The sequence below is a fragment of the Henckelia pumila genome, chromosome 3 (assembly GCF_033568475.1).
Source record: "Henckelia pumila isolate YLH828 chromosome 3, ASM3356847v2, whole genome shotgun sequence".
In the NCBI taxonomy this organism is placed as follows: Eukaryota; Viridiplantae; Streptophyta; class Magnoliopsida; order Lamiales; family Gesneriaceae; genus Henckelia; species Henckelia pumila.
The window spans coordinates 51,616,979-51,761,157 of NC_133122.1; the positions used below are offsets into that span (position 1 = coordinate 51,616,979).

A 144,179-nucleotide genomic window follows, 5' to 3' on the forward strand; every position below is an offset into this window, starting at 1 on the left:
CTTGATAACTGATCGGCAACTACATTATCTTCTTCAAGTTGATTGTCTTTTTCAAATAATTTTGATTCAAAAATATTTTCCGAATCAAAATTTTCCACTAAACAAACATCAGATTGTTGATTTAAGTTATCTTGTTGACATTCTTCCACGATAGTTTCTATTGTATTATCATCTTCATCTTCATTAATACTTGGTTGTTTACTCAAATTGAACACATTAAGTTCCAAAGTCATGTTTCCAAAAGATAATTTCATTATTCCATTTCGACAATTTATTAAAGCATTTGAAGTTGCGAGAAATGGACGTCCCAATATTATTGGAATTTCATTATGCACTTCTATTGGTTGTGTATCCAAAACAATAAAATCCACATGATATATGAATTTATCGACTTGAACTAACACATCTTCTACGATACCTCTAGGTATTTTGATTGACCTATCGGCTTGTAAAAGAGTGACAGATGTAGGCTTTAAATCTCCCAACTTAAGTTTTTCATAAATTGAATAAGGAAGTAAATTCACACTTGCTCCCAAATCTAACAAAGCTTTTTTAATTTTATTTTTTCCAATAATACATGAAATTGTTGGACAACCAGGATCTTTATATTTCAAGGTAGAATTATTTTGAATAATAGAACTTACTTGCTCCGTTAAGAATGTTTTCTTCTTTACATGCAATTGTCTTTTCACAGTACATAAATCTTTTAAAAACTTTGCATAAGAAGGCACTTGTTTAATAGCATCTAATAATGAAATATTTATTTTTACTTGTTTAAAAACTTCATAAATATCAGAATCATTTTTTTTTTTATTTACTAATGCATGAGGAAAAGGAACATTTTTTTTTATTTTATCATCAATTTTTTTATTTTTAGGACTCAAAGCATCATCTTTCTCAAAAGTATCAGGATTTGAATCCTTACTCTTTGAGTTTAATTGATCTTTGTTTTCATCACTATATGGATCATTAACTATTTTACCACTTCTAAGAGTAATAACAGATTTTACTTGATCAAATTTATCTTGATTATTAGGATTAGGTTGTGGTTGGGATGGAAATTTTTCTTTTTCATGAATATTAAGTGCAGATGCAAATTTTGCAAGAGTTTCTTTCAAATCATTCATAGATTGAATGTTTTGAATATTGATAGACTCTTACTTTTGAATGTATGCATGAATTTCATCTTAAAAATGTTTTCTTGGAGGTGGGATATAATGAGCATAACCTTGATGATTTTGGTTATTTTGAAAAGGTTGTTGTGAAGGTTGTGCATTATTATCGTTCCTCCAACTAAAATTGGGATGATTTCTCCAACCAGGATTATATGTTTGTGAAAAAGGATCTAATGTTGGTTTTTTAAAATTGTTAACATAATTGGCTTGTTCATGGAGACATTCTTTAAATGAAGGCAAAGTAGGACAATTTTTTGTAAGATGATCATGTGTGTCACATATATGACAAACAATTTCTTGAACACTTTTTAATTGATCACTCTTTTTCATTTCTAATGACTCGATTTTTCTTGCTAAAGATGCAAGTTTAGCTTGAACATCTACATCATCTTTAAGATGATAAATACCACCCCCATTTTTTGAATTATTGGTTTTACTTGGTGGTTCAATTGAGCCTATATTATCCCAATTTTGAGCATTTTCTGCTAATGACTCCAAATATTCCATAGCTTCATTTGGGTTTTTATCTTCAAAAGTTCCATTACACATGAATTCTATCATTTGCCTATCTTTAGGTATTAAACCTTCATAAAAGTGAGAAACTATTCTCCATATTTCAAAACCATGATGTGGGCATGTATTAAGTAACTCTTTATATCTATCCCAACATTGATAAAATGTTTCCCCTTGTTTTTGAGAAAAAGTTGCAATTTGTCTTTTAAAAGAGTTTGTTCTATGGGAAAGAAAAATTTTTTTTAGAAATTGTTGTTGCATTTCTTCCCATGATCTTATTGAACTTGATCTCAAATTTTGCAACCATGTTTTAGCTTTATCTTTTAAGGAAAAAGAGAAAAGCTTTAATCGAACAGTATCCATGCTACAATTTTGATCATTATAAGTGTTGCAAACCTCCTCAAATTCTCTTAAATGCAAATATGGATTTTCAGAATCTAAGCCATGAAAATTTGGTAAAAGTTGAATGACTTGTGGCTTAAAATTGAAATTAGATGCATCAGGAGGAAAAACTAAACAAGATGGTATACTAGTTCTTATTGGATTCATATGGTGCCTAAGTGTTCTTGGTTGTTCATGTTCTTGATTATTATTATTATTATTATTATTATTATTATTATTATTATTATTATTATTATTATTATTATTATTATTATTATTATCATCTTGATTATTAGAATTATCCTCCATGTTTAAAATATTTTCAGTTACTCGAACAAGTCTACCACTTTGTTTACGACTCCAAACAATCATACAATTAAAAACAACATACTATTTACATAATAACATAAATAACAAAATTAAACTTAATTTATACCTCCCCGGAAACGGCGCCAAAAACTTGCTACAACTTAAATTGTAATTCACCCAAGTGTAGGTTGTCTGCAAGTAATATACTCGTGAGTACGAGATCGATCCACGGAAAGGATGCTGTAAGTTTAATTTTAGCATGATATATTATAGATGGAAATATTATTATGAAACTTCAAATACACAAATTATAAAATTGTCAAGGTTTCAAAGGTTCATTGTTGGTTTATTTAAGATTGCTTAATAAAAATAAATAAATAAAAACTAAAATAAGAATAAACATAAAAGAACAATGAAATATTTAAACAAGTATATCATATAATATAGTTCCCACTATATTAATATCAGATTAATCGATATTTAATACATGGTACCCATAATATATATATAGATGAATAAATATAAACATAAAAAGAATAATTAAATATTTAAACAAGTATATCATATAATATAGTTCCCACTATATTAATATCAGCCGATATTTAATACATGGTACCCATAATATATATATAAATGCATAAATATAAATTGACATAAAAGTAAATGTTAGATCAAATCACAATATTTTATTTAGAACAACCGGCAGAGCCACGCTATCGTCTAAATAAAATATATGACTTTATGTTAGATGCGATAAAGTAAATGTTAGTTGTGGAAAAATAAATGTTATATGCGAGAAAGTAAATGTTAGTTGCGGAAAAGTAAATGTTAGTTGCGATAAAGTAAAAGTTAGATGCGAGAAAGTAAATGTTAGTTCAAATCACAATATATTATTTAGAACAACCGACAGTGTCACGCTATCATCTAAATAATATATATGACTTTATTATAAATAGATACTTATATTTATAGTATATAATTATTGTAGTATTTATTGTATCATATTTGACAACAAATCAAGGTAACCACATTCAAGGTACCAAGCATTTGATGTAAATAGATAACAACAAATCTTCCAAAATTATACCAAAAATAAGGATCAATTAGAAAAACAAAATAGAAAAAGAAAAAGAGAAGAATATACAAAATATAAACAATCTTACTTGAACAACAATGAAACCTTTTCACCTTGACATAAAAAGATTTAGCTTGTCATGAACATGAAACTCAAGAGTAAGGATAAAATAAATTTCATACTTGAACTTGAGAAATATGCACACTCAAACTTTTATTCTCACACACACAATATTTATTTTTCAAATGAGGACTTCTCTACACTCTTGCACACTACAAATCTTATACAACACATCTATTTATAGGCTAAATGAGAGAAAGAGTCCAAGACTCATTAAATGTTGAATAGTAAAGTTGGTGGGTGGTTGTCTCCTTAAATGTCAATACCTTGACCCAATGTTAATTGGCATTTTTGATGCCATAGACCACCGATTCAGCCTCTCCATTCAACATAGAACACGTAGAATATTTTGTGTAGATGTGTTTGGACATATAATTCACCTCTTTTGGGTAAAAAGTGAAATAGTTATGATATTTTTACTACAAGCTGGTCATAGTAAAAGTAAATCTGTCTCCTTTTTGATGTTTGATTATTTTGATCATCTTAATGAGGTTTTTGGAATTTCTTGTCTTCTACAAAATTGAAGATGCCTCTTTTTTGATTCTACAGGATTTGAGATTACTCCAATATGACCTTTGTAGCTTGAGTAATTTTATTTTTACGAAACCTGCGCAAAACGTAAAATACAACATTTTTAGTAAAACAAGTAAATATAAACACACAACACTAAAATAATACAACTTCATAATTTTAATGAAACTTTAATTTTAAAACACAACTTTTAACATATAAATAATTACAAATTTTAAGTTTCATCAGCTTTTCTTTTATCTTCAGAAGTCCATTCAGATCGAGGCTTTTCTATCATCTGAGGAGCACCTTCAATAATAGCAACAGCAGTGTTGACTTTCATAATCTTCATTGGTCCATCTGTTACAACAAACCACATATCATCATCCAGTGCTGATAGATGTGCCTGCATACGAATTTTCCAGTCATCATAATCTTCTTTTGAAAACATAGGGATTTTGCTAAACGATGTCATAGCTAAAGATTCCATAGTTTAAGAGACGATTCAGGTGATAAGCAAGAACCGCTCTGATACCACTTATTAGGATCGAAATATGTGTAGAGGGGGGGTGAATACACAATATAAAATTTTGCGAGTACTTCGATCTGATTTGCAAGAATCAGACAGAAGTTTCGTTTGCTTAAAACTTTTGATCTGTTCGAAAGATCCGAGCAAGTCAGGCAGAAATAATCTTCCTCACAGATTGAATGCCTAATAGTACTAATGCAAATGAAATGAAATAATTGCAGTAAAGAGATAGAGTTGTTTCTGGATGTTCGGAGATGAATTCTCCTACGTCACCCCTTCTTCTGTTTCCAGAAGGATTCCACTAGAAGAATTTGACTTATACAATTCCTTTGTATAAATCCAATCCAATCAATCCTTTGATAGGAACTCCTAGCAATACTCTAACTCGAAGTAGAACAATTTTTCTAATTAGAGTTTACAAGAAGAAGCAACAGAGTATGCTTCGATGGTTTGAACTGGGAAGCTGTAGCTTTGATCTAGATCGATTTGAAGTATATCTTTGAGCTTGATCGATCTGTGTTGTGTTCTAACTCAGAATATTGAGACTTTGATCTGATGAAATAAATATCTGAGTTGGTATATTGAGTGAAGGCTTTTTTGACTTTGAATTTGATTGCTTTGTAATTTTTACTCTTGGTCTGTAGTAACCCAGAACCATTTTAAGATAATAATATGATAAACATGTTTAAGGGTTAGTAATTAACCGATTCCGGAGTTTAATTGGGCTTCAGAAGACAATTTGGGCTTATGAGTATGGGCCGGATCGGAAGCTCCGAACCCAGATCGAAAGCTCCGAACCCAGATCGGAAGCTCCGATCCCAGCCACTTCGGAGGCTCATTGGAAGCACAGAGATCGGAAGCTCCGATCCAGGAACGGAAGTTCCGATCTCCAGCTGCCAGCAATGATCGATGACTCAGCCACGAGTTTTGACAAGTGTTGAACGTAGAGCAGATCGGAAGTTCCGATCGCAACGTGTCATGCATTCATGCAGTGAGCTGGATAGGAATCTCCGATCCCGAAATCGGAAGTTCCGATCCTGGCCGGGAATTTTTCCTATAAATAGGCGACTCCGTAGTTCATTTTGAATTACGAATTCCGAGTTTCCTTCTTCAGTTATATAGTGTGAGATATACACTTGAGAGCCCTATCGGTTATAATAGAGGTTCTGGAATAACCAAGGAGTAGTTATAGTCATCCGGGACTAGCGATTTCAAAGGGCTATCTACGGACGAAGGTATGGTCCGAGAATCTATTTAAGTTTTGGGAGTACTTATTAGCTTAGTTAAGGCTTATAGAACTTGTGTAGTGATACGGTGAACTTTTGAATATAGGCTTGGAACCTAGGATCTACTAGACTTGAACTAGCCTAGAGGTACGTACAGATTGACTGAGATTGCCAGCGAGAATACATGTCTATATGTTGCATTTATTTGGCATTATTATATGGCATGATATATGATTTACCGCTTCTATATTCATATGTCATGTGCATATACATGTTGAGCCTATACCTTGTTATACCTGACTATAGAGCTGCTCAGCTCTATACTCGATAGTCTGTCACTGAGAGTACCGCGACAGCGGGGGCATTTATGTCTGTCTACTCTGGTATACTAGATGAGTATGGTTGCACCCAGATGTTGATCCGTGCGGTGGCAGCACTCATGTGGCGCCGGTACTGAGCATGACTTTTCAGATGACCCTTTACCAGTCATCATGTTGCATGCATCATATTTATACATGTACTCATGTTTATGTACTGGACGTTAGCGCTCATGTCCTAGTTGTTATCTTGGACACCCTATTCCATGGGGCAGGTCGCACGATGGACGGAGCTGGTGGTTCAAGGCAGGATTAAGGAGCAGGCCTTGAGGAGTTAATTATACAGCAGGATTCGATATAGTTGTATAATGTTTACTTTTAATTATTTCGATATGGTTGTATCACTACTGATGAATAAGCTTGACACTTTTATACTAAGCTGATATGTAATTTATGGTTATGTTTCCGCACGTTTAACTCTGTTAAGTTATTTTGCTGTATTAAGTTTAATGCATGCTATTAGTTGCCAGTTAGTAGGTGATACCATGCAGGGTCACTACATTTTTGGTATCAGAGCATGCTTAGATTTTTGGGATTAGTACTTGGGATTTAGTATAGTCTTGAGTAATTATTGCGCATTTGGGATTTTTAATGTGCAATTCCTTTCAAGATATGGCTGATGAGAGTCACGGTAGTGTTGGCCAGGGAGGCGGTCATCATCGTCACCATCGCCATCATGATGAACATTATCGTCCTCATGAGGGTAGACGTCGCTACTCTATCAATAAGTTCATGCAAGTAGGACCGAAACCCTTGGTGGAAGGCGAGAATCCTGAACAGGAAAGAAGCTGGATGTCTAAACTCGAGAGTGCTTTTCGAGCTTCCGCTTGTACTGAAGAGCAGAAACTGGAAGTTCTAGAATTCGTTCTAGAGGATCGAGCACGTTTTTGGTGGGATGCCAAAGCTGCTCAGGCACGTACTGAGAGAGGACATGTGACTTGGAGAGATTTTTGTCTGCAGTTTCAGAAACTGTATTTTCCTCCGGCTATTCGCCAAGCACGATCGATGGAGTTGCTTACTCTGAGGCAAGGATCAATGACTATTGATCAATATCAGCAACGATTTCTTGATCTGCTACCTTTCAGTCCTCATATCAGTGACAGTGATGCATCGAAGTATGATATCTTTCTGCAAGGTCTTAATCAATATATCTATTCACAAGTTGTCGTCTGTGATGATCCGACATCTTATGAGACTTTGGTGAACCGTTGCCGTCTAGTGGAGACCAGCAACAGGAGGGCACAGTCGATGATGCCAGGACAGCCTAGTGGATCTGTTGAGCCTAGAGCTCAATATGTTGTGCATTCTGGACCTACGTCTTCTTCTACTCCTACTACTTTGTCTAGTTCTCGTGGTTCACGAGGTATGTTCCATTTTGGGAAGAAGAAGAAGAAGGGGGAGTTTCATGTCGAAAGGCTACTGGTGCTTGTTATATTTGCGGCCAGCAGGGACATCTGCGGAGAGATTGTCCTCAGCGCATGGGTTCTGCTAGTGGATCGGGATCACAGGTTGGATCTCAGGCTTCTACTTTTCCACGACAGCAGCCAGCACCACAGAGTTCTTTTGGTTACCGTCCACAGACTCAAGAGCAGGTATTTGCTTTGTCTCAAGAACAGGCTACTGAGGGAAGCGATCGCATGTTGGCAAGTACCTTTCTGTTATGTGGTATTCCTGCACTTGTTTTAATTGATACTGGAGCATTGCATTCCTTTATTTCTAGTCGCTTTGTTAAGAGACATAGATTACCTTATGTATCATTAGATATGGATTTCGTTGTATCTACTCCGCTGGAGCAGGAGATAGTAACTAAGCGTCTAGTGATGAGTTACCTTCTAGAGTTTGAGGGTAATGTATTGTCAGCTAATCTGATGATATTAGCGATGACAGATTTTGATTGTATTTTGGGAATAGATATACTGACTTTGTATCACGCTACTGTGGATTGTTATCAGCGTCTGGTACAGTTTCATCCTGCTAAGGGTGATAGCTGGTATTTTTATGATGAGGGTGCGCGACCTCCGATGCCACTTGTTTCGGCTCTGAAGGCATGTCATGTCTTGGAGTCAGGTGGGGAGGGCTACCTTATCTATGCAGTTGATATGTCCATGAGTAGTATGGGTATTGATCAGTTACCGGTAGTTAGTGAGTTTCCTGATGTATTCCCTGATGAGATTCCTGGTTTTCCTCCGGTGCGAGAGGTTGAATTTGGTATTGATTTAGTACCAGGAACTACGCCTATATCCCGAGCGTCTTATCGTCTAGCACCATCAGAGATGAGGGAATTGAAACAACAGTTACAGGATCTGCTTGATAAGGGATATATTCATCCGAGTGTTTCTCCATGGGGAGCACCTGTGTTATTTGTCAAGAAGAAAGATAGATCGATGCGATTGTGTATTGATTACAGGCAGTTGAATCGTGTCACCATCAAGAATAAGTATCCTTTTCCGCGGATTGATGATCTGTTCGATCAATTACAGGGTACTTCTGTTTACTCGAAGATAGATCTGAGATCTGGATACCACCAGATGCGGGTACGAGACTTAGATATTTCTACAACTCCTTTTAGGACCAGATACGGGCATTATGAATTTCTGGTGATGCCATTCGGTTTGACAAATGCACCAGCAGTCTTTATGAATTTGATGAATCAGGTATTTCGAGAATATTTGGATAGATTTGTCATTGTCTTCATTGATGATATTCTTGTCTATTCTCATGACAAGGATGAGCATGCACAGCATCTGAGGATTGTGTTGCAGACGTTACGGGATAAGAAGCTATATGCGAAATTAAGCAAGTGTGAATTCTGGCTTGATCGGGTAGTGTTTCTCAGTCATGTGATTTCTAGCGAAGGAATATCCGTTGATCCTAGTAAGATAGAGACAGTGCTGAACTGGTCTCGTCCGACGACGGTTGCTGAGATTCGTAGTTTCTTAGGTCTAGCTGGATATTACCGTCGGTTCATCGAGAATTTTGCACAGTTAGCCAGGCCTTTGACTCAGCTTACTCGGAAAGATGTTTCCTTCATATGGTCCACGGATTGTGAGGAGTTATTTCACGAGCTGCGTAGACATCTTACTACTGCACCTTGTTAGCTCTACCTTCTGGATCGGGAGGTTATGTTGTCTACACTGATGCCTCTGGTCAGTGGTTAGGATGTGTTCTGACACAGCATGGACATGTTATTGCCTATGCTTCTCGACAGTTGAAGACGCATGAGAATAATTATCCAGTGCATGATCTCGAGTTATCCGCCATTGTATTTGCACTCAAGATTTGGAGGCATTATCTTTATGGCGAGAAATTTGAGATATTCACGGATCACAAGAGTTTGAAGTATTTATTCACTCAGGCAGAGTTGAATATGCGACAGAGACGCTGGATGGATCTTCTGAAGGATTATGATTGCGAAATCAAATATCATCCAGGTTCTGCTAATCTTACTGCTGATGCTTTGAGTCGGCAGGTAAGACTTTCTTTACTTCAGAATAGTGAAATATCTCATATGGTTCAAGAGTGTTGTTCGTTGAGTTTTACACTCAAGCATAAGAAAGGGAAGAATGAGATTCGTTTGTATACTATTCTATCTGAGCCAGCATTGTATTCTCGGATCAGAGATGCTCAGATATCTGATGTTAAAACTCAACGATTGGCACGTCTATACAATGGGGTTAATACATCTGGATTCCATTTTCAGGCAGATGGATTATCGTGCTTATCGAATCGAGTGGTTGTACCTGATGTTGCGAAGCTCAGGAATGATATTCTTTCTCAAGCTCACAGGAGTCAATTATCAGTTCATCCTGGTAGTATGAAAATGTATAAGGACTTGCGAACTAGATTCTGGTGGAAAGGGATGAAGCGGAGTGTGTATCAATTTGTTTCTTGATGTTTGATTTGTCAACAGGTCAAGGCTGAACACCGACGACCAGGTGGATTACTGCAGAATCTTGAGATTCCCCAATGGAAGTGGGAGCACGTGACTATGGAGTTTGTCACCCACTTGCCTATGACTTCGCGTCAGTGTGATGCTATCTGGGTCGTTGTTGACCGTTTGACGAAATCAGCACATTTCATTCCCTACAACCGGGAGTATTATTATGATCGTATGGCACACCTATACATCCAGGAGATAGTGCGATTGCATGGGATTCTAGTGAGCATAGTTAGTGATAGAGACCCACGGTTTACCTCACGTTTTTGGGGTAGTTTTCAACAGGCATTGGGTACCACTCTGAGTTTGAGCACTACATATCATCCAGAGACTGATGGACAGTCTGAGCGCACAATTCGTACGCTGGAGGATATGCTACGTTCTTCAGTCATGGATTTTGGCTTATCCTGGCAGGATCAATTACCTTTGATCGAATTTGCCTACAATAACAGTTATCATCGTAGTATTGATATGGCACCTTTCAAGGCTTTGTATGGTCGACGGTGTCGTACTCCGTTATTCTGGGATGAAGTCGGGAAACGACAAGTCGAGGGTCCTGAGTTGGTGCAGCAGATTATGAACAAGGTAGATTTGATCAAGAGGAGGATCAAAGCTGCTCAAGATAGACAAGCCAGTTATGCTAATATTCACCGCAGGCCATTGCAGTTCGAGCCTGGTGAATGTGTTTCTGCGAGTATCACCTTTCAGGAAGGTGATGAGATTCGGTGTGAAAGGCAAGTTGTCACCTCGTTTCATTGGGCCTTTCCAGATACTGGAAAAGATCGGAGATGTTGCATATCGTTTGGCGTTACCGCCATATCTTTTCAGTATACATGATGTTTTTCATGTGTCGTTACTTCGACAGTACATAGCTGATGAATCACACATTATCCAGCCTACTGATGTTCAGTTAGAGCCAGATCTATCGTATATCAAACGACCACTCCGTATCCTAGACAGGAAGGAGAAAGTTCTTCGAAATAAGACTATACCACTTGTGATGGTACAGTGGCAGCGCCGAGGCATTGAGGAAGCAACTTGGGAAACTGAGAGCCGTATGCGAGCAGAATATCCTGAGTTGTTTGCTTTGTACTTTTGATTACCATGTAAAGATGTAATTACAGTTGTTGTAATAAAACATGATTTGATGTTTCATATTGTTATCTTAATTTGTCTTTAGATTTTATTTCGCGGACGAAATATCTAAAGGTGGGGAGAATGTAGTAACCCAGAACCATTTTAAGATAATAATATGATAAACATGTTTAAGGGTTAGTAATTAACCGATTCCGGAGTTTAATTGGGCTTCAGAAGACAATTTGGGCTTATGAGTTTGGGCTGGATCGGAAGCTCCGAACCCAGCCACTTCGGAAGATCATCGGAAGCACAGAGATCGGAAGCTCCGATCCAGGAACGGAAGTTCCGATCTCCAGCTGCCAGCAATGATCGATGACTCAGCCACGAGTTTTGACAAGTGTTGAACGTAGAGCAGATCGGAAGCTCCGATCGTTTGATCGGAAGTTCCGATCGCGACGTGTCATGCATGCATGCAGTGAGCTGGATCGGAATCTCCGATCCCAAAATCGGAAGTTCCGATCCTGGCCGGGAATTTTTCCTATAAATAGGAGACTCCGTAGTTCATTTTGAATTACGAATTCCGAGTTTTCTTCTTCAGTTATATAGTGTGAGATATACACTTGAGGGCCCTATCGGTTATAATAGAGGTTCTGGAATAACCAAGAAGTGGTTATAGTCATCCGGGACTAGCGATTTCAAAGGGCTATCTACGGACGAAGGTATGGTCCGAGAATCTATTTAAGTTTTGGGAGTACTTATTAGCTTAGTTAAGGCTTATAAAACTTGTGTAGTGATACGGTGAACTTTTGAATATAGGCTTGGAACCTAGGATCTACTAGACTTGAACTAGCCTAGAGGTACGTACACATTGACTGAGATTGCCATCGAGTATACATGTCTATATGTTGCATTTATTTGGCATTATTATATGACATGATATATGATTTACCGCTTTCTATATTCATATGTCATGTGCATATACATGTTGAGCCTATACCTTGTTATACCTGACTATAGAGCCGCTCAGCTCTATACTCGATAGTCTGTCACTGAGATACCGCGACGGCGGGGGCATTTATGTCTGTCTACTCTGGTGTACTGGTTGCACCCAGAGGTTGATCCGTGCGGTGGCAGCACTCATGTGGCGCCGGTACTGAGCATGACTTTTCAGATGTCCCTTTACCAGTCATCATGTTGCATGCATCATATTTATATGTGTACTCATGTTTATGTACTGGGCGTTAGCGCTCACGTCCTAGTTGTTATCTTGGACACCCTATTCCATGGGGCAGGTCGCAGGATGGACGGAGCTGGTGGTTCAAGGCAGGATTAGGGAGCAGGCCTTGAGGAGTTAATTATACAGCAGAATTCGATATAGTTGTATAATGTTTACATTTAAGTATTTCGATATGGTTGTATCACTACTGATGAATAAGCTTGACACTTTTATACTAAGCGGATATGTAATTTATGGTTATGTTTCCGCACGTTTAACTCTGTTAAGTTATTTTGCTGTATTAAGTTTAATGCATGCTATTAGTTGTCAGTTAGTAGGTGATACTATGCAGGGTCACTACATGGTCTCGTGTCTTGAATCTTCAAAATGCTTGAGTATTTATAGTTTCCAAAAGTAGACAGTGAGCGGCCAACAATTTCTGATATTGGGCTGTCAGCATATCTCATAAATAGCTCACAAATCTTGACTTAAAGCGAAGGCCGATCAACGTTCAAATTCTCATTAAATGATTTCTTCGTTTTCTTCAATTACAGCAACGGATAGATTCCTGATGAAGCTTCAATCTGGTTGTTGACCATTTGATCTTGTGTCAATCGATCCGGTGTAATAAGATCTGTGGAGCTTGATCTGTATCTTGGTTTAATCACGATACTTTGATCTGGCAACTTTCGTAGAAATCTTTAGTCTTTAATATTTGATGAGTCCGATTAATTTATTTACTTGGTTTTGTTTTGACTTTGTAATCATCGAAATTCTAGAGTTTGATCTCCAACATTTATCTATGTCCTAAAATTAAAGTTTTTTTAATTGAAAACTATATTAAAATTTTTGCTCTACATCAAATAACTTTATTAATTATTTTTTCTCTACATCAAAGAAATTTATTAATTTTGTGAAATTACTTTCAACATTTATTTTCAACGTTATTTTTAGTCTCCGTTCTTATAAATTTTTTAACATAATATTTTATTATTAAACTTTTAAAAAAAACAACAAATTAAATCGAGTCGTTAATTTTAATCATCTGATTCAAGACAAGTAGAATCATATCATAATCATAAATCAATATTTTATTCCATTTATATAGGAAAGCTATCTTCTTTTTTATTCAATTAATTCGTTTATTTTTTGGAATTTAGTAATTTAACTAAAAATTTTTGTATTCCAGTTTTTAGGAAGGATATTTTATCTAAATTAAAATTTTTTATTAATTTTGTGAAATTACTTTCAATATTTATCTTCAATGCTATGTTTTTAGTCTTCATTCTTCTAAATTTGTTAACATAATATTTTGATTATTAAACTTTTAAAAAAACAATAAATTAAAACGAATCATTAATTTTAATTATCTGATTGAAGACAAGTAGAATCGTATCATAATCATAAATCGATATTGTATTCAACTTATATAACAAAGGTATTCTCCTCTTTTATTCAATCAATTCGTTTATTTTTGGAATTAGGTAATTTAACTAATATTTCTTGAATTCCAGTTTTTATGAAAGATAACTATAAAACTAATAGTGATGCCTAACTAATATTTTCAAATATTTTAGGGACCAAAAATATTTTAGTGATGAACTAAAAGTGTATTAATCAACAACATTTTTTTTTTATCGAAGGTAAACAAATATATGATTATAAGTAGATTTCGTGTTGATATTTGAACTATAGTATAATACTTACTTATAATAATATAATCTATATATATATATATATATATATATATATATATATAACTCACAATTTATCTATATCTATATGTATATCTATATAAAAGTAACACTTTATTTATTAATTTACAGCTTTGTTTTAATTTAATAATTAGTTTTGTCATTTTTAAAGTTTTTTGAGGTTTTTTTTATTCATTGTATAGTTTTGTTCAATGCGTATTTAATTTGTGTCTATATATTTATTATAGGTAAAATTAATTGCTAATATTTAATTCATGTTCTAAACGAAAGTTTTATTAATTGAAAGCTATTTTTTTTCTTTGTCTATAAATCTAAAAAATTTATTAATTTTTTAACTTACTTTCAATTTTTATCTTCATCGCTATGTTTTTAGTTTTCAAAATTTTTAACATAATTTAGTATTAAACTTTTAGAAAACAAAAAATTCAATCGAGTTATTAAATTTTACCGTCTTATTCAAGATAAATAAAATATATCATAAATCGAGATTTTATTTCATTTATATAAGAAATGTATTCCCCTCTTTTATTCAATAAATTCATTTTTTTTAAAATTTGGTAATCTAACAAAAAATTTTGGTATTCCGATCCATTTTTTAAGAAGAAGGACTATAAAACTAATGGTGATGATTAACAATGTAATATTTTCAAAAATTTTAGGGATTAAAAATATTATAAGTTGAACTAAAAGTGTAATCACATTGATATTTTTTTTGTCCAAGTTAAAAAAAATATAATTATAACTAAATTTCATGTTGATGTTTGAACTACATTATAATATAATCTTTATCTATATAAAAGTGTTCATTTAGCTATTAATTTATAGTTTTGTCCTTATTTTATTTCATTTACTGATTTTTTTTTTGTCTTTTTCAAGGTTATTTTTATGTCATTTTGTAGCTTTTTTTGCAATGAGTATTAAATTTTTGCCTATTTATTTATTTTATATGAATTAATTTTTAATATTTAATTCATTTTCTGAATTTAAAGTTTTATTAATTGAAAGCTATTTAATCTAAAAAAATATATTAATTTTTGAACTTACTTTCAACATTTATCTGCATCGCTATGTTTTGGTCTTCTAAACTTTTTAACATAATATTTTGGTTATTATACTTTCACAAAAAAATATAAATTGAATCATTAACTTAGTCATCTGGTTCGAGACAAGTACAATCACATCATAAATAATCGAGACTACATTTCACATATCTATGAAATATATGCTCCTATTTTATTAAATTAATTCATTTCAATTCGTTTATTTTTTTAATTTAGTAATCTAACTAAAATTTTAGGTATTCCAGATTTTAGGAATAATGATTATAAAACTAATGATGATAACTATGTAATCTAACTATGATAGTTTACTGAAAAAAAATATATTACAAGATATTAACAAATAAAATTATAAAGAAAAAGTTTCCTTGATTGTTGAGAATCAAATTAAGTCATATGGACAAAATGTTTTATTAGATGCAAAAAAAAAAAAAAAAAAAAGTTTTAGATACACTTTATCCATAGAATAAACATGCTCAATTTTAGGTTTTGGCCACTAAGTTTTTAAAGTTTGTTTTTTGTACGTTAAATTTATTTTCGGCTATTTAGAATTAATTATTGTGGTGACACTGGAAAATTCTTATTTTGCATCGAAAAATGCTGACATTGGCATAGTAATGATGATGCGACATCAAATTAATTGCTGACTTGTCAGATGTCACGTCAGCAATTGAACTAAAAATAGTCAAAATTAAAAGTTACTATGTCAAAACTAAAATCTGACAAATCAATTGAATAAAAATCAAAATTTGATGAGTTAATGGACTAAAAAAATATTGTTTTAACTTACAAATCAATAGAAGTAAAATTATTATTTAACAAATATTGTTTTTTCTGAAGTGCAATAATTATTCATACCGAGTAAAACAACCGAAACATGATGTTTGAGATAAGACATAGTTTAAGATATTGGATTAGTATTGTTACCAATGACTATAATTTTTGAAAAAGCAATAAGCATTCGGCCATATAATATGTATCAAAGTGAAGATCATGACTTCGATTGACATTGATTGCAAGCATAATTATCAGGAAAAAGATTGTTGGGTACTAATTATATCTCTGCTATGTAGAACAATCCAAATGTAGTGTTTGAACTGTTGCACATATTAAAATATTTAAATTACATAATTATATATCATCAACTGTAACTTTTAGTAAAATGCAAAACGTCCAGTCCTACGGTTTATAACAAAAATCAATGTATTTTTTTATATTTCTCGACAAATATATAAAATATGTTATTGGTTTAAAGTCATTAGTTAAAAAAATAAATTAAATCCAATATATAAAACATAAAAGTATCGATTAGATGCAACAAATTGATCGCAAAAAAAAAAAAAAAGTTAAAGACGTAATGCTCTCACTTCAATTACTAATTAGAGATCAAATCATTATAACCGAAGTTTGAAATTGATAGTAAAAGATATAACACTTAATTAAAAAAATATAAACAATTTAAGATATTATACGATAAATTCAATCTCAACTAATAAAATTATTGTCGCGTGCAACGCACGTGCAATTTTCTAGTATATATAAACGTTGTTCATATGCTTGATCCAATAACCCATTTTTGGTTTGATACCTTAGATGTATATGTGAACATCACGTTATTCATATGCTTGATCTCAAAACCCATATATTTTGGTTTTTTACCTTAGATGTACATGTGTCTTTAGATGCTCTCTTTGTGCTCGAAGAATAGCATGGACACAATAAATCTTTTTTTTTCATTCATCCATCCTATATTTAATAATGTATTATACTGATCTCTTTATATGTTTAATATAATTAAGATGGAAAATATATTATTTTCGAAAAATAGAAGCAAGGGTACGTATATGCGTGCTTATTACTTGTTTCCGAATATGATCATTCGATGGTAAGATTAATTGGAACACCAGAATCGAAGATCGAGAACAAGGGCTTCCTCGGAATGAAAATATATAATTGCATGCAAAGTGTACCAAGAATCGAGATAGTTTGAAAAATGACTTTGGTTAACCAAATTTTTTGATTCATGACCTTCTTTCAAAAAAATTTGCAAAATAACCTTCGAATACAAAGGAAATGCAAAAACTTTTTTTTTATAGAAAAAAAATTGAGAAAGTTATATTTCAAAATCATGGTCAAACGGAAGTTATTCAGTTAAATAAATCCACCAAAAAAGAATCACTGTAGTGGCCCGTACCCGAAATCAGTGATTAAGTGTTAATCAATTCATTAATCCTACTAGTTAAGAGTAAACGTGATTAAGGGAACTCTTAATGGGTTAACGGAGTCCGGAATTAGATTCAAAACACTTGAAAATGGTTTGAGGGTCATCGAGTTCGGAGGCTCCGAAGTCAAGGTTCGGACGGTCCGAAGTCAGGGTTCGGACGATCCGAAGAGTGGTTCGGACGCTCCGAACGTGCTGCCGACAGTCGTCATGGATGAAATCATCATGCTGATGTAAGCAATGACGTAATATCGGGTTCGGACGACCCGAAGTCCAGTTCGGACGATCCGAACTCCGTCTATAAATAGGGGGTGCCGAGCTCATTTTTGAAGTGCACCAGTTCCTCTCTTCTCTCTCGATCTCTTAGCCTTCTAACTCAGATCTAGGGAATTATAGGCGTCCCGTGGGGAATCCGGAAGTGGCATAGCGATCCAGACGTCGTAGCGGAGCTGTGGCCTAGTTTTGAGGCACTCGACATCAAAGGGCTAACGACGGACGAAGGTATAGCTTTTGCTTCTTATAAATATTTAGGAGTATGCTATAGCTTAGTTAAGGCTTTTAGAGCACTATAATGATAGTAGTATCATTTGGCAGTGTAGAGCAGACTATAGGCGTGGACCTAGAGTTGGTAGAGCTTGCACTGATTTGAGGTACGAATGTACTGTTCGAGATATCCTGACTGAGTATGCATGTATTATGTGACTGCATGGTTTATATGTCATTGATTTATGCTGCATTCATTTGCATACTGAGCTATCTCCTTCGAGATGTCTGTTAGTAGGGTTTTTCCCTATCCTGTTAGTGGTTGGACTTCCATCGATTTGGGTCCGGCATATCCACTGGTATTATGGTATGGGAGCCACCTCCTGAAGCGACGGCACAGCGTGCTACATACCAGGGCCCGGTCTGTCTCTGTTATCTGATCCTTGACCTCGAGTTTATAGGGAGTTCACTTTGCATGCATGTATACTCATACTCTCGTGCTGAGCGTTTTATGTTCACGTCTCGTACTCTGTGTTTCTGGACACCCTATTCCATGGGGCAGGTTTGCGATTGGACGAGGCGGGTGGATCCAAGAGGGGCTAGGCAATGGTTGGCCAGCTGGAGCTTCGTCTAGGTTTATTTATATTGTTTTGGGTTGATACAGCTTTCGATTTGGTTGTATAATCTATTTTGGATATTTACAGATTCCTTGCCTTGGGATTGTAATTTTAGTAATGTTTCCGCAGTTTATTCTGATATTTTTTTATTAAGTTAATTGCATGCCTAAGTTCTGTTTAGTAGGTGATCCGGGTAAGGGTCACTGCATTTATGGTATCAGAGAATGCATAGTATTCTTGGGATTTAGACTCTGCATAAGGTAACCGTGAGGTGCTTTTGTAGATGGCAAACTACGATGACCAGAGTAGCCATGGTAGTGGAGGTGGACGCTGGGGAGATGACGATCGTGAGCGTCGTCGGGACCGTCATCATCGCCGTCGTGATGAGGATCGTTTCACTGTACGACGATTTCTGCAGATGGGTCCTAAGCCCCTTGTTGGAGGTGAGTCTCCGGAGGATGCGGAGAACTGGTTAGACCGTATGGAGATGACTTTTCAGACTTACCACTGCACCGAGGAGCAGAAGATGGAGACCCTTGGCTATCTTCTGAATGGGCGAGCCCGTAGGTGGTGGAGTTTTACTTCTGCACCTTTTATTGCGGCGAGAGGAGTGGCCACCTGGGCCGAGTTCCGCACAGCTTTTCAGAAGCTGTATTTTCCTCCTGCACTCCGTCATTCGAAGGCAGGTGAGCTTCTGAGTCTGCGACAGGGAGCCATGTCCATTGATGAGTATCAGCAGAAGTTCTTTGATCTGCTATCCTATTGCCCCAAGATTGCCGACAGCTCTGGGATGAAGTATAATCTGTTCCTTCAGGGCCTTAACCTTGAGATCCATGACCGTGTGGCGGTTGGCGACGACATGTCCTACGAGGGTTTGGTGAGCCGTTGTCACTAGGCGGAGGACAGCATTCGGCGGAATAGGTCTTTCCCTCAGTCGAGGCCTGCTAGTTCTTTGGGTCCCCGTGCCCAATCTTTCAAGAAGTCTGGATCTACTTCTTCCTCTGGTTCTGGAGGTGTTGTTCGTTTCGAAAGAAAGGACAAGTGTGATCATTGCGGGAAGAACCATCCATCCGACAAGTGCCGTAGAGCTTCTGGAGCTTGTTTCCGTTGTGGAGAGACTGGTCATATCCGGAGGGATTGTCCACTATCTGGGGAAGGAGGTTCTGGTTCTGGTTCAGGATCTGGTTCTCAGGCTACCGTTCAGCAAAAGTCGCAGGGACAGCCTGCTGGGAGTTCTCATTTGAGGCCACGAGCTTCTGGCCAGGTGTTTGCCCTGAGACATGATCAGACAGTGGAGGAGAATGAGAAAGTCATCGCAGGTACATTTCTGCTTTATGGTATACCTGCTCTTGTACTTATTGATACTGGTGCATCTCATTCCTTCATTTCTGCACGTTTTGTTAAGAGGCATAAGTTACCATGCATTGCACTAGACGTAGTAATGTCTGTTTCTACTCCGAAGGGCTAATCTGCTTTGGCTAAGCGTCTAGTGATGGGTTGCCCTTTAGAGTTCGAGGGGAACATTCTGTTAGCAAATCTTATGGTCCTTGCGATGGACGACTTTGATTGCATTCTGGGAATAGATATGTTGACTACCTATCGAGATTCAGTGGACTGCTATCAGAGATTAGTACGCTTTCATCCGGAAGGAAGTGAGAGCTGGTTTTTCTATGGAGAGGAAGCGCGACCCCCGATGCCTTTGGTATCAGCTTTGAGAGCCTGTCGAGCTCTAGAGTCTGGCGGGGAAGGCTACCTTATTTATGCAGTTGATTTGTCCGCTGAGAGCATTGAGATAGAGAGTATTCCTATTGTAGATGAATTCCCAGATGTTTTTCCTGATGAGATTCCGGGTTTTCCTCCTGTTAGGAAAGTCGAGTTTGGCATATAGTTGATGCCGGGTACTTCACCTATTTCTCGAGCACCGTATCGTCTGGCTCCGTCAGAGATGCATGAATTGAAGAATCTGCTACAGGATCTTTTGGACAAGGGGTACATTCATCCTAGTGTATCTTCTTGGGGAGCTCCTGTTATTTTTGTAAAGAAGAAGGATGGGTCTATGCGGTTGTGCATTGACTATCGGCAGCTGAATCGAGTCACTGTGAAGAACAAGTATCCGTTGCCTCGTATTGATGACTTGTTTGATCAGCTGCAGGGCACGTCAGTTTACTCCAAGATTGACTTGAGATCTGGGTATCATCAGTTGAGAGTCCGTGATCAGGACGTAGCCAAGACTGCATTCCGTACTCGCTATGGGCATTACGAGTTCCTAGTGATGCCATTTGGTTTGAGTAATGCACCGGCTATGTTCATGGATCTGATGAACCGTGTCTTCAGGGAGTATTTGGACAAGTTTGTCGTGGTATTCATTGACGACATCTTGGTGTATTTGCGTAATACGGAAGAGCATGTTTCTCACTTGCGGTTGGTACTGCAGACTCTTCGAGATGAGCAGTTGTATGCCAAGCTGAGCAAGTGTGAGTTCTGGATGGATCGAGTGGTCTTTCTTGGCCATATCATATCCATAGAGGGGATTTCTGTTGATCCAAGCAAGATTGAGGCGGTGCTTAATTGGTCGCGTCCGACGACAGTTGCTGATATCCATAGTTTTCTGAGTCTAGCAGGGTATTATCGTCGTTTCATCCTGAACTTCTCTCAACTAGCTCGACTTTTGACTCAGCTTACCCGCAAGGGTGTGGATTTCGAGTGGTCCTCCGAGTGTGAGGAGAATTTTTGTGAGCTTCGACGGCGGTTGACTTCTGCGCCAGTGTTGGCATTACCGTCAGGATCTGGAGGGTATGTGGTATACACTGATGCTTCTCTTCAGGGGTTAGGTTGTGTCCTGACTCAGAATGGGCATGTGATTGCATACGCTTCTAGACAGCTGAAGCTTCATGAGGATAACTACCCAGTCCATGATTTGGAGTTAGCAGCCATTGTGTTCGCTTTAAAGATCTGGCGTCATTATATGTATGGCGAGAAATTTGAGATCTTCACCGACCATAAGAGTCTCAAGTATTTGTTCACTCAGGCGGAGTTGAACATGAGGCAGAGACGTTGGATGGACTTGCTTAAGGACTATGATTGCGAGATTAAGTGCCATTCGGGAGCTGCTAATCTCACCGCTGATGCTTTGAGTCGCAAGGTGCGACTATCCTCACTTCAGACTTGTTCGATGTCTAGTGCGATCAGTGACTGTTGTACTTCGGGATATACCTTCAAGCATAAGAAAGGTATGCAGAGTATCCAGATGTTTGCGATATTATCTGAGCCAGCTTTGTATTCGCGGATTCGAGATGCTCAGATGTCTGATTCAAAGACCCAGCATTTAGCTCGTCTAGCTAACGAGGGTAGCTCATCTGGATTTCATTATCAGTCAGATGGCTTTCTGTGTTTGTCTGGTAGGCTTGTGATTCCGCAGGATGAAGAGTTGCGAGAGGAGATTTTGTCTTAGGCGCATCGCACTAAGTTGAGTATTCATCCCCGGAGCAACAAGATGTACAAGGATCTACGTACTCGTTTCTGGTGGAAGGGAATGAAACGCAGTGTTTATCAGTTTGTTTCGAGATGTTTGGTGTGTCAACAGGTCAAGGCAGAGCACCGACGACCTGGAGGATTGCTTCACAGTCTGCCTATTCCTGAATGGAAATGGGAGTTTATCACAATGGAATTTTTGACCCATTTGTCGGTATCCCCGAGGAACTGTGATGCTATCTGGGTTGTGGTGGACCGACTCACCAAGTCAGCGCATTTCATTGCCTATAGCCGGGAGTACAATGTGGATCGTATGGCTCGGTTGTACATTCAGGAGATCGTTCGACTTCATGGAGTGCCTGTGAGCATTGTCAGCGATCGGGACCCCAGGTTTACTTCTAGATTCTGGGGGAGTGTTCAGCGTGCGATGGGTACTACTCTCAGTTTGAGTACTGCCTATCATCCGGAGACTGATGGTTAGTCAGAGCGCACTATCTGTACTTTGGAGGATATGCTTAGAGCGTGCGTCATGGATTTTGGGTCAGCTTGGCAAGGATCATTTGCCATTGATCGAGTTCGCGTACAACAACAGCTATCATACTAGTATTGGGATGGCACCTTTTGAGGCGTTGTACGGGCGACGTTGTCGTACTCCACTTTTCTGGGAAGAAGTGGGGGAGAGACAGGCTGAGGGAACGAAGTTTATCCAGCAGGCGATAGACATTGTTGATCAGATCAAGAAACAGATTAAGACTGCAAAGGATCGTCAGGCCAGCTATGCTAACACCAAGCGTAGGCCTTTGCAGTTCGATGTCGGGGAGAAAGTGTTTCTGAGAGTGTCACCTTTCCGCAAGATTCTCAGATTTGGCCTGAAGGGCAAGTTGTCTCCCAGGTTTATCGGTCCGTTTGAGATCTTGGAGAGCATTGGAGATTTGGCTTATCGACTAGCTTTGCCACCGCATCTTTCCAGTATTTACGACGTGTTCCACGTATCTTTGTTGCGACGGTATGTGGCAGATGAGTCTCATATTCTGCAGCGGTCTGAAGTTCAGGTAAGCAAGGATTTGACTTATGTTGAGAAACCTATTCGTATCTTGGATTATAAGGATAAGGTTTTGCGGAACAAAGTCATTCCTTTGGTTTTAGTTCAGTGGCAGCGCCGAGGCACTGAGAAAGCTACTTGGGAGCTTGAGGACAGGATGCGTGAAAACCATCCTGAGTTGTTTTGATTTCATTCTTTAAGTTGTATTCAGTTGCAAAATCTGTAAACGTTTGATTTGAATAAAGAATGTTTCTGATTTCTGTATTACATTCAGTACTTAAGATCTTTTTTCGAGGACGAAACATCTTAAGTGGGGGAGAATGTAGTGGCCCGTACCCGAAATCAGTGATTAAGTGTTAATCAATTCATTAATCCTACTAGTTAAGAGTAAACGTGATTAAGGGAACTCTTATGGGTTAACGGAGTCCGGAATTGGATTCAAAACACTTGAAAATGGTTTGAGGGTCATCGAGTTCGGAGGCTCCGAAGTCAAGGTTCAGGCGGTCCGAAGTTAGGGTTCGGACGATCCGAAGAGTGGTTCGGACGCTCCGAACATGCTGCCGACAGTCGTCATGGATGACGTCATCATGCTGACGTAAGCAATGATGTAATATCGGGTTCGGACGACCCGAATCCCAGTTCGAACGACCCGAACGTGTTCGGACGACCCGAAGTCCAGTTCGGACGATCCGAACTCCGTCTATAAATAGGGGGTGCCGAACTCATTTTTGAAGTGCACCAGTTTCTCTCTTCTCTCTCGATCCCTTAGCCTTCTAACTCAGATCTAGGGAATTATAGGCATCCCGTGGGGAATCCGGAAGTGGCATAGCGATCCAGACGTCGTAGCGGAGCTGTGGCCTAGTTTTGAGGCACTCGACATCAAAGGGCTAACGACGGACGAAGGTATAGCTTTTGCTTCCTATAAATATTTAGGAGTATGCTATAAGCTTAGTTAAGGCTTTTAGAGCACTATAATGATAGTAGTATCATTTGGCAGTGTAGAGCAGACTATAGGCGTGGACCTAGAGTTGGTAGAGCTTGCACTAATTTGAGGTACGAATGTACTGTTTGAGATATCCTGACTGAGTATGCATGTATTATGTGACTGCATGGTTTATATGTCATTGATTTATGCTGCATTCATTTGCATACTGAGCTATCTCCTTCGAGATGTCTGTTAGTAGGGTTTTTCTCTATCCTGTTAGTGTTGGACTTCCATCGATTTGGGTCCAGCATATCCACTGGTATTATGGTATGGGAGCCACCTCCTGAAGCGACGGCACAGCGTGCTACATACCAGGGCCCGGTCTGTCTCTATTATCTGATCATTGACCTCGAGTTTATAGGGAGTTCACTTTGCATGCATGTATACTCATACTCTCGTGCTGAGCGTTTTATGCTCACGTCTCATACTCTGTGTTTCTGGATACCCTATTCCATGGGGCAGGTTTGCGATTGGACGAGGCGGGTGGATCCAAGAGGGGCTAGACAGTGGTTGGCCAACTGGAGCTTCGTCTAGGTTTATTTCTGTTGTTTTGGGTTGATACAGCTTTCGATTTGGTTGTATAATCTATTTTGGATATTTACAGATTCCTTGTCTTGGGATTGTAATTTTAGTAATGTTTTCGCAGTTTATTCTGATATCTGTTTATTAAGTTAATTGCATATCTAAGTTTTATTTAGTAGGTGATTTGGGTAAGAATCACTACAATCACACCTCATCATCTCAAAAAATATTGAATTACATGGACAGATAGTATTTGTAAACTCTAAAAATATTGTAAAAATAATCTTCATAATCATTTATTAATTATAGAAGTTGCAGACACTAGTTAAAGTGTTTTCACGAGGCCAGACTATCACTCCTAATCCTGAAATCCACGCCACACCCATGTAACATATAAAGAAATTCCCTAAATCATCCACCCCATTTTAATTCGTGAAACATTTTCTACCACACAAAATGAACTATATATGGTTGGCTCTTAACCTTGTTTAATTACTCGAAATCGAGGGTTGCCCCAATGATTTCACCTTGTATTTCTCATGAAATGGTTTGGGTTCGAGCCCTCCCACCCCCTTTTTTTAAAAGAAAAAAAAAACCTTCTTTAATTACTCGGCTTGACAGATAAACTTGTGAACGAGTCTCTATATATAACCAAGCAAATGAATGTCTAATAATGAATGCAACAAGTGAAGTGATTAGAAGACTTCACACTTACATAAAAATTTCATTTAATTAACTAGAAACCCCTGCATGCAGCTTTCAATTAAATCCAATGTCTGATTACTTGCTTTAAAACACTTCCAATATATGGAATCCCAGCATGCAAGTTGATTGATATGTGGATATATAGTTATTAAAAACACTTGAAAATTGAAGTTTACCTAGGACCTAAGACAAGTTGTGCCGACACATAGGATAAAGATTTGCATGGGTTAGGAGTAGGAATATTGGGTGGCCTGTGTGACCTTAACTCATTCCGCTCATTGGGGTCATATCTCCACAGAAAGCTCAGACACTCTGTCCTTGGCATGCCTAAAGGCATCCATCCTTCTAACATGCCAACCACATCAGCCATTGAAGGCCTCAAATTGACATGACGAACTTTTCCAACAGCATCAATCTCCATTAAGAACTCCTTCATTCCCCGAGCTCCCGAACAAGTGATCTTCTTCACCGCCACTTCAGTTCCATCCCGAAGAAGGCCTTTATACACAGTCCCAAACCCACCGGATCCAAGTTGAGCTTTGAAACCTTCAGTTGCCACTGTAAGTTCCTCGTACTTGAACCTAACAGGCAGTCCTGGAAACGAAGCAAAATCGAACTCGCCCGATTCACCTCTGCTCAAGTTGGGATCTGCTGTTTTGCACCTCACCTTTCTTCTCCTTTTCAACCACACCACACTTGCAAACAGGGCAATCATCATAACAATTGAAGATGGCATCACCATTGTCTTAACATACCCAATCCGACCCGTATCATATAAACCGGACTTATTAAACATAGAGCCCAGATAGTTACTAACCATGTAACAAGACCCGGAACTCGGACTATGGAAAATGGCCAAGCAAGAGCAATTACTAGAGCAAAGACTCTGACAGGCTGATAGATTCACATGAAGCATTACAGGATCCATAAAGCTGTTGGAGAAATACTCTGCTTCATAGCTCAAACTCAAATACCTGGTCACGAGACCGTTCGTTGATCCGTTACAGGACAAAGCCAAAGAACCATCTTTTGGCAAGCAACCCTGAAACTGAGTGTCAAAAGGCGCCACACATCCACAAGCTCCTCCATAGGAACACAAACCAAGCTTCCCACATATGAATGGGATTCGACATGCATCTTCTGGCACTCCGTACTCTTTCTCATTAGTTCTCAAAATCCTAAATACCCCATCTTTAAATAACTTTGCAATCCCAAAATATGAAGAATTGTTCGACACATCATCAGAATTACTCAAGATAACAGAAATCACTACCTGTTTGCCATCATCTCCCATCAAATACACGCCACTGAAGTTGAACATCATGTATTCAGCTAAGTCATCCACACTTAATGAAGAGACCAAAGAGTTTCCAACCTTCAACCTTTGTCCCACGACAATCACATCCGTCGGATGATCGAAACTTTCCCAGAAAACGTTGTTTTCGACATCAACAAGAACCAAGTCCCCAGAGTCGAGCAGGTGCAGAGAAGATATGGAAGAAAGCATTATCTCGGGTGTTGACCAGATGGGTTGACCTCTATCATTGTAAAGAGTGAGGCCATGGGTGGAGAAATGGAGTTGAGAAGATTCAGAGATAGGAGTATTGCGATTGGCTGACCAAACTATAGCACCGGAGGGCACGTGAGTAACAACTAGATAGTAAGATTTTAGTTCTGGCCTTAAATTTATTATTTGCGCAGCGAAAACATGATCACGAGAAGTCAAGAACGTACCTTTGTTGTCTATGAATATCATATACGAAGCAGTGAAGTTTGGGGAGATGAAAGAATAAAAAATGGGAGTCCCGGCTAAAAGAGCGGGGAAAACGAAAATCAAGAAGAAGAATATGGTGATGCTTAAGGTGAAACAGTGTGAAGGATAGGGAGAATATGAGTTAGAAGATGAACTATTTTCTAATTCTACGTTTTTACATTGAATATCCAATTGTGATAAAAATTTTCGTTTTAATATATTATCTATCATAATCATGAAATAATTATTCCATCCCACATACAATACTAACGTTTTGTTTTTGTGGAAAAATGAAATGCGATTGAAATTTGTGTAAAATAATTGAGAAAAATGAATGTGAATGAAATTAAATTTGTGTAAAATAATTTAGAAAAGTGGGATTGGCTTGGTTTGGTTCGAAGGAGCTTTTACAAGTCAGTGACTCGGAAGAATGAAATTTTAGTATGTCAATAATTTTAGGTAATGTTTTCAAATTTTAAAAACAATTGATTATAATTTTTTTTAGCAAATTTGTAAAGATTGCAAACTTTAAAAAAAATTGATTATAATTTTTTTTAACAAATTTGTGAAGAAAAAAATTTATAAGCATTTATTTTAATTAGAGGTTTTAAACACTTCTTAAATACGCGTGACGATACAATCAGAAATGAAGCAATCCACTTAACGGAATTAGGAGACATGCATATAAATTGGGTAATGCTACATGTACACTGAGAGTTATACGTTGAGTTACACATTGCACTTGAAATTACATGATTTTCTTACATGCATTTTTTAAAGATTTTTTCCAAATAAAGTGCATGGATAATCATGTAATTTCAAGTGCAATGTGTAACCCAACGTGTAACCCTCAGTATACATGTAGCATTACCCATATAAATTAAAGTTTCAGAAAAACTTGGGGTGATGGAATTAAGGGCGAAGAAGGGAAAGTGCGAATTAGAAGATCCTATTACATATATGATTCGCTAGTTGTTTTGTTTTGTTTTGTTTTGTTTATCGTACCACATATATGTATGTGTTTACAACTTAGGGAGTGTTTGCAATCACTAAAAAAAAGTGATTGTTAGTTTTTGGCTTAAAAAATCATTTTTGTGTGTTTCTTAAACCTAGATTATGTGTTAGTTTATGTTTAACTTAATTGAAATCCAAAAGCTAGTCATGTGTTGATTATGATTCTCCAAAAGTGGTTCTAATAAGAAGGTCATTGTTAAAATCACTCTAATCACTTATTTATCAAACAATACCCAACTTTGATTTTTAGATTTTCACATTTGTTTCCAAGCATTACCAACTTTTGATTTTTACTAACTTTTTTATAATCTATAAATTAATCACTTCTACATAAGCACAATCTATTTCAAACACTCTCTTAATTTGTGTCCACACAAATTGACTTTAATTGTCATATATATGTATTATACAACACTAGCTTTTTGTTTTTGTGGAAAAATGTTGCGTAAAATAATTGAATGTGAGCTAATTTGGTTTAGTTTGAATGAGTAACAAGTCAATGCCAATCCATTAATGAATAGTTTGTTTTGCAATATTATTAATTTATGTATAACTTATCTTTATCTCATCTTACGTTCTTTTTGTCATATTATTTATCCATCTATTAATTATATATCTTACATCAATCAAATCATTAATTATTTATCCTACATCAATCAAATTATTAAATTTAAATTACTACATTAACTTTTATAAATAATAATATTCATATTTTATTAATTATTAAAAGATCAAAATGGTAATTTACTATTTTTATATAAAATTTAATCAATCAAATCAAGCATACTATAATCTATCAATCAAATCAAATATTATATTAACTATCATTTCTTATTTATTTTTTATTACAATATATTACTTATCTTTATATTATTTATCTTATCCTTAACTTTAAACGGTACCTAAGCTTAAATTCCAGTAATTAAAACAATCATGTTAAGCATAAAAGCACGGGCCTGGAAATGAATTTCAGAAATGGAGCATTAATCAACTCGATGCAATTAGGACTCGTAAATATAAGTTTCAGAAAGAAAAAAAAAAAAAAAAAAAACTAAATGATCATATATAGATGTTTCCAGCGCCTTTAACATTCGTGTTTATACTTGCAAAATTATGGTGTTTTTTTTTTTTAAAAAAAATGAATTTAATTATTTAAAATAAAAAATCATATATAAAAAATGTTAATAAAATTCTCTCAAAATCAAGAGATTTTGAAATTTTTGACAAAATTGGCTTTAACTACCATCTAGCGTTTTAATAAATTTTTTTTAAAAAAAAGCATTCAATGTTTGATGGACCAAAATAGTGAAAATTCAGAAGTTATTATACTAAAATTAAAATTTTTTAAGCCGATGAACTAAAAAACCAAAAAAAAAAAAAAAGATATAAAAAAAAATATTGTGGGTCCAATTAAGTGTATTAAATCAGCGAAATATAATTCAGGAACAATGTTATAATTTTTTTTAGTTTGTGACATGTCTCCACTACTGATTTAAACCTCCAAATTTTTTTTTTTATTTTTTTGTTTTCTGAGATATGAAAGATATGATAAAGCGAAATAAAATAAAAACAGATTCGAAGTAAAGTGGACATGTGGACAGCACCAATGAACTTCTCTTGGACTTGGAGTTTTCAGAGATTGGTTGCCGTTTCAAGCTCAATTCCACATTGGTAGGCTGTAAAATTGTCATGTTTTCAAGAAACGGGTGGAGCAGTGAACCCCACAAAGGAAACAATCCCCAAAATTATTAAGATTCCAACACACCCCATCTCAATTCTTTTTTCTCATCTTTGTTGTTCACCAACAAATCATATGATCCATTAAACCTTTGCAAGTCTGAACAATTATGTTTCATTCATTTTGGTGGATGATTTCTGGTTTCACCGGGTGTATTTGTTCTTCTTATTGAATGTATTTGTGAATCAACGCCCATCTGCGATCCAACAACTTGAATTCCTGCTAAATCTTTATTATGATGAGAGCCCATTTAAACCCAGGTAGATTATGTTTGCTTGCTTTTCCAAGATGAATGTAAAATCTTTAGTTTAACAGATTTACCTGAAGAGACTTAGATTTGTGTTCAAGGATCGAATTTTTTTGCCTTGGAGTGTTCACGTTCTATTATGTTGCCTGATCCCTGTGGATCGAGCTTGCTTTTGTCTTTGCCTGATGATATATTTGCAACAATCACAAGGTCCCTCTCTTCGAGGGACGTGTGCAGTCTCGGTCTCAGCTGTCGAGACCTCCAAGTTATTGTGGCCTCTGACAAGGTGTGGTTTGCCCAATGTGATCTATTGGGAGTGGTTCCTTGTAAAACCTTGATTGAGTGGAGAAAAGGAGTTCGCTCTTATAAGGCCCTTTGCCGGTTTTTAGCGAACATTCAACCGTTGGTTGGCATTTGGGTTCACCAAAATCCTGAGCTTGGTAATGTAGTATATGTTATGCCTGGTTTTTTATCAGTTGTTGGATGCCGGATAATCCCCCAGGAAGTAGGTCCTTTAGGTCTCGAGGATGGTCCTCTTCAATGGGCGCCTGTATTTGAAATTCTTTGCAATTATGAGGGATCCCCTGCATTCTTTTTACATGGGAGGGAGAGAGGGGCAGATTATGTTTATCCTGGTTTGCTAAAATCCGTTGATAGGACTTGCAATGTGCTTTTGCTTGAAGTCGAGCCTCAGCCTCTGAAGAATGGAGGCAAATTGGTTCACTGTAAAAGCTTTTCCAATGGAGAAGATGAGGGGGTATCACGCAGGTTATCTAGATCGGATAGTGAGAATTCCGTATCTCAGAAGATCGTTGAGCAGAAAGGGATCGTGGTACCTTTTAGCCGGTTGGGATTTGGTGATAGGAGAAGGCTTCTCGATTTTATTACTGGCCAAGTTCGTCTAAATGTTCCAGATACATCACATGTGCTCTTATTTGCTTGCTGGAGAAAGGATGAGGTTGAAATGCAACAGGATTTGACAGTTTTACATGAAAGAAGATTGTCACTTTTGCAAATGTACAGGAGTGGTGGCGGACACCATGATCTGAAGTCTTATACAGAATTGCCATTGAATCCTACCATTTTAGGATCAACCGAGGTCAAAAAAAGTGTCGAATCTTCAAATTGTTTGCATATGTTACAGGCAGGAGATGTGGCCCTGGCTCATTCCTCTAAAGGTAAGACACTTTCTGGTTTTCTAAAAAATGGTCTCAAACAAATACTTGGGAAATCAAGCTCAACAAATGGTTACCACGAATTTCAGAGGAAGAATATCTCTAGCTCTGAGAGTAAACACATACCACTTCATGTTTTTCTAAGATCGGGCGATTCGATAGGCCTAAGTTTACGTGCTACAACAATGAAGTTATCTTCTTATAGGGCATGGCCAAATATGCATGATAGTCGATTTGCTCTCTATAAGTTGCCAGTACGGGCTCCAATGGATGGTCATGAATTTGCTGGTTTGTGGGGAGGAACCTTTGGTTGGCCACCAGGCCGGCCGTCTGAAGACAAACCTGGGAAGGCGCTATTCTTCATTTTAATCTCTTACGAAGAATCAGATGGGCAACAACTACTAATTGCTACAAAGATATTGGAAGGCACATCCTATGTTTTGCATCCTAATGGGTCAGCTATGTTTATAGTGAACATAACTCAGCCATCGACAGATACTTTCCCCTGGGATACTGATGGAGACTCTAATCCTATTTATGTTAAGCAGTCTTTTGTGGGAGAAGGCATAGCAAATGGATATGGATTCAGATACCCTGGTTCTAAACCTGGTTCTCTTTTTGTGCTTCAAAATGGATTGCTTGGATTCATATGGAAGGAGTCTAGGGCTGTGTTGACTTTACAGAGGCTCAACTTGCCAGAACTTTTGAGGAAAGGTGAAAGGGTACCTCCATTATCACCAATTTCCAACTTTGCGTATCTCACCAAGACATATTCAAATGTGTTTTCTGGATTCTCAAATTCCTCAAATGGACTCTCTTTACCAAGGTTTGCATTTCTCTGAGGCTATGTTTCGTTTGTCATTTGCGTGCATTTGTATAATCTAGAATTTAGAATGATTGGTCCACCAGGACGATACCTTTGCCTCTTGTATGTAAATTTGGAATTTATGTGAATAAATCATCCGATGAAGAATATTACACAATTCTTTTCCGTTTACTTGTGAATGTTAAGCTTGAAAAAACTGGATAGATATTAGTAACTATATCTCAAATATATTTTCCATCTGATATTGAGATTTTAAGTCCCATAGAAAAGCCACGATAACCAAAAAAAAAAAAAAGAAATGCAATCGCAAAGTAAAAGGTTGGGGGCTGTCTTCTTGTGCTTTATTAGTAGCATATTTCACGTGCAGGGGAACGCTAGGTGATTGTTATCTGATAGAATAGTTCTTATGAGGTTCTAAGTCCCTCTCAATCAAAGGCTAGGAGAGTAGAAGAAAAGAAAGAGCTTTAGTATATTGACGATTTATCCTTGGATCATGCAACGAATGCTATACTTCACAATAAGGTAAGGTGACAGCTTCAGTGGGTTCTTCATGTGACGGGTAATTTATGGAAAACAGGTGTAAGACAGTTAAAAGAAGAAAATAACATAGATTTTAATACAATCGTGTTTAAAAGATTCAACTTTTCAACAACTGTATTATTATTCTTTTTCTTTGCTATACGAATTAAAATGTGGACTAGTTTTGATATTTTAAATATGAAAATTGTACAGAGGTAATTCTAACAAGTGGTTGGAGTAAATAACCTTTGTTCCTTGTCCTTACTCTCGTGCTCTTTTATATAATTGCCCCTTGCCCTAAAACATGTGTATCATCCGACACAGTAGGTGTGTGTATGGTGCAGGGAGCTGCGGTAAACTTCATTGTATGTTGAAACCACTGCCAGACATTATAGATTTAGGTGGATCATTCATAAGCCTTTTGAGTTCATTGCAAATTACCCACTTCTCCACCGTATTTTTAAAGTGGACACTGATGATTAAATCCATGTCTCTCTTACAGGCAGAACTATTGATACGGCATGTTCCAGTGTTTATAGAAGAGTTACATCAGTACAATGTCAGCTTAATATGTCAATGTATTCAGAGATTGGATTTTGTACAACGAAAGTCATGGAATTTCGTTACTCATTACTATCTTTAATGATCCTGTTTTATTTATTACCTGCTGCTACCAACCAAGAAAGTCTCTCCAGTCCAAGAGGTCTGATCTATTCTTTAAATTGTACTTACTGTTTCCACATTATCCGAGTTTACGAGTAGTTCATTGGAACTCCGGCGTTTTAAATTTGTGATTGTGTTTGAAATGTAGAGCTTGAAGTATATTTATCAACAAGAGAACTGTTCGATCAAATCTCAATAAATTTCTTCATATCAACATGTTCATCGATTTGCTTCTTCTTTTATCTTCCATGTGCTATAAATATGTTTGTTGTGTACACGAGTCGAGCATTTACACAGTCACAAACACATCTTATTAGGATTCTTGGCTGGAAATAGATGCAAAAACTTGAGTTTGTGGGAAAATGATAAACACGGAGAACAGTATTGAGTAAAAGAACATGTCCCTAGCCTAGGGAACTTATCCATGTAACTACTAATTACAGTGCCCCGATCCTGACCGTTGCACAGAGAACAATATTGAGTAAAAGAACATGTCCCTAGCCTAGGGAACTTATCCATGTAAACCCCGATCCTGACCGTTAGCCCGTGTATTTCTTGTATCCTGATCCTGACCGAACGCCTGTGTGTTTATCCTCAAGATTATGCGCCTGAGAATTTTGGTAAGAGTTCCCTTTGAGAATGCAGTTAGCATCATGAAGAACATCCATGATTACCTCTTAAGGCGAGTTGACGGCTGAGCAACTCATCAAAACCTAGTGTTCCTGCAGTATAGCTTGAAATGAACTGCAACCCAGGCCAGCCAATTAATGTGTATACATACGAATGTGTAATAGGAAATTATTTTTTGGGTTACAAAATTGTTTTTATGAGAAGTTGAGTTTAACATAATATTTTTCTTTGTTGTGGTGAGATAGCATATCTTATAAAACACCTCAGATAGTGTTTGCCATGCTTGCAAATTCTTGAAAAAAATTGCGATTAAACTTGTAAAGATAATCATTTTACAAAAACTATCTAAAATTCATTGTCATTTAAACAAAATATCATTCAAATAGAGTAGCTAAAACTTCCAAGCTAGTTTAACTGATAATTTTACTTTAACAACGGTTGGACTCACAAACTTATTCTAGCAACACAATAAAAGAATTTTCCCCTAATCTGTTTGGGAAAATTTGGTTTATCTAAAATCGTCTTGAAACAAGAGTTAAAACTGTTTACATAAATATTAATGCCAAAAAAATTGGATTGAATTAGTGAAAATTTTAACATTATATTCATTTAAAAAAAATTGTATGTCGATGCATTTTGTTGTTATTTCGTTAACTTATATTTACATCAATATTGTAACTACATATAAATTCTTCGAGTTTAGGCGTTTAGTTACTTTCGGGGCATTTTTTAGTGTTAAAGTATTGACCATTTGAATTTTATTCTGTACACGAAGTATACCAAATTTTTTGTTACAGTTCTGACTAAATTCACTCGGTAAGTATCAAGATGATCAACATTTAAATATGTAAGTTAATATTGTGTTTGGATTGATTGATTTTAAATTCATGGATTTCAAATATATTTTTGTTGTTTAAAGAAATAATATCATAAAATTTATATTCACCCATTATATGTTTTATATAGTAATTTATATTAATTATAATCAATTTCAAATTAACCATTATTAGTTATTTGAAATTCATTTTACTTTATATCAACCCCTTAAAAATGTTAATAACTAATATATCCTCTATTTTTAAAACCATCAGTGATATTTAACCCATGTGTTAACAAAATTATGGCACATTTACCTCATTTTTAAGGGATTTAATGACCGAAATTTAAAAACAAGAGATTTTTAATGCAATTAATTTTTCATATGATTTTTTTTTTGAATTTTTACAAAAGGGTGTTGATGAAATCCGTCCCATTCTAAAATAAAATCAACTTTTGAATTCTTTTAAAAAAATTGAAATTAATTTAAAATTGAAATTAATTTATTCACTAGTTAATAGCAATATGTTTTTTTTTTAAACGAATCATAAAAGTGTATAATAAAATAAAAAGATTAATAGTAGTTGCCATATAACACGTTTTTTATCGGATGGCTCAATATAAATTACGTATTAAATATATAATTTCTCAGTATCCAAGTAAAATGTAATCGATCACAATTTTAGGCTGAAAATTATTTACAATTTTTTTATAGATTAAATTAATTAAAATTTCAATTCTCGTTTTTTTAAAAATTTTCTTTTTGATTGCCAGAAATTTCTCAACCCGTCTTCAGTTCTTGAATAAAACCCAAAACCCTGGACCTAAGAGACTGTACAGAACAAAAGCAAAGCTGAACGCAGGTGGTGTCAACAATCCCCTCCCCCGGTGGAAATTTCTTGTTACAGAGTAAGATTCAAAGTAGAACCCTTTATTCATTGAGTTTCTTTTTGCGATTTCAGCCACTGTCCCAAGTTTCGATTTTGTTGGGTGATGATTGATTGAAAGTTTTGTCCTTTTCGCATTTTCGTGGTGGTTGCTCTGAGTTCTGTTAAATGCATCCGAGTGTGATGGTGTTTTGCCGCAGAGCACTCAGAAGTAGAGCCACATTTTTATCTCCAATTCACGACCACTACCTGTTGCTTCATCCTCAATTGACAAATGGAGTCAACCTAAGAAATAATGGTGGGTTTGTTCTATCAAGAGCATTTAGCACTTCTAGTTATTATAGGCGAGTGCCTGACCCGAATGACCCGGCCACCTTGATGAAGGAGGACGGTATTGCAGTTTGTTCTCAAATGTGGACTGAAAACTTCAGAGAACCCGAGAAAACTGTTACCAATTTGACCAATTATTTGAGGAGATTTGAATTGTGGGTTTTGGCATACCAAAAGGTTTGTGCTGATGAGATGGGTGCGTACATGCCACGGAGCTCCATCACACGCTCTGCTCTGGAGGATTTGTTGGCTCTACGTAATGCAGTTCTTGATAGCAAGTTCAAATGGGGAGCTAGGTTAGAGTTTTTCGTTAAGTCACCGAAGGATAAGACAGAATATGAGTCGTTGTCGAAGAGGAAGATCAAGGCAATCTTGACAACTACGCAGCCAGCTGCTTTTCAAGATAGGATTGTTCAAGAAGTATTATTCATGATTTTGGAGCCAGTTTATGAGGCTAGGTTCTCGCCAAAGTCATTTGCGTTTCGGCCTGGCAGGAATGCCCATACAGTGCTGAGGGTGATTAGGCGGAACTTTGCAGGGTATTTGTGGTATATAAAGGGGGATTTGAGTACAGTGTTGGATGGAATGAAAATTGGTATGGTTATTAGTGCTTTAATGAGGGACGTTAGGGATAAGAAAGTGGTTGATTTGATAAAGGCAGCACTGACCACGCCTGTTATCACTAGTAAGATTGATGGTGGAGAGAAGAAAAAGAAGACTAAAAGAAAGTATCAAAAAAAGAGAGTTCTGGCAGAAGATGAGCCGAAGCCTGATCCTTATTGGTTGATAACCTTTTTTGGGTTCGCACCAGAGGAGGCCGAAATACTTCCTTCATGGGGCCATTGTGGAATCCTAAGTCCTCTTTTGGCTAACATATGCCTCGATGAATTGGACCGTTGGATGGAAGGTAAAATTAAAGAATTTTATCGACCATCTTCCAGAGATGTCATATGGAACTCTCCTGATGGAGATGCAGAACAAGGCAATACGTCTTGGCCGGAATTTGTGCCAACAAGTGGCCCAGATAAGACTCGGAAGATTGACTATATCCGCTATGGTGGTCATATTTTGATTGGAGTTAGGGGACCGAGGGCCGATGCTGCAACTCTTAGAAAGCAGTTGATAGAATTTTGTGACCAGAAGTATATGCTGAAACTTGACAACGAGAGCCTCCCGATTGAGCACATTACTAAAGGCATCATGTTTCTTGACCATGTATTATGCAGAAGGGTTGTCTATCCTACTCTAAGATATACGGCTACTGGTGGAAAAATAATCAGTGAGAAGGGTGTTGGGACACTGTTGTCAGTCACTGCAAGCTTGAAGCAGTGCATCAAACAGTTCAGGAAGCTGAACTTTCTGAAGGGAGATAGGGATCCGGATCCTCAACCTTGCTTTAGAATGTTTCATGCTACCCAGGCTCACACAAACGCTCAGATGAACAAGTTCTTGACCACAATGGCTGAGTGGTATCGATATGCCGACAACAGGAAGAAAATCGTCAATTTTTGCTCTTACATCCTTAGAGGTTCACTTGCAAAGCTATATGCTGCTAAGTACAAGCTAAGGTCACGAGCAAAGGTTTACAAGATTGGTTCTCGGAATTTGAGTCGCCCTTTGAAGGAAAAGAAAGGGCAGTCGCCTGAGTACCATAATTTACTGAGAATGGGTCTTGTGGAATCAATTGATGGGCTTCAATACACCCGAATGTCTCTTGTACCAGAGACTGATTATAGCCCATTTCCAGCTAACTGGAGGCCAGATCACGAGAAAGCATTGCTCGAATATATTGGGCTTGAAGACTCTCAAACTCTTGATGAGCAACGTGACTGCCTTAAAGAACAAGGTCTGATTTCACCTCAAGATTTCATTTCGATGCTAGTATGGAATTATAAAAGGAATGCAATTTCTGTGGACGATCTTTCCTCTATCCGAATCAGTGAGAATGGACTGAACAAAGAAGAAGCTTTATTGTCGGATTCAAATGATGAATCAAATGAAATAATGGACAATGAAGAAGAAAAGGTAGAAAGGATTCATGTTGCACAAATGTAAGGTAATTAAGTCAGTTTTTTTTTTCCTATTCGGGGGTCATTATTCTTTGTTGTTCTTTATGCACTGCTGAATAGTTTGTAAGAGAATTATATAATCAAGCTACACTCATACTTCGTTCATGATATGAATAAAAAACTATTATTGTTCTAAACATTTAATAGAAGGGTTAGATGAGCAGTGATTTTCTCTTGATAAAATATGTTCAATAGTAATGCAACTTGGCATATATTTTTATTAACTTTGAACTTGAAATTGTGTCATAGTTTTGAAATTGTCTTGCTACAAATGTGGTTGCTTATGCTTTTTGTGGAAGAGAAACACAGCATTAATGTGTTCACCCAGTTAAAGTTTTTCCATCCAATTGTTGTGGGCTTACGGATGTTCTTTATACCTCCTTACTTCCTTTTTATTTTTTCTTTTTCGTCACATTGGTTCTACGGGCACAAAGTAGACTTTCTTGGATTTTGGTGTGAAATTTTTGTACTTCAAAACCTATGGTACGTTGCATTCATGAATAAAAGGATAGTATACTTGTCTTGAAATCCTAACTTTGTATTACTCAAACTTGAATGTTTATGGATATACAGATTATCTCAATGGTAAGATATTCGATGTTACCCATAATATGTTCATTCTGGACACTTAAGTCCTTCCTCAATTCAAATCTTCAATCTAATCGCAATCTTAGAGATTATGGCAGTGTTTGAGATTGCTTATAAAGATTATGAGAATGTTTGGGATTGCTGATAGGAATCATGTTTTAGCTTTTCTGAAAAGCTCTAAAGGGTGATTCCTTGAAACAATCTCAAATACTATGCAGGTGGCTCATCTATGAACCTAACAGCAACCAGTCAAATATTTTCAATAACATTGCAATTGAGTTGGTTGAATTTACTTTGTTTGCAAGTATTGCAAAACAGAAGATAATTAGATTTGTTGCCAGGATTTTAAAATACTTGGTCACGGTTGACTGTCTAATTAGCTTGTGATCTACTCTCTTTTTTTCCCCCCAATATGGTCTGTGTTGACGCAGGCCACTCAAACAGAAACGATGGCACCGGCTCGACCACTAGTGCCGAACTTGGGCAGGCGCTGCTTCAAAGTACAGTAAATGTTGCCAACTCAGTCCACGGCCCTCAACTATCACCCAGCGATCAAGTCCAGGTATGAAGTTGTGAATTGTGATTACCTTTTTTTACCATTAAGATGAGATGTACCAAGTTTATTCACAAGTTTCTTTGCAAAATAAATGAAACGAACTGTTGAACTGTTCAAAAGATATAGGACCACCATCTGTTTTGATTAGGGGAAGGAGGATTCTTCGCCTTCATTAACTTGAGTTGAAATAATGAGAGACACAAGCAATTTGCCATTGTCAAAGCTTGGAAAATGGAACTTGAAAAATGGGGGAGCAGGCCAATATTCCATGATCTTTGAGAAGGCTCGGAATACAAAACGTGCTGAAGGAGATGAACAAGGAGTCGGGATACGTGCCCTTAACCAAACAGGAAGCACGATCGCCATAGCCATCTGCCTTACAAGAGGTGGCTGTGTTGCTCGAACCCAAAGGACATCGACCCTTGATTGTAAGAAGTCCCTGAATATTCCCCACAATTCTTTTGGGGAATTCTATATTTCCAAGAAATCACTGTTCTTCAAATGTTTCATCTATGGGACAGCGACTCTTTTTTGTAATCTATTCGGTTAATTCCTTTTCATATTAAATTTTGAGAATTAAACCAAGTCCGTGTATACATTTACGACGTTGTTTTTTTTTTCTCTTTCACAGATTAATTTACACGGAGCTTTAAAAATGTATTGGTTTGTTATTATATGATTGGATCTGTCACAGAACTTGTATTCATTGATAATAATTCAGAACTTGTATTCATTGATAATAATTCAGGCAACAGAAAAATTCATCTGCTTCTTACCACAGGCCTGGAAATATAATGCAACTCAAAATGTTGAATACGCGAACATAAAATGAATGAATGAATGCTAAGCAACAAGTCCAGGAGTAATGACAACACGTGTAGTCTATGGGTGAGATTGATCCGTCCTTTATGTCTGTTATACAATTTTTTTCCCGAAAATATATCGAGAGAATTTTTTTTTTAAATCCCGTATCCGACACATTTGAGAATCTGAATATTCAGGATCTCGTCAAAAGAGGATATCCCGAGATATTTAAGATTTTGTTAAAAAAAAACCCAAAACAATGTTTTTTATTTTTATTTTTTGAAAAAATACCTATTATAAATTTATATTTCTAAAGTAAAAATAAACCCTCAACTTAAAACATGTAATATTATAATACTACGGATAAAACATGCAACTTTAGTCTTTAAAGTTTGATTTCTCCCTACTGAATCGAAGCAAATTTGCATAATAAATTTTTCTTAGCATATATTTCTTTTTTACCACTACATTTTTTTCAAAATCGGACATTCTAAATTTATCGCCTAAATGAGAAATAGAAATTCAAATATTATGTTTTTCCTCCATATATAAATCCTTTCAAAATTTTTCATTGATCCACGTTGATTTCTAATGTTGCATTAATACTTTTGATTGTTGGTGTTTGAGACAATATTTTATTGCTATTTCTATTGGTAGTTTGTAGAATATTTATGACCCAAATAATTAATGTTGGTGTTGGACACAATATGACATAAATTAATATCTCTCTATTGGTATCATGTAATTGATATTTGGAAAAATTATTGTAGTGTTTATTTACTTAGCTTGTGTCCACGTATATTCCTATATGGATTGGTAATATGTATATGTGCAAATGAAATTAATTTGTATCCGCTGAAGCAATAAGAGAGAAACATAATTGTGTGTAGGTATTAATTTAGGAACAATTGTATTTAAATTGAGCATTAAACACATGTTGATGATTACGAGTTTTTCCTACCAAGGTTCACACGAGTAATTATTATATAAAGTAACACATATATAAATTAAAAGGTACTAAGGTTTTCAAACATCACACTGCATATTTTATTACAATTATGTGTACCCTAATTAAGAGAATAATTGAGCTTATTTAAATAAGCCTAAAAGGTGTGATTCAAAAAATAGTTACGATGTCTAATAAATCGATTTGTTGGATCTTTCACAAATCTATTTTATGTGTCCTAATACTGAATTTATTTTTGTTGATACTGAAGCTACATATGTTTGTTCTTCAATTTCATGAAACAATATCAAGATTTTTTCATTGAAATTTGAACATTGACATCAAATAGCTCATGCATTCAAATATTAGACGACTCTTATACATTGTAATCAATTGCTGAATACATAAATTTTTTTTAAAAAAATTCTACTTTTCGTTTCGGTATCATCAAATTCAATTTCACCTGTCTCCAACGAAAATGTTGGATAGTACTGAAATATTATATGATTTGTAATTACATTTCTATTTATGTTATTAATATTGTCTCAGTATGTGTTTTTTTTATTCAAAATGTAATTAGTAGCATTGAAATCTAATATGATTTGTTCGACTGTGATATCGATTATTCATTATTTTTAAACATGGCTAATATTTTTGTTTGAAATATCAAATATCGACATTCTTTTAATATAAAAAAATTATTGGAATGATCGCGACATCATAATATTTCAACCATGTAATGACGTTTGTCCATGACATATATACGTGATGACCATAAAACTTGTTCATAGGAGTTGTTGAAATGTCAAAGGACTACGTGCATTAGTTGATTATTGAATTGACTGAATACATGGACTACTAGATTCCTTTGTTTATGTAATATCTATTTAATGCGTCAATATTCATAAAACAAATATAAATATATTACTATGATAGTACATTTTGTCATGAAAATATTATAAAATAAAAAACAAAACGTCTTTATTCGGATTTTACTAATCTGTGTCATATTTTTTTATAAATTAATTAATAAAAATGACATTCTTTCGTAATTTTGGGATTTTTGTTTGGGAAAATAATTTTTTGGTCCATTAACTTATCCATGTTTTGGTTTTGGTCCATTAACTTTTTCGATGTGGGTTTTGGTACATTAACTTTGAATTTTCAGTGTTTTTTGGTCCAACTGCATACGTGTCAACTTTTGATTGATCCAAAATCATGACGTGGAACAATCAGAAGCTGACACGTATGCAGTTTGACCAAAAAACACTGAAAATGCAAAGTTAGTGTACCAAAATCCAAATAAAAAAAGTTAATGAACCAAAATCCAAAAAGGATAAAGTTACTGGATCAAAAAATTTATTTTTCTTTTTTGTTTTTGGAAGAAATAATTTTAGGGATATTGTTTTGTTTCAATAAAATAACAAAAAATAAAAATTTCTATGAGACGATTTCATATATCAATTTTGTGAGATGAATTTTCATTTGACCCGACTCATGAAAAATTACAACTTTTTTAATGTCAAAAATGTTAATGTTTATTGTAAATATGTCATTCGACTCGTTTCACGGATATAGTGAAATTTACTACTAGAATTGAATTACAGGAATTGAAATTTTCTGATAAAAATGTGCAATTGAATAAATGAAATTTTAATGTTATGTAAAAATTTTGTATTTCAATATGAATTCATTAATGCAAATAAAAAAATAAATGAAAAATGAATTTAAATTACAGAGGGAAAAATAAATAAAATAAAATCTCCTCCTGCCTTAATTTCTCGATCCCCGAGCGAAAACCCTAGGAAGAAGGATGTACGGCTGGCAATATGTATCCAATTAGGAATAGTACTGTTCGCAGGGTTTTATTGAGAGCAAAGCGAGAAAAATGGTTGTTCGTGACCCTACACCGTCTGCATTAATCCTTGTTACTCAAGTCCCATGTTTTATATATTTTGTTTGGTTTTGGTTTTTGCAATGTTAGTTTTTTTAAAAAAAACATGTTTCAGCCCTCACATCTATAGCTGCCTTTGGCATATGCCGCATATCCTGCATGATTGTTTATGAAGTCATTTGGTAGGTTTCATTTTGTTTTGTTTTTTTAAATGAGGAGTGTGATTTTTATATCAATAATTATATTCCTTATAATGTTTTAGGAACTAGAATAAGAACTGCTCGTGATGGTATATTGATGTCGGAGGCGTGAACAGTGGTCTTATCTCAATAAAATATGATAATAATCAATTGTAGTGCAACTTGGCATTATTTCGATTAACTTAATTGGATCTTGAAATTGTGTCCTAGTTTTGAGATTGTCATACTATAAATGTAGTGGTTGTAGAGGAAAAACCAAGCTATATTGTGTGTTTGTCAATTATTTCTATCCAATTGTTGCAGCCTAGCTTACAAGTACATTTTTATAACTTCTTGTATCCCTTTTATTTTTCTAGGCTTTCTTGGATTTTGGTGTGAAATTAACATCAAATTTATGGTACTTTGCATTCATGAATAAAAATCAATACCCTTTTATTCGTGAGAAATACTTGGCAATCAAATCTTTCTTATACCTAGGTTTCTCATATAGATGGAATTGGGACGGGGACGAGGATGTCTTGCCCATCCCCGCCTCGATCTCCATAATTTCGTATCGAGGATTCCCCGTCACCATCCTTGTCTCCATACCCGCGAATATAAATATATTATTAATAAATTTTATCATACTATATATGTATTAATTTCTTGTAATGCGAATAATGACGAGAATATTTACTAAAGTATTTTGTTTGTAAATGACCAGATAAAATTTATCTAGTACTTTGAGTTTCATTGCTGAATTTGCATTAATAAAAAATTTATATCCGTTGTTTTCATTTTTGCAGGAAAACATTCCGTAGCCCAATTTGGTAAATGAGAATATTGATCAGGTTATTAGTAACTTTAATGTATTTATGTTCATTTTTGTTCTTCCACCCAAATCTTTCAAATAGCTTGTGTCACTGTTTGCATTTAATTTGATTTAAAAATCTGGGAGATTATTATTTAATATTTAATGGACAACTAATTAGGTCTACGGGTTGTTTGATATCCATAAACAAATGTTGAATTTTCTCTCTTGGTTGACTAATATATATGTAGTTTTTTTAATTGAATGAATTCATTGTTATATTGAATATTGTAAGCTTTCTTAGTCTTCTTTGTAATCAACAAAAGTTTCTTGGATGTAATTTTAATACAAATGCTGATTATTTACAAGTTTTATGTTTACCCTATGATAGTCGTTTTTATTTTTTAGGAACACATTCTGAATAAGGACTGGAAACTGCCTCGCGCAAATTTTTTATGATTTTATTATCACTATTTTATTTTAATTCTAAATCTTTCAAATAAATGACGAATAAAATTTGCATTTATGTAGATCTCATAATCTGGCTTATAATAATTTATGTGGACCCCTAATTTTTTGTTACAATTATTTTTTCCACTTAGTTAAAAAGTTTTGAAGTTTCTTTCATAAATTGTTTTGATTGACGAGTATACTCGGATTTATTTCGTTGAGTGGAAAAAACTGAAATGATAAGTTGGTAAATAATTTTCTTGACATTTGTGTGTGTTGTTGTTGAGCATTATATTTCATTATAAAGTTATTTGTATTTATTTTTCCAAGAGGTGGGGACAATGATGAGAAGGCGTAGATGCCTGAACAACAAGAGAATGAGGAGCATCCTGAGCAGGAAGATCAGGAGAAGGGGGAGCAGCGGAGTGAGGAGCCTAAGAAGGAGAAGAAGGCCCAACGGCTGGAGCAGCCAAAGGGGCAAGAGACCACTCCAGGTGAGTGAGTAGTGATTTTCTCAATTCTAAATAAGGGATCTTATCCCATTTTTATGTTGGATGTTTAGATTGGATGCAAAATATTCTGAATCAGAGGAAGATAGGGCAAAGTTTCATATTTGATTTTAATTTACTAAGACTTTGGTTCTGTGTTATATCGAAAATTATTTGCAAATATGATAACAATCAATTATAATGTTTTAGAAACTAGAAGAGAAATTGCTCGTGATGATATATTGATGGCGGAGGATTGAACAGACTGTCTTCTCTCAATAAAATATGATAACAATCAAGTATAGTGCAACATGGCAAGTATTTCGATTAACTTAATTGGATCTTGAAATTGTGCCCAAGTTTTGAGATTGTCATACTATAAATGTCGTGGTTGTATAGGAGATACCAAGCGATATTGTGTGTTCATCCAATTCAATTATTTCTATCCAATTGTTGCAGCCTTACAAGTAGATTTTTATAACTTTTTGCTTCCCTTTTATTTTTCTAAAAGTAGTTAGTCATATTTATCATTAGACTTTGCAAAATTGAGGATTTCAATATTTTGAAAAATCAATACCCTTTTATTCGTGAGAAACACTTGACAATCAAATTTTCCTTATACTTAGGTTTCTCATATAGATGGAATTGGGGTGGGGATGGGGACGGGGACGGGGATGTCTTGCTCATCCCCGCCTCGATCTCCATAATTTCATATCGAGGATTCTCCGTCACCATCCTTGTCTCCATACCCGCGAATATAAATATATTATAAATAAATTTTATTATACTATATATGTATTACTTTCTTGTAATACAAATGATGACGAGAATATTTATAAAAGTATTTTGTTTGTAAATAAATCGACAAAATTTATCTAGTACTTTTCGTTTCATTGCTGAATTTGCATTAATAAAATTTTTATATCCGTTGTTTTCATTTTTACAGGAAAACATTCCATAGCCCAATTTGGTAAATGAGAATATTGATCAAGTTATTAGTAACTTTAATGCATTTATGTTCATTTTTTTTCTTCCACTTAAATCTTTAATTAGCTGGTGATTTGATTTAAAAATTTGGCATATGTCGCATATCGTGCATGATTGTTTATGAAGTCATTTGGTAGGTTTCGTTTCTTTTTTTTAAACGAGGAGTGTGATTTTTGTATCAATGATTATATTCCTTATAATGTTTTAGGAACTAGAAGAGAAATTGCTCTTGATGATATATTGATGGCGGAGTCGTGAACAGTAGTATTCTCTCAATAAAATATGATAACAATCAATTGTAGTGCAACTTGGCATGTATTTCGATTAACTTAATTGGATCTTGAAATTGTGTCCTAGTTTTGAGATTGTCATACTATAAATGTAGTGGTTGTAGAGGAGATACCAAACTATATTGTGTGTTCATCCAATTCAATTATTTTTATCCAATTGTTGCAGCCTTACAAGTAGATTTTTATAACTTGTTGCTTCCTTTTTATTTTTCTAAAATTAGTTAGTCATATTTATCATTAGACTTTTCAAAATTGAGGATTTAAACATTTTGAAAAATCAATACCCTTTTATTCGTGAGAAACACTTGGAAATCGAATTTTCTTTATACCTAGGTTTCTCATATTGATGGAATTGGGGGCGGGGAGGGGGATGGCGATGTCTTGCCCATCCCCGCCTCGATCTCCATAATTTCGTATCGAGGATTCCCCGTCACCATCCTTGTCTCCATACCCGCGAATATAAATATATTATAAATAAATTTTATTATACTATATATTACTTTGTTGTAATACGAATGATGACGAAAATATTGTTTAAAGTATTTTGTTTGTAAATGAACCGACAAAATTTATCTAGTACTTTGCGTTTCATTGCTGAATTTGCATTAATAAAATTTTTATATCCATTGTTTTCATTTTTTGCAGGAAAACGTTCCGTAGCCCAATTTGTTAAATGAGAATATTGATTAAGTTATTAGTAACTTTAATGTATTTATGTTCATTTTTTTTCTTCCACTTAAATCTTTCAAATAGCTGGTGTCACTGTTTGCCCTTAATTTGATTTAAAAATTTGGCATATGTCGCATGTAGTGACCCTTACCCGGATCACCTACTAAACAGAACTTATGCATGCAATTAACTTAATTAAACAGATATCAGAATAAAACTGCGGAAACCAAATAACATTATACAATCCCAAGAAAAGAAATCTGTAATTATCCAATATTATACAACCAAATCGAATAACTGTATAAACCCAAACAACAGTAATAAAGCCTAGACGAAGCTCCAGCTGGCCAACCACTGACTAGCCCCTCCTGGATCCACCCTCCTCGTCCAATCGCAAACCTGCCCCATGGAATAGGGTGTCCAGAAAATACAGAGTACGAGACGTGAGCATAAAACGCTCAGTGCGAGAGTATGAGTATACATGCATGCAAAGTGAACTCCCTATAGACTCGAGGTCAAGGATCAGATAACAGAGACAGACCGGGCCCTGGTATGTAGCACGCTGTGCCATCGCTTCAGGAGGTGGCTCCCATACCGAGATAACTGTGGATACGCCGGACCCAAATCGATGGAAGTCCATCCACTAACAGGATAGAGTACAACCCTACTAACAGACATCTCGAAGGAGATACAGCAAGATGCAAATGAATGTAGCATAATATCATGGCATATAAATCATGCAGTCATATAATACATGCATACTCAGTCAGGATATCTCGAACAGTACTTTCGTACCTCAAATACCAGGTAGGCACTACCAGCTCTAAGTCCAAGCCTAAAGTCCGCCTACACAGCGAAATGATACCACTATCATTACAGTGCTCTAAAAGCCTTAACTAAGCTATTGCATACTCCTAAGTATTTATAGGAAGCAAAAGCTATACCTTCGTCCATCGTTATCCCTTTGATGTCGATGCCTCCAGAACTTGGGCACAACTCCGCTACGACTATCGAACGCCTCTCCGACCTCCGGACCAAGCCTAAGAAGACTAGAACAGCTTGAATATGACTAGAAATAGAGAGGAAATCCGGAATTGGCAAGGAGAAATGAAATCTCGACCTTCTATTTATAGACAACGATCGGAGCCTCCGATCCTCGATCGGAACGTCCGAACCTCGATCGGAACGTCCGATCCTGCCATCGGAGCTTCCGAAGATCCTGATCTGCCACGTGTCAAAATATCATTTGTTGACTCCGGATAGGGGTGATCGGAGCCTCCGGTCCTGATCGGAGCTTCCGATCCAGCCACACGTCATGGATGACGTAATATCATCGGTGCCTCCGATCCTCATCGGAGCTTCCGATCCCGATCGGAGCTTCCGATCGTTCTTTCGGAGCTTCCGATCCGTCCAATCCCCAATTTATTTAATTAGCATTAATCCTTTAATTACTCAATTAGGGTTCGGGCTACTACATTCTCCCCCACTTAAGATATTTCGTCCTCGAAATCAGATCTTAAGTACCGAATGCAAATACAGAAATCAGAAACATTCTTTATTCAAACAAACGTTTACAGAGTTTGCAACTGAATACAACTTAAAGAATGAAATCAAAACAACTCAGGATGGTCTTTACGCATCCTGTCCTCAAGCTCCCAAGTAGCTTCCTCAGTGCCTCGGCGCTGCCACTGAACTAAAACCAAAGGAATGACTTTGTTCCGTAAAACCTTATCCTTATAATCCAGGATACGAGTAGGTTTCTCAACATAAGTCAAATCCTTGTCTACCTGAACCTCAGACCGCTGCAGAATATGGGACTCATCCGCCACATACCGTTGCAACAGAGATACGTGGAACACGTCGTGAATGCTGGATAGATGCGGTGGCAATGCTAGTCGATAAGCCAAATCGCCAATGCTCTCCAAGACCTCAAACGGACCGATAAATCTGGGAGACAACTTGCCCTTAAGGCCAAATCTGAGAATCTTGCGGAAAGGTGACACTCTCAGAAACACTTTCTCCCCGACCTCGAACTGCAAAGGCCTACGCTTGATATTAGCATAGCTGGCCTGACGATCCTGTGCAGTCTTAATCCGTTTCTTGATCTGATCAACAATATCTATCGCCTGCTGGATAAACTCCGGTCCCTCAGCCTGTCTCTCCCCCACTTCTTCCCAGAAGAGTGGAGTACGACAACGTCGCCCATACAATGCCTCAAAAGGTGCCATCCCAATACTAGTGTGATAGCTGTTGTTGTAAGCGAACTCGATCAACGGCAAATGATCCTGCCAGGCTGAACCAAAATCCAAGACGCACGCTCTAAGCATATCCTCTAACGTATGGATAGTGCGCTCTGACTGACCATCAGTCTCTGGATGATAGGCTGTACTCAAACTAAGAGTAGTACCCATCGCACGCTGAACACTCCCCCAGAACCTAGAAGTAAACCTGGGGTCCCGATCGCTGACAATGCTCACAGGCACTCCATGAAGTCGAACGATCTCCTGAATGTACATCCGTGCCATACAATCCACATTGTACTCCCGGCTATAGGCAATGAAATGCGCTGACTTGGTGAGTCGGTCCACCACAACCCAGATAGCATCACAGTTCCTCGGGGATACCGGCAAATGGGTCACAAAGTCCATAGTGATAAACTCCCATTTCCATTCAGGAATAGGCAGACTGTGAAGCAATCCTCCAGGTCGTCGGTGCTCTGCCTTGACCTGTTGACACACCAAACATCTGGAAACAAACTGATAAACACTGCGTTTCATTCCCTTCCACCAGAAACGAGTACGTAGATCCTTGTACATCTTGTTGCTCCCAGGATGAATACTCAACTTAGTGCGATGTGCCTGAGACAAAATCTCCTCTCGCAACTCTTCATCCTGTGGAATCACAAGCCTACCAGACAAACACAGAAAGCCATCTGACTGATAATGAAATCCAGACGAGCTACCCTCGTTAGCTAGACGAGCTAAACGCTGGGTCTTCGAATCAGACATCTGAGCATCTCGGATCCGCGAGTACAAGGCTGGCTCAGATAATATCGCAAACATCTGGATACTCTGCATACCTTTCTTATGCTTGAAGGTATAACCTGAAGTACAACAGTCACTGATCGCACTAGACATCGAACAAGTCTGAAGTGCGGATAGTCGCACCTTGCGACTCAAAGCATCAGCGGTGAGATTAGCAGCTCCCGGATGGTACTTAATCTCGCAATCATAGTCCTTAAGCAAGTCCATCCAACGTCTCTGTCTCATGTTCAATTCTGCCTGAGTGAACAAATACTTGAGACTCTTATGGTCGGTGAAGATCTCAAATTTCTCGCCATACAGATAATGACGCCAGATCTTCAAAGCGAACACAATGGCTGCCAACTCCAAATCATGGACTGGGTAGTTGTCCTCGTGAAGCTTCAGCTGTCTAGAAGCGTATGCGATCACATGCCCATTCTGAGTCAGGACACAACCTAACCCCTGAAGAGAAGCATCCGTGTAAACTACATACCCTCCAGATCCTGACGGTAATGCTAACACCGGCGCAGAAGTCAACCGCTGTCGAAGCTCACGGAAATTCTCCTCACACTCGGAGGACCACTCAAAATCCACACCCTTGCGGGTAAGCTGCGTCAACGGTCGAGCTAACTGAGAGAAGTTCAGAATGAAGCGACGATAATACCCTGCTAGACCCAGAAAACTACGGATCTCAGCAACCGTCGTCGGACGCGACCAATTAAGTACCGCTTCAATCTTGCTTGGATCAACAGAAATCCCCTCCCTGGATATGATATGGCCAAGAAAAACCACTCTATCCATCCAGAACTCACACTTGCTCAGCTTGGCGTACAATTGCTCATCTCGAAGAGTCTGCAGTACCAACCGCAAGTGAGAAACATGCTCTTCCGTATTACGCGAATACACCAAGATGTCGTCAATGAAGACCACGACAAACTTGTCCAAGTACTCCCTGAAGACACGGTTCATCAGATCCATGAATATAGCCGGCGCATTGGTCAAACCAAATGGCATCACTAGGAACTCGTAATGCCCATAGCGAGTACGGAATGCAGTCTTGGCTACGTCCTGATCACGGACTCTCAACTGATGATACCCAGATCTCAAGTCAATCTTGGAGTAAACTGACGTGCCCTGCAGCTGATCAAACAAGTCATCAATACGAGGCAACGGATACTTGTTCTTCACAGTGACTCGATTCAGCTGCCGATAGTCAATGCACAGCCGCATCGACCCATCCTTCTTCTTCACGAAGAGAACAGGAGCTCCCCAAGGAGATACACTAGGACGAATGTACCCCTTGTCCAAAAGATCATGTAGCTGATTCTTCAACTCACGCATCTCTGACGGAGCCAGACGATACGGTGCTCTAGAAATAGGCGAAGTACCTGGCATCAACTCTATGTCAAACTCGACTTCCCTAGCAGGAGGAAAACCCGGAATCTCATCAGGAAACACATCTGGAAATTCATCCACAACAGGAATGCTCTCTATCCCAATACTCTCAGCGGACAAATCAACTGCATAAATAAGGTAGCCTTCCCCGCCAGACTCTAGAGCTCGACAGGCTCTCAAAGCTGATACCTAAGGCATCGGGGGTCGCGCTCCCTCACCATAGAAAAACCAACTCCCACTCCCTTCCGGATGAAAGCGTACTAATCTCTGATAGCAGTCCACTGAAGCTCGATAGGTAGTCAGCACATCTATTCCCAGAATGCAATCAAAGTCGTCCATCGCCAGGACCATGAGATTCGCTAACAGAATGTTCCCTTCGAACTCTAAAGGGCAACCCATCACTAGACGCTTAGCCAAAGCAGATTGGCCCGTCGGAGTAGAAACAGACATCACTACGTCTAGTGCAATGCATGGTAATTTATGCCTCTTAACAAAACGTGCAGAAATGAAGGAATGAGATGCACCAGTGTCAATAAGTACAAGAGCAGGTATACCATAAAGCATAAATGTACCTGCGATGACTTTCTCATTCTCCTCCACAGCCTGATCATGTCTCAGGGCAAACACCTGGCCAGAAGCTCGTGGCCTTAAATGAGAACTCCCAGCAGACTGTCCCTGCGACCTCTGCTGTACGGTAGCCTGAGAACCAGATCCTGAACCAGATCCAGAACCGCCTCCCCCAGATTGTGGACAATCCCTCCGGATATGACCAGTCTCTCCACAACGGAAACAAGCTCCAGAAGCTCTGCGGCACTTGTCGGATGGATGGTTCTTCCCACAGTGATCACACTTGTCCTTCTTACCGAAACGGACAACACCTCCCGAACCAGAGGAAGAAGTAGATCCAGACTTCTTGAAAGTTTGGGCACGGGGACCCAAAGAACTAGCAGGTCTCGACTGAGAGAAAGACCTGTTCCGTCGAATGCTGTCCTCCGCCTGGTGACAACGGCTCACCAAACCCTCGTAGGACATGTCATCGCCAACCGCCACACGGTCATGGATCTCAGGGTTAAGGCCCTGAAGGAACAGATTATACTTCATCTCTGAGCTATCCGCAATCTCGGGGCAATAGGATAGCAGATCAAAGAACCTCTGCTGATACTCATCAATAGACATGGCTCCCTGTCGCAGACTCAGTAGCTCGCCTGCCTTCGACTGTCGGAGTGCAGGAGGAAAATACCGCTTTTGGAAAGCTGTGCAAAACTCGGCCCAGGTGGCCACTCCTCTCGCCGCAACAAAAGGTGCAGAAGTAAACCTCCACCACCTGCGCGCGCGCCCATCCAGAAGATAGCCAAGGGTCTCCACCTTCTGCTCATCGGTGCATTGGAAAGTCTGAAAATTCGTCTCCATGCGGTCTAACCAGTTCTCCGCATCCTCCGGAGACTCACCTCCAACTAAGGGCTTAGGACCCATAAGAATCGACGCACAGTGAAACGCTCGTCGTCATGGTGACGATGACGCCGTTCCCGACGAGGCTCCCGGTCGGCATCACCCCAACGCCCACCAACACTGCCATGAGAACTCTGGTCGTCACAATTTGACATCTACAAAAATACCTCAAGATGAGACTAAATCCCAAGAAATCTTTTGCATGCTCTGATACCATAAATGTAGTGACCCTTACCCGGATCACCTACTAAACAGAACTTATGCATGCAATTAACTTAATTAAACAGATATCAGAATAAAACTGCGGAAACCAAATAACATTATACAATCCCAAGAAAAGGAATCTGTAATTATCCAATATTATACAACCAAATCGAATAACTGTATAAACCCAAACAACAGTAATAAAGCCTAGACGAAGCTCCAGTTGGCCAACCACTGACTAGCCCCTCCTGGATCCACCCTCCTCGTTCAATCGCAAACCTGCCCCATGGAATAGGGTGTCCAGAAAATACAGAGTACGAGACGTGAGCATAAAACGCTCAGTGCGAGAGTATGAGTATACATGCATGCAAAGTGAACTCCCTATAGACTCGAGGTCAAGGATCAGATAACAGAGACAGACCGGGCCCTGGTATGTAGCACGCTGTGCCGTCGCTTCAGGAGGTGGCTCCCATACCGAGATAACTGTGGATACGCCGGACCCAAATTGATGGAAGTCCATCCACTAACAGGATAGGGTACAACCCTACTAACAGACATCTCGAAGGAGATACAGCAAGATGCAAATGAATGTAGCATAATATCATGGCATATAAATCATGCAGTCATATAATACATGCATACTCAGTCAGGATATCTCGAACAGTACTTTCGTACCTCAAATACCAGGTAGGCACTACCAGCTCTAAGTCCAAGCCTAAAGTCCGCCTACACAGCGAAATGATACCACTATCATTACAGTGCTCTAAAAGTCTTAACTAAGCTATTGCATACTCCTAAGTATTTATAGGAAGCAAAAGCTATACCTTCGTCCGTCGTTAGCCCTTTGATGTCGATGCCTCCAGAACTTGGGCACAACTCCGCTACGACTATCGAACGCCTCTCCGACCTCCGGACCAAGCCTAAGAAGACTAGAACAGCTTGAATATGACTAGAAATAGAGAGGAAATCCGGAATTGGCAAGGAGAAATGAAATCTCGGCCTTCTATTTATAGACAACGATCGGAGCCTCCGATCCTCGATCGGAACGTCCGAACCTCGATCGGAACGTCCGATCCTGCCATCGGAGCTTCCGAAGATCCTGATCTGCCACGTGTCAAAATATCATTTGTTGACTCCGGATAGGGGTGATCGGAGCCTCCGGTCCTGATCGGAGCTTCCGATCCAGCCACACGTCATGGATGACGTAATATCATCGATGCCTCCGATCCTCATCGGAGCTTCCGATCCCGATCGGAGCTTCCGATCGTTCCTTCGGAGCTTCCGATCCGTCCAATCCCCAATTTATTTAATTAGCATTAATCCTTTAATTACTCAATTAGGGTTCGGGCTACTACATCGCATATCGTGCATGATTGTTTATGAAGATATTTGTTAGATTTCGTTTCTTTTTTTTTTTTAAATGAGGATTGTGATTTTTGTATCAATGATTATATTCCTTATAATGTTTTAGGAATTAGAAGAGAATTGCTCGTGATGAAATATTGATGGCGGAGACGTGAACAGTGGTATTCTCTCAATAAAATATGATTAGAATCAATTGTAGTGCAACTTGGCATGTATTTCGATTAACTTAATTGGATATTGAAATTGTGCCCTAGTTTTGAGATTGTCATACTATAAATGTAGTGGTTGTAGAGGAGATACCAAGTGATATTGTGTGTTAATCCAATTCCATTACTTCTATCCAATTGTTGCAGCCTTACAAGTAGATTTTTATAACTTCTTGCTTCCCTTTTATTTTTCTAAAAGTAGATAGTCATATTTATCATTAGACTTTGCAAAATTGAGGATTTCAACTGAAACAACCCAAACATACTAAAATAATATATGCGGAATTTTTTTTTTTTTAAATAATACTAAGTAAAATAGATGTACATACATGTCCATACATATATCCACAAAATAAACAGATTTAAAAATAACATAAATAAAATGCAACATTCTTACTTAAATAACTGAGTCAAACTTAAATCGAATACTGTCAAACAATCCACTTAAAAGTTTGCATGCAATAAAAATTATTTAATAAAAATAGTACTAAAATTCACCACTGACAAACATAAAAGAAACAGAGTTTTTTAAAAATTCTTAAAAATATCTATAAAGACTCAGCCGGCGGTCACGGGGGATCACTGCATGTCCGCTCATATGTCCTCACCACCGGTAGGAACTACATCTTCCTCTACGTACTCACCTGCACCATATAAGTGTAGTGAGCCTAGAGGCCCAACATGCTAACATAACAAGGGTTTAAAATAATTTAAATCACTGGAATACTAATACATAACATATACATGAATGAGCATGCTTAAAAATCATGAATCATGACTGAAAATCTTGCTTAAACTTGATCTTATATATAATCATATATTACATACATAAACATTGTTGAGCATAACATTTTCTAACATCGCATGGTCATATCCGTAGTGTAACCTTAAACTTAAAAGTTCGACTGATCAGTCTCTTAGAACCAACGTACGCGGCGGTGACGAATCACCTCTTACTGGTAGTAAACTACCCTTAAATTGATAGTAAACTGCCCTTAACATGTGGGGACTGGTCCCCCTTAAATTGTCACACTACTTCAACTTCCAACATAAAATTATTTTCTAGCTCAACCTTAAACATTAAATCATGCCATAAAATTATTTCATGAATACATGCACTGAAAATATGTCCGTAATATATATTTAATTAATTTTTCATAAAATAATATACTTATACTTAAAATAGACTTTATGCATAAAAATAATTAAATATATATCCCGGACTTATTTATTTTTCATGGGTTGGTCCAGACTGCTGGTCACTCACTCTAAGCCCATTAAACTTAAATAAAAGCCCAATAATCATATCTTAGCCCAAATAACTTAATTAAATTTAATTGGGCCTAAATAAAAATATTTAAGCCCATTAACTTAATTAAGCCCAATAAAATTCTAGACTGGCCCAAAAATTCACTGACTGGCCCAAAAATTCTCATGGGCTCCCAAGCCCATAAAATCATTGGGCTAACTTAAATAAATTATTTAAAGCCCAAATAAAATTATTTGGAGGCCCAAATAATTTTCTAACTAATTAATAAAATCCCAAAACCAATTAATCTCTTAATTAATTAAAAATTAAAATACTCAAGCCCGGCCCACCTAACCCGGACCCGGACTCACTTGACCCGACCCTAAACTCTACTGACCCGACCCTGACCCCAAGACCCGACCCAGCACCCAGCCCCAGCCCAAAACCCGTACCCCCCCTCTCTCTACTCCCTTCCGCTGCGCGAGCAGCAGCCCTGCCTTGCTCCGGCCATGGCCGGCCGGAGCGCCACCGGCAAGACCTTCCCAAGGTCCTGCCGGTCCTAACCTACCATGGCTCGGTCCCAGCCATGCCCCATACAGCAGGACCGAGCCCCTCTTCCAACAACCCTAAACTGTGCACCCCAAGATAACCAGCTGAGGTGGCTTCGTTCCTAGCCCTTCCTGGTTCGATCCCACTGAGCCAAATGACTCCTAGGACCCTCACTCACACCCTTACACGACCAGCAGCAGTCTGGACCCTCCCATGGCTGAAAAACGTGGCTATGTCCAAGCAAACAAGCAAAAACATGAATAAAAATATGACTAAACATGCATGCTTCAAATTTCCAAATTTTCTAACGTAAAAATCATGGTGATTCTGATGAAAAGAGATTTAATAGCTTATATAGTGTAGAAGAAAAGGAATCAAACATGCCTTTATAATTGTTTGAAGTAGACTGATGCGTATAAGGGCTCCGGGACGACGAACAGACTAAAAACTCGATAAATCTTCAAAGAATGAGTTGATCGGCTATGGAGGACTATTTTTCTGAGATGGAGGCATGAAGAGGGTTTGGGAAGAAGGTGGGAGTCGGCTGATTAGGGTTGAGAGATAGGGTAGGTTTGTTTTAAATTTGATAAATAGAATTAAAATAGGATATTAACTAATTTAGAAATAAAATCATACCTAATTAAATATTTAAAACTCCATAATAACTTAATAATTCTGATAACACAACCCAAATCCCGAAATATAAATTTAAGGGATTTTTAAAATTTAATAAAAGTCATTAAAATGACTTATTTTGGCTAAAAATAAACCCTTAAATAAATATATAACTAAATACTAAATTTTTCTTGACAAAATACCTTAAAATATTATTTTAAGGCTCATAAAACTCATAAAATATTTTTGGCTAAATATTTTGGTATCTCGTCCGTCCACGGTCCCGTACGCGATCAAAACAATTAATTTCCATAAATCATGAAAAATCACTAATTATGGGTTAAATGCTTAAAAATAACTTAAAACATGCACACATAATTTCATATAATTATTTAACCCATAATCTAAAATTCTAAATAAATAAAATCCCTAATTATGCATGCGAATTTACGTATTAAAAATACTGGATGTTACAATTCTCCCCTCCTTAATTTGAATTTCGTCCTCGAAATTAAAGTACTTACCCGAACAACTCCGGGTAGCGAGTCCTCATGTCTGCCTCGGTCTCCCAAGTAGCTTTCTCCTCTGAGTGATTCAGCCACTGAACTCTGACCATCGGTATGACATGCGTCCTAAGTCTCCGCTCCTCCCTAGCCAAGATCCGTACTGGCCTCTCCTCATAAACTAGATCAGGTGGCAACTGCAAGGGCTCGTAATTCAACACATGCAACGGGTTAGAGACATATCTCCGAAGCATGGATACATGGAAGACGTTGTGCACTGCTGCAAGCCCTGGCGGTAGTGCTAATCGGTATGCCAAAGTGCCAACTCTCTCCACGATCTCAAATGGCCCAATATATCTCGAATTCAACTTGCCTCTGCGTCCAAATCTCATCACCCCTTTCATAGGTGACACTTTCAGAAACACGTGATCACCTACTGCGAACTCCAAATCTCGTCGTCGAGTATCTGCATAACTCTTCTGACGACTCTGAGCAGTCCTCATGCGATCCCGAATCTGGGTCACAATATCAGCAGTCTGTTGCACTATCTCAGGACCCAATAGGATTCTCTCTCCAACCTCATCCCAATGAAGAGGAGATCTGCATCTCCTCCCATACAAAGCTGCATAAGGAGCCATACCTATAGACGCCTGAAAGCTATTGTTATAGGTAAACTCCACTAACGGCAATCTCGTCTCCCATGAGCCCTGAAAATCGATGACACAGGCTCTCAGTAAATCCTCAAGAACCTGTATCACCCTCTCAGACTGACCATCTGTCTGGGGATGAAAAGCTATGCTGAACAGTAATCTCCCCAATGCTGTATGCAGACTCTTCCAAAACGCAGATGTGAATCTCGGATCTCTATCGGATACGATAGACACTGGTATGCCATGCAGTCTAACAATCTCCTTGATGTAAAGCTCTGCATACTGTGTCAAGGAGTAGGTAGTCCTCACCGGCAAGAAATGAGCTGACTTGGTGAGTCTATCCACGATCACCCAAATAGCGGTACACCCTCTAGTACTCCTCGGAAGGCCAACTACAAAGTCCATCATAATGTTCTCCCATTTCCATTCCGGAATAGGAAGAGGTCTAAGAAGTCCTGCTGGACGCTGATGCTCAGCCTTGACCTGCTGACAAGTCAAGCACTCTGACACAACTCTCCCGATGTCTCTCTTTATCCCGGGCCACGAATACAATAGCTGAAAATCTCGGTACATCTTTGTACTTTCGGGGTGAATGGAGTACGGAGATGTGTGAGCCTCTGCTAGAATCTCAGCTCTCAACTGATCAACGTTCGGTACCCACATCCTACCACGGTACTGAACAATGCCATCCACAACTGTATACAGAAGACCACCCTTGGCCTCATCTCTCTGCCTCCAACGCTGCAACTCCTCATCTGTAGACTGTCCATCTCTGATCCGATCTCGTAGAATCGGCTGCACCGTCAACACTGACAAGCTCGGTGCATGACCACTCGAGTAAAACTCCAAATCAAACCTCTGAATCTCGCTCTGCAGTGGTAACTGCACTGTCAAACACGATACCACTGACGACTTCCGACTCAAAGCATCGGCCACTACATTAGCTTTACCTGGATGATAGCTAATGTCACAGTCATAATCCTTAACCAACTCCAACCATCTCCGTTGCCTCATGTTTAACTCCTTCTGAGTGAAGAAGTACTTGAGGCTCTTATGATCCGTGAAAATCTTGCACTTCTCGCCATACAGATAGTGCCTCCAGATTTTCAAAGCGAAGATCACTGCTGCTAACTCCAAATCATGTGCCGGGTAGTTCTGCTTGTGAATCTTCAACTGCCTCGACGCATAAGCAATAACCTTACCACACTGCATAAGTACTGCGCCTAAACCTAGCTTAGACGCGTCGGTGTACACCACTAACTCCTCGTGTGGTACTGCCATCGTCAACACCGGTGCGGTAGTGAGCGATTCCTTTAGCTGATCGAAGCTCCTCTGACAGTTTGTACTCCAAATAAACTTCGAATTCTTCTTGGTTAAGGAAGTCAAGGGTACTGCAATAGAGGAAAAACCCTTGATGAACTTCCTATAGTATCCTGCCAAACCTAAGAAACTGCGAATCTCCAAAGCATTCCTCGGAATACCCCATTTCTGCACTGCCTCAACCTTCGACTGATCCACTGCAATCCCATCTCTAGAAATAATGTGGCCAAGAAATGCCATCTGCTCAAGCCAAATCTTGCACTTGCTGAACTTGGCAAACAAACGATGCTCCCTCAAAGTCTGCAAGGCTGTCTGTAGATGCTGTCTATGCTCCTCAACACTCCTAGAGTAGATCAAGATATCATCAATGAAGACTATGATGAACTGATCAAGATACGGCTGAAATACCCGGTTCATGAGATCCATGAAAACCGCTGGAGCATTGGTCATCCCAAATGGCATCACTAAGAACTCGTAATGCCCATAACGTGTCCGGAAAGCAGTCTTGTATACGTCTGCATCTCTAACTCGCAGCTGATGATAACCAGATCACAGATCGATCTTGGAGAACACCGAAGCTCCCTGCAACTAATCAAATAAGTCCTCTATCCTCGGCAGTGGGTACTTATTCTTCACGGTGACTCTGTTGAGCTCTTGATAATCGATGCACAGTCTCATACTGTCATCCTTCTTCTTCACAAATAACACTGGAGCTCCCCATGGAGAAAAGCTAGGACGAACAAAGCCTTTCTCTAATAACTCCTGAATCTGCTCCTTCAACTCTTTCATCTCGGTAGGAGCGAGTCTGTACGGTGTCTTTGAGATAGGCACAGTGTCTGGCAATAAGTCGATACTGAACTCCACCTCTCTCACTGGTGGAATCCCTGCAACATCCTCCGGAAAGACGTCCGAAAAGTCACGAACTACCTCTATCTCTGATAATGATCTATTCTGAGGCCGTGACAATACTCGCTAGGAAACCTCGGCAACCCCGTTTCAACAGCTTCCTCGCCTGAATAAGAGATATCACCTGAGGAATATCACTGCTCTGAGATGCATGAAAAGTAAACGGGTCGCCTCCCGGTGGTTTCACTGACACTGTCCTCCAACGAAAATCAATCGAAGCTCCATTGACTGTCAACCAGTCCATACCCAATATCAAATCAAAACCGCTCAACGGCAAAACCACTATATCTGCGCGAATGGAGTGCCCCTGCAGCTCCAACTCCAGCTCTCGAATGACACTAGAGGTAGAAATAATCTGTCCTGACGGCATAGTGACATCATAACCACTGTCGGCAATCTCAGGTGTGATGCCTATCCGTCTGATAAACTCTAGGGAGATAAACGAATGCGTAGCCCCTGAATCTAGCAACGCAAACGTGGAGTTTCCTCCAACTAGAAGTCTCCCTGCACGCAGAAGAATCCCAACAACTTCATACCACTACTAAACTTTTCCCCCAAAGATGATTCACTAATAACCCTTAATTCTAATCACAAGTAAAACATGCTTCCTATTCTAACATGCAGATAGAAAAATCCCAAATAACAAATTATTCCACAAAGAAAAATCGAAATTCTTAACCAAAGGAAGAAATTATAAAATACTAGGGATAAGATATACCGGTGATCAAGGAGGTATCTGGGTCTACCTCCTCAGCCTGCATCACGAACACTCTTCCTGTAGTGTTCTTTCTTCCTCGGGCAATTGGTCATCTGGTGCCCTGGCTCCTTACAATGAAAACAGATGCCCGCTCCTAGAAGACATGGTCCTGGATGCATCTTCTGGCACTTCGGGCAAGTAGGATATCCTCCAGCATTAGGGGCCCCGCCCCTAGGCTGCTATCTCTGCTGCTGTGGCTTCTGCTGGTTCGGGCCCTTAGACGGCCCAGTATACTGCTTCTTCGCAGGAGGCTGGGAAGATGGTCACTGATATCCAGACTGAAACTGCCTCTTACCCTGCTGCTCCCTGTGGATCTCTCTCCTACCATCCTCCGAACGCAAGGCTCTACTGACTGCAGTCTCATAAGTGAGGACGTCCGCCATACGAACTTCATGCTTGATATCTGCCCTGAGCCCCTCAATGAACTGTCTCATCTTCTCAGGTGCACTGTCAGCAATCAATGGCACCAAGTGACAGCCCCTCTCGAACTAATGGATGTACTCCACAACTGTCTTGTCTCCCTGCCGGAGACTCATGAAATCTCGAATCATCCTACTGCGCACGTCTTCAGTGAAATACTTGGAGAAAAACATCCTCCGGAAGTCTGCCCATAGCATAGTAGTCAGATTCACTCCCCGTGATGCACTCTCCCACCATAAGTCTGCATCACCCTTAAGCATGTACACTGCGCATCTCACCTTGTCCGCATCAGTCAACCCCATGTGAGCAAAGATGCTCTCCAAAGAACGGATTCACCCCTCAGCAACGAGTGGATCTATGGCACCTGAAAACTCCTTCGGTCCCTTCTTCTGGAACCTCTCAGCCACGTCCTCATCATGGGAAAGTCTCGGACGTGCCACCTACTGCTCCAACAGAGCAGTAATCCCAGCCATCATGTTTGCATTGGTCTGCTCCAATGCCGAAAGCGGATTCTGCGGAGGTGGAGGTGGAGGTCCCCTGCGTCTGTTAACTGGTCTCGGAGGCATTCTGCACCACCACATATTTCTTTATGTAAATCGCCATGCATAACTAAGTACTTAAAAATTTTTTGCTAACATAAATGCTTAAGTCTTAAACATGATACTACTAAATCATACTAAAAGCAATTAAAACTTACAGACCGATAGCGTGGATTTCTGAGCTCGCATAGCAGTGATGACCCCTCCAAGAACGCGGCTCTGATACCAATTGAAACAACCCAAACATACTAAAATAATATATGCGGAATTTTTTTTTTTAAAAATAATACTAAGTAAAATAGATGTACATACATGCCCATACATATATGGACAAAATAAACAGATTTAAAAATAACATAAATAAAATGCAACATTCTTACTTAAATAACTGAGTCAAACTTAAATCGAATACTGTCAAACAATCCACTTAAAAGTTTGCATGCAATAAAAATTATTTAATAAAAATAGTACTAAAATTCACCACTGACAAACATAAAAGAAACAGATTTTTTTAAAAATTCTTAAAAATATCCATAAAGACTCAGCCGGCGGTCACGGGGGATCACTGCATGTCCGCTCATATGTCCTCACCACCGGTAGGAACTACATCTTCCTCTACGTACTCACCTGTACCATATAAGTGTAGTGAGCCTAGAGGCCCAACATACTAACATAACATGGGTTTAAAATAATTTAAATCACTGGAATACTAATATATAACATATACATGAATGAGCATGCTTAAAAATCATGAATCATGACTGAAAATCTTGCTTAAACTTGATCTTATATATAATCATATATTACATACATAAACATTGTTGAGCATAACATTTTCTAACATCGCATGGTCATATCCGTAGTGTAACCTTAAACTTAAAAGTTCGACTGATCAGTCTCTTAGAACCAACGTACGCGGCGGTGACGAATCACCTCTTACTGGTAGTAAACTACCCTTAAATTGACAGTAAACTGCCCTTAACATGTGGGGACTGGTCCCCCTTAAATTGTCACACTACTTCAGCTTCCAACATAAAATTATTTTCTAGCTCAACCTTAAACATTAAATCATGCCATAAAATTATTTCATGAATGCATGCACTGAAAATATGTCCGTAATATATATTTAATTAATTTTTCATAATATAATATACTTATACTTAAAATAGACTTTATTCATAAAAATAATTAAATATATATCCCGGACTTATTTATTTTTCATGGGTTGGTCCAGACTGGTGGTCACTCACTTTAAGCCCATTAAACTTAAATAAAAGCCCAATAATCATATCTTAGCCCAAATAACTTAATTAAACTTAATTAGGCCTAAATAAAAATATTTAAGCCCATTAACTTAATTAATCCCAATAAAATTCTAGACTGGCCCAAAAATCCACTGACTGGCCCAAAAATTCTCATGGGCTCCCAAGCCCATAAAATCATTGGGCTAACTTAAATAAATTATTTAAAGCCCAAATAAAATTATTTGGAGGCCCAAATAATTTTCTAACTAATTAATAAAAGCCCAAAACCAATTAATCTCTTAATTAATTAAAAATTAAAATACTCGAGCCCGGCCCACCTAACCCGGACCCGGACTCACTTGACCCGACCCTAAACTCTACTGACCCGACCCTGACCCCAAGACCCGACCCAACACCCGGCCCCAGCCCAAAACCCGTACCCCCCCTCCCTACTCCCTTCGGCTGCGCGAGCAGCAGCCCTTTCAGGGCTGCTGCCGTCTTGCTCTAGCCATGGCCGGCGGAGCGCCACCGGAAGGACCTTCCCAAGGTCCTTCCGGTCCTAACCTACCATGGCTCGGTCCCAGCCATGCCCCATACAGCAGGACCGAGCCCCTCTTCCAACAACCCTAAACTGTGCACCCCAAGATAACCAGCTGAGGTGGCTTCGTTCCTAGCCATTCCTGGTTCAATCCCACTGAGCCAAATGACTCCTAGGACCCTCACTCACACCCTTACATGACCAGCAGCAGTCTGGTCCCTCCCATGGCTGAAAAACGTGGCTATGTCCAAGCAAACAAGCAAAAACATGAATAAAAACATGACTAAACATGCATGCTTCAAATTTCCAGATTTTCTAACGTAAAAATCATGGTGATTCTGATGAAAAGAGATTTAATAGCTTATATAGTGTAGAAGAAAAGGAATCAAACATGTCTTTATAATTGTTTGAAGTAGGTTGATGCGTATAAGGGCTCCGGGACGACGAACGGACCAAAAACTCGATAAATCTTCAAAGAACGAGTTGATCGGCTATGGAGTACTATTTTTTTGAGATGGAGGCGTGAAGAGGGTTTGGGAAGAAGGTGGGAGTCGGCTGATTAGGGTTGAGATATAGGGTATGTTTGTTTTAAATTTGATAAATAGAATTAAAATAGGATATTAACTAATTTAGAAATAAAATCATACCTAATTAAATATTTAAAACTCCATAATAACTTAATAATTCTGATAACACAACCCAAATCCCGAAATATAAATTTAATGGATTTTTAAAATTTAATAAAAGTCAATAAAATGACTTATTTTGGCTAAAAATAAACCCTTAAATAAATATATAACTAAATACTAAATTTTTCTTGACAAAATACCTTAAAATATTATTTTAAGGCTCATAAAACTCATAAAATATTTTTGGCTAAATATTTTGGTATCTCGTCCGTCCACGGTCCCGTCTACGCGATCAAAACAATTAATTTCCATAAATCATAAAAAATCACTAATTATGGGTTAAATGCTTAAAAATAACTTAAAACATGCACACATAATTTCACATAATTATTTAACCCATAATCTAAAATTCTAAATAAATAAAATCCCTAATTATGCATGCAAATTTACGTATTAAAAATACTGGATGTTACATCAACATTTTGAAAAATCAATACCCTTTTATTCGTGAGAAACACTTGGCAATCAAATTTTTCTTATACCTAGGTTTCTCATATAGATGGAATTGGGGCGGGGACGGGGACGGGGATGTCTTGCCCATCCCCGCCTCGATCCCCATAATTTCTTAACGAGGGTTCTCCGTCACCATCCTTGTCTCCATACCCGCGAATATAAATATATTATTAATAAATTTTATTATACTATATACGTATTACTTTCTTGTAATAAAAATGATGACGAGAATATTTAATAAAGTATTTTGTTTGTAAATGGACCGACAAAATTTATCTAGTACTTTGCGTTTCATTGCTGAATTTGCATTAATAAAATTTTTATATCCGTTGTTTTCATTTTTGCAGGAACACATTCCGTAGCCCAATTTGGTACATGAGAATATTGATCAAGTTATTAGTAACTTTAATGTATTTATGTTCATTTTTTTTCTTCCACTTAAATCTTTCAAATAACTGGTGTCACTGTTTGCATTTAATTTGATTTAAAAATTTGGCATAAGTCGCATATCGTGCATGATTGTTTATGAAGTCATTTGGTCGGTTTCGTTTCTTTTTTTTTTTTTAATGATGAGTGTGATTTTTGTATCAATGATTATATTCCTTATAATGTTTTAGGAACTAGAAGAGAAATTGCTCGTGATGATATATTGATGGCGGAGGCGTGAACAAAGGTCTTCTCTCAATAAAATATGATAACAATCAATTGTAATGCAACTTGGCATGTATTTCGATTAACTTAATTGGATCTTGAAATTATGTCCTAGTTTTGAGATTGTCATACTATAAATGTAGTGGTTGTAGAGGAGATACGGAGCGATGTTGTGTGTTCATCCAATTCAATTATTTCTATCTAATTGTTGTAGCCTTACAAGTAGATTTTTATAACTTCTTGCTTCCCTTTTATTTTTCTAAAAGTAGTTAGTCATATTTATCATTAGATTTTGCAAAATTGAGGATTTCAACATTTTGAAAAATCAATACCCTTTTATTCGTGAGAAACACTTGACAATCAAATTTTCCTTATACCTAGGTTTCTCATATAGATGGAATTGGGGCGGGGACCGGGACGGGAATGTCTTGCCCATCCCCGCCTCGATCTCCATAATTTCGTATCGAGGATTCCCCGTCACCATCCTTGTCTCCATAACCGCGAATATAAATATATTATAAATAAATTTTATAATACTATATATGTATTACTTTCTTGTAATACGAATGATGACGAGAATATTTATAAAAGTATTTTTTTTGTAAATGAACCGACAAAATTTATCTAGTACTTTTCGTTTCATTGCTGAATTTGCATTAATAAAATTTTTATATCCGTTGTTTTCATTTTTGCAGGAAAACATTCCGTAGCCCAATTTGGTAAATGAGAATATTGATAAGTTATTAGTAACTTTAATGTATTTATGTTCATTTTTTTTCTTCCACTTAAATCTTTCAATTAGTTGGTGTCACTGTTTGCATTTAATTTGATTTAAAATTTTGGCATATGTCGCATATCGTGCATGATTGTTTATGAAGTCATTTGGTAGGTTTCGTTTCTTTTTTTAAAACGAGGAGTGTGATTTTTGTATCAATGATTATATTCCTTATAATGTTTTAGGAACTAGAAGAGAAATTGCTCTTGATGATATATTGATGGCGGAGGCGTGAACAGTGGTTTTCTCTCAATAAAATAAGATAACAATCAATTGTAGTGCAACTTGGCATGTATTTCGATTAACTTAATTGGATCTTGAAATTGTGTCCTAGTTTTGAGATTGTCATACTATAAATGTAGTGGTTGTAGAGGAGATACCAAGTTATATTGTGTGTTCATCCAATTCAATTATTTTTATCCAATTGTTGCAGCCTTACAAGTAGATTTTTATAACTTCTTGTTTCCCTTTTATTTTTCTAAAATTAGTTAGTCATATTTATCATTAGACTTTGCAAAATTGAGGATTTCAACATTTTGAAAAATCAATACCCTTTTATTCGTGATAAAAACTTGGCAATCAAATTTTTCTTATACCTAGATTTCTCATATAGATGGAATTGGGGCGGGGATGGGGATGGGGATGTCTTGCCCATCCCCGCCTCGATCTCCATAATTTCGTATCGAGGATTCCCCGTCACCATCCTTGTCTCCATACCCGCGAATATAAATATATTATAAATAAATTTTATTATACTATATATGTATTACTTTGTTGTAATACGAATGATGACGAAAATATTGTTTAAAGTATTTTGTTTGTAAATGAACCGACAAAATTTATCTAGTACTTTACGTTTCATTGCGGAATTTGCATTAATAAAAAAATTTTATTCATTGTTTTCATTTCTGCAGGAAAACTTTCCGTAGCCCAATTTGTTAAATGAGAATATTGATCAAGTTATTAGTAACTTTAATGTATTTATGTTCATTTTTTTTTTCTTCCACTTAAATATTTCAAATAGTTGGTGTCACTGTTTGCATTTAATTTGATTTAAAAATTAGGCATATGTCGCATATCGTGCATGATTGTTTATGAAGTCATTTGGTAGGTTTCGTTTCCTTTTTTTTTTTTTAAATGAGGAGTGTGATTTTGGCGGAGACGTGAACAGTGGTCTTCTCTCAATAAAATATGATTAGAATCAATTGTAGTGCAACTTGACATGTATTTCGATTAACCTAATTGGATCTTGAAATTGTGTCCTAGTTTTTAGATTGTCATACTATAAATGTAGTTGTTGTAGAGGAGATACCAAGTGATATTGTGTGTTCATCCAATTCAATTATTTCTATCCAATTGTTGCAGCCTTACAAGTAGATTTTTATAACTTTTGCTTCCCTTTTATTTTTCTAAAAGTAGTTAGTCATATTTATCATTAGACTTTGCAAAATTGAGGATTTCAACATTTTGAAAAATCAATACCCTTTTATTCGTGATAAACACTTGTCAATCAAATTTTTCTTATATCTAGGTTTCTCATATAGATGGAATTGGGCCGGGGACGGGGACGGTGATGTCTTGCCCATCCCCACCTGTGACGACCCGAGTTCTAATCTCTCAATAACATTAATCAACAATAATATACAACAATCAATGTCTAAACAAAAAAATAAATATTTTTTTTTTTAAATAGATTGCCCTGCGCACGCGCGGGCATCACCCCTCGCGCGCGCGCCGGCCAATGAGACCGAGGTCTCAAGAGCTGGCTCGCGCGCGCGCGAGTATTAGCTCGCCCGTGCGCAGGCCACTGCACCAGAAAAAAAAAGAAGGTGCTCAGCTGCTGTCAAAACTGTTCTTCATGCATTTCCATTCAAGGTCATCTCCTACAAGGTCTCATACAAGATCTAATCCATAGCAACATCTAACATGCATTCTAACATGCGATAATTGATAGGAATAAACCATTACAAGGCCTTAAATCATAATCATAAACATGCAAGAAACATTGCCATATCAACAAGAACAAGATACATCATGTTGTCTCAAAGAGTTACATCAAATCTCAAATCCTATAAACATCAACAAGACAACAACTAGATCATTTACAAGTCTTGATACAAGTATCTAAAACATGCTTATGTTTAGAATTCAACTCTACAACATGACAGCTCACTCAACTCATCTAACTCGGATCATCACATTATGTTCATCTTATCCCTTGTTCTTTAAGTACGCCTTTGCCCGGTTCCACTCCCTCCTATTGCCATGACACATACAACAAAACAATAGCCGTATAACTCCGGTGAGAAATAGATTTCCCAGTAAAAGCAACTAAACATGCATAACAACATATATCAAGATCATGATATAAAAGTAAGTACAATGCATGTTTTCAAAACAAGGTTCATTTCGTCATTCGTCGGTTGGGATCCCGAGAAGTAGATATCATAACTAATCCACCGACTCTCCCAATTGAGGTGGGGTTACTTATCTTTCTTCTCTAGACTTTGAAGCAATCATATATGCAAATCAGACGCTAGGCTAAAACAACCACCCAGGCCATACATATACAATTCCTCAAATCGTCTATTTGAACGTTTCCGTTCATTTCAAAAATCAAAGAATAAGTCTTCAAGATGAATGCAACATATATATATCATTCTCAAAGCATTCATTATAACAACAACTTATTCAATAACTCAAGGTAAAACACATAAGAGCAATTAAGCAAACAAGTATGTGATTTAGGGGAACTCGATACAAACCATCTCGAGTTGTATTCCCAATCAAATAGTAGTCCACTTTTACCTTTAAAATGTGATGTTTGGGATGTCTTCTAACTTGTTCTAGCTTGTCCAATCTGTACCATACAACCCCCAAATCTATATCAAAAAGCTGCTCAATCTTCAAACAAACTTCAAGGCAAAACTCTACCAACCTTGTGCTTTCTTCTATTGGTTTCAGAGGCGATGTTTTCAAGCTCAATGTGTCCTGTTTATACACTAAAAACATAGCATACAACCAAGGAAATATCAGCTATGATACACCTCCATAGCAACTCAAGCACAAGCTAGCAAAACATTGCAAATCAAGAGTTTGACGGCATATCGGTATAACTCGGCGATCCCGAACGCAACTCTAACAAGTCTATATTCATATCAGCTATATACCAGTCCAAAACCCCACATATCAGCAGGTATAAAAGTCGAATAATAGCTGAGAAAACATAAGAACACAATATAACAATCAATCTTCAAGTCAATCCCAAGAACACAAAAGATAGAAGTTTAACAACAACACTTCATATCAACATCTGATATCTGTCCAATTTGACTTCTCCAACCTTGATGAACAAAGAAAAAACTTACATCAAATCGAAGGTCGTCTTGCGAGGATTCCAGAACATCTTTCGGAATCGAAATCGGATATCCGTAGCTCAAGATATATGCATTTGAAGAAGAAGATTGAAAGTTGGAATTCTGCTCTCGGTTTCTTCCTTCTAACTTTGAGAAATCTGATGGAATAATCATATACACGTGAATGAGTTTACAAAATCACACGTGTCCTGGTCATTTTCAGAATTTTGCACTTTGGCCCCTCAACTATGCAATAATTGCAATTCAGTCCTCACATTCTCATGTTATTCAATTTCAATCATAATCAATTTAAGAATATTAGAATTTAAATCAAAACTCCAAATATTCCCAAATTAATTATTCTCGAATTAAAATTAAATAATTCCGGGCGTTACACCACCTCGATCCCCATAATTTCTTAACGAGGATTCTCCGTCACCATCCTTGTCTCCATACTCGCGAATATAAATATATTATTAATAAATTTTATTATACTATATACGTATTACTTTCTTGTAATAAAAATGATGACGAGAATATTTAATAGAGTATTTTATTTGTAAATTGACCGACAAAATTTATCTAGTACTTTGCGTTTCATTGCTGAATTTGCATTAATAAAATTTTTATATCCGTTGTTTTCATTTTTGCAGGAAAACATTCTGTAGCCCAATTTGGTAAATGAGAATATTGATCAGGTTATTAGTAACTTTAATATATTTATGTTCAGTTTTTTTCTTCCACCTAAATCTTTCAAATAGCTGGTGTCACTGTTTGCATTTAATTTGGTTTAAAAATCTGGGGGATTATTATTTAATGGACAACTAATTAGGTCTAAGGATTGTTTGGCATCCATAAACAAAATATTGAATTTTCTCTCTTGGTTGACTAATATATATGTAATTTTTTTTACTTGAATGAATTCATTGTTATATTGAATATTGTAAGCTTTTTTAGCCTTCATTGTAATCAACAAAAGGTTTTTTGGATGTACTTTTAATACAAATGCTGATTATTTACCGGTTTTATGTTTACCCTATGATGGTCGTTTTTATTTTTTAGGAACACATTCTGAATAAGGATTGAAAACTGCCTCGCGCAAATTTCTTATGATTTTATTATCACTATTTTATTTTAATTCTAAATATTTCAATTAAATGACGTATAAAATTTTCATATATGTTGATCTCATAATCTGGCTTATAATAATTTATTTGGACCCCTAATTTTTGGTTACGGTTATTTTTTTCCACTGAGTTAGAAAGTTTTGAAGTTTCTTTCATAAATTGTTTTGATTGACGAGTATATTCGGATTTATTTCGTTGAGTGGAAAAAACTGAAACGATAAGTTGGTAAATAATTTTCTTGACATTTGTGTATGTTGTTGTTGATCATTATATTTTAATATAAAATTATTTGTATTTATTTATCCCAGAGGTGGGGACAATAATGTAAGGCGTAGACGCCTTAACAACAAGAGAATTGGGAGCATCCTGAGCAGGAAGATCAGGAGAAGGGGGAGCAACGGAGTAAGCAGTCTAAGAAGGAGAAGAAGGTCCAACGGCTGGAGCAACCAATTGGGAAAGAGACCACTCCAGGTGAGTGAGTTGTGTTTTTCTCAATTGTAAATAAGGGATCTTATCCCATTTTAATATTGGATGTTTAGATTGGATGCAGAATATTCTGAATCAGAGAAAGATATGACAAAGTTTCATATTTGATTTTAATTTACTAAGACTTTGGTTCTGTGTTATATCGAGAATTATTGCAAATATTCATAGTTTTGACTCTTACTAAGAAAATCCTTGATCCATCCTGTAAATTTTGTCTTTTTTTGGGGGGTAACACTGTTTTGTGATTGCTGCTAGAAATACAATATACTTCGATTTTCTAGTTTGAAGTCCATGTGATTTTCTTTAATGATGTTTGTGATTTTCTAATTATTGCTAGAAATATAAATACACAATATTATCAAACATTTTTGCAATAGAATTACTTGATGAATTAATCTAATATGATTTTCTATTTTGTAGTTGTAAGATCAAAACGGGTCGCATGTGGAAAGATTGTTGATCGGACATGGTTTGATTAGATTAAGCATTTTGAAAAACGTCAATATAGTACTTTGGTAGGAGCACAGTTGTGGCTTAATAAATGGTTTTCTAAAAGTAGTCAGTCATATTTATCATCAGACTACGAAAAATTGAGGATTTCAACATTTTGAAAATTCAATACCCTTTATTTGTGAAAAACACTTGTCAATCAAATTTTCCTTATACCTAGGTTTCTCATAGAGATGGAATTGTGGCGGGGGCGGGGACGGGGACGGGGACGGGGAAGTCTTGCCCATCCCTGCCTCAATCCCCATAATTTCGTATCGAGGATTCCTTTCACCATCCTTGTCTCCATACCCGCGAATATAAATATTATTAATACATTTTATTATACTATATATGTATTACTGTCTTGTAATACGAATGATGACGAGAATATTTATTAAAGTATTTTGTTTGTAAATGAACCGACAAAATTTATCTAGTACTTTGAGTTTCATTGCTGAATTTGCATTAATAAAATTTTTATATCCGTTGTTTTCATTTTTGCAGGAAAACATTCCGTAGCCCAATTTGATAAATGAGAATATTGATCAAGTTATTAGTAACTTTAATGTATTTATGTTCATATTTTTTCTTCCACTTAAATCTTTCAAATAGCTGGTGTCACTGTTTGCATTTAATTTAATTTAAAATTTTGGCATATGTCGCATATCGTGCATGATTGTTTATGAAGTCATTTGGTAAGTTTCGTTTCTTTTTTTTTTTATATGAAGAGGGTGATTTTTGTATCAATGATTATATTCCTTATAATGTTTTAAGAACTAGAAGAGGAATTGCTCGTGATGATATATTGATGGCGGAGGCGTGAACAGTGGTCTTCTCTCAATAAAATATGATAATAATCAATTGTAGTGCAACTTGGCATGTATTTCGATTAACTTAATTGGATCTTGAAATTGTAGTCCTAGTTTTGAGATTGTCATACTATAAAGGTAGTGGTTGTAGAGGAGAAACCAAGCGATATTGTGTGTTCATCCAATTTAATTTTTTCTATCCAATTGTTGCAGCCTTAAGTAGATTTTTGTAACTTCTTGCTTTCCTTTTATTTTTCTTAAAGTAGTTAGTCATATTTATCATTAGATTTAGCAAAATCGAGGATTTCAACATTTTGAAAAATCAATACCCTTTTATTCGTGAGAAACACTTGGTAATCAAAATTTTCTTATACCTAGGTTTCTCATATAGATGGAATTGGGGCGGGGCGGGGCGGGGATGAGGATGTCTTGCGCATCCCCACCTCGATCCCCATAATTTTTTATCGAGGATTCTTCGTCATCATCCTTGTCTTCATACCCGCGAATATAAATATATTATTAATAAATTTTATTATACTATATATGTATTACTTTATTGTAATACGAATGATGACGAGAATATTTATTAAAGAATTTTGTTTGTAAATGAACCGACAAATTTATCTATCACTTTGCGTTTCATTGCTGAATTTGCATTAATAAAATTTTTATATCAGTTGTTTTCATTTTTGCAGGAAAACATTCTGTAGCTCCATTTGGTAAATGAGAATATTGATCAGGTTATTAGTAACTTTAATGTATTTATGTTTATTTTTTTTCCACCTAAATCTTTCAAATAGCTGGTGTCACTGTTTGCATTTAATTTGATTTAAAAATCTGGCGGATTATTATTTAATGGACAACTAATTAGGTCTACGGGTTGTTTGGCATCCATAAACAAAATGTTGAATTTTCTCTCTTGGTTGACTAATATATATGTAGTTTTTTGACATGAATGAATTCATTGTTATATTGAATATTGTAAGCTTTCTTAGCCTTTTTTGTAATCAACAAAATTTTCTTGGATGTACTTTTAATACATATGTTGATGATTTACCGGTTTTATGTTTACCCTATGATAATTGTTTTTATTTTTTAAGAACACATTCTGAATAAGGATTGGGAATTGCCTCACACAGACTTCTTATGAATTTATTATCAATATTTTATTTTAATTCTAAATCTTTCAAATAAATGATGGATAAAATTTGCATTTATGTTGATCTCATAATCTGGCATATAATTATTTATGTGGACCCTTAATTTTTTGTTACAGTTATTTTTTTCCACTTAGTTAGAAAGTTTTGAAGTTTTTTTCATAAATTGTTTTGATTGACGAGTATACTCGGATTTATTTTGTTGAGTGGAAAAACTGTAAAGATAAGTTGGTAAGTAATTTTCTTGACATTTGTGTGTGTTGTTTTTGAGTATTATATTTCAATATAAAATTATTTGTATTTATTTTTCCGAGAGGTGGGGACAATGATGAGAAGGTGGAGAAGCCTGAGCAACAAGAGAAGGGGTCCGTAGCCTGAGCAGGAAGATCAGGAGATGGGGGAGCAACAAAGTGAGCAGTCTAAGAAGGAGAAGAAGGCCCAACGGCTGGAGCAGCCGAAGGGGCAAAAGACCACTCCAGGTAGGTGAGTTGTATTTTTCCCAATTGTAAATAAGGGATGTTATCCCATTTTTATATTGGATGTTTAGATTGTATGCAGAATATTCTAAATCAGAAGAAGATAGAGTAGAGTTTCATATTTGATTTTAATTTACTAAGACTTTGGTTTTGTGTTATATCGAGAATTATTGCAAATATTCATAATTTTGACTCTTACTAAGAAAATCCTTGATCCATTCGATAGGTTGTCTCCTTTTTTTGGGTAAGACTCTTTCGTGATTGCTGCTAGAAATATAATACACTTCGATTTGGTGTAATTTTATAGGATTTGATGGTATTTGATATTTATTACTATATTATAAATAGAGAGACCCTTAGAGTAATTGTTTTAATGTGGGTCACTTAAAAATTGCATTTATCATCCTCATTTTTAGTTAATTATAATTATACTTTAGTTAAAACTACAATTATACAATTTTATTGATTTATTTAAAAGATTCTAATAATATATTTATCAATATTTTTAATTCTAATCATATCTTTATCGTACAAATATTTTGAATTAAAACATATTAAATAAAATAAGTATGAAAAATATTTATTTACATTTGAGATCGATTTCGGATCGAGTTTTCCTAGGTTGTTTGAAATCGAGTGTTGAATGTTTTAATGGGATATTACAATGCTTAGAAATCATGTTTGGGCAAGAAGTGACAAATCAAGTGTTGTTTGCATTTATGCTAAGTTCTTGTTGGTAAATAATTATATGCTTCTGACTATTGCCATGTATATTATTATAAATAAATATATGCTCCCTAAAGATCATAAGAACCTTGAAATTCCTTGACTAAAAGGGAATCGCTCCAGTTGGAGGAGGACCTCAGAGATTCTTCATATACATGGAAAAAAATGGCATCAGGTGAGTTTTCATGAGGGACAAAATTTGCTACTAACTAGACACCATTACGTCAAGAATCATATATGACAAAAGCGATGGTTGCAGCAGATGCCTCTGCAAATTTTGAGAAAAATTTCAAATGTTTACAAAGGAAATGTATTGCTCAGATAATATCTACCACTACAAGACTAGGACCCGAAAAAGGTCTTATTTGGGTCAGATTAACTCCAAGAATCAAATATCATTTTCATCCGAGTCAAGGGAATACTTTAAGGGGCTCAAGTGCGAGTTTGTGATGCCATTTAAGTAACTAATATTCAAGAAAATGATGTTACCAGACTTGAATCGTTTTACAGTTCAGAGTCTTCACCCCGGCATCAAAAAAACAATGTGTTGCCTCTGCTTCAGCCTGGGTCGCCTCAGCTTGGGCAATTGCAGCTTCAGCCTCTGCAACTGCTTGTGCAGGCGGCCACATGAGCAGCTTCTTCAGCAGTCATGGCTCTTCATCTTCCCTAACTCAGCATCAATATGGGCTTTGGTCTGATTGAGTATTCTTTGTTCCATTAGGTGGTGTCGAAGGTGTGTCTTTCCCCACTTCAGAAGATATTGATTTTGGTGTAATCCTACGCAGGTTCTTCACCTGTCAATAGAACCGCGGTATATTACACTTTGATATGAAAACTACACATGTCTGTCAGCAGCTATCACACATTCTTTTCTTGATGGTTTCTATTTCAGATAGTATTAAAATATCACACATTCTTTTCGATCGCCTTTCCATTTTTGCCAACTCAGTGGGGGCTTTGGAGAAGAGGAAAAATAAAATTCAGAAAAAGAACGGGAAAAAAATTTGGTCCTGTATGTTTGCCACATTGCGATTTTGGTCCTCTATGTTTTCATATTTCAGTTTTAGTCCTGCATATTCTGATTTTTGGCAATTTCGGTCATTTTTATTCGAAAATGCTTACATGGCACTATACACGTCAGCTCCACATCAGCACTGAATTGGTGCCACATCAACGCCACGTCAAAAAAAGGGACTAAAATTGCCAAAAAAATAAAGATAGCGGACTAAAACTGAAATCTGAAAATGTAAAGGACTGAAATCACAAAATGACAAACATACAGGACCAAAAAAGCAATTTTTCCGAAAAAGAACTATCGTGAAACCAAGTGAACTTTAAATCACAGGTGTGTTAGATTATGTTAGATTATATTCTTATTATTAGGCTTTTCTAATTATTAGCTAATTAGTATAGAGTAGGTTTTTTTATTGTTTATGGTATTTAACCTAGCTAACTATATAAACAGGATCTTGGTGTATAACTTTTCTGATATAGTATAACTAGCTCGTTTTTTTCTCCTTCAATTTCTACAAGGTGAAATTGATTATATGCATCATAATTGTACTATCAAGTATGCAATATACGCCATGATCCTCGCAAAGAAATTTCATATTTTATACCTTTAGCTAACTTCCTCCAGCAAGTGATTTTCCCTCAATAAAATATGTTGAATTGTAATGCCACCTAGCATATATTTTGATCAACTTGGATCTTGAAATTGTGACATAGTTTTGAGATTGTGTTGCTATAAATGTAGTTGTCTATGCTGGTTGTAGAAGAGAAACCCAGCATTAATGTTTTCACGGCCCAGTTAAAGTTCTTTATACCTCCTTTCTATTTTTTTTCTTTTTCCTCACAATCGTTCTATGGTACAAAGTAGACTTCTTTGGATTTTGGTGTGAAATTTTTTAACCTCAAAATCTATGGTACTTTGCATTCATGAATAAAAGGATAGTGTACTTATAATATATATTTTCGTTGTGAACACTTAAGTTCTTCCTTAATTCAAATCTTCAATCTAAGCGCAACCTTAAAGATTAGGTGGTTTATGAACCTCTCGTTGCAACCAGCCAAATATTTTCTATAACATTGTACTTGAGTTGGTTGAATTTAATTTGATTGCACGTATTGTGAAACTGGACATAATTAGATTTGTTGCCAGGATTTTAAAATACTTGGTCACGATTGACTGTCTAATTTTCTTGTGATCTACTCTCTCTTTTTTTTTTCCCCCATGGTCCATGTTGACGCAGGCCACTCAAACATAAACGATGGCACTGGCTCGACCACTAGGGCCGAACTTGGGCAGGTGCTAGCTACTTTGAAGTACAATAAAGTAGTATTTGATAATATTAAAAAAAAAAAGCTAAGATGTGTTTTTTTTAGAAACTCTCTCAACCATTAATTAAATATTGCCAACTTAGTCCACGACCCTCAACTATCACCCAGCAATCAAGTCCAGTGAGAAGTTGTGATTACCTTTTCCTTTTCCTTCTTTTTTTTTTTTTTTTACCATTAAGATGAGATGTACAAAGTTTATCACAAATTTATTTGCAAAATAAATGGAGCAGTTGAACTGTTCAAAAGATATAGGACCAACATCTGTCCTTTTTTAATTTAAGTTTTCCACAAGCCAAATAAAAAATGCCGAAATTTCCTACTTGAAACGGTATAAAACCATGCCAGTTCCTGAAACTATGCCCAATAGCTAATTATATATAGTCATTAATTTGCATGCAAAAGTTTACGTGCAATGTGGTAGATTAGGGGGGGAATCAGGGGAGTTTGGTTTGGGGAGAAAAATTCCTCACCTTCATTAAGTTGAGTCGAAATAATGACAGACAGAAGCAATTTGCCATTGCCAAAGTTTGGAGAATGGAACTTGAAAAATGGGGGAGCAGGCCAATATTCCATGATCTTTGAGAAGGCCCGAAATACAAAACGTGCTGGAGGAGATGAACAGGATCTTCGTAACTCGCCGAGGAGTCGGGAGACGGTGCCCTTAACCAAACAGGAAACGCGATCGCCAAAGACATCTGCTCACAAGAGGTGGTTGTGTTGCTCAAACCCAAAAGACATCGACTCTTGATCGTAAGAAATCCCTGGATCAATTCCGTGGAAATCTTTTGGGGAAGTCTATATTTCCAAGAAATCACTGTTCTTCAAATGTTTCATCAATGGGAGACATGATCTTCATAGTAAATACTGAGAATTAAACCGAGTCCATGTTTACATTTATGGGGATTGTTTATTATTTTTTCTCTTTCGTAGATATTACATGGAGCTAGCTTTAAAAACGTATTGGTTTGTTATTACATGTATTCATTGATAATAATTCAAGCAACAGAAACATTCATCTGCTTCTTAGCACAGGCCTGGAAATATAATTCAAACTCAAGAAGATGAATACACGAACATAAAATGAATGAATGCGACCCAACAAATCGATCCAAAAGCAATGGCAACACGTCTCGTCTTCGTGTTCATCACCAGAAGTTGAGATTAGAAAAATCAATACATTTTTATAATTATTCTTTCCATTTATTTTCTTTTCGATTGATTATTATAATTATAAACAAACAATATGTGTTTCTAAATTATTTTTTTTTATCTAGCTATATTAGAATTTGCCAATTAAATCATACAAATTAAAACTTGGGGTCAACGCAAATTGCCCTTCGTCTTTCTTGAATTTTCCCAATCGATCAAACCAGCAATTCTTTCTTTTTAAGCAAATGGAACCAGTAAAGTCTCGAAACAATCATCACTGGTAGATATTGAGAAATGGCTCCTTATTTTAAATATCTGTGGATTACTCTGCAACAGTTTTCTAGGACCAAAGAAGAAGAAGCTTTTCCATGGAATCGGGAACACTTTTATGCTGTACTACGCCGTATATGCTTCGAATCCGATAACGGTAAGTTGTCATGTCACTCTCTTTACCCTCTTGAGAACATGGCGAAACAGGTGATATTGTCATCAATTCATGACCCGAGAGAACGCTCGGAAAAGATGGCATCTTTCATTGAGTATCTCAGGGAACTCTTCAAAGTTCCGGGGCGGTGTAATCCTGGAACGAATGAAATTTTGTCTGGATTTATTTACTTCCTCCTCGATGTTATCCAAGATATTCGGGATCACAGTGCTGATATGATGGTTCCTGTTGAGGATCAGATTGGTGTTTTGTGTAAGGAGCTGAAATTTCTCATCACCATTCTTTGGGATAAACCGATGCATTGTGCGGGAGCCAAGAATCAGCTAATTGAAATTAAAGAGGTAGCGAACCAATCAGGAAGTTTCTTATTCTTATTCTTTTTCACCGTAGATAGATTTGGGGAGACCAGAATTGATCTTAGTCTTGCTGCTTTATTCCGAAAAATCGAGCTTTTGAAATCAAAGATCATAGATCATTGTGTCACGGTCTCAACCCAGTTAAGTAGTATGACTGCTGCAAGTTATGTTGTTTCGCCATATGTTCTTCATTTTCTTCTTGAGGATTTGGAAGAACTAAAGGATCGTGATGATGATGTAATTAATGAAATGAGAACCCTTTATGAGGAGTTATTGTCAATGCAAGTCTTATTCAGTGGTATGGAGGCAGAGCAGAAGGGAGTGATTCAGGAACTCGAAAGGGTTGTAATAACTATCAGAGATATTGCCTATGAAGCTAGATATATTATCGAATTGTTCACGGTTGAGGACGTGCCACTTTGGTATTTCACGGTGAGGGTATCGCATGTAAGAGACAGGATTCAAAATGTTAAGGCGGATCTTGCAGAAATGAGGAAGGGTTATAATACTCGCGTCAGAAAAGTTGCAACTGCAGTACCATTAGAAGCTAAGACACTCCCATTAGGTGATGATCATGTTGTGGGATTTGAAGACGAGGCAAATAAAACCATAGAACAACTTGTTGGAGGATCAGATAAGCTACAAGTTATTTCCATATGTGGGATGCCTGGACTTGGTAAGACAACTTCAGCCAAGAAACTGTATAAAAATCCTTGTGTTATTTATAGATTTTACATTCGAGTATGGGCTGTTGTGTCTCAAACTTACAGGAGGAGAAATCTATTGGCTAAAATTCTGATTGATTTAACCAGAGAACTTGAGAAGGATTCAATGGATGAGGAGGCAATTTCGAAAATGGATGATGAGCGTGTGGCCGAACGGATTTACAAAAGTTTGATAGGAAGAAGATACCTGCTTGTGATGGATGATGTATGGAATTCCAATGTGTGGAATGATTTGAGAAGATATCTCCCGGATGAAAGCAACGGAAGCAGGGTTTTGTTCACCAGTCGGAGTAAAGATGTGGTTCCGTGTGAGAGTATTATTCAAGCGCTTCCTTTTCTCTCGCATGATCAATGTTGGGCTTTGTTACAGAAGAAGGTGTTTCAAAATGAAGCTTGTCCTCCTGAATTATTAGACACTGGTATGCAGATTGCAGAATATTGTCAAGGGTTGCCACTTTCAGTAGTCGTAATAGCTTCAGTACTTGCTAATCTAGACAAGAAAGAAACTTTGTGGCAAGAAGTTGCTAAAAGCATAAAATCACATGTTTCTGAGAATTTGAATCAGTGCCTAAACATACTAGATCTTAGTTACAAGCATTTGCCAGAGCAATTGAAAGTATGTTTTCTGTACTTTGGAGTGTTTCCTGAAGACGAGGAAATCTCTGTTAAGAAGTTGATATCGATGTGGATAGCCGAAGGGTTCGTCCATAAAAAAGATCAGAAAAGCCTTGAGGATGCAGGGAAAGACTATTTGATGGACTTGATAGGTAGAAGCCTTGTTCTAGTTTCCCGAAGAACGTCCACTGGTGGTGTAAAAGCTTGTCGTGTTCATGATCTATTGCGTGATTTGTGTTTAAGAATTGTTAGAGAAGAAGGCTTTCTGAACTCGATCGAAATGTAAGTCCATCTCTCTCCCCTCTTTACTCCTATACATCGTAGAGTCATTTATCTATAGCAGCTTATTTCTATACTCTTGTCAAGTGTAAGGAATGTATGCTATTCATGCTAATCACATTGCCTTAGAATCGGGTGCATTCAAGAAATGGTATAATAACTGATGCCATGATCTTGAGCATGAAGCCAGTGCAAGATGGCCTTCATAGATGATTAACAAATTTATTCCAGTGGTAATGAGAGTCCACATTTTTGTAGGGAATTCGGTGCCATTGAACAAGATTCCTAGCGTTTTTCTGGCTTACTGTGTTCTGTCTCCAGGCCTTTCGGCCTCCATGTCCGTTCTTTGTTGGGCTTCTCTCTCTCCAGTAATAATCACATGTTTCAAAGCTTTAAACTTCTCAGGGTACTAGAGGTTCCCTTGTACAGTGGTCTTGAATCAGTTGAATCATTTGTATCCTTGAGGTACTTGGCCACTGAACACTTGGGCCCATCCTTGGGCCACCTTGTGAATCTGGAAATACTCATAGTGCATTTCGCATCAAAGGTTTCTGATGTCTTTCTAAAGTTGTTGATGAAATTGTTCAAGTTGAAATGCCTCCATTTCAAGAGTCGTGTTCAATTCGGGGTTTCTCGCCATCTCCTAGACAATCTACAGGCCAAAAGCTTTCAGATGAAGAATCTACAAGCAATTTCCTTTTTTCGTCTTTATCATGGTAGGGATGAAGAAATTTTGAGATTTTTTCCATGTCTCATCAGATTGAAATCCGCGTTTGTTGTTGATCAACACTCATCTCCAATGTATCCAGTGATAGACTTCCTTACACAGCTTGAATCGCTCACTCTGTATCTTGAAGGTAAGTTGGATTGGTTCCAAGACATGCTAACTTTCCCTCTTGCTCTCAGAAAACTAGCTCTACATAAGTTCAAACTTTCTTGGAAAGAAGTTTCGATGATTGGGAGATTGTCGCATCTTGAGGTCCTGAAACTGGTTGTTGTTTCCTTACAAGGACGAATATGGGATACCAGTGATAATGAGTTTCAAGAGCTCAAGTTCTTGAAACTGGACAGACTAGGAATTGTACAGTGGAATATATCAAATCACCATTTCCCGAAACTCGTGCGATTAGTTTTGCGAAAATGTAGTAATCTGGAGGAGATCCCTGCAAGTTTAGGCGATATTCCAACGCTGCAGATGATCGAGGTGGAAAAGTGTGGTGAATTAGTGGCGGAGTCTGCCATGAGAATTCTAGAAGAACAACAGGATATGGGTAACGAGGAGCTCAAGGTTATTGTCTCGAACTGAGTATAGAGGCTTGGCCTTTTAATCTTTTCTGTACTTGCAAAGTAAATGGTTTTTCTAGTTTCCTTCGTTTCGGAATTCGCTACAATGCAAGAAAAACATTCAAGCATGAATTCTCGTTTACTGATGTTTTCAATTAGCTGTGAGAAGATGTAGAATTTGGCTGCCTCTAACATACTGATGGTCCTAACCGCTGTCTCTTTATATTGACTGCATGTATTTAAAACGCAACACAGGAAGAATAACTGTTAGGTCAATGGAATCCGGATATCTCCGCAATGATATGATATTGTCCACTTTGGGCACAAGCCCTCATGGTTTTGATTTTTTGGAACACACCCAAAAGGCCTCATATCAATGAAGATATCATTCCATATTTTAATCCATGATCTTTTACTTAAACTTCTAATGTGGGACTTTTTTTGGTCATCCAATGTAGGCATTTGGTTGACCATTCCTAATAATCTTCCAATGTGAAACTTTGGTTGACTATTCTTAACAATCCTCCCCTCAAACAAAGTTCCACCAGGCCTCCCCTCAATCCGTCCCTCCAATCGAGCCTACTCACCTTCAATGCGTTGCAACACACGCCTTACATGAATTTCCGGGAGCGTCCCTCGAGAGCTTTTTCATGGATCTTTAATCGGGGCCTCAAACTTCTTCTCCTTGATTTTCCGAGGATTCCACCCAACATTTGTTTTTATCAGACCATGACTCATTTCCCACAGACGACGCCATTTGTTAATTCAATGGAATCCGGATATCTCCACAATGATATGATATTGTCCACTTTGGGCACAAGCCCTCATGGTTTTGATTTTTGGAAACACACCCAAAAGGCCTCATACCAATGAAAATATCATTCCATATTTTAATCCATGATCTTTTACTTAAACTTCTAATGTGAAATGCCTCATACCAATGGAGATATCATTCCATTTATTAACCCATGATTATTTCCTTGATCAATCAATGTGGGACTTAGGTTGATATCCCAACAATCCTCCCCTCAAACGAAGTCACACCATTATTCACATGGTCCGGGCCTCCCCTCAATCCGTCTCCAATCGAGGCTACTCCACTACACTGCGTTGAGGCACACGTCTTACATAAATTCCCGGGAGCATCACCCCTCGAGAGCTTAACACGGATCTTACCGGGAGCCTCACCTCCTTCGTTTTTAATTCCGAGGATTCCACCCACATTGGTTCGATCAGACCATGGCTCTGATACCACTTGTTGGATCAATGGAATTCGGATATCTTCACAATGGTATGATATTGTCCACTTTGGGTATAAACCCTCATGGTTTTGATTTTTGGGAACACACCCAAAAGGCCTCATACCAATGAAGATATCATTCCATATTTTAATTCATGATCTTTTTTTTAAATTTCCAATGTGGGATTTTGGTTGATCATTCCTAACAATCTTTCAATGTGGAACTTTGGTTGACTATTCTTAACAATCCTCCCCTCAAACGAAGTTCCACCAGGCCTCTCCTCAATCCGTCCCTCCAATCGAGCCTACTCACCTTCAATGCGTTGCAACACACGCCTTACATGAATTTCCGGGAGCGTCCCTCGAGAGCTTTTTTATGGATCTTTAATCGGGGCCTCAAACTTCTTCTCCTTGATTTTCCGATGATTCCACCCAACATTTGTTTTTATCAGACCATGACTCATTTCCCACAGACGGCGCCATTTGTTAAGTCAATGGAATCCGGATATCTCCACAATGATATGATATTGTCCACTTTGGGCACAAGCCCTCATGGTTTTGATTTTTGGGAACACATCCAAAAGGCCTCATACCAATGAAGATATCATTCCATATTTTAATCCATGATCTTTTACTTAAACTTCTAATGTGAAAGGCCTCATACCAATGGAGATATCATTCCATTTATTAACCCATGATTATTTCCTTGATCAATCAATGTGGGACTTAGGTTGATATCCCAACAATAACAATACAAGAAGTCCATGACTATTGTTTAGATGTAAAGACTATTATATTTTTTTGTCATTTAATTTATTCTTCTAACTTTTCAATCTTGATCTTAGGTCATTGATAAATCTTAACGATTTTATTTTTATTTTTATTTTTATGATGACGAAATTTGTCGTTATCATTTTTCAGTGTGTAACAAATAAACCTTCGGATATAATACAATAGCCTTCAAGCTTTGCTGACCAAGTAAATAATATTGAGCGAACTATATTATGTGGCGAGCTAATTCGAAAAAATATTGACTAAGATAATTAATTCCATGACCCATGGCTAAACGTTCTTAATTTTGTGTTATTGTATTAATAGGACTAGGGGTGGGATCGGGTCGGGACCCGGCCCGTAATCCCCTTACCCAATTTTCGTTCCGATAAGAATTGCGATAATTTTTTTCTCCCGATCTCACATCCAAGAAGTGTCGAGACTCGAATGTTCGGAATCCCGTCGGGTCGGGAGAGGGTAATCCCGAACAATATTTTTTTAAAAAAATTTCTCTGAATTTTTTTTTAAAAAAAAAATTATGAAGAAACTCAAAAAATTTCTTAGTATATTACAAATAAATTAAAATTTCTTTGTATATAACCATTAAAACTAAAACATCTTCTTAGTACATTACAAATAAACTAAAACAACTATTTGATTGATAAAATAAAAATATATTACAAATAAACTAAAACAACTATTTGATTAATACAATAAAAATATATAATTATTCATAATAATAAAAAAAAACAAAATAAAAATTTATAAATCAATTTTAATATTAAAAAAGATAAATAAAAATATAAAAAAATAGTTATATGGTAGATAATTATAAAACATTAATATTAAAACAGAAAATTATAAAAAATTCTATTTTTTTAATTAAAAAATATTATTATTATATTCGGGTCGGGTCGGAAATCCCGTCGGGTAGAGTTGCCTATCCCGATCCCGAAATTGATCGGGTCGGAAAAAATCTCGAACACTCGAGTCAAAAAAGTTCGGGACGGAAAAAATTCGGGACGAAAAGGGTTGAGAATCGGGAAGGGTCGGAAATTTTCAGAATTTTGGCAGCCTAAATAGGACACATGATGGTCTAATGTGATCCCACTTAATAAAGATTGTCCATCCAGCATAGAGAAACCCTATAATTAGAAGGAAAAATAGAAATCCATCAACTTGGTGACATACTTCAAGCATTGCTTGAAAGTGTTGCATTCTCTACACCCATTTCGATGAAAGACAAAGCCCAACCTGCGGATTCAGAGCCTGTTGATGCAAACTATTTTTCGCTACAATACCTCACCTTCACAAGACCAGATATAATTATTTATGCGGTCAATAAGATCTCTCAGTTTCTCAACAGTCCTACACTAATCCATTTAAAGGCAGTGAAGCGTTTATTGAGGTACTTAAATGGGACACGAACTTTTGGTGTTCGTTATATAACTCAAAGTCCTACAACTCTATATGCCTTCAGTGATGAAGATTGGGCTGATTGTACAATCATTTGAAGAAGTACCACTGGATTTTGTGTATTTTTTTGGTGCCAACTGCATATCTTGGTGTTAAAAAAAATAGCCTACAGTATCTCGATCTAGTTCTAGAGCTAAATACCGGTCCATGGCCTCCACAACCGTAGAAAAAACATGGCTGACATTCCTCCTTCGAGACATTGGGATTAAATTAGCACAACCACCACATTTGTTTAATTTGTGACAATATTAGTGCTCTTCATATGTCAGTTAATCCGGTATTTCATGTGCGGTCAAAACATATTGAGTTCGACTATCATTTTGTAAGAGAGAAAGTTGCAATGGGTTATCTTGTCACACCGCTCACACGATATATTTTGTCCTCCTCTAAACATATATGCGAACATCTTTACAAAGCCTGCATAATCTAAGATACCTTTAAAATATTCAGAAACAACTTGGTGTTTGTCCTCTCCCACACACCAATTTGAGGGGGCATGTTAAGGATAACTCCAAAGATCAAGGCGTGATTATCACAAATAAAGGAGCATATCAAGAAGAAAATCAATTTAATGATCAATCAACAATTAAAGATCCCACTGCGCAATAAATCTTGCACTTTTCTTGTAAATTAAGATTTCACATGAATATAAATAAGAGAGATCCGTGTTTACTTTTCTCATAAATTTACTATTTCGAATTTCCAATATTTTTTTTTGTGACGTGGGAATCCGCAGCCGCTACCCTTATAAGGTGCGCTCTTGGTAAACCTTCGGACTAACGCAATAGCCTACAAACTACGCTAGTCAGGTAAACCACACTGGACAAACTCTGTGTGACAGGTTAACCCAAAAAAGTGTTGGCAGAATCGAATTTCCAATATTGCTATCATCCAGTCGGATCCGAATCGTTAATAGCTCGTATAGTTTGAAGCGAATCAGAAAAGATGCAAATATTCTCAAAATCATTACTCAAACAAAGATCCAAACCAAATCTGATTGCCAACAATTCATCCCCTTTTACTGCTCCCATCGATCGAACAAAACCAGCCTTAGCACCAAGAACTTCTACCAAATGATTTCGAATAATATAAATATATATGCTTTAAACGTTTGATAGTTATTTTTATAGGTGCTTTGGGGGTCCCTTGTGCGGTTACTTTCACAATCTTTCCAAGTGGCTTTTCATGTCAGGTTGTAGACCAGGATTCGATCGACCCGTGCCACTATATACATATGCAATATAATATAATACAATGCCCCCAATGGGGTGTCCAAGTTGGTGGAGTAGGTGAACTCTTGACCATAGGTCAGGAGTTCGATTCTCCTTGCCAACACCTTCTTGGACTAGTCTGTCACACAGGGCTTGCCTAATGTGGTTTACCTGACTGGCGTAGTTTGCAGGCTATTGCGTTAGTCCGGGGTTTACCCAGAGCGCACCAAAAGGTAGCAGTTGCGGGTTCCCACGTCACAAAAAATATATATATATATATATATAATATAATATAATACAATATAATATAATATAATACACACACATACATGAACATATATTATTAAGAATCTATTTATATTTTTTTTTATTTATGACTAATATATATTAATCCCTAATGTTAGCTCATAATACTTTAAGATTGAAATAATTTTATTTATAATGATTTGTTTAAAATGAAATTATTATATAATTATAAATTTTACTTTGTTATGAGTTGAATACAAATTAATTGCTTTTAGCTTGTAAAATATTTTTCCATAGATATTATTAACAAGAATTTAGAAAAGTAAAATTAATGATTTATTAATTTTTAAAAGCTTTTGTTGTATAGTGACCAAATTTTAAAAAAAATTATAAGATGTTTAATCGGTCCAACGAGTGCAATCCAAATTGAACGTGTACTCAACTTCCGATACAAATTATGTGTTTGGCCAAACCTGTCTCGTTGTCATGTCTGTTGTAGACCTTCCCATCAACCAATTTCTACAATACTATAATGTCATGATTCCTCAAAATCTCTCGTGAAGCCATTTGAGGCTTCACACTGGATACGAATCTTCACAAAGCGTCGGAATAGCATTGGAGACAAGGTCGGGTCTCCCAAAAATTTATTAAGCAAGAAAACATGAAAAACAAGATGAATTTGGGCATCATTTGGAAGTTGTAAGTTGTAACCGATATGCTCCAGATCCCACCCGCTCAAGTATCGGAAAAATTAATGGTTGAGTTCAACCTACCTTATGTGTATTAGTATTACCTTAATTGTCAATATATTGGTTCAATGATTTGTCTCATCACCTCTCCAACATTAATTATGTTTATGTCTCCAACATTAATTATGTTTATGGGTTAAAAAATATAGATCATTAGATCCATGATTTGGGCAATATGATCACATTAACCAAAATTAAGACCATAAAATTTCTTACTAATTAGTGTATATGTGGGTCCTCGTTTGGCTGAACCTTGTTTGTAAGGTTGCAAACGTACTCACGTCAATTCTCCAACACCAAACACCATATCAGTTCGATGTTTATCAGCTAGATTTTTCATACGAGTTTGTGCTCTTTCCAAATTGTACCATAGTAATTTTTGTAATATTTCGTCACGCTGACGAAGCTCCCTATCGATTGCATCATTCTTGCTAGATTCCAAACTAAAGCGAGAAATGATACGCACAAGTCTTCCATGTTAGAAATATCATATTACTGAACTAAATTCGATATACCTGCATAAAAGCATAACACGTAATTAAGATTGATGTGAGAAAAAATTAAAGGCAATAATGAGTTCTAACTTCTAATCATTGATACTGAATTTAAAACTGCAAGTAGGAGATCACACGAATACATAAACACATGGATCTTCTAAACCTTGATGCAACTGTATAGATATATGGTGTATTTTTATTAATAATTACAAAGATTTAAGGACCATATAGATATCCTCTAATTAATCAATCATAGAGACACTCGAGATTTGACAAATCTTGATGATATATATCCGGGATATGTTGAATCAAATCTTGGTTTTAGACCGCGCGAGATCATAATTTGCACCAAATTGAAACTTGAGTGAAGTTGTCTCTTTACATTGAACTGCATGTATTTAAAACGCAATATATACCAGAAAGAGGAAAAATACAAGAAGCCCATAACGATGGTTAAGAAATATTCTCAACCATGCATGGTTAATGAACATGAAATAATTAGCTGAAATTATAAATTAATTATAATATTTGATCAAATTTCAAATTTTAAATTGAAAATTGGTACATTATCGTATAAGATTTATGAAAAATTTCATATATATATATATATATATATATATATAGACACAAAAAAATTATTTTAAATTTAAAAGTAGTGATAATATCCGATCAAATTTTAGTTTTGAATAGAAAATGGTACATTTTCATATTTCATATATAACATTTATAAAAAAAATTCACATATATGAACACAATTAATTAAATGATCTTAAAAAGTAGTGACGCTGAAATCCGATCAACTTTAATTGAACCGAAAATTGGTACATTATCACACACACATACATAGCATTTATGAAATTTTACACACATATATGGACACAAAAAAATTAGCTGAAAGCAAAAGTAATGATAACATATGATCAAATTTTAAATTTTGAATGAAAACTTGTTTTCAAATAATGATAACATATGATCAAATTTTAAATTTCAAATCAAAACTTGTTAAGTTACATTATATAGTATTTATAAAAATTTTCAAATATATATGGATACAAAAAAATAGATACAACATTTATGAAAATTTTTACATATATATTATAACAAATTATACATGTGGAAGATGATGAAAAGACATTGGGGTTCTCCATGATTAATTAACATCTCTCAAAAGAAATTAAATTCTTATGCTCTCTTGTAGTCATTGAATTAAGATGATAAAAAATATATATAACAAATTTAGCAAGCGAACGTGCGATTGTATTCTTTCTACCCTAATAACGTTAGACAACAAAGTCTAATATATGAATAAAGATTGCCATATATATATTCTCTTGAATGCTAATTAACTGGTACAGTTTCTTGTTTTATTTGACTAATAGTTAACATAATTAAGTGGTACTAATATTGGCTGTGAATCCTAATCACAAAGGCCAAAGATCCTACACAAGCTAGAAAGTTCATCAATAATAAAATCACCTAAAATTGGTATAATTTGGTACCAAAAAAGCAATTTTTCCACCGAAAATTGATACATTATCACACACATATATAGCATTTATGAAAATTTTACACACATCTATGGACACAAAAAAAAAAGCTGAAAATAAAGTAATGATAACATATGATCAAATTTTAAATTTCGAATCAAAACTTGTTAAATTATATTATATAGCATTTATAAAAAAAATTCAAATATATATATGGACACGAAAAAATAGATACTACGTTTATGAAAATGTTTACATATATATTATAACAAATTATACATGTGGAAGATGATGAAAAGACAATGGGGTTCGCCATATAACATCCCTTAAAAGAAATTAAATTCTTATGCTCCCCTATAGTCATTGAATTAAGATGATCGATAAAAATAATTTTTCTTTCTTTTTTTATATAGTAATATTATTAAGAATGAGGTGCATACATTATCTTATCTTACCGACCAAATCAAAAAAATATTCTTAGTCCCAAACAATTAAGAAAAAATATATTTAACAAATTTAGCAAGTGACCGTGCGATTGTATTATTTCTACCCTAATAACGTTAGACAACAAAGTCTAATTAACTGATACAGTTTCTTGTTTTATTTGACTAATAGTTAAGATAAATAAGTGGTATGATAATTGGCTGTGAATCCTCGTCACGAAGGCCAAAGATCCTACACAAGCTAGAAAGTTCATCAATAATAAAATCACCTAAAATTGGTATACTTTGGAGTACTACCATATCAAAATAACAAATTATATCAATATCAAATCGAAATTTTTTCGATATACAAACATTTTTTTTTATATTTGAAATCTTTTTGCGAAATATAAATTTTTTTCATATCAAAATTTTAAAATTTCGATATTTGTATTAACATGAATTTTTTTTTTATTGATATTTTTGATACGGTACCTTGAAAAAACACCCTTTAATTTTGAAAAAAAAAAAGAAAAAATCTTGCCTATATCTTCTTCTTCATGGCTTGTTTGTTATTGTGCATCCATACCTTGAACACTTGTCTCTTCACCCCAACTTCCCTGCAGAACTCGTGCACTTGTTCATCATCTTGTCTCTGAATCCTCCACCCCAGCTTCTCTGCAAATTCATGCATCCTATCCTTTTGTTCTCGATTGAATTTCGTTCGGAATCTCTTCTTCTTTGAAGAAGATGATGCCATTGCATGTCCGCCGGGACTGGATTGGAACATGTTGAAATCCTCGCTGGACGACTCCGCTGTGCTGTTTCCGCCGAATTTCATCATTATGGGATATTGCGTAGTAGTAGTAGTACGGGCGGCGGGAAATGGTTGAACTTGATGGTGATGAATATTATTAGCCTCTAGTACCGAAGGTGGGTGAGAGTGGTGAGGGTCTCCCACTCGCCGGTGGAAACTCCGGTGGCAGTTACAGGCTGCACATCTCATGGATTCGAACGACGTGCCCACTTGAGGCATGAATTCGCCGCATCCATCGACGACATAGTTACCCATGCTCGCCGCATGATTCTTGAGGCATTCTCTGTACTTAGTTGAGGAAATGCTGCTTGTGGAAGTTTCCGCTTGTACTGGAGCAGCTGGATCTGGATCTGGGGTATTGGAGTAGTTGTGCAGCTGAGGAGGCTGATCTAGGGTTCCTCTTCTCTCAAGGGGAGCTGCAGAAACTATAGGAGCAATTCGAGGCTGCAGCTTCAATATTGGCGATGATTCTAATTTGTTGAAGCTTATGGAGTTTGGCATCCCTCTTCTGTCTTCCATGAGCTAGATCCAATAAGTACTTAATTTTCAAGTACTAATAAATCTCCATCATGCAAATCTTGAGTTTTTTTTTTTTTAAATCTTTTCTTGATCTCTTGATCTACTCGGTGATTCCACCTCCAAAGATCAACTCAATTAGCTAGCTAGCTAGCTTAATATAATACTCCCTCCATCTCAAATACATAGTCCTACTTATTTTTTCACACAGATTAAGAAAAAATTATTGGGAAAGTAAATTTTATACAAACTTTCCCTATTTAATGTATTAAAAAATAATTGCACAATTTTCAAGATTTAGTTAATAGGGGTATATTAGTAAAGAAGTATAAAAAAATATTACTAAATATGATATATGACTATATATTTGGAACAAAAAAAAAAACGTGGACTATATAATTGAGACGGAGTGAGAATATATTATGAACAAAATCCATCGAGAATAACTGAGTAATCTGAAGGTTGCTGGGTACGTTTGACCTCGAGTTATATATATATATATATATATATATTTCGCATCTCTTCTTTGAATGAGCTAGCTAGCTTTTTGAGTGCTTAGCCTTATCCCCATTAATTCAAGCAATCAATCCTCAACCCTATTTCCGGTTGGCATATATATATATATGCACAAGGTGAAGGATTTTTGACCCCAATGGCGCTTGATTTCAAGTAAATCATATACACATTATAAATAAATATAAATTAACAAGAGAATCTTGAAAATACGTACGCGGTTATGTATATATATTTATTATATAAAAAATATGTGTGTTTCTATGTGTACGTATATTATCAGTATATATATATATATAATATCAGTGAACCACCAAATACATGAAACTACAGGCAAATATAAGAGTACAAAATAACAAAATCTGTAACTTTGCGCACGGATTCAAGGAAAGATAGACTTAGCTATTAAATAAATAGAAAAAAAAAAAAGTTAGAAAATATTGTGCAAAAAAATCAGAGTTTTAAGTCAGTGAGTAGGGGTTGACTCAAAATTTACATTAATATCTGGCCAGACGGATTTAGTTAACATGCATGAGTCATTTAAATTTAATAAAGTGAAATAAATATTTAAAACATATATATATATTTTTAAAAATTAATTTAGTGGCCTCCTCGCCTAATAAGAGATGGCCCCTACTAGTTGCTAGATAGCTCTGATATTTCAAGAACATTCTAGCAATGTAAATTCTTTAATCCTTCTTTAAGCGAAAAAGATAACCATTCAAAGGAGATAGATGGGTCGGTCGGAGTCGTCCCTTTTTTCCATCACTTATTTTTAGACTTAACTTAATACAAACTCTCAAGTTCTTAATTTCAAGTTCACTAGTATTACATTACATAACATAAACCATGCATATTTAAGAAAGGATAAAATCATAACAATAGATTGATTATACAAACCTTGTGATTTTTCCATCAATTGAGTTCGCCCAGCTTGTCCTAATAAACCTTACCCTACGCGGCTAATTAAAACATTATTCCTATCTTCGTCACAATTTCAAGTTAATCAAGTTAAAATCTTTGTTTTTATGGAAAAATTATATTTTAAGTTACGTATATTTATCTTTTTCGTGATTTTTGTCCCTATCTTTGTCAAAATTAAGTCGTATACAGTCATGTGATTTCATTTCTTTGGAAATTTTAATCATTTTATTCGAGATAGGTAACGTGACACTAAACACGTACATCAGTTAGTTCGTTATCAAATCGAAAAAAAAATTAATTTTTTTTAATAAAAAAAATTAATTTTTTTTATTAAAAAAATGACGAACTCAAGATTAAAAATTTGTCCAACATCACCAAAAAAGATTCTCAGCTTGGTTGTGGACGGTCGAATAAAAGGTGAAAATAATCGTCCTACACCCCATGCACCACATTGCATTAATGCATATATATATCTCTTCGCAAAACCAATGTAGTTTTCATATAAATGTAATTATATGTAGTAGTCTTAAATTAAATTAAGCCTCACAAGTGGAATATAATCTTGCCCCAGTAATAGTATTCACCCACAGATCCCCACACAGCACCCCCAGATATTAAAATAAAACTAATAACCTTACAGGGCCTAATTATATATGCTAGAAGGTTAAGGTCAAAGAAGATATTTATTAGAGTCAATTAAGTTTGAGGGAAAAAGTAAATTTTAAAAGATATTAAATATATAAATTAAAATACTGTAATATGATCAATTATATTATTAATGTTGTTGTTAGATGTGTTGTCGAAATTTCCAAAAACTTTAGATTTTTGGGGGAATATATAGGATTTCAATGAGCATAGATACTTAAATTTAAATTTAGATAGCCAAAAACATCGTTAATTAGTTTATAATTACATAATATTGCGTTAATTTGGACTTAATTATTTTTTTTTGTGATGTGAGAACCCGCGGCCGCTACCCTTATGACTTAATTATTATTGACAATGAATGACCCGTGCTTTTTTCTCGATTCCCACGATGCAATATTAATTTGAAAAACATAAGCAGTATACCTAGTATAAATTAATTAATACTAAAATACGACCCCTTCGAAATTGAGGTTATTTTTTATTACAAGAAATTGAGTTTTGAGAGGTAAAAATTCCATTACAGTTACTCAGTACTTGCTCGTTTATTTATACGAGGCCATACAGTGCATTCGACCCGATTCTTGAAGAAGGACTGCACTGCCTTTCCTTTTGCCATGTTTATTTAATCACATGCATTGAAGCACTATAAAGATTAATATCTTTATGTACATATTGAAAGTACTATATTAATCATCTCTAAAAATCGAATAAAGTCATTGAGTTCATATATTTTAGCAAACATTACAACTGTACGTGATCAAGTTAAAATTAAATTTTGAATTTTTTATGTAGTTTTTTAAAATTTTCTTGATTAAATTCGTGAATCTATCATTGCAAGGATCTTTGATGTTTGTTACAAATGATTAAATAATAATACATTTTCTTATATTTCTATACTATATTATTAAACGTGAGCCCTTTTTAATGTCATAAATCATGATCCGTCATTTCAATGTCTACCATAATTTAATTTAATATACCGTATTAAGAATGGATGAGACTTTGATACATTTTCAATATTTTTTTGTCATTTGATAGCTATTTAATTACAAACATATCGTATTTTTTTGTCATTTGATATATATACACATATATATTCATAATATCTCTGATAAATTAGTTGAGTATGTCACAAATCTACATTAATGAGATTGATCAACTCGACCTGCCTATTCTAAAAAAAAGTTATAAATTTAATACAAGAATAATGTCTTTCATTGGTTGAATATCATAAGAGAATTATTTAAAAAATTAAATTGTGATACTACCTTACTAGAGTTTCGTTTTTTTTTTGTTTTTTTTTATTTTGATCATTTAAATTCGTGTAAATAAATCATAAATGTGTCATCTTTGACCAACCTAATGCTAATTTAGGTTATATACAATGATCCAACGTATACTAATCATTGTATCCTTTCAATGATATTATTAATTAATATATATTTAACATGAGAGCTGGATTTGGCCGGCCCATTGGTGCCGATGTAAAAGTATGATTATTTCCCTCGTTAGCTAGGTTAATTTTGTTCTATAATTAAGAGACCTCGAAGACTGCGAAGGGGTGGCTTGAGTCAGATATCAAATTTTATTTGACCAAACTATATTTTTTTACGCTAGCAAATAATGAGCTAATTATCGTCTCAATTTATATTTTAATTTGAGACACTCATTTGCTACCTCCTTTGAGCCTTGTGCCAAAATTTTACTGTTCATATAGGGTTGAATTATCGTCTCAATTTATATTTTCATTAGTATTCTTATCTAGGGTTGATATACCGAATTCAAATTAATGTCTCACTTTATCATCTCAATTTATATTTTAATTTGAGACACTCAAAATGTCTTGAAACACTCCCTTCGTTTTTCTTTTTATTTTTTTTAAAAGAAATAAAAACAACCAATATCTGTTATGGTAGCTAGTTGAATTAGTACTCTTATCTAGGGTTGACATACCGAACCTAAAATATCGAATTTTCGGGATATCGCATCGAATTTTTTTCGATATACAGATATTTTTTTGGTATATGAAATTTTTTTCAGTATCTATACGATATCAATATAAATTTTTTCTATATCAAAATTTCAGAATTTCAATATCGATATCGATATGAATTTTTTTCATGTTAATATTTTTGATACGATATACTAAAAACCCACACAACAAATACGTACTTTATGTTTAAAATTTGTCTGAATAAAAAATACTCGTGTTTCATCGCTCATTTACTGATTTACATGTAGGTTCTAATACGAACACTTTACTCACTAACTTATATATATCCGAATTGAAAATCAAGATTATAAAATTCAAATATTAAAAATCGAGCAAAAAGTAATCTAGCAAGAAAAGTAGCTAGATTTAATGTCGAGATTTTGTTACCTTTACAGCTAATTATAGAAAGTCTAGAACATTTAACAATCCTATATTATTATATTAATTTGATTAACATGTGCTGAATTTAGCAAAGAGAGATCTAGAGCAGAACTAATAGTTTAGGCCCGATAAATATTATAATTAATAATCTCTAGTCGGTCTATTTCCGGTATAGAGAACCATTTTATAAATTGTATTATATATAAAAATTTAACCAATAGTGTTTATATTACTAGGGACTGATTAAATTAATGTAGGCAAAAAAGTAATTTTGTTTGCTTATGATTTATAATCTACGTGGTTAAAGCTCAACCATATCTCTCCACTATCCCCAAGATTGTTTTTTTTTTCAACATCAACAATATTATTTATATTTTTGAGAGCAGCATTTGTATATTTTTTCGATTGTCCTACATATATAATTAGCTTGAGTAATATTTTCCACAGCAAGAACATGTAGAATAAGATTTTAAATACGATTAAAATTAATCCATGAAATACGACTAATTCGATAAAGGTGGTACAATGAAACATAAAATAATTACTCACCGGTTAATCGATTATTAATGACATTACTAAAATAGCGTTGAATATAAATTGGTGTAAATTTGGTGGGGAAGAATCTTTTATTTTTCGGATTCTTTAATTATTATTGGTTACGATGCAGTTATAATATGCTCGGGTAATGTTAATGCCACACGCTTATATAATAAACACTAAAAATGTGCATGAATCGTAGTGACTCAGTAGATTCATTGTATGCAGGCAACATTCTGGTTATGAATCCAATAATTGTTTAATATAGTTAAGTATTACAAGTACCATGCACCATTCATGTGTGACATTTATTTTCTTAAGTTTTGGGATCGCATTATACAAGGAAACTACTCAATCTAGGTTTGAAATTTTTGGGAAGTGAGAAAATATTTGATAAATAAACAACGTCAACTTAAAATGATATATATGTAGTTAATATTTAATTTGTTTAATGAAAGTAAACTAAATTAAATTAAACATTGAAAGAAGCTCATAAATCTTTTTACATCTCATTGTATACTGGAAGTGTTACAAGACAATACTGTATTTTCGTAGTTGCTCACGAATTCTCCGTACCCTTTTTACGTGGGATCAAGACTGCAATCAATATTTCTCCTTTTTTAATCACATAGTCTTGGGCCTCTTAGACCCACATGTGTTGATAAATGAGGAGTTGAGGACCCTTAGATGTATCATGAAGTAGTAGTGTCTATATAAATAGGTTGAAATGAACCTTGCAGGTCCTTAGTCAATTTTATATGAAATAAATTCATAATTTTTTTAAAGACATTATTCAATTATTATTATTGTATATATTTGAACTTAAATATTTAATTTGATCATCAAATGTATCACGAATCATTTAATTTAATTTTATGAAAAATAATAAATAAAGCTTAAAAAACTACTTGCGCCCTTTTCAAATTTCAATCCTTGAAACAATAAAAAAAAATCTACTTTAGAATATTTCCTAAATATAGACATTATTTCTGCTCTAAGGGAAAAAAAAGGAAAAGCCTTTTTATTAAGGTAATAAACATCTTTTAATTTATTTCAAAAATAAAAAAATTAACTATTAATGTGAACTGGCGCAGAATCTTAAAAACTTAAAACGGGCCTCAGACAGCGGCCCATCAATTCTATTTCACCGTCCATTAACTTCGAGTCTCAGGGTTTTACATATATTCCTTCAACCTTAGCATTGGCTCTCACTTCTGCGATTTCGAACGGAATCTGAAAGACTGGGAACGGAAATATGGCTTCCGACGCGGTGAAAATTTCTACTGATTCGAGGAATTTGAAGTTGAGGGAACTATTGAAGGAATTGCAGCTCGACTACTCTCCTTCCAATACTAAAATTATCGATGATGTTGTTTCTTCGATCAAAGAAGCTATAGCTGGAATTCCCAATGATATTCCGGTACGTTCTCCAGAGTGTGATTTTTGCTTTCCAGTTTCACGGCTTCTTCTACCATTAGGAAACTGATAGTTTGTTGCAAGAGAAAAGAGTGTCTTAAAATTGTGAAAAATAATTTTGCGAACTAATTGGAGAATGGAAAGATATGAACTTGCGAACTTTGAAGAAATCAAAAGAGAAAAAATAAGTTGAATGTTGGAAATAGCAAGTGCCGAAAATTTTAGAGAATAAATTGATAGTTTTTTAATCGGTAAATAGTTTCCAGATTTTACGTTAACTTTAATGTTGAGTTATGAATTGTTAAGGACGCAGCTTTGAACTAAACCCTTCTCAGCCCAGCCTTAAGACTCTAGTTTCACAATTTGATTTCATTGTTTAGATAACTTATACTCTTGTTTAAATATTAATTTCTATTTATTTGGTTGTTTGTTTATTTTATTTACGCTTTTATCAATTTACGATGCATGTTAGTAAAAATGTTATTGTAGATGTTGCTAACATATAGTGACAACATCTGAATCTGTTTATGTGCAATCTATTATTTATTGCATGATCAATTTAGTTAAACAGATTATTTCAGGATTCACCAAGATTGTTTTGTAAAATCAGTTTGGTTAATTTGGTTGGCAGACTTTCAATTGATCTAATGACCATCCATAGCTTATTAAATAAATTAGCACAAGATATAATACAAGACACAAAAATATTAAACTTTATTTATATTACACTATTAATTTGCTTTATTTGCATGACATCTGCTGAAGGTGAACAAATTGGGGCATGTGTTTTATGACCAATCGTACAATGTCAATTTCACATGTGCCGTCCAAGCTTCTAGAAAATTTGTTATGTTTTTTGTTGATTAGTTTATTCCGCTACCTTGGTGTTTTCTTCTCACCATTCCTCAATTGCTTGGTTGTAACAACTGTACATGACATGGATCAAAATATAAAAAGATAAAAAGACGAAATCTTTCTCACAATAAATTGTTACTAGCGTAATCCATCATTCAGCAAATGAGCTTTTTGAACCTTATTCAAAACTTTAACATCATCAGTCATCAATTCGAATTTTTGAATTTTTTTATTTGGTGATTTTATATTTTCTTTTGGTGATTTTGTTTCTTATTAGAAATACTTTTCTGCTTTTTGTGATTTCTTTTTCCTGGAATTCGGCAATATTCTTTCATTTAATTCATGCTATTTGTGGTAGGTTACGGCTGCTGTTGCATCAGGTTTTGTGCGTGATATTTGTGCTGATAAAGTAGACTTTAAGTTTAGGAAGCCTGAGTCTGTAGAAATCGGGGGGAGTTATGCCTTTCAATCCATTGCAAGGCCAGACGTGACTGTGGATATTTTTCTCAGGTTACCCAAGGTAGGTACTTTTTGTAACTTAAAGTTTGAAATAAGAATGATATAGTAGTGAAGTTTTAAAAAGTTAGAACATTGACTATCTTTATCTATTAAAACATTACTGTTGATTAAATATATGTGTTTTGATTTTTTTTTTGGAAGAGATAGAATGAGAATTCTGTTGAACTTTTCATGTGATGATTCTGTCTTTATGGTTTGGCATTATTCTAAAAACTTGGTGTTCTCAGGTTCAGGTTTTGTGAAATTTGTAATCTCTAATTTTTTTATTTTGGTGAAATTACTAACATTTGATATTTGTTGTGTTCTTCCGATAATAAGAGATTAACACAGCAAAGAACACGAAGAACACAAGGTAATAGATGTGATTGTATTGCTAAAATGGTAAACCCCAGAGTAAAAACACTCTGTACAAAGATTTCCTCCCTAGCTAAGTGCTAGTCACTCTTCACGTGTAATCTCTTCAAAATAATAACTGAATATCGTTTACACAACATCACTATCTTATATATCATCACCCCCTTCCCGTGTATTCTTTTGCGATCTCCTAACATACACATTAACAATCTTGGGCTTTTCTTGTCCACTTTCACTTGGGCCCTCCTGGTTTAAGCTTCCTGAGCCCAATGGATCTTTATTCATAACATCTCTGGCTTCCTCAAAAATCGCCTTGTCCTCAAGGCGAAAATCAGGAAACTGCGCGGAGAAAACAGCTAAGGTCTCCCACGTGGCATCCTCTTCCGATCTGCCTTTCCATTTCACCAGTAGTTGCTTAGTCAGCTCTCCATGTAACAATTTAATCCGCCCTTTGATCACGTAATCTGGTTCGAAAGTCATTAACATATCTGAATCCAACTCCTGAGGCAATCTTGCCTCCCCTGACTCCTTCCCCATAGCTTTTTTTAAACATGAAACATGAAAAACTGGGTGCACCTTAGACCCTTCAGGTAATTGTAAACGATATGCCACCTCTCCCACTTTCTTTACAACCTTAAATGGGCCGTAAAACCTTGCTGCCAGCTTCTGAGATACTCGTGTACAAACTGAGGCTTGGCGGTACGGACGCAACTTCAAATAGACCATATCCAACACCTGAAAATGAATCTCCCGCCTATGCTGATTAGCATAGTTTGACATATGTTGTTGAGCCCTGACAAGATTGAATTTGAGCTGCCTCAAAAGCTCATCTCTGTCCCAAAGTGCCTGAGACACCGCCGCAACCACCGTCTCGCCAGGAAGAAAACGGATTATAGCTGGTGGTTTGCGTCCGTAGACCACCTCAAAAGGACTTAATCCGGCCGAAGTTTGGTAAGAAGTGTTATACCAGAATTCTGCCCAATGCAACCACTGTGACCAAAGCTTCGGCTGCTCCGAACAAAAACACCGCAAATACGTCTCGACACACTTATTCAAAGCTTCACTTTGGCCATCCGTTTCAGGATGATACGCGGTACTCATTTTGAGTTGAGTACCCTGTATTCGAAAAAGTTCAGACCAGAATAAGCTCAGAAACACGGGATCTCTGTCATTGACGATTGTTTTTGGCACCCCATGTAGCTTCACCACATTCTTAGTAAAAATATTAGCCACGGTTCTTGCGGTGTAGGGGTGTCTCAGCAACATAAAATGTCCATATTTGGACAGTCTATCAATAACCACGAAAATTACATCATACCCGTCGGCATTCCTGTGATGAAATCCATGGCCACGTCTTCCCAAATCACCTCAGGAATGTGCAGAGGTTGCAACAAGCCTGCTGGGGAGGTGGCCTCATACTTATGTTTCTGGCAAACTGCACATTCAGCAACAAACTTATTCACATCCGGACGCATCCCCTTCCAAAAAAAATTATTGGCAATTCGCTTATATGTTCTGAGTGCCCCCGAGTGGCCTCCCACAGGCGTGGCATGAAATTCATTCAATAATTTAGGAACCCAAGGTGAAGTTTGAGGGATAACTACTCTGCCTCGATGCAACAAGCAATCATTGATTATGGAGTAATGTTTGCTGTCCAGTGTCCCCATCTTCACTTTATCAAGAATGTCTTTTAACTTTGGATCCTCCCTAACAACCTTCTTTACATCTTCTATCTCCACCCATTCGGCTTTTGTTACTGCTGCTAGTTCCCCAACATCTTCCCTTCGAGATAAAGCATCTGCTGCTCCATTTTCAGCACCTGCTCTGTGTTTGATCTCAAACTCATATCCCAGTAGTTTTGCCAACCAATATTGCTGGTCCGGAGTCGTAATTCGTTGCTGTAACAGACTCCGAAGAGGCTTGTGATCCGTGATCACAACGAATTTGCGGCCCAGTAAGTAGTGGCGCCAATGCTGAACAGCCAAAACTAATGCCATGAGTTCTCTCTCATATGCTGACTTAGCTAATGCCCTTTCTGCCAATGCTTTGCTGTAGTAAGCCAAGGGTCTGCCCTCTTGGGTTAATACAGCCCCCAACCCCGTCCCTGACGCATCACACTTCACCACAAACTCTTGGCAAAAGTCAGGCATCCGCAGTACTGGAGCAGTGCTCAGAACTTGCTTCAACCCTTCAAATGCTTCCTCTGCCTTGTTGTTCCAGCAAAATTGGTTTTTCTTTAGTAAATCCGTTAATGGCCGTGCTAACTTCCCATAGTCTCTGATAAATTTTCTGTAATACCCGGTCAATCCCAGGAATCCCTGCAAGGACTTTACATTTTGTGGTCTCGGCCATTGACCAACACTCGTTATTTTCTCCGGATCCACTTGAACCCCTTGGCCACTGATGATGTGCCCTAGATACCCCACCTGATGCAACCCAAAGTGACACTTCTTTCTATTCAAAACAAGTGCATTGGCCTTCAGGACTCCCAACACAATTTCCACATGCACCAAATGCTCGTCCCAATCACGGCTATATATCAAAATGTCATCAAAAAATACAAGTACAAATTTTCGTAAGTAAGGCCTAAATACCTCGTTCATAGTTGCTTGAAACGTGGCAGGGGCATTCTTTAGCCCAAAAGGCATAACCAGGAATTCATAGTGGCCCTCGTGCGTCCGAAACGCTGTTTTTGGTACATCATTGGCTTGAACCCTGATTTGATGATACCCCGATTTGAGGTCTAACTTCGAAAAATGTCTCGATCCATGTAACTCATCAAACAGCTCCTCTATCACCGGAATCGGGTACTTATCTGCTATTGTAATTTCATTCAAGGCTCTATAATCGACACAAAACCTCCAACTACCATCCTTCTTTTTTACCAGTATGACTGGGCTTGAGTACGGGCTATTGCTGGGCTGTATTACACCGGACTTCAACATTTCGTTTACCATACGCGCGATTTCATCTTTCTGCCGATGAGTGTAACGATAAGGGCGGACTGATATTGGCCCACAACCCTCTCGTATGATTATTGCATGATCCTGGTTGCGGTTAGGAGGTAGTCCCTGGGGTTCACAGAATACCACGGCATAAGTATCAAGGAGGCGATGTAAAGCCCCATTAGGTGTTGGTACCACTGTAGAAGGCTGCCCATCTGCATCACTTTTCCATTTTACCAACACTGTCCCACCAAATTCCACATCTGTGGTCTTGACAATTGATTTAAGAGATACTATGGATCGATTGAGTGACGGATCACCATGTAGCTCCACAGTTCGCCCACCCCAACTAAACTTCATTTGCATTTTCTCCCAATTCAGCAAGACATCTCCTAGAGTACGTAACCAATCGACCCCAAGGATTAAGTCGATTCCCCCCAATTCGAAAATATAACCTGCAATCCTCATTTGACACTGACCCAAATCGATGTTTAAATTCTTGCACAACCCCTGACAGCCAATACGACCCCCATCCCCCAGACATACCGCAAATCGTACCCCTTCGTCAACTACCAGGCCCAACTCCTTAACCAGCTCCTTCGAGACAAAATTATGGCTTGCGCCACTGTCCACCATCGCAACCACCTCTCGACCTTCTAAAACCGCCTTCATTTTCAACGTTTGAGGGTGATTGATACCATGGACTGAATATAATGGCAACTCCAAGGTATTGTATTCCACATTTGAAGTTACTGCCCAAGTCTAGGGGTGTTCATCGGTCGGTTCGGTCCGGTTTTCGGTTTTTTATTTTGGTTTTTTCGGTTTTCGGTTTTAGAAATATATAATCCGATATCCGAACCGTTTTTCTTCGGTTCGGTTCGGTTTTTTACTAAATTGGTTCGGTTATTTCGGTCGTTTATTTCGGTTTTAATATAATTATTTTAATTAATATTATAAATATATTTTAAAATATAATATATTATCTTTTATTGATTTTTTTGTAAAATATTTAAATTCAAAGTCTAAATGATTTAAATAAACAACAATCAACTAAAAATTATTAAAAATGATTCTTTATTCACTAGGTATCATCTCATAAAATATATAAAATAAACAATTATATAAATAAAATTATTAATTTAATAAAATTTCGGTTTTTTCGGTCGGTTCGGTTTTGAGATATATAATCCGAAACCAAACCAAATAAATTTTGGTTTTAACATTTATATCCGAATTTCAAATTTCGGTTTTCGGTTCGGTTCGGTGTTTGGTTTTTCTGGTTTGGATTTTCGGTTTTTTCGGTTTTATCCGAAGTTTGAACACCCCTACCCAAGTCTCACCTTCCACCATCGGCTGCAAACCCTCTTCTTCTCCAGGCCCCGGCTCACCCCCATCCGCTTCCCCTTCTTCTTCGGCCAGAATAGTAACTCGCAAGCTTTTATGGGTGCAGACATGCATCGGATGATATGACTCACCACATTTAAAGCAGAGTCCCTTTTCACGTCGGTGAAGAAACTCTTGGTGAGAAACTATTTTACCATCGCGGGTCGGAGGCAGTGATGCCCTAGCCACACTGCCGCTCCGCTCAGCGCCACTGTTTCTGCCGTAGATAGGCCGCGAACCTCCGGCGGGAGGTGCTGGGGTGAAGGGTCTACGGACGGCTGAATCGCCTGGGCTTGTTGGTTTGGTATTCCCATAAGTCGGTAGAGGATTTTTATTTGAGAAGCCGCTATTGAATTGGGCCTGAGAGGCCCAACCCATTCCAGATGATTTCTGCTCATGGCCTGAGCCATAACCCGATCTGTATCTTCCCCGATCCACCACCGCACCAAACAACTCCATCTCCAAACCTCGCGCCAACGTCATGGTGCGATCTACCGTCCGAGGGTTGTGGACGATCATCCGCCGGCGTATCTCCTCTCGCAGACCACTCAAAAAATAACCCAGACATTGATCCTCTTGAACATCGCCTACCTGGACCACCAACCTCTCAAATTTCTCGATGTATGCATCGACCGATTGTTGCTCTTGTTTTAACGACGCCATCAACTCAAATGGATTAGCATCAAGCCCACCATAACGCTTGATGATTTCTTCAGCGAATCTGTCCCAATTCATATTTGGGATCCGTGTTCTCATCCAACGGTACCAGTGCACCGTGGAACCGTGCATACAGATGTAGGCCAATTTGAGCCGACACTCTACTGGTGTCTCATGAACTGTAAAATACTGTTCCATCTTCCCCAGCCAACCCATTGGGTCCTCTCCTTCAAACGCCGGCAGATCAATCTTCTTCAAGGCAGTCTTCATCTCCTCCGACATCCCTTCATTACCAGCGCCACCCACAACACTCTCTCCCTTCTCGTGCCCTCCTCCTCCTCCTTGTACTTCGTCCATCCGGATAATATTGATTGTCTCCCTTCCTTGTCCCTTGATAAATTGTTCCATCATCGCTTTCAATTCCCCAAACCCGTCGAGAGCTTGTTCGATCTTCTCCAATCTCCCTTGCATATGTAACACCGTCTCCTGTAACCCACCCACTGATCTCTCCATGGTTTCGATTTTCGCTTCTGCTCGTGTGCTGGCCATCGTGATTTAGCGCTTCTCAAGGATCCGGCAGGTCGGACCAATGTTGTGTTCTTTCGATAATAAGAGATTAACACAGCAAAGAACACAAAGAACACAAGGTAATAGATGTGATTGTATTGCTAAAATGGTAAACCCCAGAGTAAAAACACTCTGTACAAAGATTCCTCCCTAGCTAAGTGCTAGTCACTCTTCATGTGTAATCTTTTCAAAATAATAACTGAATATCGTTTACACAACATCACTATCTTATATATCATCACCCCCTTCCCGTGTATTCTTTTGCGATCTCCTAACATACACATTAACAATCTTGGGCTTTTCTTGTCCACTTTCACTTGGGCCCTCCTGGTTTAAGCTTCCTGAGCCCAATGGATCTTTATTCATAACAATATTGCATGTCCCTTCTTTTAATTATCCAAAAATGGAATTCAGGGTCTTAAAACTTGTTACAGATCCGTTTGTGACTCACATATGGTTATCTTCTTGTTTTGTGTTTGGTTTTCCGCTGTGCAAAACTGATCTCGATAAATGATTATATTGATATGAAGAAGATGCTACTAGCAATCTAGCATGCAACAAGTTTCTTTAACACCAAGGTTTAATGTTATAATCATGAACATGTGGAGTATGCATTTGTCCATTGTATTAAGTTTTGTGATATGGTGTCAAATGTTGTGAGACCCAGCTATTTTATAATGTAATGTACAATGCATGTTTTAGCAATACTTTACATCAAATATTTATCTTTTATTTTTAATATGACAGGAATGTTTTCATGAAAAAGATTATCTCAATCATCGTTACCATGCCAAAAGATTTCTTTATCTTTGCATGATAAAAAAATATTTGAGATGTTCTTCTTTAGTTCAAGATGTTAGATGGTCCACATTTCATAATGAAGCACGGAAACCTATATTGGTCGTTTATCCAGGTTTTAATTTTTTATACTTAATTTCCTCTACTTTTTGTTGATAATTATCCTTTAATTTTCTTAAATGTCTTTCAATGTATCAGCTGCAAGGTTTTCTGGGGACATTGTATTTTCAGTGAAAATAATTCCTACGTCACCATTTTTGTTCAAGTTATCAAAATTAAACATGACGAGGAACAATATCCGCACCATGAATCAAGGTTTGAATATCATTAGTTGTTATATTTATCATCTTTGAGTTTTGTTGAACTTTTCAACTAAATGCAAACTTAATAACACAAGATTTACAAGCTACCCCAAATTACAACATGAGCATTCTGGAGGACATGTTTATTGAAGATAATGCAGATTGCGTCAAGAAAACTTTCATTGGATGGAAGGAACTGGGAGAAGCATTGGTACTCATGAAAGTACGATGAGCTGTACAGTGTTTTTATTCATTTTTATGCTTGCTTGATAGTAGTTATGTTCCTTTGCATGAAATATTATATTTGTGTGATGTACAAGGTTTGGGCTCGGAAGCGAAGTTCGTTGTATGTCCATGACTGTCTAAGTGGATTTCTAATCACCATGATAATGACATATCTCGTGTCAAAGTCTGGTAAAAATCACATCAACAGAACAATGAGTTCAATCCAGATTTTGCGCATCACCATGGACTTTATTGGTACGTGTGAATATACTTTTGGCTCATGCATTATACACATATTTGACACTGTAGATACAAGGTAGTTTCCGGAATCAAAATTATCTTAAAAAGAATATTCTTGATGTTGTTGTAGTATTATAGTTCTGTTCTCATCTTTTGCTAATATACGACTCTAAAATTAGTTGGATTAAGTACCTCTTGCTTGGATTGATTATACTAATTCTTCTTGTTTGGTAATTATGTTTGGCAATTATATATGTTTGAGATGCTCCGTTATGTGAATTTCCCTTAATATTTCGTGGATATGATAGCGGTTTGTACACCTGTTCATCTTTGGTGAATGGTATGCCATGCATTTCTGAGGCTGTGAGATGTTCAATATAATAAAATGCCTTGGCAATTCGGTTTTAGCAATTTTCCTTTTACCTTTAAATGCTTCATCTGAGTGTTTATTGAACCTTGAGATGTTCAATTACTCCTTTTTCAATGTTGATGGTCATTTCCCTTTTTTTTGGGTGATAAAGCATAGTTGTCATTTCAGTAGTTAACTACATTTATAAGTAATGCTACTTGATTCATTAGTAAAGTGTTTCCTGTAGTTTAACTGCATTCCGTTTGTCAAGACAACTTGCCATGGTAACTCTTGTCATGTTTTCCTTCATTCCACCAAGACTTTTCAAGATACTGGGTGGAACATCTAGATCGGGAGGCCATTCATTTATTCGATAAACTTTTTGTACCAAACTGTTCTTTTTTTTTTTTGGCTACAAACAGCTGACTGTACTTATCTAGAGTTTTCATCTTGTTGTTACAGCGTGATACCATTGACAACCACTAGGATGGGTTGCCTATTGAAATTATCTCCTGTTAATATAACAACTATATCTTGTTTTCAGCCAATTCAAAACTATGGGACACCGGACTCTTCTTTCAGCGCAATGGAGAAGATAACGTTCCAAGCAAGGTACTACACCTCATTGTTTATGTTTCTTTCGGTTCTATCTACCTTTATGATAATTTCCATTTCTCGGATTCTTTTAGCTCTTCCCACCAAGTGCGAGTTTCCACTAATTTCCAAATGAATGGTTTCAGTTATTAACTTGCTTTCAGTGAGCTATATTTTGAACTTGACCTTGGTGCATATCTCATCAGCCAGTAAAGTTGGCATCTGTTTAAAGAAAACCATGATGGGTTTCCCTTTCTTCGGCTACCCATCATATGCTATTATGCTACAGCTAACCTTTACAATTCTCTTGAATTTAGTTTAGGATCTTGAACTCGATGTTGACATGAATATTCCCACACTTTTAATAATATCTTGTTTGCTGTATGCTAATTCTATATTGGAATCACAGGAAAAATGGAAGCAATTGCAATTATTTCCCGTAATCATTTGTGATTCATTTGCTACATACAATATGGCATTTCGAGTCTCGCTGAGTGGTTTCCAAGAGGTAATCTCTTTTATGGATCTCAATCCAGAAGTTATCAGATTGATTATACTTATTCGTTGATGATTAACAAATAGTATTTATTTTTAGCTTCGCGATGAGGCTGCTATGGCAATTACTTGCATTGATAAATGTAAAGATGGGGGCTTTGATGAGATCTTTATGAAAGATGTTGATTTTCCTGCCAAATATGACTACTGCACAAGGTACATTGTAGTTGTATATAATTGTGATTGTTTGTGAGAGAGACAAATCAATATATTTTTATTTATTTAATTAATTGAAAGCTATGACCGTCAATACATAAATCCTATGCCTGTGATGGGTAAATATTTTATATTATTTGAAATTGAACAAACTTTTGTGGCATATTAACACATTTTGCTTTTAGTGGACAAGAAGTTGTGAATGTATGATTGCATACCTTCAAACACTTCTTGTTAGTGAAAAAGACAATATTCATTGAACTTTATTAAATATTATGTGGATTTCTTCGAGGATGGATGAAAGAAGAATTATTAAAGGTGAAAGTCGGTATTTTCTTTCAGAAATGTGCTGGCTGATAATTTTTCATCGAGTTGATAAAGCAGTGGAAGATGATTCTATGTACCTACCACAAAAATATTTGACTTAGGATTTCTCATTATGCATAAGATTATATGAATTGCCTATTACTTCATGTACTAGCTGCTTGTCTGACACATGGAGTTTTTAGATTAAATTTGAAGGGCAATCATGATATTTATGTTCCTGGATTTTGCTTGGACAAAGAATGTTGGAGAGCATACGAGCAGAAGGTATTTAATATCATAGATCAAGCATTAACGGGGAGAACTAAGCTGATTCGAGTAATGTGGAGGAACACTGCTTCTGAATGCAATTTTGAAGATGTAAGATTCTACAAATAGTTATCCAAAGCAATGCTTGGAGTATATGTCATGAGTTGTTGGATTTGTATATTTTCTTCTAATTATAGGGTTTATCTATGCTGGATGGAGAGTCTTTATTTATTGGTATCACAATAAGCTCTGTGGAAGAGGCATTCAAACAGGCAATCGTGGGTCCTAGTTCGGAAGACAAAGATAAGGTTGTTTACTTCCGTGTTCCTCATCCCATTTTATGTGTATTTATGTAGCTTTGATCAATTTCTGAACGATTACGATTACTGAAATAGGCTCTAGCATTTAGAAAGTTCTGGGGGGATAAGGTTACCCTGAGATGGTTTCGTGATGGTAAAATTGCAGAAGTTGCAGGTCAGGAATCCATACTGGTTTCTACTTTGTTGCTGTCTGTTCCTAATGGTAATTTGGAAATAACGACTCACTCACAACCTTAATTATTAGTGTGGGAGCATGAGGACTGGGAAAAACATCTTATTATGAAGGAAATAACTGAGCATGCTCTGCAGCGGCATCTCTCCCTTCCAAAACAAAATATATTGTCCTTAGTAGACCAACTTGATTTTGCGCTCAACGTTGGCAATAGAGGTATGAATTTGTTTCTGTAATGGTGGTTTTCTGTAGATTCTTTTCAAACAAAATTAACCACTGATATGGATTCATGAGTACAGATCCTATATCATTTTCTAAGAATCTGTTGAAGGCATTTGATGACCTATCAAAGCAATTGCGCCTCCTTGATGACATTCCTCTCAGGATATCCAGCGTGCAGCCTCTAGACTCAGGTTTGTTGCTCAATTTTAATACCTTCCACCTTCACTCACACTAGCATTGTTGCATAATTTGGGCTGATGCTGTAGTCATCGACTTATGGAACTAGTTTTTCCTTTATATCACATTTACCACTTATTGCCTTAAAGCAATACTTATTAGAACAAATGTAGATACTGGTGGCAGAGTTTAACTGAAAGGAACTATTTAGTTTTCTAACATCAGATTTGTTATAGCGAAAATAAAACTGATATGTTGAGTGGGCATGCAATTCAGAATGGCCCAATCTTCACCCAATGCTTAAACTGAATGTTAAAATGTCTGCTGTTGGGTATGAGCAGTCCTTGTCATGCCCACAGCTGAGGTCAGGCAGGGGACTGGCCAACCATACTAACATTCCTGATATTTCTTACTTCCTACATAGTTTTAGTAAAGAATGGTGCTACCACAGGAAGGAGCCGCATTTTTCCAACAATGATAATTATTTCCATTCGTTTTCATGTTTGGTTCTTTAGCAAATGTACCATCCTGCAATAATTTTAGTTAGTTGCTTTGTTATTACCTTCACAAGAAGCCAAAGTATCAGACAGATGCTTTACTAACATTTATTTATTATTGACAAGTTTATGATTTCTGTGTACTAATTCTCCTGTTGTTTGCTTCTGAAAAGCACACGAGAGTTATCTGTATTCCCTGTCAAGGTGTAGAATTCTTATCTCTGCTAAGCTCTAATTGATATGCTCCACTGTCTCAATCAGCTCTGAAAATAAAACAACTTCTAAGAATGTCAGAAAACCGTTATCTATAACCACCAAAACATAAAATGAACAGTTATTGGGAAATTGTAAATGTTTCTTGGGTGGATATAATGGATAAGGTGCTTTGTTCATTTTGTAGGTCAACTTTCTAGTACAAACATACAATTATCTAAAATTCAAATTATTCATCATTAAGAATGATAATATGGTGAGGTGCGAGATTGATGCATGTATGTTATTTTTAATTGTGACATCTTTTGATTTAATAATCTGTACTAATCAAATACATTATACACCTGCTGTCGAGAAGCTCTTCATTGGGAAAAAAAATGATCTTTGTCATCCTGTCTGTTTCAGCACAAATGCTCTGCACAAGGAATTGTTATCACACTTAATGATTAGCTTTATACTTATACTGCAGCTTTTAGGTTGACATCTGTCCTTCCTCCCTCTCCGCATCCATTAGCACAAAAAGAAGGAATCTGTGTTAAACTAGAGAAAGAATACAGTACCTGTATACAATCACTTTTGGTCTTGATTCAGGTGAGCAGCAGACGATTAGTTATTTATCTATTATTTTCAAGAACTTATTCTTACTTCCTTAATAGTTGGAAGGTTCTGGAAACTGGCCAATGGATGAGCAGGCACGGGAGAAGACTAAATCAGCATTTCTCCTCAAAATTGCGGAGAGGTTGGTTTTGCATTTTTTTTTTGGTCGAAACCCCAGTGTTTATGTGTTTTATTTAATCGGGCAACTCTCCAGTCTTCAGGACAAGTTTGGGATTTCATGTACAGCTACAGAAGATGGTGTTTATGTTTTCATGTCAGGATATGCATTTCATCTTAAAATACTGCATGAGAGAGGATTGAGCTTGGTCAATAGAAAAAGTAAGATTCTATTTCCTACACAGCTTCCTATTTCATAGCAGTAACTTTCTGTATAGTAGGAAGTTGAGAATGATTTTTTTTTTTCATTTGCAGGTGATGCTCAAAAGAAGGTGGTTATGTCTTCAGATAAAGATCTTTTCCTTCTCAGTCAACATTCTAGCATGATTAATGGTTTACGAGGCCGTTTTCCTATATACGGGCAAGTTGTTCGGTGAGAATTTGGGCTCATTGCGAGATACTTCCCCTTTTGAACACTTTGGACTAAGATAGATTTTGAACTTCGACACTTACTTTTCTTTGTCTTATAGACTTGCAAAACGCTGGATATCTGCACATCTTTTTTCAAATGCATTTTCAGAAGAGACAATTGAGCTGTTAGTAGCCTATCTCTTCTTGAAGCCTTTGCCGTTCAGACCTCCATGCTCACGAATAACTGGATTTCTGAGGTTAATTTCTGATTCAGGTCCTTTTAATTTATCTTGCACCCCCTCCCCCTCTCTCAGATGGGCGTTTTGATTTTTTTTGTCAAATTTTTTGCTAAGTCAAACTTCATTTAATGCAACTAGCATATATTTCTAAATTGCTGGTTTTTGTTGATTGATTCTTTCAAACGTATTTTGGTGATTAGATAATTTATTTGATCGTCTGGCTTTAGCTTAATAGCATCGTGTTCTGCAGTGTTTTTAACTTCCATGATCCATCTGATGTTAAAGATTCACACTGTCTGATTACGAGAGTGGAGTCTCATTATTTGTTGGTAATTGTATGTAGTTTTAAGTTAGCTGTGGATCTCTAGATATTCTATCATTGCATACCTTTGTGTATGTTATCTTTTTGTCTTAATGCTGGTGCATTGCATCCTATTATAGAGTAGTAGGTTGTCAGAAGGAAGTGAAAAAAGTGATAGGTTGTCAATTTATTTTGCTTTCATGGTGGGTTCAGTGTGGTGAAGATTTGCAGTTGCATCTTTTATTTAAATTGCGAAGACTAAATTCTTATCCTCGCCTTTGAATTATTTTCTAGCTATAAATATTGAACCGGATCTGCTGATATTATTGGTTAGCAGACATAATATTCTAAATAGTCACCACCTCGACTCACACTCATCTTCTCTTACTCAAGTACAATGCAAACATAGTTTTTATTCTTGCTTGTGTGGAGAAGAAAAGTGGGATCTTGAAAGGAAAAGTGGTCTAAAAATGGATAATTCTTTTCAAAGTGGGGTGTGAGGGCTTAATGAGAAAAATCAAACATGATTTGAACAAGATTTTTCGTTACATTTCTACTTTTACGTGAGGGATGCAGCAACCTTCATCCAAAAAATTTGGTCCAAGAGAAAAAAGAAGAAAATAAGAAGACAGCCAGCCTAGGAGAGATGAATTTGTATGTTAAAAATTATTTTTTGAGCACATCACATTCTGTTGAGGAAACGAGTCAAACCGTTTTGATTTCAAAGGGCATATACCTGTCTTTCATGTTCTAGAAAGCCGTATTGCTCCGCATTCATGTCGAACATTGCCCTTGCCCAGTTGACTCTGGGAGTTGCTTGAGCTAAATAGTAAAATGGAGGATCGCTAAGGCAGAAAGGTAAGATTTAACTGAAATCAAGATCTCTTGCATCGGTATATGGCGGTGCAATTATGAAATTGCTTTCTTAAAAAAAAACTTGTGCATTCATCGGTAAACAAAACATTTTCAAATGATAAGAGCTTTAGTTCTGAAGAAGAGTTCTTTACTGATACATTTTATCTACTTGCTCTTTGTTGGTTGTTTTATTTGAGTTTGAATATATGGTGAACTGTTAGCAACCACAATTTATATATACTAATAATGGTAGAGAATTACAATAATGAAAAACCAGAGATATCTCTGTTCCCTATCCAAAGATAGTCTCTAGGCTAGTAATACTCAAGCAAAGGCCAATAAACTTCCTCCTAAAGCTCACCATTTCCCCCCTAATATATAATTTATATATTCCCCTTGCCTCCTCCCCCAAGTCATTCCTTCTAGAATCCTCTTCCCAAAATAACAGCTTCGGCCCAATGTATTTAGGCCCATGACAATATCAATATCTTGATTACTTAAGACCCATGGACCTAAGCACCTAACATGAACGCTGTAGTTGAAATATTTATAACTCACTGACATTTCTCATTCATTGATTAGCCAAAGATGATGCTTGATTGTATTAGTTTTTATTTTACGATGACTTTAAGTTCAGATGACCCCAATGACCCATTGAGCTTGATTTTTTACGAGTTAATTTTTTTGGGGGGATCATATTCACCATGAAGAATAATTTTTTACTTTCAGATTCCTAAGATTATTATCGCAGTATGATTGGAGTTTTTCTCCATTAATTGTTGACATCAATGGTGATTTGACTCCTGATGATGACAAAGAAATTAATGTAAGTGTTGCAACTTAAAAACTGATTAAATTGATAATTACTTATTTCTTAATTGCCTTTTCTGCAATGGAACTCATCTTGTTGAAACCATGATCACATATTTATGCTGTGTAGGAGAATTTCATGTCGACTAGAAAAGAGGAGTCCCAGAATGCAGGTCCAGCTATGTTTGTGGCTACTGCATATGACAAGGCTTCTGAAACTTGGACCAGCCACAGACCGACTGCGGCAGTGAGTAGCTCTTGATTACAGACTTTATTTAACCATACTTTTGGGTGTCATTGTCTTGGGTGTTAATACATATGCATATTTTATGTATAAGGAACTGAGAAGATTGGTAGCATATGCGGCCAGCAGTTCAAAATTGTTAACCAGAATCATTATGCAGAATCAGATGGATCCATACCAGTGGCAAGTAAGTGGCAAGTACTATTTTTAATGATATATTTTATTTTGTGCAACATTTAATAAGGATGGCGCATCTTTTCCCCTGCAGTGTCTTTTCCGCACACCTCTGAGCAACTACGATGCTGTCATTCTTCTTCACAGGGATAAACTGCCTTATCCAAACCACCTTCTATTTTCGTCCGATGTCGAGCAAGGTTTTTTTTTTCTTGGTCACATGTTTATGTTCAGCACAATCCTTCTCTATGTATGCATACCGTAAATTTATAGATTTGTTCATTTTCCCTTCTACTGGAACATATCTCGCAATTTGTCGCATGAGCAGGGTGGCATGTGATATGCGGGAGAGCTAGCAAGACCTTCCTGCCCCTTTTCTCGCCTCGGGAGATGGAAGGAAACTCGGAGGAACTGAAGAATAATCTGATGGTGAACTTTGAACCACTTAAATGTCTTGTAGCAGACATCGAGGCTAGTAACATATTTGCTAATGACATATTCGAGTGGCATCAATGCACTGTTTATACTGAAATTTGAGACCTATTCTTCTACCTTCCTTCATGCAGAAAGAATTTTCAAATGTATTCAAGCTGTGGTATGATTCTTTGGGAGGCGATGCTATTGGTCTCACCTTCGTTTCAAAGGTATGCCTCGTGATTCTCATTGCTGAGTCTCTCATGAATGTGATTATATCACTCTTTACCCTTAATTATATGATTTCAGAAACGGCGAAGAGATGAGTTTTCGGAAGATGACAATTTAGTTGATTCGCTACAATCAATGGGTAAACTGGGTAAAGGATTCATAAAAAGTGTTCTTCTCAAGACCCCAATACTAAAGAGGTGTACATCCAAGCGTATTCAAGATTGAGCCAAACCGAAGTTTGTTAGAGGTTTTCGCTCATTTTGCAGAAGCTGCAAGTCTATTTGGGATTGTAATCACTTTGAAGTAGAAAAAAGTGTAGGAGATAGTTGTTGAGTTATTTTTGGGATTAGTTTTCATGTATAAATATTTTGTGTAGGTAATATTAGCATTTTTATTCTTTATATTGAAGTGTTGGTTAGTTCTTTTTTTGTTTTTGTTTTTTAATTTCTGGAAAGTTGATTAGATTTTACAGCCACGTGACATGATGAAAGAATTAGGTCCGATCCTCGTCAATTGACATTAATTCAGTGAGAATCGTGGGTGAAAGAAAACAACGATTGGTTCCTTTGCTGCAGCAAAAATGGCTACGTGGAAGTGAATATGACCTTTCAATTCAGTGTCCTAAATCCTAATCTTATTGGGAAGGGCCTAGGAAAAAACATAAGACAACAAAATCATTCCTTTCGATCAATCTTTATTTCTTTTTAATTTCGAAGTTACACTGTCTCTGCAAATGAAATTTGCGACCTTTGCTGAGTATGGTTTGATTTAATCTAAAAAACACTAAAAATAATAATGAATGAATCTGGAACTCGGCTGAAAAATAAAGAATAAATTGTATTTCTCTTGTCTCGTATAGAAGCTCAAGTGCTGTCATTTGCATTTTGCTCGTTATTGCAAGTGTTAGATTTTAATGCCTCCAGAAGGACCTGGGAATTCTCAAAAAATGCTAGTCATATCTTAGTGCACATATAATTGATCCACGAATACTACTTGTCGGGTTTTTGAGACCCCGCCCCGTTGTACCTGGAGACGTAGTTGTCGCAGGCTGCTATTGTGGGAGATGCTGTGAAAGACATGCTTAGCCCCGACGCAGCAGCCAAGAAACTTGATATATTTTCACACGTTCGAGCTGCATGCAAGAAAAAGTGAAGTCCATTTTCTGCAGCAGCTCAAGAAGCCGGATATGCTTATTAAGGTGGTAAACTTGATGGCATAACTGTTGTCTCTTATGCCTCTTAATTGCTGAACCAATGCTTTGCTGATTTAGCCCCTGATTTCAACAGTCTATTAGACTATTCTGAACAGGTTTCACTATCGTCAATATTCGAAATTTGTTGAATTATTTCCTCTCTCTGCGTACTTTCTTTTTAGTCGATGAATGATATTAGAGGCAAAATAATTCATGATCTGTACTCTGTAGCATATTTTTCACAAAAAGATTCTTTTTAATTTTTTTATGAAAAGTGACGTATTTGTGGGTTCCTTTCGCGCAGTTAATCCATATATATGAGGTGACAAATATTTGACAAAAAAATAAATAAATAAATAACGTCAACATAAAATGATATATCTATATATATGAGGTGACACTCATATTAATTGTTTTTCTTATTAATATATTGTTTTTTTTTCATTTCTTAATTGTTGTGTATTTCATTGATTATTTAAAAAAAAATAAGGCAAGAACTTATGTGCCAAATAATTTTTTTGCCATCAATATTTTTTTTACTTTGATATCCTTATTAATTGTTGTCCTTATTATTATTATTATTATTATTATTATTATTATTATTAGTATTATTATTATTATTATTATTATTATTATTATTATTTTTGCATTTTCTCATTAATTATTGTGCATTGTTTGTTTTTTTTTTATACCATACTTAGCTTTATCTTTAAGCTCATTGATAGTTTTAAAAACAAGGCTAGAAATTATGCTCTTAAATAGTTGTTTTTGCCGCAAATGTTTTTTTATGGTTTACATTTACAAATTAATTTAAATTTTTTAATTTTTAATTTTTTTAATTTACTTGTTACCCTACCTAGATCCACTACTAATCACTTAATAAGCGTGTAATTAACTTAAATAAAATATTAACATATAAATAGTGAAATATAACTGAAAACTTAAGAATTAATTATATAACTCAATCGAATTGCAATAAAATACATAAATAGACTTAAACTAAAACTATCGGTAACATCTCTTCTTAGGTCTTGGTAATCGAATGAACGTTGATCCATCTCCTGAACAACTTGCAAGTTGTCTCATCGAATGTGATGTCCGTGATAGAAACATGAACGTGCATGAGTGAAATCTCCAAGTACGTAACCTATTGATACACATGTTTACACTCAATGCAAGAAGCATGACTACTCTGGTAAACATTGGAACTCATGCTTAGATTATATCAATCCCCAGTATGAGCACGTTGCTCCAAAAATCCAATGGGTGTCCCACATATTAATTATGATATTGGACTAGAACTGTCATGAGTAACCGCACACTCTGTTCTATGTACCCAATGGGAGTCACACGGTTACGAGAAACAAGAGCTGAGCGGCCTTAAGTAACTGAGTATCTCAAGGGTTATTAGGCAACATGATACACATGTTCGTTCATATATACACATAACAGGATAAACATGCATCATATGACAGATAATAATTCAACAAATAACAATGCAACAAAAATATTATGCATACTCAGCTTGACATCTCAGTCAGTATTTATATACCTCTAAACAACTGGTTTAGAAACACAAGATCTAAAGTTCTAGCCTAAAGATAAGTGTATGTTTATCCAATAGCTACCCCAAAGTCCCAATTACGAAAAGGTTTTGGCATTATAATTTCATATGTCATTAGTTCGCATAAGTCGAAAATCTCGTAACTTGAGAACAATTTCACTATGACCTCTGTGGTACCTTGGTCCTTGCTGGTTCTCAATAATATTTTGCAATTAATATTTTTTGTTGTTTACATTTATAACTTATAACAAATTTGATATTCGAATTGTCTTTTTAGATTCCTGATAATATGGTCGTCAATATATTATTTTTAAGTTATTATATGATTATTTTTAGAGATGATTCGTGTTGGTTGCAATATATAAAAACCATTGTCTCTTTAACTTAATATTCAATTTTTATGTTTGATGTGTTACGAGTTTTGACAAAAACAAGAAAAATAAATTCTAGCAAACGAATTCATTACACAGTTAGAGGCAAAACCAATATTATGCAGTTGGAAGAGCTAACAAATAAATCAATGAAAATTTTAGTGAATTTATCCATGTTAAGATGCATAATAAATCTTATATCATAACCTTATAAGTGAAATAAGTAAAACCTATACAAAACATAAAAAAAAAAAAAAAAAAGAAACAGAACAAATCAATCAAGGAATTTTATTTAGAATTGTAATTTATTCTATGCAAATTCTTGTCAAACTCAATGATTATAAATTCAAAAATCTATTAAATCAGCAAAATAAAGAACATGTCAGTATATTCGTACGTACAATAGAGTAAAAAATCATCTGCATAAACTTATAAGTCTATTGTAAAACTAAAAGAAACAAGTTGCATCATTTTTTAGTTTTGAATTGGTCTCTTATATCTTACTCGTTTTTTAAATCTGAAAACATTCTTTACTTTTCAGATATTGTTATAATTTATTGAGAATTAATTTTTTTCAAATTGAATAAATACATAATATAACTCTTGTAAATATTATTAACTAAAACATTGCATTTGTATATTATCAAAATAAGAAATAAACAAAGTTTGATCCGTGAGTGATATATATGAGTTAATGAGATATTTATAAAAGTTATAATTGCTAAAATAAAATAACGCATCTATATGATTTTAGCAACGTAGTTTTGAAATCAAAAGAACAAGAAATTTACTCATCTATCAATTTAATATCATATTTAAAATAATTATGAATCCAAATTTTCATTATTGTTAGATGATTTTTATTATAAAATCATTATAAATAAATTTAATTTGAAAATATCTTATATGTGTATATTTCAATGAGAGAAAATAAAAAAAACAAAAAAACAAAAATAAACTCTTTCGGACACACAAAAAGTAAGAAGGGGCGAAGAATTATCGTTTTTCATACGATGAGTATTATGTTTTCAAATTAAATGTATTATTTTCGAAATTTACATGTATTATTTGAACTTTAAAAATTCAATGGATTTCTCTCAAAATAAAGATGCACAAATTATTCCATGAATATTTATAAATAATTAAGAAAATCAAATATATTACTATTCGGGGATAACCATGACGTTAGTAATTTAACTAGTATATTAAAATGGTGTCATAAGAGATAGCAAAAATATGATTTATTTTCAAAAATATTAATAAATTATATATAAATGACAAGTTCTTTAATTTATATGATGGTGGATTGATATAAAAATATGAAATTGATATGTTATCAAGCATATATAGGTGTCTAAGAAATTAAAGTGATCATAACTATAAAGTATAAACATCCCATTGCAATGATTGTTACTCTAAGAAAAAAGTAGTCAACATCAATGTAAATAAAAATAAAAAAAAAAAAAAGTGCGGATCATTGAATGCTTAAAAAAAATAATTGAAGAAAATATGAAAATATAAGCATTTGTTGAAAAAATATGACAAAAAAAATGATACAACAAGAACATATATGAGAAAAAATTGAATAGTACAAATCTTTTAAAAGATTAAAACATAACGTGTTTTTATCAAAATTGGTTCATATGACTAATTAAAATTTCTTTAAAATTTTACAAAAATATTATCATTTTTTAATGTTGATTAATTAATTTTGGAATAGGTCTCGAGACGATCTCACGAATATTTATCCATGAGACGAGTCAACTCTGCTCATATTTTTTAAAAAAATAATAAATTTGTGTTGGAACTTTCAAGGTTTTGATATTTACAAAACTGATCGTTCAAGAAATTGCCAAACTGAATGAGTTATGTTAAAGCTCAACTGATGCCTTACTCAACTGACTCAGAGACTGAGCGAGCTAACTTTCGGATAGAGTTTTCCATACCAAGACAAAAGAGCCGAAAGCAGAAATACATCGATGTACGATGGTACCAGAGAATGTCGCAGAAAAGACATGCCAAGGGAAATAATTTGAACTCAAATAGAGTCGTTATCTGTTGAAATATAAATACCTATCTTCAAGACACTTTATCCATCCGACATCTTGAAAGATCACTCGCAAGTATGCACTCACTATCAGAAGTAAACTAAACACATTTAGTTTACTCATACATAATCAATTGAGAAAAGAAAATCTAACTGAAGATCATGTTCAAGAAAGTCGAAGAACATAAGAAAATTTCTGCGATTAGAAGATCAATCAAGTGCTAAGTGTTGTGTTGCAATCAGGGTTGTATCAGTGTGATCAGTTGAGGTGATGCAAACCTTGTTGTAGCAAGGAGCAGTCGTGAAGTACTGTGTCCTTGAAGTATTTCTAGGAGTTCTGGTATAGGCACTGTGCGTAAGTCCTAGTCTTTGAGTAGGCTATTGCAAGTTGATTGTAATAATCAAAATCTTCTAGAGTGAATCTTTTCGAGGTGGGAGAAGGGGCGACGTAAAAGTTTTTGAAATCTCCAAATATGTATAAACCAATATTGAACAATCTTACCTTCAATTTACCATAATCACACAAAGTCCATTAGTATTAAGTTCAATCTGTTAGTTAACCTCTTTTGGACTAATCTGTTGATCAATTAACGTCGACACACGAGAAAAAAAAGGTATCAGTTGACTAACATCAACTAAATTAATATTGAATATTTGAAGGTGGTCAATTGCTACAGTAATAACAGTCGAGGAAAACCACCCCCAAAACCGATCCTTTCAATTTTAATAATTTTTCATGGGTGACCCAAATAAGAAATCCTTCTCACAAATTGACTCACTTGACCTTCTTATGGGAGTTTTTGTGTTAATTTCGTTCGAATTATAAGTACTCCAACGTACGTTTCTCACGTGCAAGTGTGCAACGCACATACTGATTTTTAATGTACACACACACACACACACACACATAGAAATGATCACACACCCTAGGCTACATGGGATCCATGGGCAACCGTGCTCGAAACAACTCCAACTGCCTTTAAATACGGTAGGATCGTCCCAAAAAATGTAAATCCAACTATGTATTATATTATACCAATTTCAATCCCAGTGCCCTAGTAGTGAAGATGGTAGGAAATTGCACATTTCACCCTATTTTTGATAACTTCACGATTTCGGACACCGAAATTGAAAATATGTATTGTATGATACATCGTTGGATTCACATTTTCGAGACGATCCTACCTCAAAAATTTCAAGGCAATCGAAATTGTTTTGGATGCCCATAAATCCCACGCACCATAGTGTGCGTGGTAACATTTTTATATATGTGTGTACACGTGTAGTTTAATTGTTTAATGAAAGCGAACGAAATTAAATTAAATAATGAAAGCAGCTCGTAATTTTTACAACTCATTGTATCAGATTATTGTTGTGAAAATCGTAGTGATTGTCACGCACCTTTTCAGTATGAGTAACACTCCTGTGAGACAGTCTCATTCGTGAGACGGGTCAATCCTATCCATATTTATAATAATAAGTAATACTTTTGACATAAAATATAATACTTTTTAATGAATGACCCATATAATAGATCCGTTTCATAAAAATGACCTTTGAAACCGTCTCATAGGAGTTTTTGCTTTTCAGTATATACTAAAATTATCGCGAAATAAATAGTATATTTCACACACTAGATAATTAAATTCAATCGACATTTTGTTTACTCGTCATCTCTTCATCACATCTATGATGAGGCGTGTCTACTGACAACTTTTATTGTCCAGGGCACCTTGAAATCTATTCAATTTGGTGAGATTACGTAAACTTGATTTAAATGGTTAATTTTGTTTTCTACCTTGTCAAGCAACAAATTGCTATGTGTTATTGTTAATTTCAAATGTGATGCATATTATGTTAAGTTAAATTAGGGGTGGGATCAGGTCGGGATCCGTACCGTAATCTTCTTATCCGATTTACGTCCCGATAGGAATTGAGATATTTTTTTCTCCTGATCCCACACCCAAAAAGTGTCGGGACCCGAATGTTCGGAATCCCGTTAGGTCGGAAGAAGGTAATCCCGAAACAATATTTTTTTAAAAAAGTTTCTATGAAAATATTTTTTTTAAAATTATGAAAAAACTCAAACAATTTCTTAGTACATTAAAAATAAATTAATTTTTTTTTGTATATAACCAATAAATTACTAAAAGATTTTCTTAGTACATTACAAATAAATTAAAACAACTACTTGATTAATAAAATAAAAACATATAATTATTCATAATAAAAAAAAACAAAATAAAAATTTATAACTCAATTTTAATATTAAAAATTATAAATATAAATTTAAAAATAATTATATGGTAGATAATTATAAAACATTAATATTAAAACAAAAAATTATAAAAATAACTTATTTTTTAATTAAAAAATATTATTTATATATTCAGGTCGGGTCGAGAATCTCATTGGGTAGATTTTCCTATCCCGATCCCAAAATTGATCGGGTCGGAAAAAATTCAAGACGAAAAAAATTCAAAACGAAAACAGATTGGGAATTGAAAAAAGTCAGAATTTTTCTAAAATTTGCCAGCCCTGAGTTAAATAACGCCAAGTCAATCATCACCAAAATTGTCCCAATGCATCACATCACATACGTCTATTTTTCCAAGCACTCTTCACTTAATATATAATATTAGAGTAGGGTGTTAGCTTCAAAGAGAAAGATATTAATTATGATCACAAAGTGAAAGCATAACCAATAATGATTTTGATATCATGCATGAATGTGTATAGGAAATATATCCGTGGATTACTGCCTAAATACGGTAATGTGTTTTAACACTTTCTAATTTTTTGTTATAGGGAATGCTAAAATTCTAATTTTTTGTTATAGGGAATGCTAAAGCAATTCCCTAACATACTTTCATGCAAGGATCAAGACTGTAAACAATAATTTTTTTAAAAGCACATTGCCTTGGCCCTTTTTCTTTGCCCATATATATAATCTATTTTTACTATAAAAATATGAATGATGGACAAAGTTTTTACATTATCAAATTTCATTATTGCCCAACTTTGTTCTTTGGAGTGTAAAATATGATGGGTATTTTGGGTAGTTACAAGAAAAAAGGACAATGAAGGAAATAAATTATTTATAAATCTAATTAAGCTGTTAAGTGTCATTAATTATCCTAAATTCTTTTTAAAAATCAATAATGAGAAGAAAATTTTATGGAAAAAATACAAAAATATCCCTATAATTTCACAACTTTTCCAAAAATATACTTACTTCTTTTCCAGTCACGAGTTTCCCAAACATATACTTATTTTTCATCCCCAAATCAATCCCTCATTTACCAAAATGAATCCCTAAAATGTCCCTCAAACTTAAAAATCCCTATAATACCCCTAGTTTACTATTATTTTATTTAGCCATGAAAATGGTATCATGTATTCTTTCATTAATATTTCTCTCTAGCGACTTGGCAATTTTGCAAAGAAAATTTACATTGATGTGCTTTCTTTGACTCTTGAATTTCATCTGTATTTAGTAAATTAACATAATGTATTAATCTACTAAACAAATGTCTAATAGTTCAAGACTATATAGAGCTTGAGTATGTTTCTTTCTCTTCTCTCTATCTTGACTATTAAAATAATCTACACCTATAAATTGTGCTTTAAATAAGATGACCATTTTTTCGGCTATTTCATTAAGAGACTCTCTGTCCAGAATCGATTTCTACCAATGTCATTCCCCAAGCGATCTTTACTTATCCCATAAGACTCATTTCTAAAAGTTTAATGAATATTTCTTTATTTAAGACCAAGTGTACCTTCTGCGATTCTCATAGACGACGTCCAGTCCTCTATTAAATTTTCTTTAATTTTGAATCCAATATAGAGAGATTAAGCATAACCCCGTAAGGATGTATTGGTTCCAAAACCGTTTTCCCATAGGTTGTTAGGTGCAAGGGAATTTGATTCCTTCTTGACCTTCTCCCTCATTGAGTTCGGAAGCTCCGAGGAGATCGGACGATCCGAAGGTAGGATCAAATGATTCAATCTCATTTAGATAAGGGATAAAATTTGAGTGAACAAGATCAGGAGATCAGACTCCATACTCTGTCGACAGCTAGCTGTCCGAATATATGACATGTGTTCGAGGGGGTTGATTGAAGGAGATAGGACCATCCAATCTCAGGAATCGGACCATCCAATCTATGTCTATAAATTGAGGGCCGAGAGTCTCATTTCAAGTGCACTATTTCCCTATTCCTCTCTTTATTCTAGCTATTAGGGTCTTTTGGGTACTGTTTTCGAGGGGCAGGAGGCGACGTAGCGCTGCCGGGGTGGTAGAGAAGTTGTGCCCAAGTTTTGGGACTATCGCCATTAGTGGGCTAACGATCGATGCATGTATAATGCTAGACTCAAATTAGCTTCAGTGAGTATTTGTTAGTCTAGTTAAGGTTTTTAGCGAGCTATAAATGATATAGTGATTACATGCTTATAGGCTTGGACTGGAGTACCAGAGTGGCTAGGTTGCTTGAGTCACTGGATTTGAGGTAAGTGCATACTATCCGAGATATCCTGTTTGAATATGCATGTTTTATGTTTGCATGCATTATGTGGCATTGTTCATATGTGCATTTCTTATGCCATAGATAATATGTTGCATGCATTGACACGTTGAACTTGTATTCCTATTGACATTACCAGTATAAGGGTCGCTCGGCCCGATTATTTTTGTGGACGGATTCCATGGTTTTGGATCCGGATATGTCCACGGTTTATGGTATGGGAGTCATCTCCTGATTCAACGGCTCATGGTGCTACATACCATGAAGCGTATTTGATTGAGAAATATTCTATCGATGATAGGTTCACGGTACCCTTTCACTTGCATTCATAGCATGCGTATACTCGTATCTTCATGTTGAGTGTTGTATCGCTCACGTCCGTATATTTTATTTTGACACCTCATTCGACAAGGTAATTGCAGGTTTCCTATGATCGGAGACCAGTGTGTAGTTAGCAGTTAGAGAGTTGGGAACTCAGTTGATGCCAATAGCATTACTTAGGTTTGACCCTTTTGAATTGGATTTCGATTGGGTTGTATATATTTGGTTTTAATTTAATTATCGGTTGTATTCTGTTGGGTTAGTATTTAATTTTAAGTTTTTGCAGGAAAATGTCATGAGAAAACCTACTTTCAAAGAAGGAATAGATTCACTTATAGATATTGATATATGCAATAAAAGGATGGGTAATCTTCAAGATTCAATAATGAGAACTAACTCAAGAATCTTTTTTGCAGAAAAAATTATAGGAGTCATTTATCCTAAAATTGCCTACAATCAGGCCGATTGAAACTTTAGCTGAGTCTTGATACTACATAAAAATTTCAAGGATAAAGGTTGATGAAATAAGAAAATAGACCATACTATATTACCCATCAAGTATCATATGATTTATCTAACATGTATCACTCAAAATTATTTATTAAAAATGAGTTCATAGAAATAACAGAAATACTTGGAAAAGTTGCTAAAACAATATATCATAATACAATTGAGTTTCCATTAATGCAGAAAATTGATATACAAATCCAAGATAAACCAATTTTTGCAAAGAAGCCAAAGTCTTAGATTAGAACCAAGGGACTATCTTTTCAAGAAAATAGAATCACCAGTTAGAAGTGGGAAAACCACCGGTGCAAGATATCCGGTTGGTACCAAAAAGCTTTTCAACTATTGGCAAGCTTAGATGCCCGTAGGATGGAAAAAAATCGAAATAATGTCTGATATTACAACTCAACAGAATCAATTCCCTTGTAACACTATATACTATTTAGAAAAACCACTACTAGGAACTTATGAAAGAGCAATAAAAATCGGAAACTTGGAAGTTTATATTATGGGTATTCCAAGAAGAGAACCAGATCAACTAGTTCTAGGGCTAGAGTTTCTTGAGGAACACAAACCTTGGAAACGTCTAGAACATGGAATGGAATTTGTGGTAGGTAACCAAGTATGAAAAATTCAATGAACACTAGTCCATTCTCGATAGCCAAGTATGAAAAATTCAATGAACACTAGTTCATTTTCTTATTTTATAAGTTGTACAAATTATAGCATTTTGGGATTTCTAGTTAGAAATCATGGAGAGATCAAGAGAAACGAACCCGAGTTTGTCATTATTTACCAAGAAATAAATAAAATCTTGAAATTTGATGTGTATTTCATACCAAGTATAGATCACTTAGTCAGTTTCATACGCAATGCAAAGTATTCTCTAAATTTGATAAGTTGGGGTTTTTTCAGATTTGAATGAAGGAGAAAAGCAAGAAATTCACAGTTGCCTTCACACCACAAGGTGATTATATTTTGGTAGTGTTACCGATGGTATTAACTAATGCACCTCAAATATTTCAAAGCAAAATAGTTAATTTATTTAAATATTACCTTGGTTTATGTTTATCTATATCGATGATATTCTAATAGCATCAAAAAATATGGATGGATACATAAAATATTTAGAATTTTTTTCTAAAGCGTGTGAACAAGAATGACTAGTATTGTAGTAGTCATTGCTACAAGAAAATTTGAATTTCTTGGAGTAGAATTAGACGAATCAGGAATAATTCTGCAAGAACATATTGTAAAAAAGGTGCAGAATTTTCGAAGATTCTTAAAGACAAGAATCATTTCCAAAGTTTTTTAGGAGTTATTAATTTTGCTGGAATGTGAAGTCAACTCCAGGGATAATATTTTTTTTATATTTCTTCTTAATCTATCTAAATATACTATATACAAGTGATATAGAAACAAAAAAATGAAGGGAAATTTTTTTTTATTGTGAATTTATAAATTTTCTCTCGAATTGTGCATGGACAAAAAAACACTTGCATGGAGAATTATGAAAAATCAAAGTAAAAAATAAAGACGTAAAAGAGATTAAAATTTTTAGTCAAATCTAAGAGTGATGTGATTTATTGCATCATGACTAATAATTATTGATTTAATTTTTTCATTTATATCCATTATTACCTCAAAATTAATTATTAATAGATTATATGTGCTATATAATTAAAAATTAGACAGAATATGGGAATGTATTTTAATGAACAATGAATCAATTAGAATAAGGAAATAATAATAATTTAATATGTTAATTAACATAATTAGAATTAATATCTTAAAGTTACTAATAATTTCTAATTAAATCTAAATTTTTTAAAATAAATTTTATTAAGCTAATGCATTATATTTGTGAAATAAGAATAAAATATAATAAATATTATATTCATATGATATTTTAACAATATAATTTCATATAAGCTCTTTAATAAAAGCTTAAATAAATAATATATTAAACGAAAAGAAAACATTAATTAGAAGTAGAATAATTATATATTATATTAACTCAATTAACTTTTGAATAACATTTTAATCTACATAATTATTTTTATTTTATATTATAAGACCGAGTGCTTGCCGCATTACCAAAAGTTATAGTTGGTGATAATGATGCAACTCAAATCTTTTAAATCACACAACAGTCTAAGCACCATGCATGATTCGATTACTATACCCAAAAGAAACAATTATTCCACACAAACATATTCATATGTTCTGATATAGTCCTATTTTTTCACACCTATCAAAAAAATAATAAAAATCAAATTGTATAATTTGAGAAGGGGATGAAAGTTCTAAATCCAAGTAGAAAGACCTAGAACATTGTGAACACACATTGAGGTTCTAGGTTCGTGCGAAAAGATCTAAAATATTATGGACAAGATTTGAACGTTATAGGTTCATGTGTAATGACCTAAAATGGCCTAGAAGCTTCTGTGGCATTCTAAGATGTAAAGACATTGGGAAAAAAATTTAGAATATTCTACTACACATGTAAATATGTAAGACAATCTTGAATACTCTATATTATAGAATATTATATGAGATACACTAGAAAGATTTAGATGCTTAAGACTTGTATATATAAAGATGTAGGATAAAACAAAAGCTAAAAAATATGTAATGATGTTCAAAACAAAGAGAAATAGAAAATATATTTTGGGTGTACGTACACATTCTTCATGTTATTTTCTAATATATATTTTAATTTTCAATACTGTAGACTTTTAATTTAGGAATCCCAATTCTGTAGAAATTGGGGGGAGTTATTCATTTCAATCCATTGGAAGGCGGATGTGAACGTAGATATTTTTCTTTGGTTATCCAAGGTACTTTTTTGTACTTTGAGTTTGAAATAAGAATAATATCGTAGTGAAACTTTAAAAGTTAGAACATTATCTTTAGCTATTAAACATTGACTATTGGTTAAACATAAGTATGTGTTTTTATTTTGATTGGAAGAGATACAATGAGAACTCTGTTGAATGGTTAATGTGAGGATTCTGTTTTTGTGATTTGGTATTATTCTATAGGCAAACACTTGTATGCAACCGTTGCACGGGTCATATTCGTGTGACGGGTCTCTTATATGGGTTATCCATTAAAAAGTATTACATTTTATGTCAAAAGTATTACTTATTATTATAAATATGGATAGGGTTGACCCGTCTCACGAATGAGACCGTTGCACAGGAGTGTTACTCTATTCTATAAACTTGGGGTTGTCGGGGCTCGGGTTTTGTAAAATTTGTAATCTTCAATGTTTTTATTTTGGTGAAATTACTACACTTTATATTTCTTGACCCCTTCTTTTAATAATTATCCAAAAATTGAAAGTGGGTTTTAAAATGGAATCAGGTTCTTAAGACTTGTTACAAATCCATTTGTGACTCACATATGGTTATCATTCCCTTTTTTTAATTGGATCTTATTATTAAATGTTGTTCAAAAACTAATCTTGACGCCCACCTATTTTTGTGCAATCATTTTTCGCTAAATGCTTATTGACCTTATATGAAAGAACATTGTTTTAAAAAATATTGAAAGAGTTATTTGTGTTTTCTTTAAAATAAAATCTCGTTGATTAAGATAATGATTGCCATGTGGTTATGGAACTGTTTTTGAAAAAAAAATTGTGCTTTAATTTCTAATATTTTGGTCTGTAAGGTGAAAGGATTAGATTGATATGGAGTAAATGCTACTAGAAATTTAACACGTAGCAAGTTTCTTTAACGCCACAATTTTATTTTATAATCATGAACATGTGAATTACCCGCTGTCCATTGTCTATTAAGTTTTGTGGTATGAAATTGTTCATCTTATCAAATGTTATGAGACACAACTATATCATAATTTAATGGGCAATTCATGTTTTAGTAATACTTTACATCAAGTGTTTATCTTTTATTTATACTAGTACACTAAGCACATGCATTGCATGTGCACATAATATAATTTTATAAAAATAATAATTAAAAATTAAGATAGTGGGATAGTGTTAAATTACATTTTTACCTTTTAATTATTGAATATATTTGAAAGAATTATAAGGATAATTTGGAAATCTATTAAAATGACCAAAGTTAGTTACTCTAATGGGTTTATCAGTTATAATATAGTAAAGATTATGACCGGAATGATTTCATGAAAAGACTATCTCAATCATCATTACCATGCAAAAATATGTCTTTATATTTGCATGATAAAAAAGTATTTGAAATGTTCATCTTTAGTTCACGATGTAAGATGGTCCACATTTCATAATGAGATGCGAAAATCTATATTGCTTGTTTATTCAGGCTTTTTGTTTTTATACTTAATCTCCTCTGTTTTTTGTTGATAATTATCCTGTAATTTTCTTAAACGTCTTGAAAATATCAACTGTAAGGTTATCTGAGAACACTGAATTTTTAGTTAAAATAATTTCTACAGCACCATCTTTGTTCAATGTATCAAAATTGGACATGACGAGGAACAATATCCGCTCTATGAATCAAGGTTTAAATATCATTTGTTGCTATATTTGTCATCTTGGAGTTTTTTTTTAACTTTTCAATTAAATGAAACTTTAATATCATAAAGATTTAGATGCTACTCCAAATTACAACATGAGTATTCTGAATGCCATATTTATTGAAGATAATGCAAAATGTGTCAAGAAAACTTTCGTTGGATGGAAGTAACTCGGAGAAGCTTTGCTACCGATCAAAGTATGATGAGTTGTATAGTATTTTATTCATTTTTGTTCTTGCTTAGTAGTAGTTTTGTTCATTCGCATGAAATATTATATTTGTGTAATGAAGTAGTTTTGGGCTTGGAAGCGAAGTTCTTTATATGTTCATGATTGTCTAAGTTGATTTCTGATCACCATCATTATGGCATATCTCGCTTCAAACTCTAGTAAAAATCGCATCAACGAATCAATGAATGTTATTCATATTTATCGCATCACCATGGACTTTATTGGTATGTGAGAATATCCTTTTGCCTCATGCGTCATAAACATTTTTGTGTAAGTTTGTAGATGTAAGGTAGTTTCAAGAATCAGAATTATCCTTAAAAAATAATTTTCTTGACGTTATGGTAGTATTAGGATTATCGTCTTTTGCTGATATACTTAATCCAATTAATTTTAAAGTTGTATATCAGCAAAAGAGGGTAATCATAATACTACCATGAAAATTATTTTTTAAGGATAATTATGATTCCTGAAACTACCTTAAATCTACAAAGTTTACACAAAAATGGGTATGACGCATGAGGCGAAAAAGATATTCACATATAGCAATAAAGTCCAGGGTGATGCGCAAAATCTTAATAGCATTATTGAAATATTGATGCGATTTTTACCTGACTTCAAAGTGAGATATGTCATTATGATGGTGAACAAAAATCCACTTAGAAAGTCGTGAACATATAAAGAACTTTTCTTCCGAAAAAAAATACTTCATTACACAAATATAATATTCCATGCGAAGGAACAAAATTACTATTAAGCAAGAATAATAATGAATAAAATGCTATACAACTCATACTTTGATCAGTAGTAAAGCTTTACTATTAAGCAAGAATAATAATGAATAAAATGCTATACAACTCATACTTTGATCAGTAGTAAAGCTTCTCTTAGTTCCTTCCATCCAATGAAAGTTTTCTTGACGCACTTTGCATTATCTTCAATAAACATATTCTCCGAAATAATCATGTTATAATTTGGAGTAGCTTCTAAATCTTTATGATATTATGGTTGCATTTAGTTGAAAAGTTCAACAAAACTCAAAAATGACAAATATAGCAACGAGTGATATTCAAACCTTGATTCATGGCACGTATATTGTTTCCCGTCATGTCCAATTTTGAAACCTTGAACAAAGATGGTGTTGTGGGAATTATTTTAACTAAAAATACAACGTTCCCAGATAACCTTGCAGTTGATACTTTCAAGAAATTTAAGAAAATTATAGGATAATTATCAACAAAAAACAGAAGAGATTATGTATAAGAAATAAAGCCTGAATAAACAACCAATATAGATTTCTGCGTCTCATTATGGAATGTGGATCATCTCACATCTTGAACTAAAGACGAACATTTCAAATACTTTTTGATCATGCAAAGATAAAGAAGTATTTTTTCATGGTAACGATGATTTAGATAGTATTTTTCATGAATAATTCCTGTCATAACAGAAATAAAAGATAAACAATGTAAAGTTTTGCTAAAACATTCATCGTCCATTACATAATGAGATAATTGTGTCTTAGAACATTTAATAAGACGAACAACTCCGTGCCACAAAATTTAATAGACAATGAACAAGGGGTAATTCGTATGTTCATGATTATAAATTAAAACGGTGGGCTTTAACTTGTTGCATGTTAGATTACTACTAGCATCTTATTTATATCAATCTAATCCTTTCACTTTTTGGACCAAAATATTAGAAGTTGTAGCACTTTTTTTTTTCAAAAACAATACCATTGCCACCTCGCGATCATGATCTTAATCAACTAGATTCTATTTTAAAGGAAACACAAATAACTTTTCAATATTTTCAAAAAAAAATATGTTATTAGTAAGAATGACAATCTATAAGGTCATTAAGCATTTAGCAAAAATGGTGGCATAAAAGTGTAAAACAAGTGAGCAATAGTATCAGTTTTGCACAGTATTTAATAGAAAAATCCAAACACAAAACAGAATGGTATGCGAGTCACAAACAGATTAGTAACTTGTCTTAAAAACCTATTTTCATTTTAAAATCCACTTTCAAGTTTTGGATAACTATTAAAAGAAAGGGCAAAGCAATATCAAGTGTAGTATTTCACCAAAATAAAAACATCAAAGATTAAAAATTTCATGAAACCTGACCCCGTCCTCAAGCTTAAAGAATAATGCCAAATCACAAAAAACAGAATTCTCGCATGAAATATTCAACAGAAATCTCAATCTATCTCTTCCAATCCAAAAATCAAAACACATATTTATGTTTAATAACACATACTTATGTTTAATCAATAGCCAATATTTTAATAGTTAAAGATAGACAGTGTTATATTTTATTAAAGTTTCACTACTATCAAACTCTAACCATGACAAGTAGTCAAGTACCTTGGGTAACTTGAGAAAAATATCTACATTCACATTCGGCCTTGCAATGGATTGAAATGAATAACGCCCTCAATTTTTAAAGAATTGAGCTTCCTAACTTAAAGTTACTTTATCGGCACAAATATAACGCACAAATATTATGCAACACTCTAGCTCTATGCGTTGATGTCTTTTTTTTTTTTCTTTTTCTTTTTTGCTTTCTATTTGTAATTTGTAATATATATTAAGATTATTTATAATATAATATATTCTAATAATATTATTATGGTTATAAATCATATTATCAATTGATTTAATTACATATTTTTAATTTCGTAATTGTTATGTTTTTTTATGTGTAATTGTGTTTATCTTAATATTATTTTTATGTGTAATGTATCTAACAGTAATTTTAATTCTTTAAATTATTGAACTCTAATTTAATTATTTAATAATGAAAACAATAATTAAAGTTTTGAGAAAAAATTAAAATTAAAAAAAAAACCCAAAATTTATGGAACCCAAAAAAACGATATGAAATAAAAATAAGAAACATAACAAAGCATTATTTATGTGTGATAGTTATAAAGTTTAATTATTTAAAATAAAATTACAAATCGTTAAATAAATAATATGTTTAAATAATAAAATAAATAAAACTAAATATTTTTAAATAATTATTAAAATATATTTAGTTTTTATTAATATTTCTAATGAATATTTATATAGAAATTTTTATTTTAGATATTAATGATATTTAATTATTGTATATAAAAATATTTGGTGAAATAAATTAGTTGTGAATAAAATAATAGAGAATATTTTGAAAATATTCTTTTTAGTGTAAAGTTTGGAGTAAATGGGTTGGAGATTAGTTTTGTGTTTTGTGTAAAAATTATATCATCTTGAAGTTAGTGTTACACCAAGATAGCGTAATAGGTTGAAGATGGTCTAAATCAGCAACAATCACCAGGTTCGAATCCGTTATGGGTTCTATCATGCAACACTAGGTTCGAATCGGTTGCGGGTTCTGTCATACAAGAACATAATAAATAGCATAACATAATGAATACGCGTTAATTTAAATAAATAACTAAACCGTCAAGCTGCGAGAGAGGAAGACAATCATGACCTCAAGCAAATCCAAAGAGAAAACACTAGTTCAACAAAGCTTGGTACATAAATGCCAAAAACTGAAACTACAAACACCAACTTGAAAGCGACTGACCCATCTAGAATTCTGGAAATCCCAGATAACTAACAAAAGCACATGTATTGAAAGATAATTTGGGATTGTCCCGTGGACGTTGAGCCAGTAAGGGAAGGGCTAGATGAACTCTACTTCATAGTACCGAAACAAGCAATTGATCTTGGTTATATCTTGTTTCAATGCAATTCGAATTCAGGCAGGGTACAGTTTGGCTGCATTTATTTACTCTCTCTTGCATTGGGCCAAAGGAAACTTCGTGAATACCCAAAAGCCCACATATAAAACAAATTGAATCACAAAACTAACATCTATATTTATCATTTCTAGGTATTACTGTGTCGATGAAAAGATTATTATTTTTTAAATTGCTATTACGGAGTAAATTAGTCAAAATTAGAATTATAAAAAAAATTAGCAAACGCATCACATGGCATTAGAATTTGATGCTATTTTGCAAGTGAGCAGATATACACACACATTAATGAGAAATATTTTTTTTTGGTTTATTAACTTGTCCATTTTTTTGTTTTGGTCCATTAACTTTTTAAAATATAATTTTGGTACACTAACTTTTAATTTTCAGTGATTTTGATGCAGAAATCGGACCAAAATCACTGAAAATTAAAAGTTAGAGTATCAAAACCAAATTTTAAAAAATTAATGAACCAAAACCAAAACATATCAAGTTAATGGATCAAAAAAATATTTTCACTTTAAATAATACAATGCTACATATGACATATACATTTTCACGGCCATATATTTAAAAAAATTCAAGTACAATATCATCGAAATTAGAGAAATAGGATATATGAACAGTTGAATAACACAATATTATTATCCAAATAATGGTTCATTTCAACCTACCTTTACAGACATTATCCTCATGATAAATTTAAGGATCCTCATTTATCAATACATGCAGTGTCCACTAAAAAATAATGGGCCCCACATTTATTTGTAAATGTCTACCGTTAGATTTACGTCAAAGCAGTGTCTGTATAGATAATATCTAACTTACCAATAATAATAATCAGTTCAATTCCTTAAAAATCTAGAAAATTATTGACGTAGCTAATCCACCAACACAATCTCATATAGTAAGAAGGTCAATTAAACATAAACATAAACGGCAAATTAAATTTAAGAAGAAGAAACTAAGATGTGATTCGAACTAACAAAGGCAGGTTTATCCGCATGAGAAGCATCGGCGAGAAGGTAAGTGTAAGTACACGACTCCTCCTCGAATATTTGACGAAAAAGCAACGCATACAACCTCACATAAGAGGATGTCCCCATTGGCGATGATCGAACACTCGTGGTAAACGCTACAACTTTCGGCAAAAAAATTCAATGTTTCATGATTTGTCATAAATCCAATGCTCCAATTCATGATTTTCCACATCAACAATATCCCCTTAGTCATGCTCATGTGTAAAATATTGATAATCGGATGCATGATTTGGATAATACTCATAGGGTAAGATCTCATTAACCTAAATCATACATGCATCTCACCAATTGTTAATTATTAATTGTTAATGAATCTAATTCATTCATGCATGCATCTGACCAATTATTAATATTAATTATTGATAATTTTTAATTTTTGAATGAATATCCAAAATCCAAATGAACAAATGTTAGCAAAACAGAGGGAATATAAAAATAAAATGTTAAAAAACCGAATTATAAATATGGGATGAGATTCTAAAAGATACACAATAAGTATTCAACCATAGTAAATATCATTTATTAATCATTAATGCAAAAACGAATATTTATGAATCATTCATGTATAATCGGAATTTATTAATGTATTTATCTAATTATAAATATAAATAAATAAATTATAATTATAATATAAAATAGTATCTGAAGCGTAAAAATGACCAAACAATATGAAGGGCAATATATATATAGATTGTTTGTACATCTATTAATTTTTTTTTTCTTTTTTTGGATGATAGATGGGTTCATTCTAAGGTCTGATTGTTAAACTTTGTTTTATTGTGCTATGTTGCGATGTCAGAGTGTTGTTCATAGATTTTTCCAAAGGTTTTATCTACTTTTTGTGGTGTCGTGTGCCTTGAAGAAATTTCACTCTTCACATATAACCAAACGAAAACTGGAATTTCAATCCAGTTTGATTAGAATATCAATTTTAGCTAGGACGTTATGTTCGAAAAAAATTGAATTGGTAAGGCATTACACCGACATATATATGTGTTGCAGAGTATATGTGTGTATTACACCGACGTATGTAGATGTTGCAAAGTATAAGTATTATGGATTTAATTATCAATATAATCAAATCAAATCTCTTATTTAGTCAAATCAACATCTTTTAGATGTATTAGGATCGAGTTGTGGCAGTAAAACAAAATAAAGAATAGAATCATAGTAGCAAAACCGACAAATAAATTCATACCAAGACAACTGCAAATTCAACCAAAGCCTAGGTGAGGATTGAAGCAAGCTAAAAATGATTTTTTTTTCGTTAAAGGATGTTCGTAGAATTCTTACACGTACATACATATTTAGAAAATCATTTGCTTAAGATTTGAGGTTGACAATCTGAAACTGGTGCGACAAAAAAACATTCAGACCAACTTAGGATTTTGGAACAATGGATGTCACCACAAATAACATGGGAACTAACTTTTGGAACCGTAATTTTTAGGTCTCTCAGATCATGAAGACACGTTAGCATGTTTAGGTCTAATCTAAATGAAAAATAAGGGTGAGGATTTGTGAAATGAGACTAGGCTAAAGTAACCATGCAGGGTCAAGAAATTGGTCATCAATGATGGACTTACCTATATTGGGGTGGAATAGGGTCGGGACCCGTCCCGTAAACCTCCTACCCAACTCTCGCCCCGATAAGAATCGAGAAACTTTTTTTTTTTCCGATCCCGTACTCGAAATATTTCGGGACCCGACTATTCGGGATCCCGTTGGGTAGGGAGAGAAAATCCCGAATTTTTTTTTCATATTCAAGATTTCGTTCAAAAATAAAAAAAATGTGATAATTTTAGTAAATATACTATTTAGAAACTTATATTTATTAATAAAAATAAATATTCAACTTAAAACATATAATATTAAAATATTTCGGATAATGTTTCAAAGTTTTGTTAAGAGAAAAAATGTATCGAATAATTATTAATAAAATGTAAATAAATTTTGTTAAATAGATTGTCAAATTAATCTCTTGAGTCTTGTTCTACATATTTGTTTTAAGTAGATAATTATAAATAGAATTAATTAAATTATTAATTTAATTTTTAAAAAAATACACAAAATTAAAATGGCATTTCTTGATTTTACAATTTGATCGCCCCAACAATAAAAATTATGCGAATTAAGTCCACAATTAAGTGATATATGAGTTGAAACATAATAATATTTATCTTATTATATTAATAAAGTTATTAATAAAATATATTATTATATTATTTCGGGACGGGTCGGGAATCCCGTCGGAATAAGGTTTTATTCCCGATCCCGCTTCCGATATAAATCGGGATGGAAAAAATCCCGAAAGTTCGGGTCGAAAAAATTTCGGATTGGGATTTTTTTCGGGACGAAAATGGGATGAGATTCGAGAAAAGTTGGGATTTCGACAATTTTTGCCAACCCTTTACCTATATGTACGTTTTCATAATCGAAGTTTTCAATGACATGATTGAGATTTATTAAAATCGTGATAATGAATCATATATTCCAAAGTATGTGAAACACGACTTGAAATGGATTACTGTTGAGGCATGCATCTCGAATGACAATTAATTCTTGAGAGTCGATGGGAGATCAAGATTGATAAAACTTGAACTTATAGAAATCATCTGCTTAAAAAATTTTGAGGTTGGATCTAAACCTTTAACTTGAGAAGTAACACATAAAAGACATGTACACATAAATCAGCAAGTTAAAGATATTCTAAAAGCAATGAAATTTTTATGTGGCTAAAATTCTAGATTTTCAATAACTAGTGATTAAACAATATATTATGGGTAAGTTAGAAAGATATCAATAAGAAATAAGTAAGGTTGGATATCATGTAATTTAGTTCAATATTTTATGTCACAAAATTATCATTTTCTAAAGAGATGGAATCCTTTCAATTAAACGATATGAACTAAGCATTACAGAAAATTTACGACAAGATGAGTAGCAAATCTATAATTTAATTCGTAAATAATATATGCAAAACATATTCAAATTTCGTAGAATAAGGTAACAATTATCAAAAACATATTTACGTAGTGACGACATTATGTTTTTCATGGTGATGTAGCAAAAAAATTGATAAGGACATAATAGATGTTGAAGACGATTAAATATTTCATGATTACTATAAAAAATAATGAAGATTTATATTAAAACAATACACAATGAGTCGTCAAGTCGTCAAAATCAAGCTAGAACTGGATTGTAAAGGAAAGTCGTCTTTTATTCATATACTGCTTAGGACAATGATTTCTTTATTTTGGGGATATGATTTGTTTCAATTGACAACCGCTCCTAGACATGTCATTCTTCGAACATCTTTAAATATTAATTTAATTTCATTCCGATGTTTAAATATTTTCATCGGTCAATTGTCTATGTGCAACTCACGTACACTTTTCTAATAACATAAAATATCAAAATCTCAAATTTGAACGGTTAATTTGTGCAACTCTCGTACACCTTTCTAGTAACATAAAATATCAAAATCTCAAATTTGAACGGTTAATTAACGTTGAAAAAAATATAATTTTCCAAAATTAATGCAAAACAATTATCATTTTTCAATGGGGCACTCATGATATTAGTTATATTATGACATTAAATTATTAATTATCTTTTTTTTTTTAAAAAAAAAAGGATTTATTTTTGAAAGATTAAAGTATTCATAATTGGAAATGGGAAAAAGAACAAGTGGGCAATTTGGCTCAAAATTTGCCTACGGAGTATTTATTATTATTATTATTATTATTATTATGAAATAGCCTACAGAGTTTTCAGTTCCCTTCACAAATACTACAATTGTAAAATCGTTTTCCTTTTTCTGGTAGAATATTAATTAATTTTCCTCGTCGAGGAAAATTTATACCCCATAATCTGCAGCGACACAGATAAGGCGTCGCATTGCTCTAGCCCCTGAATCAATTTTTTTAGGTTAACTTGTTTTCTTTGCGATTTTTCTTCATAATTAATACATGTCCATTCGGATTGTCTGTGGCTTTTTCCAAGCTTCTGTTTTTCTTGTTTATTCCGATTTAGTTACTTGTTTGGATTAGATACGAAGAAATGTTATTGTAATATACCCTTTTGGATAATATTTCAGGTCACCGAGCTGAGGTTGATTTACTTGAGGGTATATTTGAGCTGCAATGATATTTGCAGTTTATTTGTTATGTGTTTCTGAATGGAGGGATTAATCGAGGTTGATTGAGTTTTCAAGATAACGATGCCATCTGGGTTTGTTTCCAATTTGAATGTTGCTTTTGGTTTTGGCTTCCAAAGGGCTGTTAAAGTGAATCAAGTTCAACACCTTAATTTCATAGAATCTTGCTTATCTCGAAAATTTTCTGGTGCTAGTTTGACCCGTGTAGTATTTAAATATTCTAGCAATCGGTGCCACAGAATAGTGATGGCAGCTTCTGGTTCTTTAACTGCCTCGGGTGATCTTGTGGTCGACAATTTAGCATCTAGTTGTGCAAATTTCTCAAGTTTTGTGAAGCCTATTGGAGTTTATTTTAATGATAGAAGTTATAGAAATTGTCGGAAAGCTAGGGCGAGTTTGAGAAATGTAGAGGCAGAATGTTATCGGGGAGTTCATGGATGTGTCATGCACGATTTTAAGCAGAGCTTCCAAGACTCCAAATCTCCTTTCTTGACAGGACCGAGCAATGGTCGAGCTTTCTCATCATCTTGTTACTCCGATGGAGTAGTACCGGAAATTTTGGCGGTTGATTCTTTCAGTGCTGAGCATCTTTCGAGTCTTGCACTTTCAGCTGAACCGTATGTCTAAAATTGCCCTTGTTTGGTATTATTGTGCTGAAAATGTTATATGAATCTGAAATTCCATTGCAGAATGGTGGTTCTGCCAACATTTGCTGTGGTTTTTCCTATTTGGCATAATTTAAAAGCTTTTCCAGTTTCAACTGAAATCTGAAACCTTCTCACTTTCAGTCTTTATCCAGGTTGAATATGTACCTTTGTATCTCGGTATGATGTTATTGTTTAATCATAACATGTGCATAACAATATGATGAGGAGAAATCTTTCAAATTTTGTTGAGTTGTTATAACATCTGCTACAAGCATTTAGTTCTCATGTAGAGATCATGTTAGTGATAAATTGTGATTTTTATTGCATGTATCATTTGAAAGTTACTGTTTTCTTTGAAGAAATATTTTAATATTCACACTTAATTTAATGCAAGATTCAAATATGGTATTTACAATATTTATAAGTTTGCTTGGTAATTGAATGATATTATACGGATCATATGATAAATATGGCATTGTTTTCTCAATTTTAATTGAAGTAGTGCCCCAAGTCATGCTGTTCTGAAGCTTCTTTCCGGAGTATGTTACCTACCCCATCCAGCTAAAGAGGAAACTGGTGGAGAAGATGCTCATTTTATCTGTGATGAAGAACAGGTGATAGGTGTTGCTGATGGAGTTGGTGGATGGGCAGATGTTGGTGTTAATGCAGGATTGTATGCCCGTGAACTCATGTCTAACTCAGTCAAAGCAATTCATGAAACTCCTAAAGGCAGCATTGATCCATTATCGGTTTTGGAAAAAGCACATGCAGCGACTAAAGCCATGGGCTCATCCACAGCATGCATCATTTCCCTAAAAAACCAGGTTTCACCAAATGCATTTTGCTATGTCGATCCTTTGTTAGGTTCCACCATTAAAATTGAAGAACAGAAAAAGATGTGATAAAAGAAATGCAAGATGACAAGTATAATTGCAAGAATAACTTGATTTAAGGGTTGGGGAACCACGATGAAAAATAGCTCGAGACAATTAATAGTGTTATCCGAGGAGCGAACTCCAAATAAATTCTACTCATTCCCTCCCCCTCCGTCGTCTTCTACTTTTTATTATTTTTGTTATAACCTCACTTAACTACTTTATTTCTGAAATCATGCAACAGTCCAACACATTATTCTTACGGTGTTACCTGCAAATTCTTCCTAGTTCTCATGAATCATGATTCTTACTTGCACGGGAATTTGCATTGCATCATCAATTTTTTTGTAAAAGGAACAAATCATTCCAATATTCAAAAACATTATAACTCCTGCTGTTTGGTGCTAACTTTTAGCTTCTTTGAATAGTTCTTTAATAAAAAGATTTGTTATTTTTTCTTAAAATGAATTTACTTTGATTGAACAGGGTCTTCATGCCATTAACCTCGGAGACAGTGGGTTTCTTGTGATTAGAGATGGTTGCACAATATTTGAATCGCCTGTACAACAACACGGCTTCAATTTCACTTATCAACTCGATAGTGACAGCAGAGGTGACCTACCAAGTTCTGGACAGGTTAGTTGAATGAAACTATACTCTTTACGCTGCACTCGGTTAAACTTCCTTAGTGAATCGATACCATCAGATGTATAGGGGGTTACGGTACAAGGGACAAATTTGAGATAATGTGATCCAGTCATCAGTAACGCACCCAATATGTATGACCTATTATAGCATAAAACTATCTTAAAAAATAGCAGCTCAAGTGCTGTCATTTGCATTTTGCTCGTTATTGCAAGTTTTAGATTTAATGCCTCCAGAAGGACCTGGGAATTCTCAAGAAAGGCTAGTCATATGTCACTGCAAATATCATTGATCCACGAATACTACTTGTCAGGTTTTTGAGATCCCGGTTGTACCTGGAGACGTAGTTGTAGCAGGCAGCGATGGTTTATTTGACAACTTATATAGCATAGAGATAGCTGCTATTGTGGGAGATGCTGTGAAAGACGGGCTTAGCCCCGATGCCGCAGCCAATAAACTTGCTACATTTGCACGCGTTCGAGCTGTAGACAAGAAAAAGCAAAGTCCATTTTCTGCAGCAGCACAAGAAGCCGGATATGCTTATTACGGTGGTAAACTTGATGACATAACTGTTGTTGTCTCTTATGTCTCTTAGTTACTGAACCAATGCTTGCTGATTTAGCCCCTGATTTCAACAGTCTATTAGACTATTCTGAACAGGTTTCACTATCGTCATTATTCGAAATTTGTTGAATTATTCCCTCTCTCAGCTTTTATGTACACTCTCTTTTAGTCGATGAATGATATTACAGGCAAAATAATTCATGATCTTTAACATATTTTTCACAAAAAGATTCTTTTTATTTTTTTATGAAAGTGAATTACTCGTAGGTTCCTTTCGGTTAATCCATATTTATCTTATGCTGGCTGCTAGCATCCAAAAGAACAAATAATTTAAAGAACAGAAAGCGAACCCATATATATATATATATATATATAGTAGCTAGCAGTGAGATAGCAACTTATGTCGTTCAGAATTAATTACTAGCGGCTACGCTTTCGACAACAACAATGTACATTGCATGGCTGCTACATATAATGAAGATGTTCCCATTCAAACCCCTCAAAATACTCGGAATTTGGCAAGTAATTAAACATGTGTTCTAATACCTCCATGCCCAATCCACCACGACAAGCTTCCATCCATGAAGAGGGACTACAACTGCTGCTCCCCGATCGACGCTGCGACAACCTTCTTATCTCCTTCTCCGCTTCATTCAGTTGTTCTTGGAGCTTCGAGAGCTGCACATTAAGCAGTGATGAGTCACGAGTTTCTGCATACGTTTCATACATTTCTATTTTTGCATTTTTTTTAAAAGGTATTTTATAAGTTTATTTTTATTTGATTAAATTAACATGTTTTACGTATTGTAATATTTAAAGAAAAAAAAAAACAACATAAAATCATATATTACCTAAATTTGAGCCATTTTGTACGTTACATACATTTAAAGAAATAATAATAATAATGATTTCTCGTCAATGTTTGGGAAAACTACATTTTTGTTGGCTTTTTTTTTTAAACTTTTGGTCATGCTAACAGTGAATTAATATTTTTAGTTTTGTAGCTTGCATATGTTTTATTATTATTTCTTTCATTTTTGGTTTTGTTGAATTTTCATTTTTATGCATTTAACTTGTGTATTGTTTTTATTTTTCATCTTTTGTCTTGTATTTTTTTTAATTTTCGATAAAGACAGATAAAAAAGATCAAAATGAAACTAACTACAAGTTAAATGAACAAAAATGCAAACAATATACAAGTTATTTTACAAAATATGAAAATTTATTGTTAAACAAACCAAAACGAAAAAAAAATACAAATAACACGACAAAAACCCCAAAATATTCACGAAGGTCCATACATATAACATGTGGATGGCAACAATCCAACATTGAACAAATGTACTATAGAGGACCAATTGGACTATGCATGCATCTTTGTAAAATGTGGTACATTTTGAACTCTTTTTGGGGTGGCAGATTCCAATATATATTTTGCCCACAACTTAAATATTTTTTCAGCCGTTGCCACTAAATATAAGGCCCTTTTGAGTCAAAGGTATCCCAATTCTACCCACAAATTTGGTAGGGGTTTGTTGAAGTAGCATGCCATGTTTTCCTAATGGGTTATAGTATGATCACAAGATTCAATGAACACATTACAATACCTTTTCCGAATTTGGAGGAAAAAAGTTGCACTTTTTACGTTGCACGCAAGAGAAATTATGCATTCGGATTCTAAGATTTAAACTTTATAATTTTAATGACATTTATATAAATCTTGAAAATTTTATTTGAGAGGGATTTGATCATCCGATCGTCTCCGGCCTAGAGAATTTGTAAGACAACTTTTCCTTGCCTCTCAATTCTCATTACAAAAACTATAACACATAAATCTCATTCGGAGAAATCAAGCAAAACATTAATTAATTCCCAAAAATTCGAAAATCATAGCAAGAATCTATAAATCCCACATAATAATATATATATATAACTAAGAGAATAAAAACCCGAGTTGAGTGCGTTTGGATTAAAAAAGTAGAAGACAAAAGGCGTTTTTTTTTAAAAAAATGATTTTATTGTTCCAAATGTGTTTAGGTAAGTTTGAAGTGCTTTTAAAAGCATTTATTTAAATCAAAATAAGTGTTTTTTTAAAAGTTCACATTTATAAATTTTCAAATGCTTTTCTTATAACTCAACTAAAAAAAATGCTTTCAGTCTATTTATCCAAACACAAAATTATTAAACATTTTACTTAAAAAAGTACTTTTAAAAATCAAAATAAAAAAACACTTTCAAAATCAAAATGCTTCTGCAACCACACCGGCATATTTGAATTTCACTAATTGGGTTCATGAATAATCATGAAGATCGATCAAGATTTGTTCGGAGCCTAAAATAGTGTTCACAAATATGCTTAAAAATTATTTTGCAAAGAAAAATCCCTAGTATA

At 35.2% G+C, this 144,179-nt stretch overlaps 8 protein-coding genes, 1 long non-coding RNA gene and 1 other non-coding gene across 17 annotated transcripts in view; 7 read left to right on the forward strand and 3 right to left on the reverse strand.

Moving 5' to 3' along the window:
• Positions 1 to 1,794: 1,794 nt before the first annotated feature.
• Positions 1,795 to 1,905, forward strand: LOC140894100 (small nucleolar RNA R71). Its single transcript, XR_012153651.1, has one exon. It is a non-coding gene; the product is annotated as a small nucleolar RNA R71 (small nucleolar RNA).
• A 23,276-nt stretch (positions 1,906 to 25,181) lies between these two features.
• Positions 25,182 to 27,142, reverse strand: LOC140892414 (G-type lectin S-receptor-like serine/threonine-protein kinase At5g35370). The gene has a single exon (XM_073301290.1). It carries the CDS (start codon positions 27,018 to 27,020, stop codon positions 25,437 to 25,439), a length of 1,584 nt encoding a protein of 527 aa, XP_073157391.1. The 5' UTR covers positions 27,021 to 27,142; the 3' UTR covers positions 25,182 to 25,436.
• Positions 27,143 to 29,641: 2,499 nt separating this feature from the next.
• On the forward strand, positions 29,642 to 33,415 carry LOC140887604 (F-box protein At5g39450). Its single transcript, XM_073294959.1, has 2 exons — positions 29,642 to 32,017; positions 33,039 to 33,415. The coding sequence occupies exons 1-2, from the start codon at positions 30,156 to 30,158 to the stop codon at positions 33,049 to 33,051; spliced, it is 1,875 nt and encodes a 624-aa protein (XP_073151060.1). The 5' UTR covers positions 29,642 to 30,155; the 3' UTR covers positions 33,052 to 33,415.
• Positions 33,416 to 35,427: 2,012 nt separating this feature from the next.
• Positions 35,428 to 78,074, forward strand: LOC140891114 (nuclear intron maturase 2, mitochondrial). 6 transcript variants are annotated; one of them, XR_012152435.1, is made up of 3 exons: positions 35,428 to 37,918; positions 38,951 to 39,081; positions 77,560 to 78,074. XR_012152435.1 is itself a non-coding variant. In XM_073299417.1 (2 exons), the coding sequence occupies exon 1, from the start codon at positions 35,701 to 35,703 to the stop codon at positions 37,915 to 37,917; it is 2,217 nt and encodes a 738-aa protein (XP_073155518.1). In that variant the 5' UTR covers positions 35,428 to 35,700; the 3' UTR covers position 37,918; positions 38,951 to 39,706. The 6 variants fall into 6 exon arrangements, 2 of the variants coding, with proteins under 2 accessions (XP_073155518.1, XP_073155520.1); XR_012152433.1 differs by lacking the exon at positions 77,560 to 78,074 and adding an exon at positions 39,196 to 39,706; XR_012152434.1 differs by lacking the exon at positions 77,560 to 78,074 and adding an exon at positions 39,224 to 39,706.
• Positions 42,620 to 54,319, forward strand: LOC140893536 (uncharacterized). 2 transcript variants are annotated; one of them, XR_012153188.1, is made up of 4 exons: positions 42,620 to 42,673; positions 43,705 to 43,749; positions 44,490 to 44,653; positions 54,136 to 54,319. It is a non-coding gene; the product is annotated as an uncharacterized lncRNA (long non-coding RNA). The 2 variants fall into 2 exon arrangements; XR_012153187.1 differs by lacking the exon at positions 42,620 to 42,673 and having other exon boundaries at positions 43,160 to 43,749.
• On the forward strand, positions 77,553 to 81,934 carry LOC140888711 (putative late blight resistance protein homolog R1A-3). Its single transcript, XM_073296407.1, has 4 exons — positions 77,553 to 77,767; positions 78,545 to 78,635; positions 78,686 to 80,631; positions 80,950 to 81,934. Exons 1-4 carry the CDS (start codon positions 77,553 to 77,555, stop codon positions 81,932 to 81,934), a joined length of 3,237 nt encoding a protein of 1,078 aa, XP_073152508.1.
• Positions 81,935 to 90,555: 8,621 nt separating this feature from the next.
• Positions 90,556 to 91,347, reverse strand: LOC140888712 (zinc-finger homeodomain protein 7-like). The gene has a single exon (XM_073296409.1). It carries the CDS (start codon positions 91,345 to 91,347, stop codon positions 90,556 to 90,558), a length of 792 nt encoding a protein of 263 aa, XP_073152510.1.
• A 6,198-nt stretch (positions 91,348 to 97,545) lies between these two features.
• LOC140886730 (uncharacterized) lies at positions 97,546 to 115,245 on the forward strand. The gene is made up of 26 exons (XM_073293489.1): positions 97,546 to 97,760; positions 98,970 to 99,131; positions 105,784 to 105,949; positions 106,033 to 106,149; positions 106,232 to 106,359; positions 106,457 to 106,616; positions 107,495 to 107,562; positions 107,954 to 108,052; positions 108,140 to 108,255; positions 108,765 to 108,939; positions 109,026 to 109,136; positions 109,224 to 109,302; positions 109,393 to 109,536; positions 109,620 to 109,733; positions 110,899 to 111,020; positions 111,086 to 111,168; positions 111,241 to 111,365; positions 111,459 to 111,576; positions 111,674 to 111,811; positions 113,679 to 113,775; positions 113,890 to 114,006; positions 114,098 to 114,190; positions 114,272 to 114,377; positions 114,506 to 114,648; positions 114,744 to 114,821; positions 114,901 to 115,245. Exons 1-26 carry the CDS (start codon positions 97,596 to 97,598, stop codon positions 115,045 to 115,047), a joined length of 3,171 nt encoding a protein of 1,056 aa, XP_073149590.1. The 5' UTR covers positions 97,546 to 97,595; the 3' UTR covers positions 115,048 to 115,245.
• Positions 115,246 to 138,672: 23,427 nt separating this feature from the next.
• Positions 138,673 to 141,984, forward strand: LOC140890761 (probable protein phosphatase 2C 80). Of its 2 annotated transcripts, none has more exons than XM_073298790.1 (5): positions 138,673 to 138,827; positions 138,997 to 139,673; positions 140,203 to 140,527; positions 141,065 to 141,214; positions 141,537 to 141,984. In XM_073298790.1, exons 2-5 carry the CDS (start codon positions 139,120 to 139,122, stop codon positions 141,816 to 141,818), a joined length of 1,311 nt encoding a protein of 436 aa, XP_073154891.1. In that variant the 5' UTR covers positions 138,673 to 138,827; positions 138,997 to 139,119; the 3' UTR covers positions 141,819 to 141,984. The 2 variants fall into 2 exon arrangements, with proteins under 2 accessions (XP_073154891.1, XP_073154892.1); XM_073298791.1 differs by having other exon boundaries at positions 140,206 to 140,527.
• A 268-nt stretch (positions 141,985 to 142,252) lies between these two features.
• LOC140888713 (homeobox-leucine zipper protein ATHB-40-like) overlaps positions 142,253 to 144,179 on the reverse strand; it is a 2,625-nt gene continuing 698 nt past the window's right edge. Inside the window, exon 3 of the mRNA XM_073296410.1 lies at positions 142,253 to 142,465. Within this exon, the coding sequence (XP_073152511.1) occupies positions 142,253 to 142,465 (213 nt within the window). The remainder of the gene's footprint in view (positions 142,466 to 144,179) is intronic.

Coding starts and splice junctions, on each gene's coding strand:
- LOC140888712 (XM_073296409.1), bottom strand. CDS start 91,347: ATGGAAGACAGAAGAGGGATGCCAAACTCCATAAGCTTCAACAAATTA.
- LOC140891114 (XM_073299417.1), top strand. CDS start 35,701: ATGCATCCGAGTGTGATGGTGTTTTGCCGCAGAGCACTCAGAAGTAGA.
- LOC140888711 (XM_073296407.1), top strand. CDS start 77,553: ATGACAGACAGAAGCAATTTGCCATTGCCAAAGTTTGGAGAATGGAAC. Junction 78,636..78,685: donor ATGCTTCGAATCCGATAACG/GTAAGTTGTCAT, acceptor ATGGCGAAACAG/GTGATATTGTCATCAATTCA. Junction 80,632..80,949: donor TTTCTGAACTCGATCGAAAT/GTAAGTCCATCT, acceptor TTCTGTCTCCAG/GCCTTTCGGCCTCCATGTCC.
- LOC140886730 (XM_073293489.1), top strand. CDS start 97,596: ATGGCTTCCGACGCGGTGAAAATTTCTACTGATTCGAGGAATTTGAAG. Junction 106,150..106,231: donor TATCCGCACCATGAATCAAG/GTTTGAATATCA, acceptor TAATAACACAAG/ATTTACAAGCTACCCCAAAT. Junction 114,822..114,900: donor GTCTCACCTTCGTTTCAAAG/GTATGCCTCGTG, acceptor ATATGATTTCAG/AAACGGCGAAGAGATGAGTT.
- LOC140890761 (XM_073298790.1), top strand. CDS start 139,120: ATGCCATCTGGGTTTGTTTCCAATTTGAATGTTGCTTTTGGTTTTGGC. Junction 140,528..141,064: donor TCATTTCCCTAAAAAACCAG/GTTTCACCAAAT, acceptor TTGATTGAACAG/GGTCTTCATGCCATTAACCT. Junction 141,215..141,536: donor ACCTACCAAGTTCTGGACAG/GTTAGTTGAATG, acceptor ACTACTTGTCAG/GTTTTTGAGATCCCGGTTGT.
- LOC140892414 (XM_073301290.1), bottom strand. CDS start 27,020: ATGATATTCATAGACAACAAAGGTACGTTCTTGACTTCTCGTGATCAT.
- LOC140887604 (XM_073294959.1), top strand. CDS start 30,156: ATGTTGCCTGATCCCTGTGGATCGAGCTTGCTTTTGTCTTTGCCTGAT.